This window comes from Mauremys mutica, chromosome 7 (assembly GCF_020497125.1).
Source record: "Mauremys mutica isolate MM-2020 ecotype Southern chromosome 7, ASM2049712v1, whole genome shotgun sequence".
NCBI lineage: Eukaryota > Metazoa > Chordata > Testudines > Geoemydidae > Mauremys > Mauremys mutica.
In genome coordinates, this window is record NC_059078.1 from 51,257,808 (window position 1) to 51,399,298 (window position 141,491).

General features: G+C 54.8%; 1 protein-coding gene across 3 annotated transcripts; it reads left to right on the forward strand.

Annotated features, from left to right (window-relative positions):
• The first annotated feature begins 237 nt into the window (after positions 1-237).
• MST1R (macrophage stimulating 1 receptor) lies at positions 238-65,779 on the forward strand. Of its 3 annotated transcripts, none has more exons than XM_045024097.1 (21): positions 238-256; positions 3,549-4,876; positions 21,735-21,923; positions 23,132-23,257; positions 23,667-23,837; positions 28,170-28,345; positions 29,204-29,381; positions 29,814-29,959; positions 49,085-49,240; positions 51,903-51,996; positions 52,816-53,043; positions 53,759-53,905; positions 55,164-55,320; positions 55,778-55,870; positions 56,339-56,542; positions 57,845-57,925; positions 58,418-58,599; positions 62,315-62,424; positions 63,614-63,779; positions 64,769-64,905; positions 65,297-65,779. In XM_045024097.1, the coding sequence occupies exons 2-21, from the start codon at positions 3,659-3,661 to the stop codon at positions 65,526-65,528; spliced, it is 4,191 nt and encodes a 1,396-aa protein (XP_044880032.1). In that variant the 5' UTR covers positions 238-256; positions 3,549-3,658; the 3' UTR covers positions 65,529-65,779. The 3 variants fall into 3 exon arrangements, with proteins under 3 accessions (XP_044880032.1, XP_044880034.1, XP_044880033.1); XM_045024099.1 differs by having other exon boundaries at positions 56,342-56,542; XM_045024098.1 differs by having other exon boundaries at positions 250-330.
• The last annotated feature ends 75,712 nt before the right edge of the window (positions 65,780-141,491 follow it).

The following is a 141,491-nucleotide window of genomic DNA, read 5'->3' on the forward strand; positions in this document are numbered from 1 at the left end:
CCAGGGTGTGCTTGTGCGTCAGTCCGGGCTATGTGTGTGTCTGTCCGGGGTGTGTGTGTGTCCGGGGATGACCGCCCGGCTAGCTGGGCACTCGGAGCTCCCGGGCTCTCGCTCACACCCCGCGCTGCCGCGGGGCTCGGGCCAGACTGCGGGCGGACTCGCTGGCAAGAGCCCGCCCGCCGTGCCGGCCCCAGGGCGGGAGCTGGCGGGTTCCTCCTCCAGCTCAACTCGCCCCGCCCCGGAGCTACCCGACCAGGTGAGCGGAGCACCCCGGCCAAGCACACACGGGCTGGCCCGGCCCGGCGCAGCGGGGAACGGCCAGTGGCTGCGGTGGGTTCTGGCGGGGGTCTCCGGGGCGGCGGGGGCCAGGGAGGTGGTGTCTCTGGGGTGGGCGGCGGGGGGTGTCTGGGCCAGCAGGAGCCAGGCAGAGGGTGTGTCTGGGTGTGTGTGTGTGTGTGTGTGGTGTGTCTGGGGCAGCAGGGCCGGGCAGGGGGTGACTCTGGGATGGGGGGTGAATACCCATTTTATACCCACTGGTGCCAGGTTTCCGTGTTCCTAGGGCAGATCCATGGGGGGGGTGTGTGTGCAGAGAGGGGCCCAGGCTGGCGTTGGGGTCCCTGCCCGGGGGGAAGAGCAGGGGCAGGCAGACGCTCTGAGGCCATTGGATTGCCTCTCAGCAGGTGCCCATATGCTGGTCCCAGGGACAGATCTCTGCCTGTGCCTGGCACGGTTTTCCAGGGTCAGTTTCTAACCGTTGGGAGCGTGTTAATGAGATTCAATGGGGGTACTCAGGACAGAGAGCCACCTGGCATGGGGGAACTGGGCATCTGATCTGATGGGGAGTGGGGCGCAGGGCCCATTGCCTGCAGGATGAGGCATGGGGCACAGGACCTGCCACTACCAGGTCACTGCTTCAAATCTGCCCTGGTCAGTCATAACCATTCCTGTCCCATGGTTTTTGTGGCATAGGGAGGGCATCTCCACTTACCATGCTTCCTGCCTCAATAGAAACCCTACTGTTCTCCTGGCTTCTCGGTGTCTTTCCCCACTTTCATATCCCCGCCCCCGGTGAGCATGCCCAGCAGGTGGGCGGGTGTGGGGTAGAGGGAGCGGCTGGCTCTCTTTATCCATATTCCCCCTGTCTCTGCCTTCCTCTGGCATGTGGTGACTGGAGCAGAGGAGGTGTGAGACAGTGCAGGCGAGTTTCCGGAATCACTGCAGTAATCTAGGTGTGTGGGTGCAGCTAGCAGCCCAGCCCCAGACGAAGGAGAGGAGGAAGTTCCCCACTCCAAAGCTGCCTTGTTTAAAAAGCAATTTTCCTTATCTGTAAACTGAAGTGTGTAATTAAACTAATCTGGAGGTGCTGCCATGCCCCTTGGGGATACTCACAAGGAGAAGGGTGGCTTGTTTGGTTTAGCGTATGTTGCTTGGGAAAAGGTGTAAACTAACCCAGAAAAATGGTCTCTTATAGCGGAATAAGGCTTGTCCACGGTGGAGGGTGGTGGTGGTGGGGCTATACTGGTGTAATTATAGTGGTATAATTGGTAAAACTTTCCCATGTAGACAAGGCCTAAGTAAGTGCCTATGCAACAGTGGCAGTTTAGCTACATAACCAGCCAGTTGCGGATGCACATAGAATCATAGAATATCAGGGTTGGAAGGGACCTCAGGAGGTCATCTAGTCCAACCCCCTGCTCAAAGCAGGACCAATTCCCAACTAAGGGTAGGTTTACACTTACCTTCCCCGTCGACGCGGTGAGTTCGACTTCATGGAGTTCGAACTATCGCGTCTGATCTAGACGCGATAGTTCGAACTGCGGAAGCGCCGCGGTCGACTCCGGTACTCCACCACTGCAAACGGCAGTGGTGGAGTCGACGGGGGAGCCGCGGAATTCGACCCCGCCGTGTCTGGACGGGTGAGTAGGTCGAACTAGGGTACTTCGAATTCAGCTACGTTATTCACGTAGCTGAATTTGCGTACCCTAGTTCGACCTCCCTTCTTAGTGTGGACCAGCCCTAAATCATCCCAGCCAGAGCTTTGTCAAGCCTGACCTTAAAAACCTCTAAGGAAGGAGATTCCACCACCTCCCTAGGTAACCCATTCCAGTGCTTCACCACCCTCCTAGTGAAAAAGTTTTTCCTAATATCCAACCTAAACCTCCCCCACTGCAACTTGAGACCATTACTCCTTGTTCTGTCATCAGGTACCACTGAGAACAGTCTGTGCTTGAGGGCAGCTCCACGTGCACTTATGAAGGTTAGGAAAATGTGCCCCTGAGGCTGTAGCCTTGTATAATAATAAACCAAACAGAAGCCAAATTCTGTCAAGTTCCCTTAATCCAGGGACCCGGCACATGAAATAACAGTGGAATCTCCTTCCTTAGAGGTTTTTAAGGTCAGGCTTGACAAAGCCCTGGCTGGGATGATTTAGTTGGGAATTGGTCCGCTTTGAGCAGGGGGTTGGACTAGATGACATCCTGAGGTCCCTTCCAACCCTGATATTCTATGATTCTATTGAGGCAGGTGTTCTATAAAGCTGGAACAGACTCGGGCTCACTATGCATGGAGATGATTTGGGGCCGGGAGTTATACCTCTTGATCGATTTTTGCTCTTTAGGGAAGTGAGCGCAGTCCTGAGGCCTCCCTTGTTAGCAGACAACCTGACTGGGGCCCTATTCTGCACTTCAGTGCTCCTTTCAACCTTCCTGACAAAGGCTCTTGCCCAGATGGTTTTGGGAATAGTGGGAGGCGGGCCATCAATAAGGCCCCTCATTCCCATCCAAGCTAGATGCAGGCTGAGATGGTAGCCAGGCTCACCTTTGATGCTCAGTCCCTGGATCTGCAGCAGGTGCCTGAGTGAGCAAGAGGAATCTTCGCCCTCTCCCCTCCCCAGCCCTTCCTGTCTCCATCTCATGGCAATGCGGAGGCCAGATGGAGGAGGGGCTGCCTGGTGCTACCTCTTCCAAATAGCTCGGGCTGCCCATGAAAGATGAGGGGATTCTGAGAGAAAGAAGTGTCGTCTACTTGCAGATCCCAACTGGAGTGGGCCCCAGAACTATGCAGCCACCAGTCTAGGGATCCAAACGTTGTAGCTGGTTAAAACCTAGCCAGGCTTCTTTGTTCTGTTCAACATCCAATGTGCCTCAGCCCCAGTGTGTATCCAGGGCAGTGCATGCAGGGTGTATTGGCTTGCCTGGTCTGGGTGAACCCTCACTGAGGTTACCAGATGCTTGACTGCAAGTGGCTGGCTGACACGGCAGTGCAGTGTCAGGGCAGCATGCTTCATGACCCACAATACAAATCCACTTCTTTCCTCCAGTGAATAAGATGAACCAGTGCTTTTCTGGGTCTGTCCAGCTGGGAGGTGCTGTGGACATGCTGGAGAGATCCAGCCAGCATGGGGGGCCTGATCCTCTCTGCACTCTTGGGGGAGACCCAGTGCCTGCTCTGGGGAATGGGGAGAAGGTGTGCTCCCGGTGGGTACTCAAGTGGGGCATGACACCTCTTCAGTGCTGCGACTAACATGCTCTCTCCCACTGGTATTTTAGCTGTAGTGGGCTGGTAGCTCACATTTGATGGATCCCAGACCCGCTCAGAGCTGAGGCGCTCAGGTGACCTTTGAAGTCAAGGATCTTGGAGCACCGTTTCCTCCCCTAGCATGAGGCTTTCATTCCTGGTTTGCCTCTCCCTGGGGTTCATGCTCACTGGAGTTTCTTTCAGCACTTGGCAGTGCCCGCGGATTCCCTATAGTGCTACCAGGGACTTCACTGTCAAGTATGATCTGCCCAGCTTCACTGCGGATGGCCCCATCCAGAACATTGTCACCTACAAGGATCCGAGCGGAGCAGCTGCCCTCTTTGTGGCAGTGCGGAACAAGATCTATGTGGTGAGCCCGGCACTGGCAAACTCATCAGTCATCGTGACTGGCCCCATGGGCAGTGCTCAGTGCGAGATCTGTGCCCAATGCCAGGAGCCAGGAGACAGCTGGAAGCCTGAAGACACAGATAATGTGGTTCTGGTGATGGACCCATCTGAGCCATGGCTATACAGCTGTGGCACTTCCCAGCACGGCCGGTGCTTCCAGCACGAATTGGAAATCCAAGACAGCCTGGTGGTGGTTAGTGCCACCTACTGTTTGTATGCAGCTCAGAACAGTCCTGATGAGTGCCCAGACTGCGTGGCCAGCCCCCTGGGGACGAGGGTCCTGGTGACTGAAACCAGCCGTGTTTCTTACTTCTACATTGCCTCTACCATCAATAGCAGCATAGCTGCAAGGTACAGCCCGAAATCGGTGTCTATCCGGAGACCGAAGGCCACTTTGGATGGATTCTGTATTTCCGATTCCCTCAGTGTGCTTCCGGAGTTCCAGGACTCCTACCCCATTGACTATGTGTATTCCTTCAGTGCCCAGGACTTTGTGTACTTCCTGACTGTCCAAAAGGAGAGCCCCAAATCTGGATCATACCACACGCGGCTGGTGCGGCTGAAAGCCAAGGAGCACAACATGGGTTGGTACCGCGAGCTGGTCCTGGATTGCCGCTTCGAGTCCAAGCGCAGACGGAGGCGGAGCTCGGATGGGGAGCACAAACACGATGTGGCTTTCAACGTGCTGCAGGCAGCCCATGTGGCCCGGCCGGGCCCAAAGCTGGCCCAGGAAATCAGCGTCAACGACACTGACCTGGTCTTGTTTGGTGCGTTCGCTGAGAGTGAGGCAGAGAGCTCCGTGCCTCGCTGGTACTCGGCGGTGTGTGCCTTCCCCGTGCACCAGATCAACCAGGCCATCGAGGATGGAATGTCCAAGTGCTGTGGCATTGCCCAGCGCGAGCTGCTGCGAGGGCTCAGCTTCTTCCAGGCCGTTGAGTACTGCCCCCACAACGTGAGTCCCCTGCGAACGCTGCCTTCCCCCTTCCCAGGGGAGCGGGGGCATGCAGCGCTTTCTGCTCAGATCGGTTTCTCTGGGGTGGGCCAGTTGGTTGGGATAAAAGGAAAGGCAGCCCAGTTGCCCCCAGTCCTCTTATTCCACATTGACAGAACAAGGAGTAATGGTCTCAAGTTGCAGAGGGGGAGGTTTAGGTTGGACATTAGGAAAAACTTTTTCACTAGTAGGGTGGTGAAGCACTGGAATGGGTTACCTAGGGAGGTAGTGGAATCTCCTTCCTTAGAGGTTTTTAAGGTCAGGCTTGACAAAGCCCTGGCTGGGATGATTTAGTTGGGTTTGGTCCTGCTTTGAGCAGGGGTTTGGACTAGATGACCTCCTGAGGTCCCTTCCAACCCTGAGATTCTATGATTCTATGATTGAACCTCAGCTATTGAGGCTTAAAGTTTGGTTAGCGTCTTCCTGTTCCTCACCCTTACCTGTGCTAGCCGGGCCTTTGTGCTTCCTGGTTCGGGGGGTGTTGAGATGACCTTTAGCAGTTGCAGTAGCTGAGATCCGTCCGAGGGGAGCCCTGTCCTTGCAGAGTGCTCTGTGGGGTGAGAAGCTGTGCTTGTCAGCGTGGTTAGGGCCAGGGGGTCGCTGCCTCAGCTGCAGCTCCAGGCTCTTTGCAGTTTGGGTATTGCTGACCTTGCTCCGAGCAGAGCCAATTGTGTCTCATGTCACCCTGAGGGTGGGACTAGCGGGGCTAGTTCATGATCAGTTATAGCGGCCTTGTTTTCTGTTCCCCAAACCCTAAAAGCTTCTCTTCCCGCTGCCCCTCCCCCCAGCCAGTGAGGTTTGGTTTAATTGCTTTTCTACCCCATGAATTATATATAAGCCCTGATGACACACATTTAACAGCAGCCTCATTACTGCTTGGCAGCACATGAGTTGATCCAAGTGCCCTGCTCTGTCTTCTGTTTCCGTTCCTTCAAGAGGATGTGGCCCATGGGGTTAGCAAATAGCACTTCCCCCTCTCAAAGTGCTGTGCAAATATGAATGGAGCATCACAAAGTCCTGAGGAAACATTTGCTTCCCCTGCATTTGCCAGATGGGGAAAGTGAGGCAGAGGGAGGGGACAGGGCAGGTCCAGAGTCCTGCAGAAAAACTGTGTCAGACCCAGCGTGAGAACTTGGGCCTTCCTGACTCCCAGCCCCATGATCTGCACTTGAGCCTGTGTTTTCTGAGTGATGGGATACAGACAGACACGGTCATTGGCAGCAAGGGAGGGAGAGAGAGGAAAAAAGGGCTATGCCAACTTTTTGCTACTTTGGGCTTCTGCTAGACTCCAAACCTGTGATCTCAGGATTGTAGAAAATGACCATCCACAAAAATTCCCCTGGGCAGCAAGCACTGCTGTGGGCAAAGCTAATCCTGTGCCACGCAGCTGTGTTAGTGGGTGTTACCATGCTCCTGGCCACACACTGATATAGCTATGGGGTGTCTTACAGTGCCTGGCACTGTGGGATTGCCCTTAGGCCGTGCCGCAACAGGCATGAATAATAACAGTGATAACATGTGGCTAGCAATCTCTGCATAAAGTGAAAGTCTGGTCTGATTTGGCCTTTTCCTATTCTTACTAATCGGCTGCTGTTTTCCATCCTGCCCACTCCTGGCATTGTGTGGCTGTTTGCTTTTCCTCTTTTCTCTCAGCTTTGTGTTCTTCCTGGAGCAGAACAAGTTGGTGCCCCCTTCCCTGGGGCCCCCAGCTCCAGGAATTGGGAACATGCTGCTTGTTTTGTTTGCAGAGTGCTGCAGGGAGGTGTTTACAACCTGACTTCTGTGGCATCCCATGGCTCAGAGCCTCCGCAGTGCTCATCCAAGGTGGCCAGACCCTCTGTGTGGATACGTTCCTGGGCAGCGTCACGCGAGATGAGGAGCAGGCTCACCTAGGGGAGGTGGGGTGCCAGGGTCCCAGTTACGGGGCGATTTGCAGTTTAACACTGGGCTGTGTCATGCTGGCAAATGGCAGGAGAGCATGGCACCTCGCAGCGAGGGGGTTTGGAAGCATGGGAGGTTTCTGGTGTGAAATGGGCCCATAGGCCAGTTAGGAACTGATAGTGCGGGCTGTGCAGGCTGGCCGACTTAGTTTGCACAAGCAAAACAAACAGCGTGTTGGCAGCTGAAGGGGTGTTGCTGCCTCTGGAATCCGAAGGCTGCCTGCTCCGCTGGATTGTGCAATAACCCTGACTCATTTCCCCTCTCTGTCGCTACATTATTTCTGGCTGCGGGCGGATTTCTACAAGGGCTGGAAGGGGTGCTGGCTGAGCGATCCACCTAGGAAAGCCCCTCACTCTGGCACAGGAAGCCCATGCATGCCTGGCGGTTAGGAAGAGTAAAGGGCGAGGGCTCGGTAGCAACTCTGTTTCTGGATCCCGGTCTTGTCCTTCCATCCAGTGGGAGCTCAGTTGTGTCCTGAGCGTGTGTCAAGCCCTTGAGGCAGGTCTAGGGAAGTAGCGTCTGTCACTTCTGAACGTGGACTTAGCTACCATTTGAAGCCAGGCGCTGTGCTGAGGAGCAGTGGCTGCGGGGGGAGGGAGCAGGGCACCACAGAGGTTTATCTCTCTCATTCAAACCCAACCCGATCCACTCTTAAATAATGGGATGGGACATGCTGGGAGAGACTCGGGCCTGGGCTTGGGGAGCGGACACAGCATGGCCTGGCTCTAGGCTTGCTCTGTCAGGCTGGGCGGGGTGAGTTCTCCATCTGCAGTGGGGAGCCAGCCAAAGGGTGTTACAGGTGTTCCTTGGGAACATGCCACCCCCAGGCATGCAGGTGGCCAGTTCTGTTTTTGTCCTGTGATGGGACCCTCCTTCCAGTTCCAGCAACTTTGCCTGCCCCTCTCCCCCTCCTTGGATCTAGACGGCGCTGCCTCAGTGGACATCACCTGCTGTAGAGGAGGCTGGTGCCCGTCAGCACTGTGTTATTTGAACGAGGAGTCAGTCTGGGCACCTGGGCTCTGACCAGACGGGCTCAACTGTGTGTCCTCTGCACTGGCAGCTTGGTCAGAGAGCTGCATGTCCAGGGATCTGGGGGAACAGCCCCATCCTGTGGCTATGGAGGACCGGGGTGGGACGTGTTGTCTCTCCTCTATGCTCAAACCCAGCAGAGCCCTGGTGGGGGTGCTATTCCCTGGGGCTCGAGGTAAGGGCTTGTTCGTAGCACAGCGCTGTAGGGGGGTGCCTATGGCGCTGTCCCCCCTGTTACCCGCCAAATATCCAGGGCACCTCACCTATATCCTGCGGAGGGTTCAAGGTGTGACCCAATCAATTTAGGCGCCCCCACCCTTTCCCTTCTGAGGGCTCAGGGTGTAAGGCACCTATCCTTACCCGTGGGGCTCAGGAAGAAACCTCGTCAATTTAAGTACCCGCCCTTTCCCTCGAGGCTCAGGGCCTTATGGGTCTGCAGGACTTTTTCCCAGTGAGAGAGCCTTACACAGCTGTGCTCAAACATCTATTTATTAGCAACACACACAGAATACGTATACCAAGCAAATCTCTTATGCTCAACACTCCCAATATACAGACAAAATTCACCCGATGGCCAGTCAGGATCATCTCATCTGGGGATTCTGGTGAAGCGTCTGCATGTCACAGTTGTGCAGAGGGGTCAGAGTTCCAGCAGCTTGATGTTAAATTCCTGTCTGGAGATGGTTCCCAAAGAGCATTATTTTTTGTTACATTATATAGGTAAAACAAGCTACCTCCTTTAACTCAGTATCCCTAGGTAACAAAATGTAACCAACCATGCACTGGCACTTCTGTTTTTTCCTCCCTGTTCAACTCTTTATATTTTACTTCTCATGCCCAAATTGTAACTTATGATCTTCTGTGTTTGTGCAAATGGTTAGCATAAATTCACTGGTCAGAGCTTATCGTAGCTATTTTACCAATTCTTGGTGTCTGTTTCCTCCCTAAACTTCCCAGTGCCTGGGTGTCTCTACTTTACAACCTTTGGTGTTATAACTCTTGTTAGGGGCATTCCTGATGTGGGGGCACCTTAGCAGCAGTGGAGCATTTTCCCCCTTAATTTTAGTGGTGACATCCCTGAGTTTCACCCAAGGCTGAGTTCAATCTCAGGCCTACACCCAGCTCTCCTACCCACTTTCTCCTGGAAGTGCCACCCCAGATAGAATAGTGACTCCAGCCCTTGGGCTGATCTTTGGACCCCCCAGCACTCTCTCAGATCCAGCCATGCTTCAGTGGGCTGCCTGGGTCTCAAACCTAACCCAAGCTCTGTCCCAGGTCGAGGAGTGGGCAAGGCACCATCAGCATCACTGTGTCTCTGACCTTGGTTGGAGTAGCAGGGGGGCTGCAGGTCAGGACTGAGCAGCACCGAGTGCAGGAGGCTCATGTCATCAGCTCGTCAGCATCCTAATCCCTAAATCTCCTCCCTCTCCCTGTTAGGAAACAAGCAGATGACTGAAGAGAGGCAGCGAATTCGAGTGGGGGGGCGGCAAGGGCCTGTCAGAGAGCTGGGTTGTGTAGAGGGGCTGATGACCCAGGCAAGCCCAGAGCAAGGGGAAAAGCAAGCACCCCAGAGTCCGACACTCAATTCTCCCCAGTGGCTCCAGCAGGGTCAGTTCCCAGCTGGCCCCTTGCTGCGTTTCTGGCCTGGCCTGGATCTTCACACTCCCCAGCTGGGTTCTTCGGTTCAGCTTCTGCTAAGGCCTGAGGGGAAAATTGATTCTCTAGTGGGGGTGCAAGGAGGGGTCCAGGCCTGTGACTCAGAGAAAGAAGCTGTCTCCTGTCCAGTGCAGGATGAACAGGAATTGCTAGGGCTCTGTCAGACATGCCCATGGAGCAGGGCCGGTGCAAGGATGTTTTGCGCCCTAGGCGAATCTTCCACCTTGCGCCCTCCCCCGTCCCCGAGCCCCCGCCCTGAGGTGCCCCCCCCGTGGCAGCTCCCCCCCTCTGCCCTGAGGCACCCCCCCTGCAGCAGCTCCCCACCCTGAGGTACCCCCCCCCAGCCCCAGCTCACCCCTGCTCCGCCTCCACCCCGAGCACGCCGTCGCTGCTTCACTTCTCCCGCCTCCCAGGCTTGCGGCGCCGATCAGCTTAGGCACCGCAAGCCTGGGAGGTGGGAGAAGTGAAGCAACCACAGCATGCTCGGGGCAGGGGTGAGCTGGGGCAAGGAGTTCCCCTGCGTGCCGTCCACCCCCTTACTTGCTGCAGGCAGCCCTCTGCGCACTCCCCTGCCCCAGCTCCCTCTGCCTAAATGCCGGTGGCGACCGAAGATCCGGCCGCTGTGGTCGCTGCCGAAAAAAATGCCGCCCTCAAATCCTAGCGCCCTAAGCGACTGCCTAGGTCGCCTAAATGGTTGCACCGGCCCTGCCATGGAGGCCGTGCCAAGACTCCCTGGCTGCTGGCCACGGGGGAAGGTAACAAGTGCTGGTGTGCGGCCAGGTTTCAGCAGATGGCACACATGTATAGGATGGGGAGGGGGCAGTGCGCGTGGCTGCTCCCTACCCATGCAATCCCTCTCTGGCCTGGCTGCATTTGCACTTCTTGGCGGTACCGCCTGGCATTGAAATGCTCTGTTGCTGCAGCACTGGGGGCATCGGCACCATCCTTGCAGACTGGTGGCAGTGTCCTAAGCTGCTCTGACAGCGAGCTGGGGGGTACAAAAACCCAGAATTGAGCCAGTACCAAGCTCCAGAGAGCAGGGACAGAGCAGGCATGGAGGGAAGCTGGGTGCCTGTGACTCACCTGCTGCAGATGCAGACAGGGTGTGTAGCCTGCTGCATGTTTTCTGTCTCTGATTAGCTCTCACCTCTGCACCTGGGAACTGCCCCATCTGGATGTTCCTATGGTGGGCCTCTCAGCAGGCGCACCGGGCACATTTGGCACAGCTCCTCGTGGGGGATTTGTAACCTCGTGTTTGGTGCATTGGCCTTGTTAAGTCAGGGGCAACAGTGCCAGGTCTGGGGCTCTCCTAGCTGTAAGCTGAGTGCACACGGGTACCAGAGGTGCTTCTGATTTAGGGTTCCACTTGCGGCTGCTAATTGCCCTGTAATCTGACCCACTCCTCTGGATCCTCAGAGAGCTCGTTTTCAACAGAACTTGGCCTCCTGGAGATGGGGTTCAAATACCCTGGTGTCCTGGCCACTGCAAGGCTAAACCTCTGCTGGGTGCAGCATAACCACATTCTGCAATCAGGGTCTCAGAGATTTTCTGTCTGTGCCTGGGGTCTTGGGCAGCAGGGGAATTGGGGCTGCAAAGAGGTCTGGGGAGGAGAGCAGCCGCAGGTGGCCCTGGAGACTGTGTTTGTAGGTACAGAAATACGAGGGGAATTAGTGCCAGCTTTTCTAGGGAGATACAGCCAGGGAGGGCGAGCCCTGAGTTTCACCCTGCCGTGCCCCAGCCCTGTGGGCGTGTCTCATCTAGTCTGCGCCTGTGCTTTCCTGGAGCTATGCTGAAGTATCTGGCCTGTGCTAGCATTCATCTAACTGGCTGCAGCTCCAGTTGGGTGGACGTGTCCCATGCTCCATTCCCTGCCCAGCTGCTCCTAAGCAATGGAAGGAACAACTCCCCAGGGGCTGGTTAATGTTAATATTTAATAGGAGAGCTGAGAAACCTGCCCAGTGCTGGTCCCCTACGGATGCAACCCCAGAGCCTCATTGGGGTGAGGCCTGGGATGGGAAGTCTCTGGGCTTGCCTTGGTAGGCTGGGAGGCTATTTTCAGTCCTTTTCATGGGCAGTAAAAAGCTTCCATGTTTTGGGTTGCATTGGCAGGTGTGTATTTTGTGTTGGATCCGGGAAACTCCACCCTGTGGTTTGCCAGTGTCACAACCTCTTTACCCCTGTTGCCTCTGGCCCTTCCCAGCTCTGTCTCAGGGATGGTACAGAGGTGTTCTGCTGCCCCCTTGCCTGGGTACTGACTGACCCTGGCTTTGGAGCTGGGAGTAGTGTGTGGAGTGGAACCTGCAGGCCCCTCCTTGTGAGAGTGGCTTAGTGCAGGTCCCCAGGGTGAAGGTGCCTCGTGGCTATGTTCTTCTCCCTCAGTAACTGCTACCCTCTCTGGGTAGCATGTTGCAGCAATCCCATCTCTGTGCTGCAAATCTGGGAAGGCTGGGGCTGCTGATGGGGAAGGGCCGAGAGCGTGGGAACATATCCCCTGACTGCAGTGATGGTGCCGTGCAGGGGTCATGACTTGGAGTTCATCCTGGGTCCATGCCATGTGCATTCAGTGTTCTGTGGCCATCCCATGGCACTGCTGTATGGGGAGACCTCCTGAGGGCTGCTGTGATGGAGCTATGACAGTGGAACTTGTGTGGCACAAATGCAGCTGAGCTGCAACCCTCTGAAACCCCAGGATCTTCTCCAGAGGGCGGTATGTTGTCTGCTGAGCGCACCAGGCAGCAAGTGCCTTGCACAAGTCCAGGGCCCAATTCAATGGGGTTTCAGCCCATCTGACTTTTTTGGCAGTCTGATAGAAACAAAGTGTGCCATCCGCTGAAACCTGATTAACTCTCACACTGAGGGTGTCTCTATGCTGGCGCTGGAGGTGGGATTTCGAGCCCCAGGAGACAGACCCTGCTGGCTCTGATTGAGCTAGTGGGCTAAAAACAGCAGTGTAGTTGCTGCAGCATGGGCAGTGGGACAGGCCACCCTCTTGAGTGTGTATCTAGGGTCTTGGATGAGATCATACTGGAGTGTGCAACCCAATGCTCACGCTGCTGTGACAATGCTGCTGTTTTTAGCATGCTTTGCTCGACTAGATGCCAGGGCTGGTGGTGAGCAGCTGACACTATGCTTCCCAGTTGCAGAGCCAGTGCATGGCTTGTTTCTGACCCACCAGGAGGGGAAAGCAAGGAGTCAGGTTCCAGGGAGTGAGTGCCCCCCCCCCCCAGAGGAGGCTACTCCAGCATTGCCTCTGACCATGTCCAGAATGGTGGTTCTCCTGGGGTGACACCTGCTTGCTGACAGAGAGACAACATAGGCCAGTTCTGATCTCATGTGTGCACACAGAGCGGGCACTCTGCTCTGGCAGGATCCAGGCCAGCTCCTCCGTTCCTGTTCCTTGGTGCTAGGCGCTTCTTGGCACTCTTTCTCTCCCCTACAGACTTCCTAACTCTCTCCAGGTTCCTCCCTAGGCACTGTGCTGCTCTGCTCCCCCACCTCGAGCTGATACTCATGTCTGGCATGGTGCCAGGGTGGCTCGGGGAGATCAGTCTATCCAGTAGCGATCCGGCTTGCACAGGTGCTAAGTGACAGGAGGCCCTTTTGGAGTCACCATGTGAATGGCTTTGTTCTCCTTGGAGCCCCAGGAGGAAATGTTCAGTGTTGTCAGGTGACGGGTCAGTCTCTGGGCTTGGGAAGGCAGGTAGGGGTGTGGGGGAAAGGGTGTGTGTGCAAGCTAGTCTGCTGGATTCTAGGCCAAGCCCCATCACCGATTTGCTTCCAGGGCCCAAGGCAGTGGAGAGGCTTCCATGTGGGCGTGGGACACTGCCAGGGGGTTTGTGCACATTCCCCAGGCCTGCCAGAGAAGAAAGGTGAGGCCTGAGTCACCCCACAGCTGACTGTGCCAGATTTAAAGGCACAGGGTCCTATTCTCAGCTGTGGAGCTGCTGGGTCGGGAGCTGTGTGGTGCTGTCGGTCCCACACTCCGAGCAGCCTGAGACAGGTCACCTTGGCTGGTCTTTAGCTCAGGGCTGGGCGGTGTCTCCGTGGAAGCTGGTATGGTGCCAGCCCCAGGGGTTGTGTTCATGGCTGATCTGAGGGGTTGCTGTGGTTTCCATGTGCGTTCCTGGGACTGATCCTTGTCATGCTTGGGAGCTTGTTTTGGGGCAGGCAGCACGGCACGGACATGGCTCTGCAACTGGTGCTCAGAGCCAGGGCTGGCAGCAGGGGAGGGATGTGGCTCTGTGACCCCAGTGCTCAGAGCCGGGGCTGGCAGCAGGGGAGGGATGTGGCTCTGTGACCCCAGTACTCAGAGCCGGGGCTGGCAGTGGCATCAGGGGAGAGATGTGGCTCTGTGACCCCAGTGCTCAGAGCCGGGGCTGGCAATCTGGCCTATTGGGAAGGTGCTCATCATTTCCTGGTATAAGACTCCATTGTCAGTTACTTATAACTTTGCCAAATTCAAACCATTTGGGGGATGTGATGAGGAGCCCCGTGTCTTCCGCAGCCTGAATTTTGTTGGGAATTTCCAGCCAAAATGGTCAAGCTGTTTCCAAGAATGAGGCTGTTTCCAAGAATGAGGAAATATATGCTGTTTTGTCCAGGGGCAGTGGAGTGGTATTTAAAGAGGGTCAGAACCTCCCCGCCCATGGGAGAAACTGGACTATCCAGGGCCTCCCCTCCCACTGGAGAGACCAGGCCTCTTCCCTCGCTGTCTATGGCCATTGTGCCCTGGGCCTTCTCCCCATAGGGCTTGTCTGCACTCCGCCATGGAGCAGTTTGTGGGGGTTGTGAATTGTGTATTAACACATCAGGGTCTCCATGGGACAGTTAGTACTCTGCAGCTCACCTCCCTCCCTCGGTAGATGGGTCCGTGGTGTGTCTCCCAGAAATCTGCCACCCTATGCAGCTGGCTTGTTTGCCTGTAGGTGGGGCAGCCCCTGTTTCCATGTGGTCGGGTCGAGGTTTTGCATGTGACCTTTTGCATGGCCAGCTCTAGCGGCCCCATGCTTTGGAGCAGGGACGTGACACGGGGTCACCCTAGTGTCAGGTGGGTGCCTTGTGTTGTCCCTAGGAAAATCCTCCCACACTTGGCTAAGTTCAAAGAGTTTTAACATTACAGTTCACACCGTGAAGACTTCCACAATGGTGGCCGGAGATTCTCCCTCACTGAGCATGCTCCATTGCCCCAGAGCTCCCAGTGCTGACCAGTCTGTGCAGCCACCTTCCTACTGAGCATCTGATGCTCCAGCCCAGGATAGAGGGGGTGGGCAGAGCAGAGCTGTTCCTGGCCCCAGCTGGGCATGGGGTCTGAGGGCAGGAGCCGGGCTCTTGTGTGCTGTCAGAGCCCCGCTGCTGGCAGCCAGGCCCAGGGGAGCAGGAACAGGGCCGCTCAGAGAATTCAGGGGGCCTGGGGTCTTCGGTGGTGGGGGCCCCCACTGTCGAATTGCCACCGAAGACCCGGCACTTCGGCGGCGGGTCCCGGGGCGGAAGGACCCCCCGCCGCTGAATTGCTGCTGAAGACCCAGAGTGGAAGAAGCTCCGGGGGCCCGGGCCCCGCGAGAGTTTTCCGGGGCTCCCGGAGCGAGTGAAGGACCCTGCTCCAGGGCCCCCAAAAAACTCTCGTGGGGGCCCCTGCGGGGTCTGGAGCAAATTGCCCCGCTTCCCCCCCCCCCCCCCCGGGTGGTCCTGAGCAGGAAGCAGAGTTGAATGCAGAGGGGCAAGAGCCAGTCCTGGGAGGCAGGGGAAGGAGTAAACTCGGACCAGGAGTCTGAGACTGGGGTTGGGAAACCGGGCCTGGAATGTGTGTGGGGGAGGCTGAGACTGCTTCGGCAAGGAAATGGGGACTGAGAGCCACTGAGGGAGGCATTCAGGTTGGACGAGGGGTTGGGGGATTGGGGCTGGTTGGACAAGGAGAATGTGGGGGGATGGAGACAGATCTGATGAGGAGCTAGGTACAGGGGTAGAACTGTGACTGGGTAGGCCAAGAGACTGGGCAATGGGGCTGGCCAGGGGATTCAGTAGAGACAGGCTAGCTGAGGAGCATGGGAAGGGAGTCTAGGGCACCAGCCCTGGGGGTAGGAGAGAGACCAGAGGTGAAAGTAAGCGGGTACGGGCTGGTACGGAGGACCGGTAAGAAAAGGAAACTGCCTAAGGGAGGGAGAAGCCTGCCCCCTGCATAAGAACAGTTTAAACTCAGCTGTTCCCTGCGCAGTTCAGCCCCCAGGGTAGTAGTAATAGTAGCTTTATTTTCTCTATCTATGGGCTAGTCTACACTTACCTGCCGGGTCGACGCGGTGAGTTCGACTTCTCGGAGTTCGAACTATCGCGTCTAATCTGGACGCGATAGTTCGAACTCCCTGCACGCTCCGGTCGACTCCGGTACTCCACCACTGCAAACGGCGGTGGCGGAGTCGACCTTGGAGCCGCGGACTTCGATCCCGCGGCATCTGGACGGGTAAGTAGTTCGAACTAGGGTACTTCGAGTTCAGCTACGCTATTCACGTAGCTGAACTTGCGTACCCTAGTTCGACCCCCGCCCTTAGTGTAGACCTGCCCTAAGTCATGCAATGGGAGGGATCCATGAAGTACGTAGGAGAGGTGGGTTGCTTGCGATTGGACCATATGGGTAAGAAATGTAAATTACTTTCACCCCTGCCCAAACCCCAGGGCTCCCAGCTGCCTCTGCAGCTTTTTGCTTTTTGAAAGCCTTTGGCCCCTTGTGTGTGTGTGTTAGGGCACAGCCATGACATGCTCGCCCATGGGGAAGTCGGATAGCGGTCCTGTAATTAAAACTGCACTGTAATGCAGTCACCCCAGGGGCAGAATTCAAACTGCACGTCCGCCCTTTAATCTCCTGTTTCCTAACGTCTGAGGGCCGGGCTGTGTCACCTCCCTGGTGTTCCTGTGCCATGGTTTGTCACTCTGTGAAGATAGGAAGTGCTGGTGACTGGAGCCCTGTTGGGAGCCCTTCCTGCAGCCTTGCTCTTAGTGCTCCCCCTCAGTGGGACTCTGTGTCTGCCAGTAGCAGAGCACAGCTGGATTTTGTCTAAGCAGATGTGCAGAGGGAAGCGCCCTGTCACCTGATCCCCGCACTGGAAGAACCAGAGGCTGTGAACTTCAGCCCCTGGAGGCTGTGAAATGCTGTGGGTGGCAGGGACGTGGAGGGGGCGGTGAGGCGAGGCGGAGGCTGTCTGGGATAGGGTGCAACAGGGCAGCCCTTTGCCCTGTGACTGGCTGTGCTTGTGCATAGCCTGTAGCTCCATTCTGGGTAGAGGAGAGGGGTGGGCCAGAGGGTGTCTGTGGCCGCACAGCTACAACACTGCAGCTGTGCCCCAGTAGAGCTGCAGCCTAGACACTTCCTGTGCCAGCTAAGGAGTTTTCTCATGGCTGGAGTGAATCCAGCTCTCTGAGAGGCAGTAGCTAGGTAAAGGGAGAATTCTGTTAGCCTAGCTGTGTCTGCATTAGGGGTTAGGCCAGCATAACTACAGTGCTTGGGGTGACGTTTTCCCAGCCGAGTGATGTCGGATTTTTAAGTGTAGCCCAGCCTGAGGCTGTGTACCGAGCCCTGATCTCAGCTGGATCCCTTTCCCCTCCCCGGTTTCATCTCCTGGGAGTTCTGCCCTGGAGGAATGGGAACCCACCACTGTTTCCTGGAAGTGTGATGGAAAATCCTCTCTCCACAGAGGCTGCTGTGGCATTTTGGTCCAGCTTCGTCTCCTTCCTTCCACTATTGTGTGTCACGGGGTCAGGCCAAGCCCCTTGCCTTTAGGAGTGGGAGGGGCCTGAGTCTTTACTCTTGCCAGATGTCTTGTCCGTTTCCCAAGAGCGCCTGGCATGAGCTCATGCTCTGCTTGCAGTTGGCTGCCCTCCTCTTCTGCAGCAGCTGCCTGGAGCTGTGCGAGTCCCAAAAGCAGGGAAATTGGGCTGCCTGATCCAGATGGGTCGGGTGCTGGTGCACGTGGAGGAAGGGGTGGGTGTTATGACTCCAGGTGAGACAGCTAAGCTGTGCAAGCGAGAGGCAAACAGGCCTTAAGTTAGGAGCTGCCTGTGGATTCAACAGCGGGATAGCAAATAGTACGCAGCCAACGCGAGGCAGGACAGAAACACTGCGTCTTCATCTCCGGGACCTCTGACTGTAGCCAGAGGGAGCTTTGCTTCCTGTGAACCTGGTCCTGAAAGTCCCATCACAGGCTTAATGTGCCACCCTGCTCTGGTTGTAATCTGCACCAGTATGTTCTGACCTACCTGCTGAGGTAGTGCTGGTGCCAGTGGTTCCTCACGCCCCTGGGGTGACTAGCTAGCAAGGCCCTAGCGGTAGCGACCTCATCTCCAGGGATGGCGTGCATCAGATCCCATGGAGCCTCCCTGTGGGACTGTCTGTGCCAGGCCCATGGATGTGGCTCTGGGCCAGGCGATGGAGATGGGTTTCCGAGGGCACTGCTGTGTGGCCTGGAACATTGAGGACATCTGTCCTCCTCCTTCCTGTCCATCCTACGCCCTGATCATCAGCTTCTTTTAGGAGCCCTTGGCTCTGGCAGCTCGGGTTCAGTTCACTGGCTGCTGGTCCCAGGGCAGAAGGTCTCCATCCGGCAGTGTGTGTGTCACAAGAGCGGCTTGCACATCACGCCTCCAGAGTGCTGCATGGCTTTGGTCTTCTGGCTCCCTGGTGGGGGGAGAGTTGCACCTCAGTGCCCCCCCCCCCGTACAGCGCAGCGCATGTTACTGGACAGTGACTCACCTCTGTGTTGTCCCCTGCACCGGGTGGGTGGCTGGCCTCTCCTTCCGTGCCTTGGCACAGGCATCATCCCTTCTCCATTGTCTTCCCCGCCCACTTCTGGCACTGTTCCACCTTCCGTCCATACCTGTCCTGCTCTGGCTGGGAAGTCACCTGCTCTGTGGATGGCCTTGGGTGGTCAGCCCAGGCATTATCCCTCTGAGCAGCCATATGGAGCATGGGCCGCTGAGCTGTGTCTCTGGCCAGCTGGATCAGGGCCATGTGCTGCAGGGGAAGATGTTTTCAGGAAGCTGCCCTGCAGCTGTGCCACCTCCACTCCTCTGCCCCTCTCCCATCTGTCCTGCCTGCCCCTCCTGGGGCAGTCCAACCTCCTCCCCTGCCCCAGGGCTGAGAAACTCTGGGATCAAGGCAGGGAGTTTGCCCATTATCCCAAGAGAGACTTCCCTGCAAGGGAAACAGCTCTAAAATTTCCTGGCAGCTGCCTGGCATTCATCCAAGTGCCCAGGAGCTGCTGCTTCCCCTGCAGCTGCCGGCAGTATCTGTTCCCTTGTAGCATCTCTTGTCTGTGGCTTAACGGCCAGTCCTGTGGCCAGGCCTCTCTCGCTGCTGGCAGGGGCGGCTCTAGGCACCCGCAAAGCAAGCAGCTGCTTGGGGCAGCCTATTTGCAGGGGCGGCAGCTGGCAGGGATCCAGCCTGGGAGCTGAGAACCAACAGGGGGCCCTGGAAGCTGTAGTTCCTTGGTTAGCTCCCTGCCTATAGAGCCAGCCCTGGAGCAGGGAAAGAACTACATTTCCCAGCATTCCTTTGGCTGCTATCAGCAGGAAAGGGAGGGGGAGGGAGTACGGTAGCTGAAACCTCATGCTGCAGCTTGCGGTGAATGGAGAGCTCACTGCGGAGCGGGGTGGCATTGTGAATGGGGAACAAGTGTGCCCAAGGAGTAGAAGGCTTTGGCCCAGCTATCCCCTTCAGAAGATTTCCCCAGACTGGATTAGGGATACTGGTGTGAACTCACCTTGCAGCCCCCAAAGAAGGAATTGGGTGGACTAAATGGACAGTGCCCCCTCTCTATCTGAAGCCTAGCAAGGGAGGTATGTGGATCCCACTAGAATTTAAAATGAAAAGTAAGGGAGGGGAGGCTCTGGACCTGGGCAGGTTTAGATACAGTACCAGGCACGTAGGAGGATTTCCACTTCTGAGCCATGGAAGCAGAAATTGACTTTTCCTTTCCAGATTTAGCTAATATTCAGAAAGGGAATCTAGCACCTGCCTTCCAGATTTGAACACCTCAAAATTCAGGAGCGCTCAAGCTCAATTTGGGCAGCTGTTACTTCATTTCTCCCAAATCAAATATACTGATCCACTGTAATTTGCTGTAGAAAAAGTAGGATAAAATTGAGCAAGAAATGCTTCCCAGTGGTTATTAGGACTGGAATTGCTATTTTCAAAAGCCATTGCCTTTTTTTTTGTTTTATTTGTTTAAAAGGAAGACAGTGATATTGCATTGGCAAATTCCCCATAGAAAGAAAGAGTGGAACAAAAGAATAATAAAGGCACCTCAACTTTTCCTCATTTAGGGAGGACAGTCTTATAATATGCACCCAGATATCTTCCAATCACACAAGCTGAAAATTGTTCCACTTTACTGCAATTCTGTAACCATATGGGAACCAATCCTGTCTGTGTTCTGTGCACATCCAAAATTCTTGCTGAATGACTCACCCTGGGAGCAAGTTACCAGTGACCCAGGGCTGGGGCAGAAGGAGGGTGCAGGTAGGGTGACCAGATGTCCCAATTTTATAGGGACAGTCCTGATTTTTGGGTCTTTTTCTTATATAGGCACCTATTACCCCCCCACCTCCTGTCCTGATTTTTCACATTTGCTGTATGGTCACCCTAGGTGCAGGTGTGTGTGTGGAGGGAGTCCAGGGCTGGGGCAGCAGGGGGTGTGGGTGGAGAGGGCAGAGCCCAGAGCTGGGGTGGCAGGGGATGCATGGGTGGGGGAGCCCAGAGCTGGGGCAGCATGGGGTGTGGGGGGGGGAGAGCCCAGGGCTGGGGTGGCATGGGGTGTGGGTGTGGGGGGAGAGCCCAGGGCTGGGATGGCAGGGGGGTGCGAGTCGCGGGGGGGGGAGAGCCCAGGGCTGGGGCAGCAGGGGGTGCGGGTGGGGGGAGGCCCAGAGCTGCGGCGGCAGGGTGTGCAGGTGGGAGGGGAGAGCCCAGGGCTGGTGCAGTGGGGAGCAGCCCAGGGCTGGGGTGGGAGCAGCCAAATTTTTTTTTTTGCTTGAGGCGGCAAAAAACCTAGAGCTGGCCCTGGCTTCTGGTGATTTCCAGCTGGCCCGGGCTTCTGCAGAAAGGGGAGCTGGAGATCAGGGGAGTCCCCTTCTTCTCGCCCGGCCAGTGCCAAGCGCAAAGGCTACCCATACCTGCAGGTGCCAGGTTCTGTGTAGCACCATGGGGGATGTTCTGGGCCAATCAGTTACTGAGATCATTTTGTATTTGTTGATTGCATCAACTTCAGCTTCTGGGCTGGTGGGAGTGCAAGGTGGGATGTATGGGGGGTGGGGAGGGAGGTTAGGGGGTGTATGGGTGGGTGCTATGGAGTTGGGGGATGTATAGATGCTGGAAGGCTGGATGATACTGGGGTGCAGCGGGTGAATGGGGGCTGGGTGGTACTGGGGAGTTGAGGGCAGGGCCGCCCACGGGGGGGGGCAAGTGGGGCAATTTGCCCCGGGCCCTGCATGGCCCCCACAAGAATATAGTATTCTATAATATTGCAACTTTTTTTTATGGAAGGGGCCCCCAAATTTGCTTTGCCCCAGGCCCCCTGAATCCTATGGGCAGCCCTGGTTGGGGGTATATGGGTGGTACTGGGATTCTGGGGGGTTGGGAGCGTATGGGTGGATGCTGGGGGGTTGGGTGGTACTGGAGTTCAGGGGGTGTATGGGTGGGTGCTGGGGGGTTGGGGTGTATGGGGGTTGGGTGGCACTGGGGAATTGGGGGTGTATGGGTGGTACTGGGATGCTGGGGGGTTGGAGTATATGGAGGGTTGGGAGACTGGGTGGTATTGGGGAGTTGGCAGTATATGGGTGATACATCCCAACCCCCCAGCATCCCAGTATGGGTGGGTGCTGGGGGGCTGGGTGGGTGCTGGGAGGGTGGGGTGTTTAGGTGGGAATGTGGAGCTGACTGCTGGTGGTAGTGGGAGGAAGCCGGGCAGGGGGTAGCTGGAAGTGGCTGGGGCCAGCAGTGGATTCCCTGTCCCCTTTCCCCCCAGCTGCTCCCTCCCCACGGGTGGCCAGCACAGGGAGCACTGAGTAGCAGGGCGGGGGCAGCGCCCCCAGATGCAGTGGGAGCACGGGCAGGTCCATGTGTGACACCGGGCAGCTGGGTGGGGGGAGAGGGGGAGGAAGACAGGGGGGTGGTGGAGGTGCCACAGGGAGCTAACGCTGTGCGATGTCCCAGGTGAACCTCTCGTCTCCGGTGGTGGATACCAGCTGCTGGAACAAGCCCACCTTGGTCACCACAGCCCCCTACAAGGTGGATCTGTTCAATGGGAACATGGCCGGAGTCCTGCTCACCTCCATCTTTGTGATGGCCCAGGGCAATGTGACGGTCGCCCACCTGGGCACGGCGGAGGGGCGCATTATGCAGGTAGGCTCTGCGGTGCCATGCTCCGCGGCTGTGTCCCGTATCCACTCCAGGGGGGCTGCAATGCCAGCCCCTCCAGCAGGGGGCGTCACGCCCTGGGATGCTCCAATGGTTTCCAAAGCTCACGCGGGGCATCCATCCCGTGGAACTGACACGGGCCGGATAAAATGGGGAAAATCATGACTGGACTTGGGGCTCTGTGACTGGCTGCCAGTTACAATGACCCAGTTACAATTGGCCCAATCCAAAGCACCTCCATCCCTTTCCCTAGCGAAAAGCTGAATATGAGTCAACAGTGTGCCCTTGTTGCCAAGAAGGCTAATGGCATTTTGGGTTGTATAAGTAGGGGCATTTCCAGCAGATCGAGGGATGTGATCATTCCCCTCTACTCAGCACTGGTGAGGCCTCATTTGGAGTACTGTGTCCAGTTTTGGCCCCCACACTACAAGAAGGATGTGGATAAATTGGAGAGAGTCCAGCGGAGGGCAACAAAAATGATTAGGGGCTGGAGCACATGACTTATGAGGAGAGGCTGAGGGAACTGGGATTGTTTAGTCTGCAGAAGAGAAGAATGAGGGGGGATTTGATAGCTGCTTTCAACTACCTGAAAGGGGGTTCCAAAGAGGATGGATCTAGACTGTTCTCAGTGGTAGAAGATGACAGAACAAGGAGTAATGGTCTCAAGTTGCAGAGGGGGAGGTTTAGGTTGGATATTAGGAAAAACTTTTTCACTAGTAGGGTGGTGAAGAACTGGAATGGGTTACCTAGGGAGGTAGTGGAATCTCCTTCCTTAGAGGTTTTTAAGGTCAGGCTTGACAAAGCCCTGGCTGGGATGATTTAGTTGGGTTTGGTCCTGCTTTGAGCAGGGGGTTGGACTAGATGACCTCCTGAGGTCCCTCCCAACCCTGAGATTCTTATGATTCTGTGATTCTATTGTTGTGCTGCCACTACCGTAGGCTCATCCCCTCTCCCTGCGGCTGGCTGGGCTTGGAGGAGTCAGCTGCCTCCATCCAGCCATGTGGTCAGGCCACTGGCTGGGCCTGAGCAGCACTGGGGTGTCATGCAGACACTGTAGACCCCCACTTCCCTGGGATTGCAGGGAGCCGAGGCACGGTGCCCCGCACAGGGCAGTGCTACTCTCCTCCCGTGGTGGTTGGCTGGGCCATGTCCCCCAGCTTTCCTTGAACATGGCCAACTACCCCACCCCCCAGGTGGTGCTTCAGCGATCCAGCTCCTACACCGTCACCTTGGCCAATTTCTCCCTGGGCAAGGAGCTGCCAGTGCTGCGGGAGGTTGGCCTGCTGCAAGACTCTCTGCTTTTCGCCACTGGAAACAAGGTGAGACAGGCGAGTGTTTGCCCTGGACTGGGGGCTCCCTCTTCGCCCGGGTCGGGAAGGCACTTTGTGCCCTGGCCCCAAATGGGATTGGAGCCCTGGACTGCCTCTGAGTGCTGTGGGGTGTAGGCAGGTGGTCTGCATGTTGGGCTGCTGAGCCGGCTGTCCTGCCAGCTGGTCAGTCCTGGGGAGATGTGCTGGCTGGGCCGTGGGGTTCATTGCAGCCCCTCACCTGTGGCTGGGAGGCAGCAGTGGCTGTGCCATGGGGCATTCCAGCTGCAGGAAGGCCACGTCCTGTCCTCCTGGCGCTGAGGGGTGTGTGGAGGTCCCTGTTCAGTGGGTGCTTTGTGGCTGCCCCGAGATCTCCGCGAGTCTCGGCCCCGCACGCTGACATTCTCCCTTTCCCCTGAAGGTGTCTCAAGTCGCCATCACCGGCCCAGGCTGCCGCCACTTCCTGACGTGCCAGCGCTGCCTGCGGGCGGAGCGCTTCATGCGGTGTGGCTGGTGTGGGGGCGTGTGCACTCGGCAGGTGGACTGCGCGGCACTATGGACCGAGAAGAGCTGCCCTCCCATCCTCACTGACGTAGGCCCCTGAACTGTCCCCCGCGCTGTTCCTCCTTGTATGCTGCGCTGGCTCTTGCCCTGCCACAGGGCCCACGCTTTGCACTCCGCTTTCTCCAGTGCACCTTGATACGTCCTCCTGCTACATGCAGCCCCTAGGGCCCTGGATCCAAAACACACCCGCTGCCAATCCTACCCTGGAGGGAGTGGTGCTGCCTGGCTGCTGCACTGACCCAGGCTTTCTTTCATGCTCACCCCCGATCCCCTTTCCTAGCTCTGCAGTAACCCGGGCATTTCCCTCCCCCAAGGGGGGCTGGCAGGGGACATGCTGCTCTTGGCTGGGACTGGCTTTGTGCCAGGCTGGGGGGAGAGGGCAGGGTTTGTCACCTATCAGAGGAACATGGACATTGCCAGACTGGGTCAGAGCAGAGATCCATCTGGCCCAGCCTCCCAGGGACCAGAGGTGTTAGCCCTCTGCACACAGGTCCCCTCCTGGTCTCTAATAGGTTGGCTTAAGCCCTGAGGCAGGAGGTTCAATATCCCTGCCAGATTTGTTGTTAATTATGACAGCTCTGGCTATTCTCATTGTCCGTGCCCATGTCCAATCCCTTTTTGCATTGTGTCAAGTTCCTGGCCTCTGCAGTTTCTGGTGGCAGAGAGTTCCACAGTCTGCCTGCATGTTGTGTGCAGAAGTATTGCCTTTTATTGGTTTGAATCTCCCATCTTGTAATGTCCTCTGCCCCATCTTCCCTTCCCTAGATCAGGCAATATTTTATTGCCGTTTCTCATGTGCCCTCTCATTCGGGTCTAAGGTAACTGCCCTGTGTCACAGACTCCCAGGACTCGCGCTCTTTCTTGGCTCCTCACAGTCCCTGGGAGGAACTGCCTTCAGTGCGACAGCCCTTCTCTGTCTCAGTCTACTCTGTCTCGGGGGTTAAGCCGTAGGCCCCTGGAACCGCACCTCTCTGAGCCTTCAGCACGTCTGTCTCTTGCCTTGGGCCCCCTCAGGGAGTCCACTCACTCTGGACCCCCAGGGCCTCCATCCCCAGAGGGAATAATGCAACCCTGTTCTCTAGACCGGAGTGACTCTCAGCCAGCATATAACACGAGGGTTTATTGAGCATCTGAACCCAGCACAGGAAACTCTCCGGGGCCTCAGGCCTGGCCTCCCTCAGCACCGTACATCTAGGTCTCTCCTGCATCCAGGTGGGCTCTGGCTGCTCTCTCTCCCTAGTCCAGAAGCCCCCTCCTTCCAGATAGTCATCCTATATCATCTCCTGCAACAGCTCCTCCCCATCTTTTGTCTTCGGTCCCAGCTAAACAGGTAACCTGGGCTCCTCTCTTCCATCCTTTGTTCCCCTCTGGCTGGAACTGGTTGGTCAGATCACCAGGGTCCTTTCTCCTCAGCCCTTTGTCCTCCCACTGGCCAGAACCAGATGACTGCCAAGCTGGGCTGGGCCTCCTGGTCACCAGGTCACCAGTTGCTAGGGTCCCCATCTCCAGGCAGTTTTCTGGAGTCCTTACTGCTAGGCGAGGTTACACGTGGTCCTCTGCAAAAACAAACTCCCTCTCCCACCACCTCCCTCCTGCAGAGACTCAAACAGGGCAGAGGGGGCGGTTAGCAGCTGCTCCTGAGCATGCTTATTAGTTCAGCTTCCCCTCCAACCTTGCCAAAGGCCAGCTCCCCGGCAATGACTGGTTACACCGAGGGCTCCGCATTGCTGCAGCACGTGAGGATAAGGGCTCTGCTGTGCTGGGCCCTGTACACACCCAGGGTAACAGATAGCTGTACTGATCAGCTGACAAAGCAGACAGACGCAGGGCAGGGGAAAGCCTCGAACTAACGAGCAGAGTGACCCATGGGATGGCAGCAAGCGGTTTAAAAACATCTCTGTTAACATGGGTGTGACGTTCTCCTCTGGTGTTATCTGGACCAGTGATCTCCTAGGTCACTCCAATCCTTGACTTTGGCAGCCAGCCTTACCCCGCTCTGCTGTGAGAACCCCCACTCCTGGGCTGTTCATCCACAGTCTCTGGCATGTAAGCTGCTCCCAGCTACTTGCAAACAAATGACACTAGCCAATATCTCTGGTCCCAGAAACAACCCTAGGAACCTCTGTCTTGCAGTGTCCAGTTATGCCTGCTGGATGCTGCAAGCTTATATAAGTTCATCAATTTAACAAAGAAATTGATATGAACCAGGCTTGTTATCCCAAGGGGAGCCTCTGACACGCTGCAAACCAAATGCACTGCTTCAGGTAGAATAGACAAACAGATTTATTAACTATAAAGGTAGATTAAGTGATTATAAATCAAAGCATAACAAGTCAGATTTGGTCAAATGAAATAAAAGCAAAACTCATTCTAAGCCGCTCCTAACACTTTCAATGTCCTTAAAAACATAGATGCTTCTCACCAAAGGCTGGCTGGTTACTTTTCTGTCAGGCTCTCCCCTTTGATCAGCATTTCAGTTGCATGGTGGTGGTGGTGTCTGTAGATGTAGGTGGACGAGAGAGGAAGCATGGCAAAATGTCTCTCCCTTTTATCATGTCCTTCCTTTCCTCTTGGCTCCTCCCCATTCCGAGGAGCCAGGTGAGCATTACCTCATCGCAGTCCCAAACTGACCAGAGGAAGGGGGTGACTCCCTCTAGGGTCTAACAGATTCTTTTGTTCCTGCCTAGGCCAGTGTCCTTTGTTCCTGTGAGGCTGGGCTGGGTTTGTCCCATCCATGCCCTGACGAGATGTGAACCGCCTCTCTGCTCTTGAAGGGTTTTTGCATGAGCTTGTTCTAAGCCATGAGGATACATTTTCAGCCTCATAACTATATACATGAAATTATAACCTATAACATAACTGTAACAATTACTATAACATCACTATAACAGCCATGTTCAGTGCATCATGAGCCTTCCGAAGACACCCAACATGACAAACTTTGCATTGGATACCACACAATCATTTTATAAAGATGAACATGAGGGTGTAGGGTGTTCTCCCGAGGTACAGAGCATCACAATGGGGAAATGCCTCCTTTCCCCCTCTTCTAAGCCCCTGGATGGCTGGTCAGATGCTTCCCCGGGGGCACCTTGGCATCACTTGCAGCACTTGTGGGCATCTCCTCCTCATGCCCAGCTGCTAAGTTGCATTAGAAGAAGTTATAAACTCTAGTACTGGAAGAGGTTATTTCCCAGCATTGCCCTTCCACAGGACTGCTGCCTGCTGGGAAGCTGTCACGGTCCCCCTCAGGGGGTTCTTCCAGGCAGAGAGCTGCCGTGGGCCCCCTCAGGGTGTCCTGTCAGACGCAGAGCTGTCATGGGCCCCCTCAGGCGTCCTGCTGGGCGGGGAGCTGTCACAGGCCCCTTGGGGCGTCCTGCTGGGTGGGGAGCTGTCACAGGCCCCTTGGGGTGTGCTGCTGGGCGGGGAGCTGACACAGGTCCCCTTGGTGTCCTGTGGGGTGGGGAGCTGTCATGGGCCCCCTCGGGTGTCCTGCCAGGTGGGGAGCTTTTACAGGCTCCCTTGGGCGTCCTGCTGGGTGGAGAGCTGTCATGGGCTGCCTTGGGCATCCTGCCAGGCGGGGAACTGTCTGTCACGGGCCCCCTGGGAGCATCCTGCTGGGCAGGGAGCTGTCATGGGCCCCCTTGGGTGTCCTGCCAGGTGGGGAGCTTTTACAGGCTCCCTTGGGCGTCCTGCTGGGTGGAGAGCTGTCATGGGCTGCCTTGGGCATCCTGCCAGGTGGGGAACTGTCTGTCACGGGCCCCCTGGGAGCGTCCTGCTGGGCAGGGAGCTGTCATGGGCCCCCTCAGGGGGTCCTGCCGGGCAGGGAGCTATCACGGGCCCCCTAGGGACAGCCTGCTGCGTGCGGGCCGTCACAAACCCCCTCGGTGCTGGGGAGCTCTTCAGCTTCTGCTGTCGTAGCTCCTGCCCTGGACGCTGGAGGCTGCTGGTTTGGTCCTTGGGGTGTGAGCCACACTGGATCCATCATATCAGTGCAGGCTCTGGTGGCTGCAGGGACAACAGGTGGGTTTGGATAAGGGGGAGGGTGGGCACGGCCCCCAACGCCATCTGCTGCTGCCTCCCCCACCCCCGTGAGGGAGTCGTGCCCTGTCAGTGTGCTGAGGTCCCCTCAGCCTGCCATTGGACGTGCCTCCTGCCATGGCCCAGGGCTCACCAAACGGTTTTGCCACAGGGGCAGCCTCAGGCCTGCACCCTCCCTTCCTCACCAGGGCTGCCCACCTGCTGCCCATGAGCTGGGTGGGTGAGCCCTGTGCTGCTGTTGGGAGTCCGAGAGTGGAGAGCCGGGATGTCTGGGGGCTGGGGTGGGCCGGGGATGTGATGCTGCCTTGTTTCCCCTCAGTTCCACCCCCGAAGCGCCCCTTTGCATGGCCGCACCCGGGTGACGCTCTGTGGGATGGGCTTCCAGTCACGCCGGCACTTCGCCGCCGTCGGGTCTCCCGTGGCTGGCAGCACCTACCGGGTGACAGTGGGGCAGAGGGACTGCACTGTGCTGCCTGAAGAGAGCCTGGACAGGAGGTAGGGGGTGGTGGTAGGGCTCTGGGGTTGCTGTCGGGGCTGCCACTGACCTGGGGATAGAAGTTTCTGTGGCTGACTCACCTGGGGGTGGGGCTTTCCTTCCTGGCCAGGGGCAGCTCAGAACATGGGTGGGGAGGGGGAAGAGGCAACTTCCCCATTCAGCTTGCGGGGTGCTTGGAGCACCCCCCCCGACCTCCCCCAGTTTAGGTAGTAGAGAGAAGGCGGAGCGGGGTGGTTCTTGAATCAGCTCCCTCTCTCCCCCCACACCTTGGTGGGCCCCTCTCTCTGCAGTATGACCCTGGCCCATGCTCTGTCTGCATTTGAGCTGCAGCATCTCCCCAGGTGGGGCCCCTTCACGTACGGGTGCCAGGAGCTGGCAGCTTTCCCGAGTGGAAACGGGCTGGCTGTGCGTGATGGAATCAGCTCCTCCAAGCATGCAGCCACTGGCCTTTCCCCACAGCACGAGTCACCAGTGTTGGCACCCCAGTGAATTCTGCCCCATGTCATGCAGCCACTGCCCCAAGCAACCAGGCCTTTTAGGAGGGGGCTGGAGTAGTATGGACAAGAGGGGATGTGGGTCAGGACTGAGGGGCACCAGTAGGTTTGCCATCAGACTCGGAGCATGGGCAGCTGGTGGCACCCACTGGGGTTTGTACCAGAGGCATTCAGCGATTGCCAGGGTGGTTTTGGCGACAGTCCAGTGACTTTCCCTCTCAGAGCCACTCCCCGGCTGGTGCCCCTGCTCTGCGGATGGTGACAGGACACGGCATGGGTGTGGGCCCCACTGTTGTCCTCTCTGGCTGGGGTAGGGGGTTGGGCCTGCCCCCATGTCTCAGTGCTCCCTGTTGTGTCCCACAGGCCCCCCATGCTGGCCCCCACCAAAGCCGCTGTGGACGTGCTGGTGTGCGAGCTGGAGCTGAGCAGCGACCATGTGGTGGCGGGGCCTGTCACGGTTCAGCTCACCATCGAGGAGCAGACGAAGGACCCGCCCTTCCACGTCAGTGGCTCCTCATCCCTCAGTGGCTTCATCTTTGTGGTACGTCCTTTCCCTTGCCTGCCTCCCAGCTGCAGGGACAGCCCCGCAGGAGAGCAGCCCCCCCAGGCTGAAGCCAGGGGTCGGCAATGGGGCTTGCCTGGGAATGCTGCCCCCCAGTGCCAGCTGGGATCCCAGGGATGGCAGCTCCTGGAGCAGGGTTGGCAGACTCCCCACACCTGCTCTCCAGCCAGCGGCTCGTCCCTATCATGTGTCAGGCCCAGCCCCTCTGTAAGCAGGGCCTGGTGCCCAGCTGGGACACCCCCCCCCTGCCCCCGGCGCACCCCTCCCTTGCCTTGCACCATCCCATCACCACCTCTTTGTGTCTGGCATGGAGGCGGCTGGCCCGGCGGCATACTGGAGAGGTTCCCCTCTGGGGATGACCTGCCCCCTACTTCCCTTGGTAAAGGCCCCATGCCCTCTGTGGCTCCGCAGGTGCCAAACGTCACTGCTGTCCACCCTGTGTACGGCCCGCTGGCCGGCGGGACCCAGCTCTCCATCCGGGGCCGAAACCTGACTGTGGGCAGCAGCTGGAGGGTGACGCTCGGAGGGGCAGAGTGCCCCGTGGCGGGGCAGCAGAGGTACAGCAAGCATGAAGCTCTCATTGCTGCATTGGCTTGGGGGGCTGGGCTTGGGCCATCGGCTCTAGGTCAGCGTAGCTAAAACCTTCATATTCGACAGCCGTATGGTGAGTGGCCCAGCTGAGAAGGGGTAGGTCAGAGCGGCCTGGGAGCTACCTTCCCTGAATTGGCCTCTCAGCTGGAGTTACTCAGGTCAGGGCCAGATTAACTTTTTGTGGGCCTGGCGCCAAACATATTTGTGGGCCCCCCTGGGGAATGATTGTAAAAGGGGCCGGGGGTAAAAGCACCGTGGGGCAGGAGCTAGGGTTGGTCTCTGGAGCAAGGGAGGGGTTGGGTAAACTGCAAGCGCAGCAGGGCTGGGGAGGGGGGTAAATAGGATCTGCCCCTGCCCACATAGAGCGGGTACCTATCTGGTTCTACCCCATTCTCTTTGTCTCTCTCTGCACTGAGGTGCTCCTCCTCCCACAGCAGGAGGACAGGTTCTCTTCCAGCCCTCTGGGGTGGGTGTTGGGAGTGGGATGAGCAGAGGCTAATGTGGTTCCTCCTATAACCAGACATTTAGTTTCCAGTCAGCACTGCTAACTGGACACTCAGGTCCCATTTTCTACTGGAGTTTCCAGTCTAAAACTGGATACCTGGCAACAGGGCTGCCGGAAAAGCCTGATGGGGGGGAGAGGGGCAAGCAATCATTTTTAAAAGTAAGAGGGCTAAGCCTTAAGTGGGGGGAAGTGGCGGGTGGACTAGGGAGTGGAGAGGAGCTAGTGGGCAGGGCCATGTCTGCTGTACCGCCTAGGTTGGTTGGAGACTGTGGGGTTCAGCTAACACAGGATCCAGGGCCGGTGCAAGGATATTTTGCACCCTAGGTGAAACTTCCACCTTGCACCCCCCACCCCCCGAGCATCACTTATTATACATTTTCAAAAATGAACACAGTAGAGAACACATCTGGAGTCACAGTGGAGTCACAGGGGGCTAGGGGTGTGTGAAGGGGGTACAGGTTTCAGGGCAAGGGCTGGGGGGACGTGAGGGAGGATGCAGGAGTCAGGGCTGGGGCGGTGTAGTGGGTGCAGGGGTCAGGACGGGGGCTGGCTGTGTGTGTGGGGGTGCAGGAGTCAGGGAAGGGGGCTAGGGGTGTGTGAGGGGGTGCAGGGGGCTGGGTGTGTGTGAGGGGGTGCAGTGGTTAGGATGGGCTGGGGGTTGGGCTGGGGTTGTGGGGGTGCTCACACAGGGGGCTGGAGGGGGTATGCCCCAATTCCAGCCCCTTCTCCAAGGCCTCACCCACACCTCTTCTCCTCCTCCTCCCCAGAGTGGCATGCTGCGGCTTGCTCCTCCTCCCCCCTCCTGCCGGCAAGCAGCTGATCCAGCTGATTGGTGGTGGGGGGAGGCAGGGGGGAGGGAATGTAGGATGCTGGGGAAAGAGGTGGGGCAAGAGCCAGGCTGCCGGCAGAGGCTGCCATGGAGCCCCAGCAGCCTGCAGCGTCAAGCTTCTCTGACCCCACAGGAGAGAGCAGGGGTGGAGAAGAGCGGGCCGGGGCCCCTTTCCACTGTGGGCCTGACACCAGTGGTGCCATTGTAAATCCGGTATTGGCTCTGGTCATTGCACGTATGGCTGTAATGATGCTTCTTCTGGTGGGACACAACTGAGAGCATCAATTTAGGACAAATTGCTTAGAGCAGGGCAGTTATGGCCCCAGGCTGGTGGTTCTCCACTTCTAAGGTGCACCAAACCAGCCAAACAGAGAGGACTTTGGTTTTACCACACTGGCTAACCATAGGTCATAATTCCCTTAGACACTCCAGTTTCCAGTATCACCACCAGTGCCACTCATTATGGGGATGAATGGTTATGAAAACGAATACTCTAGTAAAAGAAAAAAGGTTCTCTCGATCCTAAAGGACTAAGTCCCAGACCCAGGTCAATATACAAGTCAGATCTTACCCACAAATCAGGCTGTTGCCAGTCCTTTAGAATCTAAGATATAAAGGATTAATCATAAAAGAAAGAAATATAAATTGGAGTTAAAATTGGTTAAATGGCATCAATTACATACAGCAATGGCAAAGTTCTTGGTTCAGGTTTGTAGCAGTGATAGAATAAACTGCAGGTTCAAATCAAGTCCCTGGAGTACATCCACAGCTGTGATGGGTCATTCAGAGAGGACTTCGGTTTTACCCCACTGGCTAACCCAGGGCCGCCCAGAAGGGGGGGGGCAAGAGGGGCAATTTGCCCCAGGGCCCGAGCCCCACAGGGGCCCCCACCAGAGTTTTTCAGGGCCCCCGGAGCGGGGTCCTTCACTCCCTCCGGGGGGCCCGGAAAACTCTAGCGGGGCCGGGCGCAGGAGCTTCTCCGCTTCCGGTCTTCGCCGGCGGGGGGTCCTTCCCCTCCGGGGAGGAAGGACCCCCCGCCGGCGAATTACCGCAGAAGACGGAGCGGGACCCGCCGCCAAAGTTCAGCTCGGTCTTCGGCGGTAATTCGGCAGCGGGGGGCCCTTCCCTTCCGGGACCCGCCGCCGAAGTGCCCTGAAGACCCGCGGCGGGGGCCCCCCTCTGCCAAATTACCGCCGAAGACCGGGCTGCACTTCGGCGGTGGGTCCGGCTTCGGCGGTAATTCGGCGGCGGGGGGGGGGCCGCCGCGGGTCTTCGGGGCACTTCGGTGGCGGGTCCCGGAACGGAAGGGCCCCCCTCCGCCGAAGACCCTGGGCCCCCGGAATCCTCTGGGCGGCCCTGGGCTAACCAGATGTCATACAAGCAATTCCTTTAGATACTCCAGTTCCCTTGTATCACCACCAGCACCGTGCCTTATGGGGATGAATGGTTATGAAAACCAATACCCCATGAAAAGAAAAAAGGTTCTCCCGGTCCCAAAGGACCAAGCCCCAGACCCAGGTCAATATACAAGTCGGATCTTACTCACAAATCACGCTGTTGTCAATTCTTTAGAATCTAAAATCTAAAGGTTTATTTAGAAAAAGAAAGAAATTATAGATGAGAGCTAAAATTGGTTAAATGGAATCAATTACATACACTAATGGCAAAGTGATGGAATAAACTGCAGGTTCAAATCACGTCTCTGGAGTACATCCACAGCTGGGATGGGTCATTCAGTTCTTTGTTCAGAGTTTCAGTTTGTAGCAAAGTTCCTCCAGAGGTAAGAAGCAGGATTGAAGACAAAATGGAGGGGTTTCCAGGGCCTTTTATATTCTCTTCCCTGTGGAAGGACACTCCTTTGTTTTTACTGTGGAAAATCACAGAAGCAAGATGGAGCTTGGAGTCACATGGGCAAGTCACATGTCCATGCATGACTGAGTTTGTAGGCGGACGCCATTGTTTACACATTGGTTTGAACATTCCCAGAAAAGCTCATACAGACAACATAATCATAACCAGCAAATCATAACCTTGTCATAGACACTCGACAACATTTGTACAATATTTACTGCAAATTTGTAATAGTGGTTGCAACACTGATCTATATGGTCACAGTTTATGTCAATAACGTCACACCCCCAACACAAAATTGATGCAGGAAGGGATGACACAAACATCGCTGACTGCATCCCAAGAGCTCCCCATCCTTGGTCCTGTCTTACTACAGCTAATTATTAGCTGTATTAGTGTATAACAGAAATGGTTTCTCAAAGTCATGTTCAAAAACATGATTGAATCTCTTTATACACTTAAGGTAAAACTTGGTTAGAACAATAGTGGATTGGATCCTTGCTCTTCCTGTATGTCTCATGTGATCTTTCCAAGAGCTAAAGAACATAGACTTTAAGGTCAGAAGGGACTATTATGATCATCTAGTCTGACCTCCTGCACAGGTAGGCCACAGCATCTCACCCACCCACTCCTGTAACAAACCCCTAACCTATGTCTGAGTTATTGAAATCCTCAAATCGTGGTTTAAATACCTCAAGGTGCAGAGAATCCTCCAGCAAGTGATCCATGCCCCACGCTGCAGAGGAAGGTGAAAAACCTCCAGGGCCTCTGCCAATCTGCTCTGGAGGAAAATTTCTTCCCGACTCCAAATATGGCGATCAGTTAAATCCTGAGCATGTGGGCAAGACTCAGCAAGCCGCACCCAGGAAAGAATTCTCTGTAGTAACTCAGATCCCACCCCATCTAACATCCCATCACAGACCATTGGGCATATTTACCTGCTAATAATCAAAGAAGAATTAATTGCCAAAATTAGGCTAGCCCATCATACCATCCCCTCCATAAACTTATCAAGCTTAGTCTTGAAGCCAGATATGTCTTTTGCCCCCACTACTCCCCGTGGAAGGCTGTTCCAGAACTTCACTCCTTTAATGGTTAGAAACCTTCGTCTAATTTCAAGTCTAAACTTCCTAGTGTCCAGTTTATACCCATTTGTTCTTGTGTCCACATTGGTACTAAGCTTAAATAATTCCTCTCCCTCCGATATTTATCCCTCTGATATATTTATAAAGAGCAATCATATCTCCCCTCAGCCTTTTTTTGGTTAGGCTAAACAAGCCAAGCTCTTTGAGTCTCCTTTCATAAGTCAGGTTTTCCATTCCTCGGATCATCCTAGTAGCCCTTCTCTGTACCTGTTCCAGTTTGAATTCATCCTTCTTAAACATGGGAGACCAGAACTGCACACAGTATTCCAGATGAGGTCTCACCAGTGCCTTGTATAATGTTACTAACACCTCCTTATCTTTACTGGAAATACCTCGCCTGATGCATTCCAAGATCGCATTAGCTTTTTTAACAGCCAGATCACATTGGCGGCTCATAGTCATCCTGTGATCAACCAATACTCCAAGTTCCTTCTTCTCCTTTGTTACTTCCAACTGATGTGTCCCCAATTTATAACTAAAATTCTTATTATTAATCCCTAAATGCATGACCTTGCACTTTTCACTATTAAATTTCATCCTATTACTATTACTCCTATTTTCAAGGTCATCCAGATCTTCCTGTATGATATCCCGGTCCTTCTCTGTGTTAGCAATACCTGCCAGCTTTGTGTCATCCGCAACCTTTATTAGCACATTCCCACTCTTTGTGCCAAGGTCAGTAATAAAAAGATTAAATAAGATTGGTCCCAAAACTGATCCCTGAGGAACTCCACTAGTAACCTCCTTCCAGCCTGACAGTTCACCTTTCAGTATGACCTGTTGTAGTCTCTCCTTTAACCAGTTCCTTATCCACCTTTCAATTTTCATATTGATCTCCATCTTTTCCAATTTAATTAATAATTCCCCATGTGGAACCGTATCAAATGCCTTACAGAAATCGAGGTAAATTAAATCCACTGCGTTTCCTTTGTCTAAAAAATCTGTTACCTTCTCAAAGAAGGAGATCAGGTTGGTTTGGCACGATCTAACTTTTGTAAAACCATGTTGTATTTTGTCCCAATTACCATTGACATTCAATGTCCTACTTTATCCATAGCTATTTTATCCATACAAACTCTGGCAAATGTTTGGAATCCAATTATTATCAAGACAATGTAGATATTAATGTTGTCCATAGCATAGGAATCTTGGCATTTAGCTGTGAAAACAATATGGTAGTGTGCCTTAGTTTCCTTTTTCATACAGCACATCAGGTCTGGAATGTCTTTTCCGCTGTGAAAAGTTCCAATACTTTTTACAGGCATTAACTATGAAACATCATTATAACAAGGCCTTTTAAAATAAAGTATGTTCTCATGTATTCCTTTTAACATGTTCAAGGGTTTTTTCAAAAGATTAGGCACAATTTTTACATTTCTTGGTAATAGCAACACATTAGTTACAAAAATTACCATTAGCAGTAACAACAAATCCATTGCCAGTGTCCATCTACAATCATTTTTGTCATGCCACACCTTTGGCTCAATACTATTGGGGTTCTGACATTTTAGGGTTAACCTGTGGCTTCCCTTTGCAAAATTAAGGCCTTGGCTACACTGGCGCTTTACAGCGCTGTAACTTGCTGCGCTCGGGGGTGTTTTTTCACACCCCTGAGCGAGAAAGTTGCAGCACTGTAAAGCGCCAGTGTAAACAGTGCCCCAGCGCTGGGAGCGCGGCTCCCAGCACTGCAAGCTAATCCCCATGGGGAGGTGGAGTACCTGCAGCGCTGGGAGAGCTCTGTGACCACACTCACACTTCAAAGCGCCGGTGAAAGTAAGCCGGTGCACTCTGCCGGGGCAGATCGGCCCCCTGGCAGCCATTTAAAGGGCTTGGGGCCCCTTTAAATCGCTCAAAAACCACTGACTGGGCAGGATTTTTGCAGTTCCTTCTCAACTGCATGAAACTAGTCCCTAGATTGCTGGGGAGGGAGAAGGACCCAAACACCTATGAAACATTTAAAGATTTTCACTCAGAAACCATCCCTATAGCTATTGAGAGCAAACACCTTCCACTTTCTAGCATTCTGAAATTTCCTATATTTCAAATTGCCCTGTGCTGCCCTCCCAACCGGTCCCCTTACCCCGTGCCTCCAACAGCGCCCCGCCAGCTGGAACCCCCTGCCCCATGCCTCCAGCAGCGCCCCGCCAGCCGGTCCCCCCTGCCCCGTGCCTCCAGCGTTGCCCGCCAGCCGGTTCCCCCTACCCCGCCTCCAGCGGTGCCTCACCAGCCGGTCCCCTCTGCTCCGCGCCTCCAGTGGTGCCCCGCCAGCCGGTCCCCTTGCCCTGCACCTCCAGTGGCGCCCTGCCAGCCGATCCCCCTGACCCGCGCCTCCAGCAGTGCCCTGCCTGCTGGTCCCCCTACCCTGCGCCTCCAGCGGCGCCCTGCCAGCAGCCGGAGCCCTGGCCCTTCAAATAGCCGCCAGGGCCCTGCTGCCGCCTCCTCGGGGATCTGGCAGCAGGGCTTGGGGACAATTTAAAAGGCCGGGGCTCCAGCCGCTGGCGGGGAGCTGCTGGGGGCGCGGGCCAGGGAGACCGGCTGGCGGGGTGCAGCTGGAGGCATGGGGCAGGGGTGACCGGCTGGCAAGGCGCCACTGGAGGTGCAGGGCAGGGGTGACTGGGTGGAGGGGCGCCGCTGGAGGCGCGGGACAGGGGGGACCGGCTGGCGGGGCACCGCTGGAGGCATGGGGCGTGGGGCAGGGGGGACCGGCTGGCGGGGCGCCGCTGGAAGCTCGGGGCAGAGGGGACCGGCTGGCGGGGCGCCGCTGGAGGTGCGGGGCAGGGGGGACCGGCTGGCGGGGTGCCGCTGGAGGCATGGGGTGTGGGGCAGGGGGGACCGGCTGGCGGGGCGCCGCTGGGGGCGCGGGGCAGGGGGGACCGGCTGGCGGGGCGCGGGGCAGGGGGGATCGGCTGGCGGGGTGCTACTGGAGGCGCGGGGTAGGGGGACCGGTTGGCAGGGCAGCACAAGGCAATTTGAAATATAGGAAATTTCAGAACTCCAGAAAGTGCAAGGTGTTTGCTCTCAATAGCTATAGGGATGGTTTTTGAGTGAAAATCTTTAAATGTTTCATAGGTGTTTGGATCCTTACCCCCTCCCCAGCAATCTAGGGACTAGTTTCATGCAGTTGAGAAGGAACTGCAAAAATCCTGCCCAGTCGGTGGTTTTTGAAGGATTTAAAGGGCTCCCACTGCTGCTACCTCCGGGGCCCTTTAAATCACCACCGGAGTCCGGCTGCTGGACTCCTGGGGTAGCTGCACCGGGGCTCCAGTGGTGATTTAAAGTGCATGGGCCTCCCGGCTGCTGCTACTGCAGCGGAGCCCAGGGTCCTTTAAAGCTCCACCAGAGCCTGGGGTGGCAGCTGGGAGCCCCCCAGGCTCTGATGATGATTTAAAGTGCCTGGGGCTGCGCTGCGGTAGGGTAGCTGGAGCCCCAAGCCCTTTAAATCACTGCTAGCTCTGGGGCTCCCAGCCGCCTGTGCAGCTGGTAGCTCCTGGGGTAATTTAAAGAGTCTTGGGATTTAAAGGCCCCGCCTCTTCTGGAAGTGGCTTCACACAGTCAAAGAGACTAACAAAAGACTTCTTTGGTGGAGTTTAGCGCTCCAAAACTTTGATTTTAAAATACAACACATTTCAGGAGCCTCTAACAAAGTGGCTGATGCACTCTCCCGGGAAGGTTTCCCATAGTCAGCTGGATAAAAATGCATCTGCGTTCTAGGTCATTGTAGTCCTTGAAATGTAAAAAGTACTGTTTAGTTCTTCATGTAATTATTAGTAAAATTAGAGGTGCATGTATCTTATTAACGCTGTTTCCTAAACCTCCAAGAAGAAATCCCAGCCAGTGTGGACCTGACCCAAACCAGGCTGGCCAGCACCATCTGTGCTTTTGGGGGCAGCTCCCTTTTACAGCTAGCTGTAAAATCCCTCTTGGTAGCTGTTCTCTGCTTGCTTTACCTGTAAAGGGTTAAAAAGCCTCCCTGCATAGGTACCAAAAACAAAATAAACCAAACAAACAAAACAAAAACAAAAAAAAGTGGGCCCCTGACCAAAAGAGCCAATGGGAGGGCTAAAACTTTTAAAAATTGGAAAAAGCTTTCTGTAAAGATGCAGCCTTCGGCAGGACACAAATGAGAGTATCAGTTTAGGACAAATTGCTTAGAGCAGGGCAGTCACAGCCCAAGGCTGGGGTTCCTTTGCAGACCAAGGCAAACCAAATCAGCTAACCAGAGAAGACTTCTGTTTTACCCCACTGGCTATCCAAAAGTCGTGCAAGCAATTCCCTTAGACACACCAGTTTCCCAGTATCACCACCAGTGCCACTTGTTATGGGGATGAATGGTCATGAAAACCAATACCCCAGTAAAAGAAAAAAGGTTCTGATCCCAAAGGGCCAAGCCCCAGACCCAGGTTAATATACCAGTCAGATCTTACCCACAAATCACACTGTTGCCAATCCTTTAGAATCTAAGATCTAAAGGTTTATTCATAAAAATAAAGAAATATAGATGCGAGCTAAAATAGGTTAAATGGAATTAGTTACATAGAGTAATGGCAAAGTTCTTGATTTAAGCTTGTAGCAGTGATGGAGTAAACCACAGACTCACCTACCCAATTTTCCCTCTGAACCTGAGACACAGACTGTTCACTCAAAGAATCAGCATGGAGACATTCCTCTCTCAACAACTTTGTCTTCTGAACAAACTGGTCAAGCACAGCTACTTGTTTATAGGGCTTGTGATGGGTTGGGTCACAGAAACCCCCTTGGGACTGCCACCTGATGTGCTGAGGCTACCTCTGAGCACGTTTTCCCTGGCAGCTTGGGACTTCAGTACCCTGTCTTGTTGAGCCAGACATGCTAGCCTGCTGCAAACACAGACACAGGTCTGAACCACATCCCCCAAAAGCTGCAGGCTTAACTGAAAACAGTTTAAGAAGTGCTTCTGTCTCCAGCACCCAGATACCCAGTTCCCAGTGGGGTCCAAACCACAAATAAATCCATTTTACTGTGTATAAAGCTTATACAGGGTAAAGTCATAAATTGTTCACCTTCTACAACACTGATAGAGAGAGATGCACAGCTGTTTGCTCCCCCAGGTATTAATACTTGCTCTGGGTTAATTAATAAGCAAAAAGTGATTTTATTAAATATAAAAAGTAGGGTTTAAGGTTCCAAGTTATAACAGACAGAACAAAGTAAATTACCATGCAAAATAAAACAAAAACATGCAAGTCTAAGCCTAATACAGTAGGAAACTAAATGCAGGTAAATCTCACCCTCAGAGATGTTCCAATAAGCATCTTTGACAGACTAGACTCCTTCCTAGTCTGGGTCCAGCAATCGCTCACACCCCCGTAGTTACTGTCCTTTGTTCCAGTTTCTTTCAGGCATCTCTTTGGGGTGGAGAGGCTATCTTCTGAGCCAGCTGAAGACAAAATGGAGGGGTTTCCAGGGCCTTTTATATTCTCTCTCTTGTGGGTGGAAACCCCTTTGTTCTCCTGTGCAAAATCACAACAACAAGATGGAGTCTGTAGCCCCCTGGGCAAGTCACATGTCTATGGATGATTCAGCTTTTTGCAGGCCAACGCCATTATTTACACGTTAGTTTGAATGTTCCCAGGAAAGCTCAGATGTGAATTGGCATCTCCCAAAGTCCATTGTTAGTTAAGTACTCCTAATTACTTGAATAACCCCTTCACATTATGTTGACCAAATCAACCTTATGTGCTTCCTACAGCAAACACTTTAAATACAAGCACTTTAAATACAATGCTCATAACTTCAGATATAAAAAAGATACATGCATGCAAATAGGATGAATATATTCAGTAGATCATAACCTTCGCAAATACATGTTACATGGCATATCTAGCATAAAACATATTCCAGTTATGTCATATTTACACTCATAACCATATTTCTATAAAGCATTTTGGGATGCAACACCCTAGGGCCTTGTCTACACTACAAGACTATTTCGAATCTACTTAAGTCGAATTTGTGGATTCGACCTTATGAAGTCGAATTTGTGTATCCACAGTAAATACACTAATTCGAATTTCTGAGTCCACAGTAACGGGGCTGGTGTCGACTTTGGAAGCGGTGCACTGTGGGAAGCTATCCCACAGTTCCCGCAGTCCCCGCTGCCCATTGGAATGCTGGGTAGAGCCCCCAATGCCTCCTGGGGGAAAAATGTGTCGAGGGTGCTTTTGGGTAACTGTTGTCATTGAACCGTCAATCACGCCCTCCCTCCCTGAAAGCTCCGGCGGGAAATCTGTTCGCGCCCTTCTCTGGTCGGTTACAGCGCGGACGCCACAGCACTGCGAGCATGGAGCCCGCTGCGATCATCGCTGCACTTATGGCCGTTGTCAACTCCTCGCACCTTATTGTCCACCTCTTCCACAGTCAGCTGCTGAGAAATCGGGCGAGGAGGCTCCGGCAGCGCGGTGAGGACAGGAATTCACAGAGTGGTGCAGACCTCTCACAAAGCAGGGTACGCCGCGCCGTGGAGATCATGGTGGCAATGGGTCAAGTTCATGGTGTGGAACGGCGATTCTGGGCCCGGGAAACAAGCACGGACTGGTGGGACCGCATAGTGCTGCAGGTCTGGGATGAATCACAGTGGCTGCGAAACTTCAGGATGCGTAAGGGCACTTTCCTTGAACTCTGTGACTTGCTGTCCCCTGCCCTGAAGCGCCAGGACACCCGGATGCGAGCAGCCCTGAGTGTGCAGAAGCGAGTGGCCATAGCCCTCTGGAAACTTGCAACGCCAGACAGCTACTGGTCAGTAGCGAACCACTTTGGCGTGGGCAAATCTACCGTGGGGGTTGCTGTGATTCAAGTAGCCCACACAATCGTTGAGCAACTTCTCTCAAAGGTAGTGAGTCTCGGAAACGTCCAGGACATCATAGATGGCTTCGCCGCGATGGGATTCCCAAACTGCGGTGGGGCTATAGATGGGACTCACATCCCTATCCTGGCACCAACCCACCAGGCCAGCGAGTACATTAACCGAAAGGGCTACTTTTCAATGGTGCTGCAAGCACTGGTAGACCATAGGGGACGTTTTACCAACATCTTCGTTGGGTGGGCGGGCAAGGTTCATGACGCGCGTGTGTTCAGGAACTCTGGTCTGTTTAAACGCCTCCAGGCAGGTACTTTCTTCCCGGACCACAAAATAACGGTTGGGGATGTGCAGATGCCTACAGTGATCCTCGGGGACCCAGCCTACCCGCTAATGCCCTGGCTCATGAAGCCCTATACAGGCGCCTTGGACAGAGAGAAGGAACTCTTCAACTACCGGCTGAGCAAGTGCAGAATGGTGGTGGAGTGTGCTTTCGGACGTCTCAAGAGGAGATGGCGGAGCTTACTGACTCGCTCGGACATCAGCGAAAAGAATATCCCCGTAGTTATTGCTGCTTGCTGTGTGCTCCACAATCTCTGTGAGAGCAAGGGCGAGACCTTTTTGTCCAGATGGGAGGTTGAGGCAAATCGCCTGGCTGCAGTTTACGCTCAGCCAGACACCCGTGCCGAGAGAATATCCCAGCGGGAAGCGCTGTGTATCCGGGAGGCTTTGAAAGCAAGTTTCCTCGGAGAGCAGGGTAACCTATGACTCTCCACTTGCTTTCAAGAGAAACTGACCCTGGGCCTGTGTCTGTATGTGTCGATTTCGATCTGCGGTTACATACCCTGTTCTCCAAGTTTCCCCCACTTCCAAAGCACATTTTAAAGCAAATTAATTGTTACACTCATTATTAATAAATCTTTGTTTTACTTTGCATTTCTGTTCAGGTGTTGAAACATGGACGCATACTGTGCTGGGCACGGTGTGCACTGATGTACAGACCGCTTGTTCCATAGAGGAATGACATCCTCCTGCTTCTACATAGGTCTCTGGGGTGGGGGACGGTTGCAAGTGGTTGTGCATGAAGGGGAGGGATTGCAGGAAGGGGTGGGTTTGCAGGAAGGGGCGAGTGGTGCCTTCTTTGGATAGGGGTTTGGATGACGGCAGTGGGCTGCGGGTTTGGGCGTAGGAAGGGGTGAGGGGTGTGGGGGAAGGGTGAGTATCTGTCCGTGGATGAGGGCTCTTGTTGGGGCTCAGGGCAGCGGAGAGGCTCGTTGCTACGGTGGAAGTGCATGGTAAGGGCAGCGTGCCTTAACATTAAGGGGGTGGCAGGCGCTAGGACCCTGGACAAGCATACACATCACAGAATGACCCGGGGCAGCATACACCACACAGAGTGACCCTGGTGCCTACTGACTGCAGTGTGTGTGTGCCCTGAAGTTGATCATGCCCCCAAGTCTGTACCCTGGTAATGTAGGTTATACCGTGCAATTATAAATCCCCTCCCCCCCCATACACAAAAAAATCCTCTGACACGAAAGACGTGACCGAAACAGTGAATAACAGCAAACAGCTTTTAATAATCTAATACACAGTGGGGGGATGAAACTTGGATTTGGGACTGGGTGAGCCTGTAAGGGAAGCACTTCTACAAATTTATAGCGTGAGAGGTGTGTGGTACATTAGCGCTATGCAGTGGTGCAGTGACAGTTCTCACAGCCCCTACCGCCCCTCCGTCTTGTACTTTTGGGTGAGGGGGGGGCAGGACTTCTTGGCGGAGGAGGGCGGTTGCAGATACACTGCAGGGGGGCTCTGTCCTCCTGCCTGCGGTCCTGCAGAACATCAACAAGGCGCCGGAGCGTGTCCGTTTGCTCCCTCATTAGCCCAAGCAGCGTTTGAGTCGCCTGCTGGTCTTCCTGCCGCCACCTATCCTCCCGTTCGATGTGTGTGCGATGCTGTTGACATAGGGTCTCCCTCCACTGTCTCTGCTCTGCCGCCTCGGCTCTGAAGCAGGCCATCAGTTCCGCGAACATCTCGTCCCTAGTCTTTTTCTTTCGCCGCCTAATCTGCGCCAGCCTCTGCGAGGGGGATGCCGGGGCAGTCCGGGAAAGAGCCGAAGCTGTGTGATGGGAAAAGTAACTGATTTCCTTGACCAGATACATGTTTGCGAACAGTGAACACAGTCTAGTCAGTTTCTCTGAACAAGACCATACAGGGCAACAAGTCTCACGAGATCTCAGGACAAGTTCGAGATTTCGGAATACGCTCTCATTGGCTGCGGCATTGCACAGGAGAGCGGACAAGTGGGGAGAGACAGCTGAATCCGTCTAGCAGACAGTCCTGGTAAGCCTTACAGTACATTCTGTTTATCAGTTAATGGATAGCTGTGCCCTCCCGCTAAAGGCAATCTGGAAATCATATACTCTGACCCTTTTCCAGCCACTCCCGCCAGTGCACGGGAAAGATCAATGTATGCTTTTCCTATGTGGCCTACAACACGTGGCTGTTAAGCGAGGGTCATTGTTATGCAAAGTAAAAGTCAACCATTCACAACAGTAACAATACACTAATTGCCCTAATTAGATGCAGCATTTCATGAACGAGATCACCCTGATGCGGGTCCCTCGGAGTCACAAAGAGCGGATGCTAAGGGAAGCTCTGCAGAGACCAGGACCATATGCGGCCATGCTTGTGGAGGCGATGATTCCCATCTACATAAGGATATCCTGGCGCGGAAGAGTGTGCTTCCACGGAGCACCCAACAAGGCACCTCTCCCCAGGAACCTCCTGCGGAGGCTTTTCGAGGACCTAAATGAGACCTTTCTTGAATTGTCCCTGGAGGATTATTGTTCAATCCCTATATGTGTGGACCTACTTTTCATATAGTTTTTCATTGAAAATTTTATATATAGTATTTCTATTTTTTTATACCTGTTTTATAAAAAATAAATGTATACATGTTTATAGCACTTACCGCCTGATCCTTCCCCTGATTCAGAGTCCGGGTTAACGGCCAGGGAGGGTTGGTAGGGGATCTCTGTGAGGGTGATGAAGAGATCCTGGCTGTCAGGGAAAGCGGTATTGTGTTCGCTGTCGCCTGCGCCGTCCTCCACAGACCCTTCCTCATCTTCCCCATCGGCGAACATCGAGGAGGAACTGTCCAGGTTCACTATGCCATCCACTGAGTCCACGGTCACTGGTGGGGCAGTGGTGGCAGACCCACCTAGAATGGCATGCAGTGCCTCGTAGAAGCGGCATGTCTGGGGCAGGGCTCCGGAGCGTCCGTTTGCCGCTCTGACTTTTTGGTAGCCTTGTCTGGGGTCCTTGATTTTCACGCGGCGCTGCGTTGCATCCCGCCTGTATCCTCTGTCTCTCATGGCTTTGGAGACCTTCTCGTAGGTCTTCGCATTCCGTGTTTTGGAGCACAGCTCCGAAAGCACAGACTCCTCGCCCCACACACCGATCAGATCGAAGAGTTCCCAGTCAGTCTATGCTGGGTCCCTCTTTCTATTCACAGATAACATGAACTCCTCTGCTGGAGAGCTCTGCATTGCTGCCGGTGCTGCGGAGCTCGCCCCGATGTCCAGCCAGGACGTCAGATTCAAAGTGCCCAGACAGGAAAATGAATTCAAATTTTCCCAGGTCATTTCCTGTGTGGCTGGTCAGAGAATCCAAGCTCCGACTGCTGCCCAGAGCGTCAACAGAGTGGTGCACTGTGGGATAGCTCCCGGAGCTACTAAGTTCGATTTGCATCCACACCTAGCCTAATTCGAGCTAGCCATGTCGAATTTAGCGTTACTCCACCTGTCGGGGTGGAGTACCGAATTCGAACTAAAGAGCCCTCTAGTTCGAATTAAATGGCTTCCTGGTGTGGACGGTTGAGCGGTTAGTTCGAATTAACGCTGCTAAATTTGAATTAAAGTCCTAGTGTAGACCAGGCCTTAATGACTCTCACTCACTCACTCATGCCCGTCACCCCAGTCCGGGTATGGGCCGCCAACCACAGATACCACACAAATCCAAAGAGTCTGAGGGAGAGAACTTGCTTGCTCTTCCCTGCATCCTTAAACATTCAGCCATAAAACTGTTCTGCTTTGAAACACCAGTAACTGCATCTGTCCTTGGACCCTGAAGCACAGACTGCTCACCTAAAGAATTAGCGTGGAGACATTCTTGTTCCTACACCATCGACTTCCCAACAAGCTGGCCAAACACAGCCACTTGGTCATAGGGCTGTTTAAATTCCCTGACAATTTGCATTTCATCTGAGACCTTTTCAGCGCTATCCACACTGGATCTTTCAAAAGGAAAGTCAGTGAATCCATTCCAAACGGAACATTTCTGGCTGCTAGGAACTGAAACCTTTTTGATTAAATTATATCCACACCCATCAGTTGCAGCAAACTGCTTGCACAGATTACCATGAGGATTCCTTTCCCTAGGAGCTTCTCTAAGCAACAATTCACCCCTCACAGAAATTCTGCCCTTACCCTCTTCACCTAGGGCTTGCTTTAAAGCAGGGGTAGGCAACCTATGGCACGCGTGCCAAAGGCGGCACGCGAGCTGATTTTCAGTGACACTCACACTGCCCGGGTCCTGGCCACTGGTCTGGGGGGCTGTGGATTTTAATTTAATTTTAAATGAAGCTTCTTAAACATTTAAAAAACCTTATTTACTTTACATACAACAATAGTTTAGTTATATATTATAGACTTATAGAAAGAGACCTTCTAAAAACGTTTAAATGTATTACTGGCACGCAAAACCTTAAATTAGAGTGAATAAATGAAGACTCGGCACACCACTTCTGAAAGGTTGCCGATCCCTGCTCTAAAGGAACACTTTCCTGGGTTTCACATACATCCAGGATCACCTTTGGCTCATCAGGCAGATTTCTACACAATCCCCTTTCAGGCAAACTCATAGATTTACTAGATAAAAGGTTACAGGTACTCTCTTTCCCTCTGCAACTTTTGTCACAGTCACTGGCAACATGCAGGTTACCAGGCTCAGTACACGCAAGCTTAGGAATTATTTCCTCCTTGTTGCAAGTTCCAAACTGTCAGTGGGCAACACAATTGAATCACCTTTATGCTCTCCTCGTGCCCTGGCTAGGATATTACTCTGATCAGGCAAAGTTGCTACACCCTTTTCCAGCCACACATTAGCAACAGGCAAAATACAAGCATCAGAATTGTCTGGTCTCTGGGATTTTGCCATGACACTAACTGGATGCAACCTAGTTACAGTGCCATTCTCCCTAGTAGACACAAACTTAGGACCATTTCCTTCCTGGGCTCTAGTTGAATCCAGAACCAACTCTGAGACAATAGCACTACACTCAACCATTACAGGCTGAAAGGCACCTTCTGTCTGCTTCATGGACAAAGAACTGGAGACACAACTCGGGATCTCATTTCCCTTGTCCCAGCACACAGGGCTGTTCACAGACAACTGCTTGGAGACCGGGGTAGCTCCCTCCATAGGCAAGTCAATACCCCTGACAGACACAGGCACATTCCCTTTACTGTTACAGTTCTCCACACAGGTAAGGTATAGGGACACTCATTTTCCACTATCTTTGCCTCCCCAAACTGCTGATTAGACAAAGCCATTAGCTCACAAGGCTGCCTAGGCTCATTCAAACTTTCCTTGCCTTCCTCAGTTAGGGCTTTAATTTGCTCCTGAGAAACATTTTCCTGACCAATGAGTTCTTTCTGTGCTTGATCTAATTCCAGATTCACTTCTGAGCCATTAGACAGACATTCAGAAACTTCATTCACAGACAAACAGCTCTTTTACTCAGACAAACATTTGGAGAAACCCTCCCCAGGCAAATCATTGCCCATAATAGAGACAGGTTTAAGATCATTCCTTTCCTGTGACTGGTTACCTGGACTGAACAAAGCTTTAATATTTCCCCCAATCAAAAGATCCTTAGGCAATAACTTCCTTACACCAGCTATAACTTCATGCTTAGCACCATTCCATTCAAGGTGGATTCTGGCTAAAGGCATGGTTACCGTAAGCTCATAGAGGACTACAATATTCACACTCTGATTTGGTAAGTAATCTTCCTCTTTGACAAGATCTGCTTTAACAAGAGTGATGTTAGAAGCTATAATTTGCCCTAAACAGCTTTTATCATTGACGTTTACACTCTCTATGAATTTTCCATTACCACTCCCATACATAGCATTGGCACAATTTATGGAGTCACCTTCTACTGAACTCACAGTAACAGCATTTACATAAAAGTTGCAAAGAATCCTGTGGCACCTTATAGACATATACATATGCACCTTATACATAAAAGTTGGCAGTGTTGGGGTACATTCAGTTACACCTAGACAACTGCTCAGAGTTATACAACATACCAACATTGTTATAAACTGTACTTTCAAGATGATACAGTTTCTGCTGTTCTTCCATTGCTTTTTTGACTTGGAGCTTAAGTCTGGCAGTTTCTTGTTGCATCTGCTGAACCCTCTCCTCAGCAGCCAGTTGTTCCATTTGCCTTCCACAAGCCCTTTCCTCTCTTTCAGCAGCTTCTTTTTCCAATTCAGCCATTCTTTCTTTTAGCTTCTTTTTCTAATTCAGCCATTATTTTCTTTTCCAGCCATCAAATGTCTGCGTTTCTGTTCATGATGAAGTTGCAGTTTATCTGCTGCCTTTTGCATTCTAATTGCTTCTGCAGCTTCTGTAGCATCAGGTAAGGACTGTGCTCCTGCCTTCTGCTCACTGGCCATTAACAGAGCTTTCAGTTCTTGATTTGTAGCTTTCTTTTCAAAGCTTATCCCCTTTTCTGAACACAAATCTTCCAGGGCTTTTTTGTCAAGGCCCTCATATGCTCACCCATTGCAACTGCTCTTTAACCAACCAAACTCTCAATCCCAAAATTCAAATTTGGATAGCTTGGGGTTCTGATCCAAAGCTTAATTGACCTGGTTCTGTGGATCCTAGCATGACTACGCCATTGTAATGATGCTGCCTCTGGGGGACACAACTGAGAGCATCAATTCAGGACAAATTGCTTAGAGAAATTGCTCCCAACGTGACTGGGTTGGTGCAGCTGGGCTGCCGTGGCCGGGTGCGGCTGGGCTGGTGTGACTGGATAGGTGTGACCGGGTGTGGCTGGGTCAGTGCGGCTGGATCGGCGTGGCCGGGTGCGGCTGGTTTGGCGTGGCCGGGTGTGGCTGGGTCGGTGCGGCCGGGTTGGTGTGGCTGGGTCAGCGTAGCTGGGGGCGGTTCAGTTGGTATGTCTGGTTCAGTGTAGCCAGGTGTGGCTGGGTCACTGCAGCTGGGTCAGCGTGTCCAGGTGTGGCTGGTTCCCCATGGCCAGGTGTGGCTGGATCAGTGTGGCTGGGTCAGCATGGCCAGGTGTGACTGAGTTGGTGCTTCCAGGTGTGGCTGGTTTGCTGTGGCTGGGTGTGGCTGGATCAGCATGGCCAGGTGTGGCTGGGTCAGCATGGCTGGGTTGGCGTGGCCAGGTGTGGTGTGGCATGGCTGGGTCAGTGCGGCTTAGCGGCTGGATCGGCGTGGCTGGGTGCGGCCAGCTCCGTACGTGTGTACATGCTCCACTGAGGTCATATTTACACATAAACACCCATTTGGGGTCCTTTGGATGGCGTCTGGTGCCACAGACACTCTGCAGTGTGTTAGAGCCCATGTCTGTCTGCAGTGCCTGGGGCCCATCTGGGGGGCAGAGCCCTCTAGGGGAGCTCCTGCCCTAGGACTGCCAGGGCCTGTTGGGGCACGGATGGGGCCAGGCACGCTCCCAGCTATGGGATGGCCAGCGTGGGGGTGTCAGCTATGCTGGTCCGGGCGGGTCACCGGGGGGCATGTGGGCCAGGGCGGGTTGAGGGGCAGCCTGCAGCCCAGCTGGGGGTCTGTTTGTCTCCATGTTGTGCTGTCCTCTGTTCCCAGCCCCACCGAGATTCGCTGCACCAGCCCTGCAGCCAGCAACCTGGGTGATGTCCCCGTGGCCCTGTGGATAGACGGGGAGCAGTTCCCTGCCCCGGAGCCATTCCAGTACCGCCAAGACCCCATCCTCCATGACATCTCCCCCAACTGCACCTACGAGTGAGTGCCCAGAGGGCATAGAGTTGCCAAGGGTCCCCCCACCCCTGGAGCCCCCCAGTCACAGCCCCCCACTCCATCTCCCCGATCACAGCCACTCCAACCCCACAGGTCACATCACCCCCACTCCAACCCCTCTGGATCACAGTCCCTCTGGTCACAGCCCTCCCACTCCAACCCCGCAGGTCACAGTCCCCCTATGTCCCGCAGCGGGTTGCGGCCTCTGGCGGGACACAACTGAGAGTATCAGTTCAGGACAAATTGCTTAGGGCTTGGCTACACTTGTGATTTAGAGCGCATTAAAGCAGCCCCGGGCGCCCTAGCTCACCACCCGTCCACACTGGCAAGGCACGTAGAGCGCTCTGACTCCACGGCTAGAGCACTCCTGGTACTCCACCTTGGCGAGAAGATTAACACTTGGTGTGCATTGGCTGAATCGCCCGGGCGTCGGTGTGAACGAGGTGTTGCATTACTGCGCTCTGATCAGCCCCCGGAAATGTCCCATAATCCCCTTAAGTCAAGTGGCGACTCTTGTCATTGTTTTGGAATCACTGCAGGCACGCCAATATGCCCTTTGAAAGCTCCGATTGACAGCCAGAGACAAAGCAACCATTATTGTGGAATGCTGTGTGTGAGGGGGGCGGTAGGGTCTGTTGCTGTCTGAACTTACAAGACAGCATGCTGACATGCTCTCAGCCCCCCAAAAACCCACTCTCTCTCCCCCCACATACACACAACACACTCCCTGTCACACTCCACCCCACCCCCCTCATTTGAAAAGCACGTTGCAGCCACTTGCATGCTGGGATAGCTACCACAATGCACTGCTCTCTGTGGCCGTTGCAAGAGCTGCTAATGTGGCCATGCCAGTGCGCTTGCAACTGTCAGTGTGGACAGACTGTAGCGCTTCCCCTACTGCGCTCTACAAAGGCTGGTTTAACTCAAAGCGCTCTACATCTGCCATGCCCTTAGAGCAGGACAGTCACAGCCCAAAGCTGTAGTTCCTTTACTATTAAGGCATGCCAAACAAGCCAAACAGAGAGGACTTCAGTTTTACCCCACTGGCTAGCCAGAAGTCATACAAGCAATTCCCTCAGATACTCCAGTTCCCTTGTATCACCATCAGCATTGCTCCTTTTGGGGATGAATGGTTATGAAAACCAATACCCCAGTAAAAGAAAAAAGGTTCTCCTGATCCCAAAGGACCAAGCCCCAGACCCAGATCAATCTACAAGTCAGATCTTACCCACAAATCACACTGTTGCCAATCCTTTAGAATCTAAAATCTAAAGGTTTATTCATAAAAAGAAAGAAATATAGATGAGAGCTAAAATTGGTTAAATGGAATCAATTACATACAGTAATGACAAAGTTCTTGGTTCACGCTTGTAGCAGTGGTGGAATAAACTGCAGGTTTAAATTAAGTCTCTGGAGTAAATCCACAGCTTGGGAGGGTCATTCAGGCCTTTGTTCAGAGCTTCAGCTTGTAGCAAAGTACCTCCAGAGGTAAGAAGCAGGATTGAAGACAAGATGGAGGAGACGCAGCTGCCTTTTATAGTCTCTTGCCATGTGGCCTGTGCTTCCTTTGTTCCAAAAACAAGCTACCGAGCACAAGGCGTGGAAAAAACTGAGAATTCTGTCCATAGGCATGTCCCCGCGTACCTTGATGAGTCACAAAGTGTATCTGCCTTCTCTCAATGGGTCATTTGTATAGCTGATGGTCCTTAATGGGCCATCAAGCAGGCTAGGCAGTGCTGATGCCAAATTGTCTGGAGTGTCACCCAGAAGCATAGCACAAGTTTGAAATACAGACAGTATAGAGCCAATACTTTAAATACAAAAATGATACATGCCTACAGATAGCATAATCATAACTAGCAAATCATAACCTTTTTCATAGACACCTCACTTGACAACCTTTGTACAATATTGACTGCAAATATATAACTGTGATTGCAACAATGATCTATACGGTCACAGTTCATGTCAATAATGTCACCCCCCCACCACTCCAACCCTACTCTCCAACCTCCCTGGATCACAGCCTCCCTCCCCAACCCCCAGCTTGCATGGCCTCCTCCCTGCAGGGGACGGTGAAGAGCCTAGCACTCTGTGCCCAGCATCCTGGCCCATTTCACCAGGCTGAGGGCCCCCTCCTGAGAGCCAAGGTGTCCCCCCTCCAGGCTGGGGATGGGGCAGCCCCCTGATTCCATGGGCAACCCCAGCCTCCTTCTGCAAGCCCATGACACGTGGGAGTTCACAGCATGGGGGGTTAGGAACAGGGGGCACAGCTCCCCTTGTGGGCACCAGATGCCCCGGGCAGCATATCTAGCCAGCATACCCCAGCTGGGGTTCCCCTGGGTCCCCAGCGCATCCCGTACGGAGTTCCCCCGGCCTGTGGGTCCCCAGTACATCCCGTAAGGGGTTCCCCCAGCCCCATGGTCCCCAGCACGTCCAACACTGGAGGCTGGTCCGGCCCGTGGGTCCCCAGTGCATCCCATCCAGGGTTCTGCCGGCCCTCAGGTCCCCAGCATGCTCTGGCCAGGGGCTGCCCCCAGTTTGTAGGCCCCCAGTGTGCCCTGGCCAGGTCTCCCCTGGCCCTGGGGTCCCAGGCTCAGGGCTGTGCTTCACAATCCATATGGCAGTGATTTGTGACCTTCTGCAGGGGTTCGGCCCTCACCATCCATGGCACCAGCCTGGACTCCGTGTATTACCCCAGAATCCAGTTTGTGGATGCCAGCGTGGTGACGGAGGCCAAGGTGAGTATGAGGGGTGGGGCAGGGCCGGCATCGTGGGCCAGGGCCGGCTGAGGCCAGGGGATCACCGTCAGGGAGCTGGGCACGATGTGCTGAAGGAGGAGAGAAAAATGGGTTTGAAACGCTGGTCGGGCCTGGTGCAGGCAGGCGCTGTAGGAGATTCCACTCAGTCTGCCACTGCCCCCCAATCCTGCCCCTCAGCCCCTGCTAGCCCAGCCCTGGGCCACCCTGAACTCTGCCATTTCCCCCCCAATCCCACTCCATAAGCCCTGCTAGCCCAGCCCTGGGCTCCTCCCTAGCTCTGTCAGTTCCCTTCAATCCCACCCCGCAGCCCCTGCTAGCCCTGCCCTGTGTCCGCCCAGCTCTGCCAGTGCCCTCCAATCCCAGCATGCGAGCCACGCTAACCCAGCCCTGGGCTCTGCTCAGTGCTGGCCCACAGGCCCTGGGTCCCAGTCTGAGGTCTTGGGCCCAGGCCGTGCCAGTCACAGGGGGTTGTGCATTTGCCAGGAGGCGGCTGAGAGCTCACACACTCATGTCACTGGTGGCTCTGGTCTCCAGTTATCCAAGGTGGGCGCGTTAACTTGGTTCTGCAGCCTCAGGTTCCCTGCAGACGGAGTGTGCCTGTGGTGGGGCGGGAGGGATGGCAAGAGGCCCAGGCTGGGTCCATAGCATGCAGCCAGCAGAGCAAAGGGTGGCGTGGGCCTGGGCCTGATGGCGTGCCTGGGAACTGGTTCCAGGCCATGTCCAGGGAGCACCGGGTCCCCTCCCCACTGTGAGCTCTGCTCCCGGGTACCCTCCTTCCAACGCACCGTGTCCCCTCAGGTGTGCACGGGGCTGCGCTCTTCCGAGCAGCTGGTGTGCCAGAGCCCAGCCTACCCCTTCGCTAACAGGGTGGAGAGCGCCCATGGCAACCTGACCGTGCTGCTGGATGGCTCCCCTGGGCGCAGGGCTTTCCGCCTGCACTACTACCCCAAGCCTCAGATCCTGTCCTTTGAGCACGACGACCACAAGTACCACCTCAAGTCTGGTGACGACGAGATCGAGATCCATGTACGGAGGGGGCTGCGGGAGGCAGGGGGCCTGGGAAGGAGTGGGACTGAGGGGGCCAGGCCAGGCCTGCATTGGTGGGCTGGGGGCCAGAAGAGTGCCAGAGAGAACTGGGGGGCAGAGAGATGAGGGCCGAGGGCATGGGATGATGGCTGGTGGGGATGGGAGAGGGGAGGGCCCAGGGCATGGAGGGATAACCAGTGGGAGAGGGTGGGGGAGGGCCCGGGGCTGGGCCAATGGCTGGTGGGGGAGGGCCCGGGGCCATGGCTAGCGGGCTGAGGGCCTGCAGGGGGATGAATGACTGGCCCTGAAGGACGGGGCACTGGTTTAGGGTGAAGGGATGGGAGTCAAGGCGAGAGGCTGGAGCTGAGGCTGGGGTGGTGCGGCACCCTGGGGAGGGGTGGGCCTGGGGGTTCCCAGGGGAGCTGGGAGGGCTCAGGTGGGATGGTTCCTGGGAGAGGCCAGGGGGTTTCCCGGGGAGGTGAGGTAGTTCCTGAGGGAGGCAGAGCAGCTCAGGCCGGGGAGTGGGGGTAACCTTGGAGAGGCAGGGTGGCTCAGGTGGGGGCGGAGTTCCAGGGAGAGGCCGGAGCGTTCCGGGGGAAGGTGGGACAGCTCAGATCAGGGAGATCCTGGGGGAGGCGGGGAGGTGGGGCAGCTCAGGTGGGGGAGTTCTCTAGTTAGGGTTGGGGGATCCCTGTGACGGTGGCTGTGTGTGCAGCAAATCGGGTTGGACGCACTGGTGGGCTGCATGAGCATCACCGTGACTGTGGCGGGCCAGGACTGCCATCCCAGCGTGCTGAAGAACGAAGTGACCTGCCGGATCCCCAGGAACCTTAGCCTCCCCCTGGATGGAGTCCCTGTGCAGGTAGAGCCGAGCTGGAGGGAGGACAGTGCTCACGCAGGGCTCCCAGGGCTTTGCCCCCCTTTTTTCCTGGCTGGCATGGAGCCCAGGGAGACTCGGGCTGGCTTGGAGCTGTGGCAGCACTGCCTAGACTGGCCCTCTGCCCTGGGGGATCTGGCCTGCAGCCTGCCACCCCCTCTCCCTGCCCTTCCTTTTTGGACAGCACTCGGGGCTGAACATGTGGGCTGAACATTTCCTGAGTGCAGCTGCCTGGGGAAGGTTTTCCCGGCCTCTGGAGGGCACCAGACCTGTGGGGAACGACTTCCCCACTGCCAGCCAGCTGCTAGGTTTCACTCCTGGTTCTGCTGCCTGGCACACAGTGAGGAGGGCAGGGGAAGCAGCATCCAGCTCAGCATGCAGCCACAGGCTGTGCCAGCTGCTGCTTGTCTGCCCTGCGTGTAAAGGGGTGGCCGGGGGGTCCCCGCCGGCTGACCCCTCGTGGTGACCCTGTCAGTCTCCTTCCTCTGGCGTCTCTGCAACATGGCACGTACTGGGGTGGCATCTTTGATGCCCATGTCCTGCCCAACCTGCCTCACTCAGTGCTCACTGCTGAGACGAGTAGGTGCCAGGCTTTGCAGGGGTGCTGCCAGGCAGGGCTGGGACAGGGCAGAGCATGGGGGCTAGGGTACCTGGCATGCATGCTCCGAGCATCCCTGTAACAGAGGGGTGTAGCCCCATGGGCCCAATGATGGGAAATGTCCTCTGGTCCATTAAGTGACGATGCCCATCCTGCCAGAGGAATGTGGTTCGGGGCTGGCCATGTGCCACATGTGCTGCCTGCTTCTGGGCCCTCTGTTGTCCCACCAGCCCTGGGCGCTGAATCCCTTGGTACCCAGGAGACCTGTGTGGAGTGGAGCTCCCTTCATGCCAGCCCCACTCCCTCTGGAGAACCTGGGCAGGAGTGCCAGCTGCAGGAGTACAGTGTGTTAATGCTTCAGAGAGGCAGAGTGGCATGGCGCATAGAGCACTGGGCTGGGATTCAGGAGATCTGGGCAAGTCGCGGCCATGCCCCGTGCCTCGGTTTCCTCCTCTGCAAAACAGGGCTAACGGTGCTGACCTTGACAGAGCACACCGAGATTGCTGGGTGAAAGTGCTAGATAAGAGCTGGGGTGGTGTTCAGCGCTGGGGGTGGGCAAGTCCCCTAATCCTGCAGATGGCTTAGGGACCCATTCTCCACCTGCTGGCTGCCCAGGCACTGACTGCCTGCCCTGTCCTTCCCCAGATCTGTGTGAATGGTGCGTGCCAGTACCTGGGCTTGGTGGTGGCCACCATCTCCCCAGACCCCCTGACGGGCATCCTCTTGGGCATCATCACCACCTTCGTGTTCGGCTGCCTCCTGGCGTTCCTGGTGGTGAAATACAGACGCAGGAAGGAGATGGGTAATTCCCTTCCCCCACACAGGGTGTCACACCCCTGAGCCTGCCATGGCCCCATTCCCACAGGCACTGAACATTGTGTCACACGCTCTCTGCTCTGTCAGCATCCGCTCCCGTTCTGGGCCCCAAGCTTGGTGTCATATGCCTTACCTGGGTGAATGGGACTGTGCCCCACGACCATGGGGAGGTGTCTTCTGGCATTACAGGCAATGTGCCTGTCATCCTGCTATCTAGGCACCAAGAAATTGCCCCCCCCCCCGCCCCATTGTTACTGATGCTGCACCAGTCCTTAGGGTGCCGGTGCTGAGTGGGGCTGGGCCTCCCATCCTCTCAGTGTGGCAGGGGGGCTAAGCGAAGCCTGTGGCCAGTGGGATATGTGGTACCCAGCAGAAGTGGACCAGGCCACTAGGCCAGTGTTGGCTCTTGAGGCTCTGAACGGCTTCTTGTTCCATGTCCTCAGGGACCGAGAATTTGGAGACGATGGTGAATCCCAATGGGAATGCCCCCAGCTTTGCACCGCTCCCCTCCTTCATGGACTACCGGGATGTGCAGGGTAAGGAACTGTCATGCCAGGGGGCACTGCTCACTGTGCCTGCAGCCTATGGGGCAGGGCCGAGTCACCATCCTTGCAGCAGACACCTGGCCCCCACTCCCTCCCCCGCCAGCGTGGGGCAGCCCTGCCCGTGTTAGAGCTGCACCAGCATGTCAGTCCGCTCCCTTCTATTCTGGCCCAGTGGGCGGGTCTTGGCCGTGGCTGTGTGCAGCTCCTGCCGACTGGTCCTCGCCAGCCATGGGACCCCTGCCCACAAGCTCCCAGCACTGCAATGCCTGGGGGCCCTCGCGAGGCTGGTGGGCATTGATCGGGAGACCTGGGGATGTTCTGAGGGGCAGTTCCTCCCTCTGCCCTAGCAGGGGGCAGGCAGCAGGGCATGCAGGCTGATCCAGTGGAGGGGAAGGGTTTTGCCAGGGTCTTGCTGTGACTTTCCTCTCTCTGCCCGGTTCCTGGCGGTGCTGCCCCCAGCAGCCACTCCCAGTGGTGGCTTTGGCAGCAGGCGCTTCCGAGATGCCTCCTACACGGGCAGTAGTGATGGCTCTGCTGTGCCTCTTGTGAGGATGCCGTCCTGCTGCATCGAAAACCTCCGTCCTGAGCTGCTGGAGGAGGTGAAGGATGTCCTGATCCCAGAGGAGCGGCTGCTAACACACCGGGACCGGGTTATCGGCAAAGGTGAGCGCTGGGCCCACCTGGCACCAGCAGCGTGGCCCAGTGAACACTGAACTGAGGCTGGGTCGAGCCTGCGTGGCATCTGCAGCCTGGCACAGGAGTACTGAGCCATAGTTGTGCTGGGTCTGCGTGGCACCCGCAGCCTGGCACTGTGAGTGCCAAGCTGTAGTTGGGTTAGGCTGGACCTGTGTGGCACATACAGACTGGCACAAGGAGCGCTGAGCTTGGCTGGGCCCACCTGGCACATGCAGACTGGCACAATGAGTGCTGAGCCATAGCTGGGTCGGGCTGGGCCCACCTGGCATTCCCTCTGTGTCAAGGTCCCACCCCAGAGAAGCTCAGTACTAACGAGAGCCCCCATGTGGTGCTGATCCAGCACGGCATTCATCTGTGGCATGGCATGCGGGGTTGGGCATGGCGGGGGGGCGGTCCATGCCTGCCACAGCCTCGCTGCCTAGCCCTGGCTGCTCCCCTCATCAGAGGAGCTGGTCCCTGCCCACGGCTTGAGGGCTCGGGCTGAGCAGCACGGTATAGTTTGGCTGCACCAAGATCAGCCCGTTCCCCGGAGTGCCAGGTGCATGCCTGCAGCTGGTGGCTGTTGCTCAGGTAGGTTGCCTCTCTGAACCCAATGAGGGGCAGTACCTGGCCCAGCGCAGAACAGCCCTGTGGGAGACCCCGTTGGGCTGGCCTGGAGGCCCCACAGCAGGGCAAGGCCATATCTGGTGCCTATCTGGGCCCTGCAACGCCAACATGGCCCCATCCCCTCAGCCATATACGGTTCCCGTCCAGGCCCAATGGCGCCGACATGGCCCCGGCCCCTGTATCTGGTGCCCGTCTGGGCCCTGTGGCACCGACATGGCCCCGTCCCCTTGGCTGTATCTGATGCTGGTCTGGGTCTTGTGGCGCCGACATGGCCCTGTCCCCTTAACCATATCTGGTGCCTGTCCAGGCCCTGAGGTGCCGACATGGCCCTGTCCCCTTAACCATATCCGGTGCCTGTCCAGGCCCTGAGGCGCTGACATGGCCCCATCCCCTTGGCTGTATCTGGTGCCCATCGGGGCTCTGCAGCACCAACATGGCCATGTTCCCTTGGCTGTATCCAGTACATGTGGGGTGCCTCTTCACAGTAATACAGCCTCTGCTGTATCTGGTGCCCATCTGGGCCCTGCAGCAATCTTCCAGCCCATCCCCTTGGAGTCTAGATGTTTGCCCTGCCTGTGGCAGGCCGGCTGGAGCAAAAGGCAGCTCGGGGCGTTCCTTGCTGCATGGCAGCTCTCTCCAGGGTGCCTGTGTTTTCCCGGCCAGGGCATTTTGGGAGCGTGTACCACGGCACATACAGAGATCTGTCAGAGAGGGAGATCCACTGCGCTGTCAAATCCCTGAACCGTGAGTGCCCCTCCCTCTGGCTCCTGGCCTGCTCTCCCGCAGGGGCTGCCTTTGCCGTGCTTTAGGGGGTCCCAAATCCCCATCCTCCCTGGGGTCCCTCCGAGCCCCACCTGCTTCCTGCGCTGGTCCTTCACTCATGCCAGGCTATGGGCCAAGGAACACGAGGTGATTAGAGTGGGAACCTCACCTATCTGGCTAATGGCTATGCCTGACTCCTGGGCATTTTCAGGCCTTCCCTCTGCGCAGCTGCCAATGCCGGGGGCTAGGAAGTGTGTGTGTGCCCAGCCCCTGCTGTGCCTGTCTGGTGGCTGGGTGTGGTGTCCCATGGCATGGGCGTAACCCCTCTGTGATGTAGCCACTGCTCTCCCGTGCCCTCTGCTGCTCCTTGCTGGGCTCCGACAGCCCAGGTTGCCCCATCCCCTGGGGCCTGTCCCTGCACTGCAGCTCCCGGGCTGGTTGGTGCCCCAGCCTCAAGGCTGTGCTCGGTCCCAGGAATCACCGACGTGGAGGAGGTGGAGGAGTTCCTGAAGGAGGGGATTCTCATGAAGAGCTTCCATCACCCCCATGTCCTGTCGCTGGTGGGTGTCTGCCTGCCACGCCAGGGATTGCCCCTGGTCGTGCTGCCCTACATGAAGCACGGAGACCTCCGACACTTCATCCGCTCCAAGGAACGGGTAAGCACAGGCCAGCCACCCTCCCTGCTCAAGGGCCAGGCAAAGGCAGGGTCACCCTGGCTGGGGGTTCCCTTCCTGTAGCCTAGAGGAGAACATGTAACCTCCTGTAGCAATGCTGTGCTTGGTGGGACACTTCTGAGAGTACCAATTCAGGACAAATTGCTTAGAGCAGGGCAGTTACAGACCAAGGCTGGGGTTTTTCCAGAGGTGAAAGTAAGCCAATACAGTCCGGACTGGACTGGCTTCTCCATGGGTGATTTAAAGGGCCCAGGGCTCCAGCCGCTGCGGAGAGCCCTGGGCCCTTTAAATCACCGCTGGAGCTCTGGCAGCCGGGCTTGGGCGGGGATTTAAAGGTCATGGAGCTCCGGCCCCTGTGGGGAGACCCAGGCCCTTTAAAGCACCGCCTGAGCCCCGCTGCTGGAGCTCCGGCAGCACTTTAAAGGGCCTGGGGCTCCCCGCAGTGGCAGGAGCACCAGGCCCTTTAAATCCCCACCCGAGCCTGGCTGCCGGAGCCCTGGGGCCTTTAAATCACCCACGGAGAAGCTGGTCCAGTCCAGGGCTCCCTGCAGTGGCTGGAGCCCTGGGCCCTTTAAATCACCGCTGGAACCCTGCCACCACTACCCCAGCCCTAGCCTGAGCCCTGCCACCGGAGGTAGCGGTGGCAGGGCTCCCGCAGTGATTTAAAGGGCCCGGAGCTCCCCGGCGGCTGGAGTCCCCGGCCCTTTAATTCACCCCTGAGCCCTGGGCCTCCCAGCCACCTCTGCAGCTGGTAGCTCCGGGGTGATTTAAAGGCCCTGGGGCTCCAAGCCACAGCCGGAGCCCCAGGGCCTTTAAATCTTGAAAGGCCCCGCCTCTTCTGATTGAGGCCACGCCCTCATCTGGCTGAGGCCATGCCCCGCTCAGGACTCCGGCATACTGGTAAATCTTTTAAGTTACTTTCACCCCTGGGTTTTTCCACCTTTAGGCACACCAAACCAGACAGACAGAGAGGACTTTGGTTTTAGCCGACTGGCTAACCATAAGTCATACAAGCCCTAGACACTCCAGTTTCCCAGTATCACCACCAATGCCACTTGTTAAGGGGACAAATGGCTAGCCAGAAGTCATACAAGCAATTCCCTCAGATACTCCAGTTCCCTTGTATCACCACCAGCGTTGCCAGGGGTGAGCTGCAGCGGGTTCGCACGGGTTCGGGCGAACCCGTTGTTAAATTTAGCAGCCATTTTAGAACCGCTTGTTAAGGGCTGCTAAATTTAACAAAAGTTCCCGCCCACTCCTCTCCTGCTCCGCCCCCTTCTCCTCCCCCTCCCCTGCTTCCCGCGAATCAGATGTTCGCGGGAAGCCTGAACAAGCAGCATGGAGGCAGCCAGCAGGTAAGCTGGGGCGCGGAGGGGGAGGGGAGGTGCGGCTGGCTCAGCAGCTCCCGGTCCCAGACCGCGGCTCCCTCCAGCCCAGCGCCGGCCCGGGGAGTCGGGCCCGCGGCTGCCGCCGAGCGGCCGGGCCCCGGTGCCGGCCCGGGGAGTCGGCCCGAGCGGCTCGGCCCCGGTGCCGGCCCGGCCCGGGGAGTCGGCCCGAGCGGCTCGGCCCCGGTGCCGGCCCGGCCCGGGGAGTCGGCCCGAGCGGCTCGGCCCCGGTGCCGGCCCGGCCTGGGGAGTCGGCCCGAGCGGCCCGGCGAGTCGGGCCCCGGTGCTGGTCGTGGTCCTGGCAGAGTGGACCCGGTCCCCAGGAAGTGTGGTAAGGGGGCAGGGAGGGGGTGGGTTGTGGGGGGGTGGATAGGGGTCAGGGCAGTCAGAGGGTAGGGAACAGGGGGATTGAATGGGGTCAAGGGTCCCGGGGAGCAGTCAGGAAAGAGCAGGGTTGGATGAGGTGGTGGGGGCACTCAGGGACAGAGAGAAGGGGTAGTTGTATGGGGTAGGGGTTCTGGGGGGCCATTGAGAATGAGAGGAGGGGTTGGGTGGGGCGGCAAGGGGCAGTCAGGGGGCAGGGAAGGGGGGGATGGGTCAGGGGTCTCGGAGTGTGTGTGTTAAGGAACATGAGGGGTTGGATGGGGCACGACCCCCCCCCACGGAGGGGGGGGGGGAAGGAGGGAACCCGTTGTTAAAATTTTGGAGGGAGGAGGGAACCCATTGTTAAAAATTTGGCAGCTCATCACTGAGTGTTGCTCCTTATGGGGATGAATGGTTATGAAAACCAATACCCCAGTAAAAGAAAAAAGGTTCTCCCGGTCCCAAAGGACCAAGCCCCAGACCCAGGTGAATATACAAATCAGATCTTACCCACAAATCGTGCTGTTGCCAATCCTTTAGAATCGCAAATCTAAAGGTTTATTCATAAAAGGAAAAAGATATAGGTGAGAGCTAAAATTGGTTAAATGGAATTAACTACATACAGTAATGGCAAAGTTCTTGGTTCAGGCTTGCAGCAGTGGTGGAATAAACTGCAGGTTCAAATCAAGTCTCTGGCGTACATCAACAGCTGGATGGGTCATTCAGTCCTTTGTTCAGAGCTTCAGTTTGCAGCAAGGTTCCTCCATAGGCAAGAAGCAGGACTGGAGATCAGATGGAGGAGTTTTCAGGGCCTTTTATATTCTCTGCCCGTGGAAGGACATTCCTTTGTTTTTACCAGCCCATGCTCTCTGCACCGGCCCAGGTGCCCTGCGGCCAGGCAGCACTGTGGCCATTGGGTTTCCAAGAGCTGCCAGACCTGTCAGCTAGGCTGAAGCTGCTGCAGGGAACAGGGGGCGTTCCGGATCCCAGGGTCCCAGTGGGGCAGGGGGTGCCTGGGTCTGGGGTCGGGGGTTGTGCTGCCTGCTGAATGGGCAGGAATGTGAGATGAGGGCTGATGGACACCCAGCAGAGCCTGTCTGCCCCTCCCACCAGCCAGCCACCCAGTTCCCCTGGCTCCCAGGAGACCAGGAACCAGGGCATTGGGTCCTGAGGGTGCTAGGGTCGAGTCCCGCCCCTATCCTCACGTTGTTCTCTCCAGGCTAGCTGGCCGGCAGGGCCACTTCGCACTGGGAAGGCGAGGGGCTCACCTGGCTAGCAGAGGGTGCCCTGCATTCTCCTCTCACAGCTCTGCCACTGCCCCTTTGCACTGTCCTCCAGCCCCCCTGCTCTGCCACTGCCCCTCCATGCCGCCCTCCAGCCTGCCAGCTATTCCCCTGCAGCCCCCCAGCTCTACTGCTGCCCATCCACACCATACTCCAGTCTCCCCACCCTCAGCTATTCCCCTCTCCCCCACTCTACCACTGCCCCACCACGCTGCCCTCCAACCCTCCATCTCTGCCACTGCCCCTCCATGCTGCCTTCCAGCCCCAGGGCTCTGCCACGGCCTCTCCATGCCGCCCTGCAGCCCCCAGCTATTCCCTTCCTGGGCCCCCTACTCAACTCTGCCCAGGTAGCTCACTGCCGCATGCCAGCCCCCAGCTGTGGCCAGGGGCAGGCTCAGCAGAGGGCCATGCTCCTGTGCCCCACGCCTGTGTCCTGTAGGGGTTGCCGTGGAGACCCTCCAAGCAGCGTTCTAGCCAGGTCTCCTGACAGCCAGCCGTGGGCATTACCCCACCTGGCGCTCTGCCCCAGTCTCCTGGCTCCAGATGCAGGGTGGCTGGGGGAGCTGGTGGTCACAGGGCTCCAGCCGTGGCAGTGCCAGGTAGGGGCTGGGCTGTGCCCAGGCATGAGGGACGGGGATGCATGTCTCCCTGCTCCTGTCTCCCCAGAACCCGACGGTGAAGGATCTGATAGGCTTCGGGCTGCAGGTGGCGCAGGGCATGGACTATCTGGCCCACATGAAATTTGTGCACAGGGACCTGGCCGCCAGGAACTGCATGTGAGTGTGGCGGGCATGTGTCTGGTGCCTTCGTGCCCGGATGCGGGATGCTGGGGATGCCTCGCTAGCCTGGAGCACTCACTGGCACACTCCTCAGCATCCTCTTCACTGCAAGTCGCTTCCCAGTGGGACACTTTGGCCAGGCACGCTGGCCATGCTGGCCATGCTGGCCAAGCCATGGCACTCGTTCCTCTGAGTGCCGCCGGCGAGCCCAGGGCTGGCTGATGGGGATGGAGGGTTATGGGGCCTGGCATGCAACCTCTGTGCCAGCTGAGCCCAGGGCTGGTGGGTCCTGGGGCCTGGCACTGTCCCCTCTGTGCTAGCTGAGCCTGGGACTGGTTGATACAAGGCTCTGGGACTGCCCCCTCTGTGCCAACTCAGACCAGGGCCTGGTGGGTACCAGGGCCTGGCACGCCCCCTCTATGCCAACTGAGGCTGCGGCTGATGGGTAACTGGGCCTGGAATGCACCCTCTGTGCCAGCTGAACCAGGGTCTGGTGGGTATCAGGGCCTGGCACTGCCCCCTCTGTGCTCACTTAGCCTTGGTCTGGTGGGTACCAGGGCCTGGCACTGCCCCTTCTGTGCCTGCTGAGCCCGGGGCTGGTGGATACCGGGGCCTGGCATTGCCCAGTCTGTGCTGGCTGAGCCTGGGCTGGTGGATACTGGGGCCTGTCACTGCCCCCTCTGTTCTGACTGAGCCCGGGAATGGTGGGTACCAGGGCCTGGCAGGCCTTGTCTGTGCCAGCTGAGCCCAGAGCTGGTGAGTACCAGGGCCTGGCATGTCCCTTCAGTGCCAGCTGAGCCTGGGGCTGGTAGGTACCGGGACCTGGCATGCTCGCTTGGTGCTGGCTGAGCCTGGGCAGCAGCAGGGCGAGTGTTAGTCAAACCACCTCAGAAGGAACCCTGCTATTACAAGGATGGGGTTCATGGCCCAGGAGCAGTTACTTTGCCAGCTGGGAGGGTGGACGCGTGGCCCTGGGGGCTGCACTGAGACCTGCCAGCCTGTGTGCCAGTGGCCACTGAATGCCCGCCCATGGCTTTGGGCCCAGATGTCTGGGGGCTGGAGATAAGCGGCTCCGAATGCCAGGCTCCTGGAGCGGTGCCACCAGTTCAGCTGGCATTCCCCGGGGCGGTGGGGACCAGCCTGGTCCTCCTCCCACTCTGCCCCCAGCCCTGTCTGTGCCTTGCAGGTTGGACCAGACATTCACAGTGAAGGTGGCGGATTTCGGCCTGGCCCGGGATGTCTTTGATAGGGAGTATTACAGTATCCGGCAGCACCGCCAGGCCAAGCTGCCCGTCAAGTGGATGGCGCTCGAGAGCCTGCAGATCCAGAAATTCACCACCAAGTCGGACGTGGTGAGTGCGGGGTGGGCTGTGTGTGGGGCTAGTGCATTGCCTGTGCCCATGCCACGCCCACCGGGGGGCGCCCAGGAGCTGGGTGGCTATGGCAAGTGACTGCAGAATGGCCCTATGTGGCTCCCAGCCGCTCCAAGTCCAGGAAAGTGCTTTGCTCTTCTCTTCATGCCAGCTCCCACCCCGGCTGGACCCTGCCCCCCACCGGGCACCCTGGGCACATGGCTGACGGAGCCAGGGTTAGTGGCTGGTCTGCACACGGTGTCACTTGCCTCCCTTGGCATATGGGGCTTTGGAAGTTTAGACCTATTACGTGTGGCTTGCCCTTTCCCAGCAGCCTGCCACCTGCGCTGGCTGTGCTGTGTCAGCTGGCAGTGGGCAGAGCCCTGCCAGCCAGCGTGACTGGCACAGAGCAGCACTCGCTGAGCACTTGGCCTCCAGCTGAGCTTCCTTGGCTGCACAACGGGGGTCTGGGCATCTCCTACCACTTGTCATTCCCATCGCTGTGCAAAGGAGGGGAGAGCGCAGCCCAGGTAGAGCCCGTCCCCAGGGGTCAGAGACCAGCATGGGGAGAGCGCGGCCTGGGGGTCAGTGTGGCCCAGGGAGAGTGCGGCCCAGGGGTCAGAACACGGCCCGGGGGTCAGAGCACTCCAGCAGACACCACTCCTGACGTCGCTGACCCAGGCAGGTCCGTGTCCTTGCTGGCCCATACTGGGCCTACGTGGGGTCTCAAAATATTGCTCTCCGGCAGGTGGGCAGGTCAGGTAGCCAGAGGTAAAGAGTTGGGGGAGGAGCGGGGATTAAGCTTTCCCCTCCCTGGTGGAGACCAGAGACCTGATGGGGCAGATTCTCCCATGCCTGCCACTGCGGGCACTGCCCAGGCCAGGCCCCCGGGCTGGGTCCCCTCAGGCAGTGCCCACATGTGCAGTGGGAGACTCCAGGGGGCCGCACACATGGTGCTGCTGGAATAACCCCCATTCTCTCCGGCACAGTGGTCCTTCGGAGTCCTCCTGTGGGAGCTGCTGACACGTGGGGCCCCACCGTACCCCGAGGTGGATCCCTACGACATAACGCACTACCTGCTGAGTGGCCGGCGCCTGCCGCAGCCTGAGTACTGCCCGAACTCGCTGTGAGTGCTGTGCCCTCTTCCTCGCGGGGTGCGGGGGGTGGCTCAGGGCCCCTTGGGGACCTTCTGCCCCCACAACCCCGCTCCCTCCTGTGTCCCCCACATCAACCCCACATATCCCAGCTCCCAAACTCCTGCCTACCAGCTCCCAGTGAGCAGTGCCTGGTCAGCGCCCCCGAAATCCTCCTCATCCCCTCACGCAGGACACTCCCTTTGGGCTCCCCTTTCCTGGTGCAGGGGGTTGCGGGGTGCAGGGGGCCCAGCAGGGGAATTTGGGATGGTTTGGCATGTGGGGATCAGGTGGGGGAGCAGGAGGTGGTCTGGTGCTGGTGTCCGGCTGAGCTCCCTGCTCCTGGGCCTGTCCTGACTCTAATGGGCCCTCTCTTTGGGGCAGGTACTCAGTGATGCTGAGCTGCTGGGCTCCGAGCCCCGAGGAGCGCCCCACCTTCTCCACCCTGATCGGGGAGGTGGAGTGCATCATGGCCTCCCTGAAGGGCGAGCACTACATCAACCTGAACATCACCTATGTCAACCTGGAGCCTGGCCTGTCCAGCCCATCAGTGCCTGGTTGCGAGGACGAGCTGGCCTCTAGTGGGGAGGAGGGTGAAGCAGCTGCCGCATGCTAGGGGGTGCTATCCACCCGTGTGGCACCAGGAACGCAGTCAGAACTGGCCAGGGAGACCTGGGCTGGGCAGCACGTCAGGGGGCTGTGGCGACATGATCGGAGTCGGCACCAGCACCCAGCTGGGCTCCCATTGGCATTGCCTACTTGGCGTGTTGGGACAGGGATGCTGACCACTACCTGATATTCTACCTGATATTTATTGTGTAGCGAAGAGACACAGCAACTATTTTAATACAAAGGAACTGTCAAAACCAACAAGTTCTGGGGCTTGAATCACAAAGTTTTGGTTTGGGGGAAGCTTTGGAATTCGGGCTCTTTGTCCTGATTTCATGGGGGCTTGTCCAAGGGGTGGATGGAAATTCGGCTCCCACCCGGCGCAGGGACAGCTGGGCCTGGCTGTCATGCTATGTCCTCAGCAGGGCGCAGGACTGCTGGCAACCCTCCCTCCCAGTGCCACCCGGGGTCTGCATGGAGCCAGGGCCTCGGAGCATCCTGTGACTGTCTGGGGATATTGGAATTGTTTGTCCTGGTTCTAAGCTCAGTGCCCCACACGGCTGCTGGTGCTCTCTGGGCCCAGTGGCTAGGGATGTAGCCATAGGGGCTGGCACCAGCGGGGCACGCCCTGGTGCTGGAAAGCTCTCTGCCCACACTGTGGGCTAGGATCCAGGGCTGTGTGGGGTAGGGCCCTGAGGCACAGGGCATGACCTCTCACACACAACCCTGGCAGGAGTTGCCTGCCTGCGCAGCCGGGTTCATGGCTCTGCAGGCTCAGGGACCGGGCGTCCCTTCCGCTGTCCCACCCCCTATCCCAGCCCTGCCCTGGGGGTGGAGGGGTACCCTCTGGGGCAGAGAGGAATTCAGTATCCATGGCCAGTTCTTCCAGCCTGGCCTGGCCCCAGGGCTTGCCCTGAGATTGAGGGCAGGAGCCGTGGCAACACAGCGCTGAACAAAGCTGGGTGCCAGGGTGCTGTTGGACCACACACACCCTCCACTTTCTAGGGCAGGTCCCTCAAATGCCAGTGGTATCCCAGTGGTGCCCAGAGAGGGGCCGCAGCAGGGGAACCAAGTCCCAGAGCTTGAGGTTCCCACCTAGAATCATAGAATCTCATAGAATCTCAGGGTTGGAAGGGACCTCAGGAGGTCATCTAGTCCAACCCCCTGCTCAAAGCAGGACAGGGGCAAGCCGGCAGGAGTAACATCCCTAGGGAGTGCCAGACTGGGACGACCCCTTGCTCAATACCTCACCAGCCACTACATGGGACCCACCTTCCCACAGCACTGGGTTGGGATGGCCCAGCCCCTCTACCCACACACCCGGCAGCAGCGTGATGTCATGGCAATGACGCATCATCCTCCTGCTGCTGGCACTCAGCCTCCTGGGCAGCCCCGGCCTGCTCTGGGTTTGCATTGGCCTGTGGGGCAGGTGGGAGGGGCCCCATCTCCAGAAGTGTGGGCTGCACTGGTTGTGGGGTGTTTCTATTCCCACAGGCACAGGGGGGTGGACAGTGAGGCTGCTTGCTCTGCCCTGCAGCCCGTGCCCCAGCAGGGTCGCTCTTCAGCACCCAGCCTCCATCCCGGCACATTGCGGGGAGCGCTGGCCCCCTGCCCTGTCCCAGAGCACCCCCCACCCCCATTGGCCTGCTACGGGTGTGAGGGAGAGAGAACTGTCCTGCAGTAACTCAGCAGCACCACTGGAGGGCAGCTGCACTGAAGGATTGAAGGGACTGCCAGCTGTTCAGTGCAGGAGATGGGCCAGCCGGACAGGGCCCAAGGATGCTACCAGTCACCACCCTGGGCTCCTACCCAGTGCTATGCCAGGGACTGGACCCCCCCCCAGGCCCAACCGAACGCTGTGCCAGGGACCAGATCCCCATGTTCTGGAGCCCCATGTTCTGGTGCCACTGTCCCCCCACCCTGAGTGCCAGGTCCACCTGCAGCCGTTGCAGCATAGGCAGTGCCCCACCCTCCGAGTCAGGCCATGCTGGGGGGCGGAGCCTGTTGCGAAGCGGTGTGTGCCACGTGGTCCGTTGATTCTCAGACTCTCCTGCAGCCTCGACTCTCGGAGCTGGCGTGATGGGGTTGCCCCCAGCCAACACCCCAGTACCGGGCAGCACCTAGGGTGACAGATTTGCCCGGCTGGGCCAAATCTGAGCGGTGCAGGGGCAGCCCGTGGCCGTGCTGTCTAGGGCGGCAGCTTTATCTTGAGCTGCCTCTGCCTGCTGCTCCGTCTGTGGCCTGTGGCCCCTCTCACCCCCATGGCCAGGGCTCAGGTCTACAGGGAGCTCTGTTGGGGTAGATGGGAAGGGTGGACAGCAGGGCCCCCACCTGCAGGGGTCTGTGCCCAGGGCAGAGCAGGATAGACAATCGGAGGCAGGTTTGTGCCCATACTTGCCCCCCTGCCCTCTCCTGGGAGGCCCCAGCTACCCTGTCAATCGTTGGTGCTGTTGGCTTTTGGCTCAGGCAGTGTGCCGGCTGTTGGCAGCATGGGGGTGCCCTTTGGGGTCAGAGCCATGCCACCCATTGCCATTGTGGGAGGCTCAGTTTGGTGGTGGAGGAGGGGCCTGGCCAGAGTGGGGGGCCAACGGGTCTGGCTAGGGTGCTAGCTGGCTGGCATAGGAGTGACAGCATAACTGGAGGGGACTTGCAAGAATTGGGGGGGGGTGAGGGGCCTGCTAGAGTGGGGAGACCAGGGGCCTGGCTGGGGGGTCTGGCTGGAGTGGGGAGGCCAGGGGCCCATGGTGGGAGGTGGGGGAATATGGCTGGAGTGGGGAGGCCGTGGGTCTGCCTGGAGTTCCTGGCCTACAATGTGCAGATGGGTGGTGTTACAAGGGGGTACATTGTGTGGCTGAAGGCAGGTGCCCAGAGCACTACGTGGGCTGGAGCATGATCAGCATGGGTGGGGTAAGCTGGGGTGGATGGGCCCCATGTGACAGTGCGGTGGGATGGCGGCTGGCAGGGCTCCCCAATACTGGATTGAGCCATTGGAAGAGGGGCAGGTGAGTGAGTCTGCAGGGGCAAGGGAAAGCAGCCCCTGACAGGGCAGGGAGCAGACAATGCTGCCTGGGTATGAGGAGGGCACAGATTGCAGCAGAGCAGCCAATGCCAACGGCCAGCCCTGCTGGGCAGGGCACGCTGGGAGCTAGAGTCTCTGTGTGCTGCACTCTACCATATTGGCCTTGTGTATTGGATGGCACCACCTAGTGGCCAGACCTACACAGATGCTCAGATCCCTTCCACTGCTACCAGCAGGAGTTCTCCTGTAGCTCAGGTCCCTGGGCTGCTGCTTGTCTCTCCTGCATTGGCTGCTCCCTGCTGCACCCATTTCCTAAGGGTTCACTGAGCCACCTAGGCCCATCCGCAGTGGGCAGCTCCCTGCAGAGGTCCTGAATATTGCTGGGAAGTGCTAAGTGGGGGGAGCAAACTGTGGGCAAGACAGGGCTGGAGGGTGAGAATTTGGTGCCCAGACACAGGAATAGGTGGGCTTTTGAATGCACTGTTAGGCTAAGGCTGCAAAGTTTGTTCATGCTATAGGAGCCCTGCGGATGCTGCTCCCAGCAAGCTGAGGCTACTGGAATCATCTTGTAAACAAAGGGAGGTGCTGATCGTTTGCTTGGAGGATGGCCACGAGGTGTGAGCATGCAGGGGCCTGAAGCCTGCTTTGTCCTGCTAATGGGCTTTGTTCTGGGCACTAGTGTTGCAACAGGAAGTAAAGACAAACAATGTAGTGCACGCAGGAGTCAAATGGGCCCAGTGTGAAAAGGGAGGCCTGCAATGCTGCGCTGCTCCCAGGGCCGGTGCAACCATTTAGGCGACCTAGGTGGTCGCCAAGGGCGCTGGGATTTGGGTGGCACCATTTTCTTCGGCAGAGACTGTGGCCGCCGGATCTTTGGCCGCCCCGGTCGCCGCCGGCATTTAGGTGGAGGGAGCTGGGGCAGGGGAGCGCGGGGAGGGCCTCCTGCAGCAAGTAAGGGGGGAGGGGGGAAGCACGCAGGGGATCTCCCCACCCCAGTTCACCCCTGCCCCGCCTCCTCCCCAAGCATGCCGTGGCTGCTTCACTTTTCCCTCCTCCCAGGCTTGCGGTGCCTAAGCTGATTGGCGCCGCAAGCCTGGGAGGCGGGAGAAGTGAAGCAGCGACGGCTTGCTCAAGGTGCTCATGCGTGGAGCAGGGGTGAGCTGGGGTGGGGGGGGTGCCTCAGGGCGGAGGGTGGGGGGGTGGGGAGCTGCCGCAAGGGGGGGGCGCCTCAGGGTGGAGGGGGGCAGCTGCCATGGGGGAGGGGCACCTGAGGTCAGGGGCACGGGGGGGGGGGGGAGGCGCAAGGTGGAAGTTTCGCCTAGGGCGTGAAACATCCTTGCACCGGCCCTGGCTGCTCCTCACCAGCGCTAAGTGGGAACTGTGAAATGAGCTGTGCTCAGCAGAGCTGGCTGCACACAAGAGCTCGCTCCAGTGAGGGGCACCAAGGTCACTGCTGGCCTGGGGAGAGGGATTGGAACCACACAGCTGGGCTTCGAGCTTTGGGGGCAGGGCATGGGCAGCAGCCTGGCACCTACCTCCTGAGAATCCAGGCCAGTCCTTCCCCACCTTGGGTCTGCATCCAGAATCCATTCCTGGGACTCAGGAATCCAGGTCTGGGTCCTCTCGCAGTGCTGCTGAGTGGCAGGACTCTCAATAGCTGCCTCGCCAGCCAGGCAGGAAGCTCAGGCTACAGGGTTGGTTTGCTGGGAACCTGCCCACCTCCATGGTTAGAGCAGGGTGTGGCTGAAGACGCCTACTCCCCTATTTGGCTGCTTCACCCCTCATCCCTGTTTGCCATTGCCGCATGATGCTGCCTCTAGCAGAACACAACTAAAAGTATCAGTTCAGGACAAACTGCTTAGAGCAGGGCAGTTACAGCCAGTGGCGTAGCCAGGTGGAGGGAACAGGGAGAACGATCCCCAAAAAAGGCGCTACCTGCTATGGCGCTTTTACTCACCCGGCAGCGCTTTTACTGACAGGGTGGCGCTCTGGGTCTTCACCGAAGTGCCGCCGAAGACCCGGAGTGCCACCGGGTGAGTGAAAATTAAAAAGGTGCAAAGAAATTGAAAAGGCGCCACTTGTGCTCAGTGAGAGAGCGGCCGCTGCCCTGCTCCCCACTCTAGCTAAGCTACTGGTTACAGCCCAAGGCTGGGTTTTCTTTACCATTAAGGCACACTGAACCAGCCAAATAGAGAGGACTTCAGTCTCACCCTCCTGGCTACCCTAAATCAAGTCCCTTAGACACTCCAGTTTCCCAGTATCACCACCAGTGCCCCTCATTATGGGGATGAATGGTTATGAAAACGAATACCCCAGTAAAAGAAAAAAGGTTCTCTCGATCCCAAAGGACCAAGTCCCAGAGCCAGGTCAATATACAGGTCAGATCTTACCCACAAATCACACTGTTGCCAATCCTTTAGAATCTAAGATATAAAGGCTTATTCATAAAAGAAAGAAATATAGATGGGAGTTAAAATTGGTTAAATGGAATCAATTACATACAACAATGGCAAAGTTCTTGGTTCAGGTTTGTAGCAGTGATGGAATAAACTGCAGGTTTATATCAAGTCTCTGGAGTACATCCCAGGGCTGCCCAGAGGGGGGGGCAAGAGGGGCAATTTGCCCCAGGCCCCGAGCCCCACAGGGGCCCCCACCAGAGTTTTTCAGGGCCCCCGGAGCAGGGTCCTTCACTCCCTCCGGGGGGCCCGGAAAACTCATGCGGGGCCGGGCGCAGGAGCTTCTTCTGCTCCCGGTCTTCGACAGCGGGGGGTCCTTCCTCTCCGGGGCGGAAGGACCCCCTGCTGGCGAATTACCGCGGAAGACTGAGCGGGACCCGCCGCCAAAGTTCAGCTCGGTCTTCGGCGGTAATTCGGCGGCGGGGGGCCCTTCCCTTCCGGGACCCGCCGCCGAAGTGCCCTGAAGACCCGCGGCGGGGGCCCCCCCTCCGCCGAATTACCGCCGAAGACCGGGCTGCGCTTCGGCGGCGGGTCCGGCTTCGGCGGTAATTCGGCGGGGGGGCGGGGGTCCGCCGCGGGTCTTCGGGGCACTTCGGTGGCGAGTCCCGGAACGGAAGGGCCCCCCGCCGCCGAAGACCCCGGGCCCCCGGAATCCTCTGGGTGGCCCTGGTACATCCACAGCTGGGATGGGTCATTCAGTCCTTTGTTCAGAGCTCCAGTCAGGGCCGACTCTACAGTTTTCGCCACCCCAAGCAGCGCACTGAATTGCCGCCGCGGACGGCGGGGGCAGTCCGTGTGCCCTTAGGGCGGCAGGCGCGTTTCCGCGGCGCTGGCAATTCGGCGGCAGCTTCTATGTTTAGCTGAAGCTGCCATGGACAGCTAAACATAGAAGCTGCCGCCGAATTGCCGCCACCGCGGAAACGTGCGTGCCGCCCTAAGGGCACACGGACTGCCCCCGCCGTCCACGGCGGCAATTCGGTGCGCTGCTTGGGGGCAAAACAACAGGGACTGCTGCCCCTTACAGATTGCCGCCCCAAGCACCAGCTTGGAATGCTGGTGCCTGGAGCTGGCCCTGGCTCCAGTTTGCAGCAAGGTTCCTCCAGAAATAAGAAGCAGGATTAAAGACAAAATGGAGATGAAGATGATGCCTTTTATAGTCCTTTTGCCATGTGGCTTGTGCTTTCTTTCTTCCAACCACAAGCCACCCAGCACACGGAGTGGAAAAACCTTAGAGTTCTGTCCATAGGCATGTCCCTGCATGCCTTGCTGAGTCACAAGGTGTATCTGCCTTCTATCAATGGGTCAGTTGTACAGCTGATGGTCCTTAATGGGCTATCAAGCAGGCTAGGCAGAGCTGACACCAAATTGTCTGGGGTGTCACCCAGAAGCATAGCACAAGTTTGAAATACAGACAGTATAGAGCCAATACTTACAACTTTAAATACGAAAATGATACATGCCTACAGATAGCATAATCATAACCAGCAAATCATAACCTTTTAATGGACACCTCACACGATAACCTTTGTACAATATTTACTGCAAATATATAACAGTGGTTGCAACAAAGATCTATACGGTCACAGGTTATGTCAATAACATCACAGCAGGGTGTGGCTGAAGGCACCAACTCCCGTACTTGGCTGTTTCACCCCTCATCCCTGTCTGCCATTGCCGCAGGGGCCTTTGGGTTGGGAGAGGAGGGAGGTGCAGGGTGAGCTCTACAGTCAGATGGCATGTGGGAAGGCCTGACCAGCCAGCTGTATGTTGCTGGGATTTAATGATCTCTGGGCTGCTAAAACCCTCCAGCCACTTAACATCCTGCAAAAAACATGCTATCCGCTAGGGCAGGGTTGTAACCAGCTCCCTTCACCAATGCATCGGCCTAATGCAGTAGTTCTCAAACTTTTGTACTGGTGACCCCTTTCACATAGCAAACCTCTGAGTGTGACCTCCCCTTATAAATGTAAAACACCATTTTTATATATTTAACACCATTATAAATGCTGGATGCAAAGTGGGGTTTAGGGTGGAGGCTCGTGGCTCCCCATGTAATAACCTTGCAACCCTCTGAAGGGTCCCGACCCCCAGTTTGAGCCCCCCTGGCCTAATGCAATGCGCTCAGGACAGGAAGCACAAACAAGCCTCGCTAATGTCATGAGCCCTGGTGCTTATGGAGGGGCTGATGGCAAGAGTGGCCCTGGCTGTTTTGACGCCCAGGTGGAAAAATGTTTTCAGTGCCCCCACCCTTCTCCGATCAAAGAGCCCCTCAACCAAACCAAATTCAACCCTCCTGCTGGCCAGTCACCAGAGGGGAAAAAAAGGCCAAGCAGTGCAGTGACACGTGCCCCCTGGAAGTTAGCACCCAGCAGCAACCGTCTCACGAGCTGGCCCTGCCTGAAGGCTCCCCCATCCAGCACTTCCTCTTAGAAGCAGCTGCACATGTATCACAAGGGGGAGAAGGTGCACATGTGGCTCTCAGCTGTGATTGATAGCCCTCTCAGCTGCCCCAGAGGGGCAGCTCCCCAGCCAAACAGTTATGGCTTTGATGGGGGGAGGGGGGAAATGCTACTCAAAGAGCATTCCTGAGCTCAGGATGCCCCACCCTGATTGGTTGAGATCTCCACCAATCAGACATTGTCGTAGAAAAAAGGCATTGTGGGTAATCATGCATATATAAAAACGCCAGCACCGACAGCCCCTGTGTGGGGTTGGTTGTGAGTCTGGGTTGATGTGCTTGGGGGAGGGGAGCATAATGCTGTCTGTCATCTCCAGCTGAGCCTGCCCTGCTGCCAGGGAGGCTGTTGCTACAGCCACCCTCTCCTCTTGTGAAGTGATGAGGCCCAACTGATTATCCTGCAAGATAATGCTAATTAATGGGGTGCTAGTTAGCTGGGCCTGCCTGGGAGCTTCCCACTGGGGGTTCTAAACAGTGAGAGCCTCACTGGAGCCATTGTCTATCTGCCCTCTTAGTGAAGCCAGGGGTGGTGCCAGGCAGGGCTGGCTCCAAGTTTTTTGCCGCTCAAAGCAAAAAAATTTGCTCGTGCCCCCCGCTGGCCCCACCCCAACTCTGCCCCTTCCCTGCCCCATTCCAACCCCTTCCCCAAATCCCCAGCCCTGCCTCCTCCCCCGGGTGCACCACATTTCCCCTCCTACCCCTTCCTCCCTCCCTCCCAGGCTTGCCACAAAACAGCTGATTCGTGCGGCAAGCCTGGGAGGGAGGGGAGAGAAGCGGAGCGGTGACGCGCTCGGGGGAGCAGGCAGCAGTGGAGCAGAGGTGAGCTGGGGGGGAGAGCGGTTCCTCTGCCCCCCCCCCCAGGGTTACTTCTTGCGGCCCTCCCCGCACCCACCACCATCGCAGCTCACCTCTGCTCAGGGCCAGCTCCCGGCTTTTTGCGCCCCAAGCAAAAAAAAAAAAAAAAGGAGCTGGAGTGCCACCCTTTGGAAAGTGCTGCCCCAAGCACATGCTTGGAGCGCTGGGGCCTAGAGCTGGCCCTGGTGCCAGCTACTGGGTCTTTGTTCTCTTGGCAAACTAGGCTGAGCCACCTAATGCTCCTTAGCCCTGCAGGGCTTGGAGCAGCCCACAGTCTGGTCTGTCGTCTGTCTGCACAGGGGGGTGGGGCATCACCCTGTTGTGGGGGGTGTTCCCTTGAGTTCCTTGATAGGGGGACAGTGGGGGAGGTTCCCAGGGGCTAGCGTGGGCCTGAGTGGTTAGAGGATGTGGCTGGTAACTCTGCACCATGGGTTGATAATATGCTCCTGCCTCTGTAGATCCTGAGCCCGCAGGGCAGGGTCTGTCTCGCTGGCTACATACAGCATCTAGTGCTGCTGGGCCTAATCTCCACTGCAGGATCTAGTAACTCCAGCAGGGCCTAGTAGTAACATGTCTGCCACATGAGTGCTGGGATCTCTTCCCTCTGCCATGGGCCTGCGCTCTTGTGACATGGGGGGGTATTTAACCCCCTGGCTCCTAAACTCCCACCACTGGGGGAGAATCTCAGCTGACTTTTTAGAAACCCCAACATTTGTAGCCCTGAGCTTGCAGAGGAAAGCTGGCCTCGAGAGGCTCCAAAGGCGAATACTCAGAACCCAGCGTGGGAGCTGGGGGAGCAGCCAGTGTGAATAGAGCCAGAGCCAGGCCCAGCTCTCTCCTTCAAATTGCTGCCACGTCTCTTCCCCCATGCCTCTCATCCCTGGGTGCCAGCTCCCTCTTTGGTTCGAGTGGCTGACTCAGCCACAGCTGCTGGAGCCTTTGTGCACATGCTTCCCCACCTGCAGAGTGGGAACAGTGAGTCTGAGAAACAAAGCCGCCTATTTCCAGGGTGGGAGGCTGCTTGCTGGTTAGTCTGGATGAATCCCTGTGGTGTACAGGCTTGCTGGGCCTTAGGGCAGTGTCAGCACAGGGATAATTCTGTCAGTTAGGGGTGTCATTGCTAGTAGCTAATACCCCAGTGTCTGGAGACAGGACACTTGATGGGGTGGGCAGGGCTCTGAGTTACTGCAGAGAATTCTTTCCCCAGTGTCTGCCTGGTCGGTCTTACCCACATGCTCAGGGTCTAACCGATTGCCATATTTGGGGACAGGAAGGAATTTGCCCCAGTCAGATTGGCAGAGACCCCATGGGGTTTTCACCTTCCTCTGCAGAATGGGGCATGGGTCACTTGCAGGTTTCAACTAGTGTAAATGGTGAATTCTCTGCAACTTGAAGTCTTTAAATCATGATTTGAGTTCATTATCTCAGCCAGAGGTTAGGGATATATTAGAGGGGTAGGTGGGTGAGGTTCTGTGGCCTGCAATGTGCAGGAGGTCAGACTAGATGATCATGATTAATGCTGTGAGTCTGTCATGGAGGTCATGAAAGTAATGACTTCCATGACTTTCCGGGAGCTTCATGACTTCTGCAGCTGCACCCGCCACTGCTGGGGCAGTTTTGGGCCACCGCTCCCCGCCCCACCCAGCAGCAGCAGTGGGGGTCTTGGGCTACCATGCCCACAACCCCCCCAGCAGCAGCGGGGGCCTTGGGCTGCCACGCTGCACCCAGCAGCAGCAGCAGGGATCTCAGGCTGCCATGCCTCACACACCCCTCCAGCAGCAGCAGCAGGGGTCTCAGGCTGCCACGCCCCCCACGCAGCGGGGATCTTGGGCCACCACACCCCCACACAGCAGCAGCAGCGGGGGTCTTGTGCCACCATGCCCCACACCCCCCTCCAGTAGCAGCAGAAGGGGGTCTTAGTCTGCCATGCTCCACGCCTCCCCAGGAATAGCAGTGGGGGTCTTGGGCCACCACGCCTCTCCAGCAGCAGCAGGGCTCTTGGACTGCTCTGCCCCCTCACCTCCCCTGCATCAGCAGCAGTGGAGGTCCCGGGCCACTGCCGCCACCCACCATCCCAGCACTGGCGGGGGTCCTGGGCTGCACGTTGCTGCCCACCCCTTTCATCCCTGCACTGGCAGGGGTCCCAGGCCGCATGTTACTCCCGCCCAGCGCCTGCTGTGTCCCCTGCCCGCCTCCCCCTGGCACCCAGGATTTAGTCGGGACTTTTACTACAAATACCTGTGACTAAAATGTAGCCTTAATCATGATGGTTCCTTCTGGGCTGAAAATCTATCTGTCTGTGCATCATTTCTCAGTGATATACTGGTCCAGTACCTACCTTTGGGTGCATTGACACCAGTATAACTGTACCCCCAATCAGGGGTTCGATGGCTTTAATTATACCAATGTAGTTAAAGCAGTTGAACTTTTGCATGACCTGCTTCGATTGGGGAAAGCTGTGTGATGCAGGAAAAGTGGGCCATTGCCAGACTTTTTGTGTGGGGCTGGGGGAGAGCGTGGGTCCATGTTTCTCTTTCATTTCTTTATTTCCCACCCTACAAATCCTTTTCTCTTGCTCTGGGTGCCCTGAGTCAGGGTGGCCTCTGTGCAAGGCTGGGTGAGGTTTGGAAAACCCTGCAGTTAGGGGAAGTTAGGACTAGTCAGAGGGGGAAGGAAAGCCAGAGGCTAGAGAGTAGTGTTCCCTCTAATTTTGCCCACCCATGTGTGGAATGAATTTTGTTACATGCACCAATGTGGAGGTGATGTGTGGACCAAGAGGACCAAGCCCCAGACCCAGGTTAATATGCCAGTTAGATTTTACCCACAAATTACACTGTTGCCAATCCGTTAGAATTTAAAATCTAAAGGTTTATTCATAAAAAGAAAGAAATATAGATGATAGTTAATATTGGTTAAATGGAATTAACTACATTCAACAATTGCAAAGCTCTTAGTTTAGGCTTGTTTCAGGCTTGATGGGATTACTGTTGATTTAAACCAATAAAGTCTCTGGAGTACAAACATCCCAGTTTGGATGGGTCATTCAGTCCTTTGTTCAAAGCTTCAGTTTTAAGCACAGTTCCTCCAGAGGTAAGAAGCAGGATTGAAGACCAAAATGGAGGGGTTTCCAGGGCCTTTTATATCCTCTGCCATGTGGAAGGAAACCCCTTTGTTCTTACTGTGGAAAATCACAGCAGCAAGATGGAGTTTGGAGTCACATGGGCAAGTCACATGTCCATGCATGACTCAGTTTGCAGGTAGCAGCTATTGCTCACATGCTACTTTGAACATTCCCAGGAAGGCTCCTTAGGTGTGGATTGGCATCTCCCAAAGTCCATTGTCAGTTAAGCGTTTCTTGATTGGGCACTTACTCAGAATAGTCCTTTCTCAAGAAGCTGACCAAATGCTTCAATGATGCTGCTTAGAATCAAGCACATTGAGCTACAAGTACATAGCCAATATTCATAACTTCAAATACATAAATTATACATACAGCATAATCATAACCAGCAAATTACAACCATTTCATAGACACCTTACTTGACCTCCTTTGCACAAGATTTGGTGCAACTATAGGACCTTGGTTGCAACAATGATCTATACGGTCACAGTTCATGTCAATAACGCCACACCTCCATATTGGTGCACATATCAAAATTCATGTGGCGGGGTGGGGACGAGGGGTTCGGAGGGGGCTCAGGGCTGGGGCAGAGAGTGGGGGTGTGTGGGGAGGGTGAGGGCTCTGGCTGGGGGTGCAGGCTCTGGAGTGGGGCAAGGGATGAGAGGCTCAGGGCTGGGGCAGAAGGTTGGGGTGTGGTGGGGTGAGAGGTTTAATGTGAAGGCTGGACCCTCCCAGCTCTCTCTCCCTGCAGCAGCACCTGTGCTGGGGCTGCAGAATAGGCGCCTCTCCCCCAGCTGTGGCAGGTCCAGGCCGGGGCTGGGCTGGGGCCAGCGGGGAGAGGCAGCAGGTCCGGGACTTGGGGAGAGGCTTCTGCTTTGCAAACAGGGGCTGCTAACAGGGAGTTTCGCAAGGGAGTTCTCCAGGTGAAGGAGGAGCAAATACAGCATCTGTGGGGTAAGTGTGTGTTTGTTTGTGTTTGGGGGTTACTTGCTGTGTGCTGAGCTTGTGTTTGTCAGTCTGTTTGTTTGTTTGTTTGTTTGAAGGACCGTGTGCTGTGGCTGGCAGTTGGAGGCTGTGAGCTTCAAAGGAAGGTTTGAAAGCTAGAAGCCTCTGGTAATTGGCTGAGCCTTAATCAGTGGGTGGGGCATTCACACAGGCCAGGGCTTTATAAAGCCGCGCACAAGCGTCCAGGGGTCTGCTAACAGGGAGTTTCGCAAGGGAGTTTGGAAGGGGAGTGGGAAGGGAGCGGGGGTCCCTTGTCGGTTCTATCTGTGCCCCTTTAGTCCCCTTAAAACCTGTAAACCAAACTACATTCAAAACTTCTTGCTTCTCCATTAACTAGGAGACAATGCAGGCAGAAGCCCAGCTGCAGAGTGGGGCCTATCCAGTTTATTGCACTGAGTGTAGCATGTATGATTACCTGCCCTGTGGGTGGGTGGCGTATGTGTACAGTCGGTGCAAGGAGCTCCTGGCACTTAGAGACCATGTACGGACTTTGGAGGCCAGGGTGGTGGAACTGGAAGAACTAAGAGAGGCAGAGAGGTATGTTGATGAGGCTTTCTGGGACACTGTAGAATTGTCCCACCTCCGGGAAGACAGCCCCTGAGCTGTTGAGGAGGATGAAAGGCCCAGGGAAGCAGAGCAGTCAATGGGAGCAAAGGGAAACCTTCCCATAGTTGGGACCCTCCTTCCAGATGGTGCTGTGGTTGCCTCTCGCACTGAGGTTACCTCTCCGGGGGAGGGAACTCCAGTTGCTAGGAAAAGGCAGGTGATAGTAATGGGAGATTCAACCATTAGAAACGTAGATAGCTGGGTTTGTGATGACCGGGAGAACCGTATGGTGACTTGCCTGCCTGGTGCGAAGGTTATGGATCTCTCGCGGCATCTAGACAGACTTATGTGTAGTGCTGGGGAGGAGCCAGTGGTCGTGGTACATATAGGTACCAATGACATAGGGAAGGGTAGGAGAGATGTCCTGGAAGCCAAATTTAGGCTGCTAGGGAAGACACTGAAATCCAGAACCTCTATGGTGGCATTCTCCGAAATGCTCCCAGTTCCACGCGCAGGGCCAGGTAGGCAGGCAGAGCTTCAGAGTCTCAATGCGTGGATGAGACGATGGTGTAGAGAGGAGGGGTTTACATTCATTAGGAACTGGGGAAACTTTTGGGATGAAGGGAGCCTATACAGGAGAGATGGGCTCCACCTAAACCAAAGTGGAACCAGACTGCTAGCACTTAACATTAAAAAGGTTGTAGAGCAGTTTTTAAACTAGGAGATGGGGGAAAGCCGACTGCTGCAGAGGAGCATGTGGATCGGACACAGACTTCTCTTAGGGGAGAGTCTAATGATAGAGAATCTCCAGGTTATAGTCAGGAGCAGAGGATGGAAGAGGATAATGTAAGGGCCAGTTCAGATGATAAACAGTCACATAAAAAAGAATCTGACACATCAGAAAAGGGCAGACAAATAAACAGGGACAAGTTTTTAAAGTGCTTGTACACAAATGCTAGAAGTATAAATAATAAGATGGGTGAACTAGAGCAGGGGTCCCCAACCCCCGGTCCGCGGCCCGGTACCGGTCCGCGGCCTCTTAGAAACCGGGCCGCGAACCGACCCAGTGCAGCTTCCGCAGGCATGCCTGCGGGAGGTCCAGCTGAGCCGCGGGACGAGCGCTCCCTCCGCAGTCGTGCCTGCGGGAGGTCCGCTGCTCCTGGGGCTCAGCTGGAGCTTCCGCTGGCACGCCTGCGGAAGCTCCACTGGAGCCGGTGGACCTCCCGCAGGCGTGCCTGCGGACGCTCCAGCTGAGCCCCGGGAGCAGCGGACCTCCCGCAGGCACGACTGCGGAGGGAGCGCTCGTCCCGCGGCTCAGCTGGACCTCCCGCAGGCACGCCTGCGGAGGGTCCGGCAAACAAAACTGGTCCCTGGACCTAAAAAGGTTGGGGACCCCTGAACTAGAGTGTCTTGTGATAAAGGAGGATATTGATATAATAGGCATCACAGAAACCTGGTGAACTGAGAGCAATCAATGGGACACAATCATTCCGGGGTACAAAATATATTGGAAGGATAGAACAGGTCATGCAGGGGGGGAAGTGGCACTATATGTGAAAGAAAATGTAGATTCAAATCTTAAGCGAATCCACATGTTCCATAGAGATTCTATGCATAGAAATGTCATGTTCTAATAAAAATATAACATTAGGGATCTATTATCGACCACCTGACCAGGACAGTAATAGTGATGATGAAATGCTAAGAGAAATTAGAGAGGCTATCAAAATTAAGAACCCAATAATAGTGGGGAATTTCAATTATCCCCATATTGACTGGGAACATTTCACTTCAGGACGAAATGCAGAGATAAAATTTCTCGATACTTTAAATGACTGCTTCATGGAGCAGCTGGTATGGGAACCCACAAGGGGAGAGGCAACTCTAGATTTAATCCTGAGTGGAGCACAGGAGCTGGTCCAAGAGATAACTATAGCAGGACCGCTTGGAAATAGTGACCATAATACAATAGCATTCAACATCCCTGTGGTGGGAAGAACATCTCAACAGCCCAACACTGTGGCATTTAATTTCAAAAGGGGGAACTATGCAAAAATGAGGGGGTTAGTTAAACAGAAGTTAAAAGGTACAGTGACTGAAGTGAAATCCCTGCAAGCTGCATGGGTGCTTTTTAAAAACACCATAATAGAGGCCCAACTTCAATGTATACCCCAAATTAAGAAACACAGTAAAAGAACTAAAAAGGAGCCACCGTGGCTTAACAACCATGTAAAAGAAGCAGTGAGAGATAAAAAGACTTCCTTTAAAAAGTGGAAGTCAAATCCTAGTGAGGCAAATAGGAAGGAGCATAAACACTGCCAAATTAAGTGCAAGAGTATAATAAGAAAAGCCAAAGAGGAGTTTGAAGAACGGCTAGCCAAAAATTCCAAAGGTAATAACAAAATGTTTTTAAGTACATCAGAAGCAGGAAGCCTGCTAAACAACCAGTGGGGCCCCTTGATGATCGAGATACAAAAGGAGCACTTAAAGATGATAAAGTCATTGCGGAGAAACTAAATGGATTCTTTGCTTCAGTCTTCACGGCTGAGGATGTTAGGGAGATTCCCAAACCTGAGCTGGCTTTTGTAGGTGACAAATCTGAGGAACTGTCACAGATTAAAGTGTCACTAGAGGAGGTTTTGGAATTAATTGATAAACTCAACATTAACAAGTCACCGGGACCAGATGGCATTCACCCAAGAGTTCTGAAAGAACTCAAATGTGAAGTTGCGGAACTATTAACTAAGATTTGTAACCTATCCTTTAAATCGGCTTCGGTACCCAATGACTGGAAGTTAGTTAATGTAACGCCAATATTTAAAAACGGCTCTAGAGGTGATACTGTTAGGTAAAAAGCAAGTCCTTACTCACCTCTCCAGCACCCGAGTTTGTGCGGAGTTGGTATGGGGCTCACAAATCTGTCAGAGACCAGACAATTCGTTGATCAACGGGCTCACACCATCCTTAGCTTACAGAAAAGCTTCGGAGTAAGTGTGGCAAATTTATTAGGGGTGAGCATCAATATTTATACACAGAAGTAAACAAAGTGATTAACAGATCATAATGGTCATGCATAATCAATCAAGATTCTACAGGATAAAACAGGTTAAAATGTAAATTGGAGAAGACATAAGAGGAGATGACTACTTATGGCTACTTATTGGGAGGGGAAGGGTCATGAGTAGTTCGCAGGTCAAAACTTTTGATTAAAAGTTTCAGACAGAGACATGTAGTCTGAGTTAAGTTTCAGTTCATAAAGAGTTCAGACTCAACAATACCAGCAATTACAGACCGGTAAGTCTAACGTCAGTACCGGGCAAATTAGTCGAAACAATAGTTAAGAATAAAATTGTCAGACACATAGAAAAACATAAACTGTTGAGCAATAGTCAACATGGTTTCTGTAAAGGGAAATCGTGTCTTACTAATCTATTAGAGTTCTTTGAAGGGGTCAACAAACATGTGGACAAGGGGGATCAGTGGACATAGTGTACTTAGATTTCCAGAAAGCCTTTGACAAGGTCCTTCACCAAAGGCTCTTACGTAAATTAAGCTGTCATGGGATAAAAGGGAAGGTCCTTTCATGGATTGAGAACTGGTTCAAAGACAGGGAATAAAGGGTAAGAATTAATGGCAAATTCTCAGAATGGAGAGGGGTAACTAGTGGTGTTCCCCAAGGGTCAGTCCTAGGACCAATCCTATTCAATTTATTCATAAATGATCTGGAGAAAGGGGTAAACAGTGAGGTGGCAAAGTTTGCAGATGATACTAAACTGCTCAAGATAGTTAAGACCATAGCAGACTATGAAGAACTTCAAAAAGATCTCACAAAACTAAGTGATTGGGCAACAAAATGGCAAATGAAATTTAATGTGGATAAATGTAAAGTAATGCACATTGGAAAAAATAACCCCAACTATACATACAATATGATGGGGGCTAATTTAGCTACAACGAGTCAGGAAAAAGATCTTGGAGTCATTGTGGACAGTTCTCTGAAGATGTCCATGCAGTGTGCAGAAGCGGTCAAAAAAGCAAACAGGATGTTAGGAATCATTAAAAAGGGGATAGAGAATAAGACTGAGAATATATTATTGCCCTTATATAAATCCATGGTACGCCCACATCTCGAATACTGTGTACAGATGTGGTCTCCTCACCTCAAAAAAGATATACTGGCAGTAGAAAAGGTTCAGAAAACGCAACTAAAATGATTAGGGGTTTGGAGAGGTTCCCATATGAGGAAACATTAAAGAGGCTAGGACTCTTCAGCTTGGAAAAGAGGAGACTAAGGCTGGGATATGATAGCGGTATATAAAATCATGTGTGATGTGGAGAAAGTGGATAAGGAAAAGTTATTTACTTATTCCCATAATACAAGAACTAGGGGTCACCAAATGAAATTAATAGGCAGCAGGTTTAAAACAAATAAAAGGAAGTTCTTCACGCAGCGCACAGTCAACTTGTGGAACTCCTTACCTAATGAGGTTGTGAAGGCTAGGACTATAACAGCGTTTAAAAGAGAACTGGATAAATTCATGGTGGTTAAGTCCATAAATGGCCTATTAGCTAGGATGGGTAAGAAATGGTGTCCCTAGCCTCTGTTGTCAGAGGATGGAGATGGATGGCAGGAGAGAGATCACTTGAACTGTTAGGTTCACTCCCTCTGGGGCACCTGGCATTGGCCACTGTCAGTAGACAGGATATTGGGCTAGATGGACCTTTGGTCTGACCTGGTACGGCCGTGTCATAGGTCTCACCCCCACTTAGAGCTGTTGGGTTCCAATATGGGGACCTGCATGGACTCCTCTAAACTAAAATCCTAGTTTAGATCTGGTAAAAGCTGCCACCACCCAATAATGTACGTGTATTGGGACACAGTCCTTCCCCAAAATCCTTGGGGATCCCAAGAGCCCCAAATTCATGGAGTTCTTACACCTAGGAGAAATAAACCATTCCCCCCTGCTTCCTCCCCCCTCCCTTTTCCTAGGAGAGATACCGGGATTCAACTACAGAGGGATGCCGTCCTCCTCCCTCCTCCCCTTTCCCTGAGAATTCACCCAAGGAAAGATCAACCAAGTCCTTAACAGAAAAGATTTATTAAAGAATAAAAAGAAAGTAACTGTCTCTGTAATACCAAGATGGAACAATACACAGGGTCTAAACTTATCAATCTCTGGAGAGAATTCCCCCTCCCTTCTTTCTCAGTAAAAGCAATAATAGTACAGAATTAAAGAAATTCTATAGCAAAACATAGAATTGCAACTATAGAAAGCAACTCAAAAGACTAATCCGCCTTTTTAACTAATACTCACTATACTAGATAGTAGGAAATACTCCAGGAGAACTTGGAGACATGTCTGGTCTTTCTTAGATCCAAAGAGAGCACAGAGCAAACAAGGAACACAGACAAAGGCTTCCCTCCACAGAGATTTGAAATTATCCTGTCCCTTGATTGGTCCTCTTGTCAGGTGTTTCTCAGGTTACTGAGCTTGTTAACCCTTTCCAGGTAAAAGAGACCTTAACCCTGATCTGTTTATTTATGACAGGCCATTCTTATGTTCTTATGTTCCCACAGTGACTGCCAGCCCTGTCCAGTGAGATCAGATCACCTGCCTTGAGTTGGCCCTGGGCCGTCTGCTGGCTCCATGGAGCTGAGGATATAGTGGGGGGTCACTGCTCAGAAACAGGGCCCCCAAACAAAGCACCGACAGGGAGTTACAACCAGGCAATTGCTGGTGCATGTCAGCGCAGGGGGAGGAAGATGGCGGAGTTTTTAGTCTGTACAGAAATTGACTTGTTGCCACAATGGCAAGGTCTGCCCACTGTGACGGGATCTCTGGGGTACAATCTGGAACTGGGGTACTGCTGTGCTCCCTTAACTCACCAGCCTTGGCTGTCTCTCACAAGGTTTTGCTGGTGACAAGCAGCCAACCCCTCCAGGTGCTGTTATCACTCAGTCACCAGCATGAAGAGGCAAACCTAGCTAAGCTGCATGAATACACAGGGAAACACCAGCAAATCTCCCAAGTGCCCAGCCTTGCACCCCGGGAATATACCATCTTGCACTGCTCATGCCCTTCTCTTCAGCAGTGCAAGTTTATTAACTAGTTCACCACTTCATCAAAGCATAGTTGACACGCACCAGCCTTTGTAACCTGAGCAGCTTCCCCCAGGCACTTCAGACAAACTCACTGATTAAGATAAAGCATTAAAATAAGTTTATTAAGAACAGAAAGATAGATTTTTAATTATTATAAGTGATAGACATAACAGAAAGTTACAGTAAATAAATAAATAACTAAAAGGTAAGTGCCCAGTCTAAATCTTAAACCTTATTAGACCAAGAATTATTTGGATCAAGCAGTTTTTCTCACCCTAGTGGATGTTGCAGGTAGGTTACAGTCCCTAATACACAGACTTTCAATTTAAGCCTGGGACCAGTCTCTTTGTCTTCCCAGCATTCTTGTTGCCTTCAGCATAGGTGGGGGAGGACAAAGGTAAAAGCATGATGCACTGTCTCTTATTTTATACCCTCTGTCCATGTGCCTGGGAAATACTAACCCAGACGTGTCCTGGTGGGCCTTGCTGATTCACAGAGTTGAGCAATCCCCTTTGGGTGGTGCTTGGGCAACTCTCTTACAGAACTGTAACTCCTTTGTTTATAACTCCCCTGCTGCTTAGTGGTCCTTTAATGCCTGCCTGGGTGTGGATCACCTCCTTTGTTGTTACTAGCAATGGGAGACTCCTAAACTCACAACATATTTCAATAACAACCACACAGCAAAATCTAATAATGCCATACACACTAACAATATACATATTTTGACATAACAGTGGGTTTCAGCAGATCATGAGCTTTCATATGATACCTTACATGGCATGCTTTGTATGGAATATCACAACCATATATGAACAATGATTATGCGGGTTACAGAGGGCTACTTTGAGGTACAGTGTATCACACACCCCCGAACAGAGAAGCAGAAAGCTCCCAGCCTTCACTCTAGCAATGAATGGCTTTGCAGCTGATCCAGGAATAGCTCCCATAGTGATTTTAGCAGGATCCTTGTGATAGCTGGTGAGTTTTCAGCTCCTGGAGTCGCGTGATTGCCTGAGAGCCTCACCTTTCCTTTCACACAAAGTACGTTTCTACCCTTCTGGCTGCAGAAGAAAGCTGGAAAACAGGCTCAAGGGTCAGGCAGCAACTAGCAGAACCCAACACTTTATAAACCGTTGCATGATTTTTCAAGAGACCAGGTGGGTGTGGTAATATCTCTTATTGGCTCAATGTCTATTGGTGAGAGAGACAAGCTTACACAGAGCTGTTCACAGAAAGGATCTCCCAGCATCCCAGCAAAATGCAAGCAGAACAGATTGTTTAGCATTCATTGTTAGTTACTTTTAAACAGCTCTTACAGTTTTCAGGCCCGAGCTGTGATTTCTGAATGGATGGGATCGGCAACACTGTTGTAGGGCTGGTTGGTCAGGCACGCTCCTTCACCCCTCTCCTCACCTCCTCCCCGATGCCACCTGGGTTGGCTCCCTGCTCTGGGCAGCCCAGATGTTTGCTGCTTATTCTATTCTTGCCCTGCCACTGTGATGATGGGCCTTGGGCAGCTCAGGGGCTGGTGGTTTGTACAGTGTTGTTAATGCCCCTAGCAAGCCCTCAGCTTTATTGCTTCAATTCTGAGCAGTGCAGTCCACTTTTTTTTTGCAGTCCTATGCCACCTTTGTGCCCCCAACACTGTGGGCTGGTCAAGAGCCGGGCATGGCCCAGGCATGGCTCTAACTCACAGCAGATTAGGCAGCCTGGGAATTGGAATGCAGGGGGCTCTGGGCACACCCTTCCCTGTGTCCTACAGGTCTGCAGTGGGGGAGACCTATGCCAGCAGGGGGCATTCCTGCACTGGGGGAGCCTTGATATGTTGCCTTTGGCTCCCAGTCTGCAAACCGCCCTGGGGCATCAGTAACGGGGCTGATGTTGCCAACTTGCAGACATGCTGGCTGTTGAACTCGGACAGCCTGCCAGGGATTGTGCGTTGGCACGCCGCAGCTAGCAAGAACAGTCTCCAGCTACCCAGCCCATGGGGCGCACTGCTTTTTGTTCCTCTGTGCTTCCAAAATTCCATGTTGACATTCAAGCTGCAGCAGCAAATGGCGTGTGCGGGAAACGTCGGCAGGGATGGGGCCTGAGTCAGCCGCTTGAACTCCTGCAGAAATAGCATGGTCACCGACTGACAGGATCTGTGCTATGCCCCAGCCTGTAACCAGATCCTTGGGAGGGCCCATCAATGCACCAGATCCCCAAAGATCCGCCTCTTCATTCAGGGCAGGCCATGCGGCCTCATCGCCTCTGAGACTGAGCCTCTGGGCTCCAGCCCCCCTCCTCCAGGAGCTTTGTCCCGTGTGTTTCAGTTGCCTCTGCAGCCAGGTGTGAATTGTCAGTCAATGGGGTTTCCAGTGTCTCTTCTGGATCCTCCATTCAGATTTGGAGGCTCTGTTGGTCTCATTACTGGTTCTGGTCTCTAGTCAGGCAGACTGGAGCCAAGCACCTCGTCCCTTCCCTTTACACTCAGTCAGGGGTGAGCTGGAGCCGGTTCGCACGGGTTCACGCGAACCCGTTGTTAAATTTAGAAGCGGTTTTAGAACCGCTTGTTAACTAGCTTCCCTGCGAGGGAAGCTTTGATGGGCTCTGCCTGGGAAGCCTGTAATTCCTCCTCCCGGCCGCCGGGGGGCGCTGCGCTGTGCTGCGAGAGCCATGTGAGCTGCCTCCTGGCCCTGTTGCTGCTCCTGCTCTTTGGACCTCTGGCCCTGGGGCTCCGGTTGTGGCCTGCTGCTCCCACCTTGTGAGTATCTGCGCCCCTCCCCCGCCTTGCCTGCCCGCAGCCACCCCCAGCCAGCCCCAGCCCCAGCCCCCCGCCAGCCCCTGCCCCACCCCCTGCCCCCAGCCACCCCCTGCCCCCAGCCAGCCCCAGCCAGCCCCTGCCCCCAGCCCCAGCCAGCCCCAGCCGCCCCCTGCCCCCAGCCCCAGCCAGCCCCAGCCACCCCCTGCCCCCAGCCCCAGCCAGCCCCTGCCCCACCCCCTGCCCCCAGCCACCCCCTGCCCCCAGCCCCAGCCAGCCCCAGCCAGCCCCTGCCCCCAGCCAGCCCCAGCCAGCCCCTGCCCCCAGCCCCAGCCAGCCCCAGCCAGCCCCTGCCCCCAGCCAGCCCCAGCCCACAGCCGCCCCCTGCCCCGCCCACAGCCACCCGCAGCCAGCCCCTGCCCACAGCCGCCCCCTGCCCCCAGCCACCCCCAGCCAGCCCCCTGCCCCACCCCCTGCCCCCAGCCGCCCTCTGCCCCAGCCAGCCCCTGCCCCCAGCCCCTGCCACAGCCACCCCCTGCCTGCAGCCAGCCTCTGCCCACAGCCGCCCGCAGCCACCCCCTGCCCACAGCCACCCGCAGCCCGCCCGTCTGCATCACCTGCCCACAGCCAGCCCATGTCACTCCCTGCCTCCAGCTAGCCCTGCCCCATGCCCCTATCTGCAGCCAGCCCCACATCCACTGGTGCCCTGCAGTTCCCAGGGCAGTAACCCTGCACACGTGCTTTAATGAGGGGGGGGCAGGGAGCAGCTGGGACCCACACATGTGCACACCCTAGAGTGACCAGACAGCAAGTGTGAAAAATCGGGACGGGGGTGAGGGGTAATAGGAGCCTATATAAGAAAAAGACCCAAAAATTGAGACTGTCCCTGATCACCACCCACACATGTGAAACGGAGCTCATTTCTAGTTCAGCCCCATCTTTTTAAAAAAGAACTTTAGGTAGGGTTAAAATACATCTGTATTTTCCTGGACATGTCAGGCTTTTCGGTTCTTAATCACCTCCTGGGAAAATATGGACGTATGGTAACCCTATTGGTACAAAAAATACATGCTGTCGCACATCCCTTAAATCAGAACTTTTTATAGGGAACCCGTTGTTAAATCAGAACTTTTTATAGGGAACCCGTTGTTAAGATTTTGGCAGCTCATCACTGCACTCAGTGCATCGCAGTACAAAGCATAGAGGGAAACTGAGGCATGCATCTATATTGAAAAAAATCCCGCAAATTCCCACATTCATCGCACCGGGTAAAGAAGTGGCTTGAAATGAACATTGCCATTTCAACTCCAAAGTTGTGCGTGTTTTTACAATGCCTCCTTCCCCATTAACCCCTGCCCTCTCAGTCCCTCCCTCCCATCCCCAGTTGGGTTACAAACAGCCAGCCTTATGTTGCAGAGCTGCAGGCCCCTGTGCCACTGCTCTGCCTCAGTTTCCCCATCTGTAAAACAGGGATAATGATGCTGACCTCCTCAGTAAAGCACTTTGCGACCAGTGTGGGATAAGAGCTAGGGGTCAGTACTAGTACTTAATTCGAAGTGACTCATCACAGGTGTGACTAGGGTGACCAGATGTCCCGATTTTATAGGGACAGTCCCGATTTTTGGGTCTTTTTTCTTATATAGGCTCCTATTACCCCACACCCCCATCCCGATTTTTCACATTTGCTGTCTGGTCACCCTAGGCGTGACCCCTTGGAAACACTGGCTAGCCATTGCTGTGGGGCAGGGGCTGGCTGAGTGTCATGTGGCCGAGGGCATCTAGATGCCAGCACAGCACACACAGTTCCTAAGAATCAGAGCGAGGCAAAATCATTCGAATGACAAATGTTCCTGGCTGAAAACGTGTTGGGTGAAAATTGTTGGTGTCTTGGGGGGACAGTTCTGCCGAAATGTTTCGATTCAAATGGCCGGATCCCCATGGAACGTCATGCTGAATGGCCGTGGGGTGGTTGCCACGGAAACAGTCGTTTCTGAAGGTCCAACCACTTTGTTTTATTATTTGTTCATTTCATTACTAATGAGTGTCCTGGCACCGTGGAGCCCCGCTCCCGGCCTGGGCCCCCATTGTGCCAGGTGCTGTACAAACAGAACCATACTACTTCCAATCTAAGGGCTCAAACCCAGCTGAGCCCTCTGGTTTGACATTTCCAAACAGACATTTGTTTTTTTTAATTCTTCATTCAACTTGTTTTTTTGTCCTGGGACCAGGGGGATAAGTTGTCATGTCCCATGGGATGAACAGCTCTGGTAACAATGAGCTAAACCAGTGGGTTTCAACCTTTTTTCATGGGCAGGCCCCTAAACAATTTTGAAAGGAGGTGCAGAGCCCTTTGGAGATCTGAGCTGTAGTCTGCAGCCCCCCAGGGCCCCACGGAGCACAGGTTGAAAACCATTGATCTAAAAGGCTTCCCAGGATGGGCAGAGAATCCCCACAGGACCTCAGCTGAGTCAGCAGAGGAGTGTGTGTTAGTGCCATGATTGCTGGCCATGCCCCTCTGTCAGTGCTGAGCCCAGTTGGGCACCTCGGAAGTGCTGGCCTTGGAGCCAGACTGCTAGTTGGCCCCAGAGGGGCGGTGGCATGACCGGCACTCGCCTGTGTCTCACAGAGGGGTGTGAGTGGCTCTGTGCCAGCAAGAGCAGGTCATGGCAGCTCCCCAGCACCCTGTCAGCACAGAGAGTCATGTAGGCCACTCACGATGAGTGGAGCAGCGGGCAGATGCCAGAGAGGCAGGCTAGGGAATAAGGGCGGGGAGGCCAAGGTTGGTATCAGAGCAGCTGGCAAAGGCCACAGTGCCACTGTGAATATTGAGGGGAGGCTGTCAGTTCCTGGGAGCTGGGAAGGCGCCATTCCCAGATCTGCCACTGACTCATTCCTGGTGCAGGTCACTGGCCCGCTCCCTGCCTCAGTTTCCCCACCCATAACGGAGGATAGTGAGGCTTACCTGCTGTTCCCTGCCCCCTTGTAAAGCATGGTACATGAGCTGTAGCTGGGGCTGGCACTTAATGGTTGTAAAGAGCTCTGAGCAAGGAGAGCCAAGGAGTCCGCATATGATCAAGGGCCCCCAGTCCCTCAGGCCTGTCTGCTGTGATGGATCTGCTGCCCTGTGCAGCCACAATAATCACAGTGCCATGCCCTGCTGGCCATCCTGCTGGGCTGCCCAAGGCTCTGATGCTGGTGAGTCAGCACAAAGTGGCTGGGGCTATCCTGGCAGCCCGAGCTGAGAGCAGGCAGGACAGCAGAGGTTGATGCCCTGCGACGGGCTGCCCTTTTGTGCAGCCCCCTTGTGAGCACCATGCCCAGCAAGCTGAGCAGGAGAGGCTGACGGGTGCGCCTTGGGGTGCTGGATTCCCTGGTGCCCAGGAATGCAGCCAGACCCCTAGGGATGGGAGAGAGTGCACCAGAGTCAGACACATCCCCCGGCAGGGAAGGCTCCTGTCAGGATAATAATGGAGCAAGAGTGGAGCTGTCAGTGCCGCCAGCCTCCCGGTTCATCCCCCCTGGGCCAGCTGTGCGACGTGATGGCATGGGGCAGCCATTTCTCACCCATATGCCTGCCTTTTTCAGCTGCTTCCTGCTCCTACTTGGGGGGATCTCGGAGTCCCAGCCACGTCCCAGCCTCGACCCCGCCCCCAGCAACTCCAAAGAGAGCAGAACTGGGAGCTCCAACCTCCTGCCACCACCCACCCGGGCATAGTGGAGAGCACTGGGCTGGCATAGAAGAGGGGCACCATTCTGGAGCCCCCAGCATGTTGGGCAGGGTGCGCCAGATACCAATGGGCTTGGCTCTGGCCTAGGGAGACAGAGCTGCGTCCCTCTATGGCTTCCTGCTGGGGCCTGCCTCACACCCCAGGAGCTGGGCTGAGTCCCACCAGCTCAGTGCACCCTGGTCACCACCGGCCACCTGATCACCGTAGGTCCCAAGGCACCATGCTGTGTTTCAATCCTTGCCCTGGGCTGAGCTGTGGCTGCTTCCCCGCAGCCTCCAGCACCCAGGTTCTCTAGAACGTCTGCATGCAGTGGAAGATCCTGGCTGATCACAAGGAGCTTGAGTCAAAGCTTGTTGGAGTCAATGAGAGCCTTTTGGGGGGCTGGTGGACACCACGGGAGTGAGACTCCCCAGCTGGAGCCAGGGCTGGGTGGGGCTCTCAGGCTCCTCCAGCATGCCCTGCCCTGAGATATGGTGTGGGGAGGGAGGAATTGCTGTGAGATTATTGATTGCAAAAGGGTGGGATATACAGAAACTGTAATGTCCCCCAGGCACATGCAAGGCTCTTGTGCCACCTCTGCCATGGCTGTGCTAGGACGGGGTGCCAGGTGGGAGGGTGCCGACACATCCTGTAAGTAACCTGCCTGTGGAGCGCACAGGACAGCATGGGGTTTGGGGAAAGTGTGCTTAGATAATCTGTCAATCCTGGTCTCCCCCCATCTTTGCATCCATGGAGGTTCTTCTGCCCCAGCCCACACTCCCTCTGAGCACTGTGCCATCCCTAATGTGACACACACCAGTGTCAGTTCCCCAGCCAGGGTGGATGAGGCCACGCCCCGAATGCACCCCTGTGGGGAGCCAAGAGCTAGTGTTGCTGCTGTGTCCAGGGAGCACAGGGCCCGGGATCCTGGCTGGCCCCAGTACAAAGATCAGGGAGCTCTTGGTGTCCTCTCCCACTATGGAGCAGCTGCTGTGGGCAAGGCACATTCTGGGACCCAACATGTGGCGTCAGCATTCAGGAACCGTGGAGCTGAAGGCCACAGAGGACCACTGGTCCCTCTAGTTTGACCTCCTGCATCCCCAGTTACCCCTGAATTGAACCCAAGTACTGATCCCAAGAGGGCTGAGAGGATTGGGATCTGGTGGGGATCAGGGACTCTGGGGCTGGGAGAGTTGGGGGGGTTGGATCTGATGGGGATCAGGGACCCTGGGCTTGGGGGTTGGGATCCTATGAGGGTTGGGCCCCTTGGGGTGGGCATACTGGCTCTGTGCTGGCATCAGGCAGATAGAGGGCTCCTTGGGCTCTCCCTGGAGGACATGCCCCTCAGGAAGGCTCAAGATCTGGGTTCCATTCCCAGCTTGGCACTGGCTCACCACGTGACAGTGAGTGAGTCATCCCCGTACCTCAGTTTTCCCACCCACAGTTGCTGTGCCAGCCTGTCCTTGTGTAGGGCAATAGGAGAGCTCCTAGCACCATCCCTACAGGAAGGCAGTCTTTGTAACATGGTGTCAGTGCGAAAGAGGAACAAATAAATGTCTCCAGGAATCTGCTGTCTCAGCCCCGGGGCTGAGAAGCCTGGGAAAGACACGCCCAGCTATCCTGCAGTTCCAGGCACTGCCACGTTCTGCCCCAGCTGAGCAAACCTGGGGTGATGACAAAGGTAGCTGCTTCGCATTCCGAGTGGAGGTAGAGGCCTGGGCATTCTTACCACATGGGGCTAAGATCACCGCCTGGGATGTATGGGAAGCACAGCACAAACTCAGACTGGTAATGGCACCTAGCTGGAGAGCTTCATGGAGGTCTGGAGAACTTAATAATACCTAGCACTGGTCTGCAGAAGAGCTTAAAGCCTCATTATACTCATTTTATAGATGGGGAAACTGAGACACTGGGGAAATGACTGGCTCAAAGTCACCCAGCAAAGCAGTGGCAGAGCCAAGAATCAAACCCAGATCTCCTAAAATTAGGGTTGCCAAAATTTCTAATCACACAAAACTGAACACTCTTGCTCCACCCCTGCCTTTTCCCCTTCTCCAAGGCCTTTCCCCCTGCTCACTCCATCCCAACCCCCTCTATCGCTCGCTCTCCTCCACCTTCACTCACTTTCCCTTGGCTGATCTGACGTTCCCCTCTGGTGATCTGCTAGATCACCCCAATCCTTGACTCTGGGAACCATCCTTCTCTTGCTCTGCTGTGAGAACCCCCACTCCTGGGCAGTTCATGCACAACCTCTGGCATGTAAGCTGCTCCTAGGACTGTGCAACCGAATGACACTAGTCCCAGACACAACCCTAGGAACCTCTGACTTGCAGTGTCCAGTTATACAAGCTGAATGCTGCAAACTTATATGAGTTCATCAATTTAACAAAGAAATTGATATCTACCAGGCTTGTTATCCCAAGGGGAGCCTCTGACATGCTTCAAACCAAACACACTGCTTCCGGTAGAATAAACAAACAGATTTATTAACTATGAAAGACAGATTTTAAGTGATTAAGTCAAAGCATAACAAGTCAGATTTGGTCAAATGAAATAAAAGCAAAACACATTCTAAGCTGATCTTAACACTTTCAATGCCCTTACAAACTTAGGTGCTTCTCACCACAGGCTGGCTGGTTGCTCTTCAGCCAGGCTCTCCCCTTTGATCAGAGCTTCAGTCACATGGTGTGGTGTCTGTAGATGTAGGTGGAAGAGAGAGGCAGAGCATGGCAAATGTTTCTCCCTTTTATCATGTCCTTTCTTCCCTCTTGGCTTTGCCCCCCACTTTCAGAGTCAGATGAACGTTACCTCATTGCAGTTCCAAACTGACCAAAGGAAGGAGGGTGACTCCCTTGAGATTCTAACAGATTCTTTTGTTGCTGCCTAGGCCAGCGTCTTTTGTTCCTGTGAGTCTGGGCTGGATTTGTCCCATACCTGCTCTGATGAGGTGTGAACTGCCTCTCTGCTCTTGGAGAATTTTTGTCTGGGCTTATTTTAAGCCATGAGGATACATTTTCAGCCTCATAACTATATACATGAAATTATAACCTATAACCTTACTATAACATTACAGTAACAATTACTATAACATCACTATAACAGCCATGTTCAGTGCATCATGAGCCTTCCGAAGACACCCAACATGACAAACTTTGCATTGGATACCACACAATCATTTTATAAAGATGAACATGGGGGTATAGGGTGTTCTCCCGAGGTACAGAGTGTCACAGCTGGGGCAGGTGGTTGGGGTGGGGCGGGGAGGTGAAGGCTCTGGCTGGGGGTGCGGGCTCTTGGGTGGGGCCAGAAATGAGGGGTTCAGGGTTTGGGAGGGGCATCCAGGCTGGGGCAGGGGCATTGGGTGCGGGCTCCAGATGGGAAAACTTGGCAAAGAAATGCCTGAGGCTCCTTTGTAACAGACAGTGTTAGACAGATGGGGGCGCTTCAGGTTCCCCCTGTGCAAAGTGGGGGCAGGAAGGGGGCAAGGTCTCTGAAGCCAGCACCGATATCTGCACTGTGTGCTGGGTGGAAAGAACAATCCCCACACCCAGCGGGCAGTGGCCTACCCACATGCCTCACCCTGCCCAGAGGCCCCACCTCTAGGGAATAGTGGGGGGCAGGGGGTGGTGGTCAGTATCAACAGCCTCAGGCTAGCAGGAGCTTGGCTGGCCGTTCTGTGACGTGCCCCTGGGAACCTGGCTGAGCCCCTCACTCCCTTTCCCACGGGGCCAGTCGCTGCTGAGCCCAGGAGGGATGGGAACCAGGACGTGAGAGGCTCCCGATCCAGGGGTGCTGGGTGTGCATGTGCACATTCTCAGCGAACAGCTCCACCCTGAAGGGCCGTTCCGAGTGCACTGCCCCTGTTCTGGATTCACAGGAGCCTCAAGGCCAAGTTCCCTGCTGTCCATCACATCGGCATGCACTCCCCACAGCCAGGGAGCTATATCATAGAATCACAGAATCATAGAATCTCAGGATTGGAAGGGACCTCAGGAGGTCATCTAGTCCAACCCCCTGCCCAACTAAATCATCCCAGCCAGGGCTTTGTCAAGACTGACCTTAAAAACCTCTAAGGAAGGAGATTCCACCACCTCCCTAGGTAACCCATTCCAGTGCTTCACCACCCTCCTAGTGAAAAAGTTTTTCCTAATATCCAACCTATACACTTACCCTGGCCTTATAGTTACAGAGCTGCCTCTGCCACATGAGTTGGGAAGGGGTCTTTAACCCCATTGTACAGGAAGGGGAACTGAGGCACGGCAGGGGGAAGCCACATGTTCCAATGCACTAAACTGGATTGCTGTGGGAGCTCCGGCAGTCAGACCCTCAGCAAGGGTCTAATGATGGGCATCAGAAACAGGAGGGATTCAGACTTAAAGGGCCCTTTCAGAATGTGACCCATTGGCTGGTGAGTTTATGTCTGTTTTCCAGCACTGTGCTGGCCTTGGGTCAGCACCACTGGTGGTCGCACTGTGGGTGCCCTAGGGTGATAGTGCGCCAGCATGTGTTCCCCACAAGCAGGCCTGTCAATAGCCATTAGGGCCCCAGTACATGATGCTCACCCCCTCCTATTTAACCACAATTACAGACTTTTGGGGTGGGCCCTGAGCTCAGGGCCCCAGTACAATTGTCCCTCCCATATCAGCCTGGCCCATCAACTGGGTGAGTGGATTGCTAGCATCTGCAGAGCTGCCCCGAGCTGGTCAGTGATGGAGATGGCTCCACATTTGCTAGTGTGGACACAGCCCAAGTGACTTTCCAAGGGGGTCATTTGAGAGCAGGGGCTGGGTATCAGGGCTCCCAGATCTGGCCTGACCCCTGCAGCTTGGTGATTTAGTGCAGGTCCACTGGGACTCTCACTGGGCTCTGCAGACTCCAGAAACCTACCTGAGCATCATCCCTGTTCCCATCAAGAGTCGCTTGTCCCCGGAGTCATTCCCCCCATCCCTTGCATGGCTCTGTTTGTGCCAACCACCCAGCAAAACACTGGGCCATGTCCCTCAAGGCTCTGCTTCCCAGGCCGCTGGAGAGCGGCTGCAGCAAAGAGACCAGGTTGTGGGAGCATTGTGGCCTGGACTCTCAGTGCTCTCTTCAGCTCGTCGGATTTATTGCCTGGAGTGTTTTCCCCCTCCTAACTCCACTCGCCAAATCAGTTCCTCTGAACCGGTGAGTGTGGTGCATCTGCAGTTGTGGCTGGCACCCAGGAGCCTGCCGAAGGTAGGAGCTGCATTGCATCAATTATTGAGGCAGGGAGCTGGGCTTTCAGACAGCCGCACCATCTATTATACATGCCAGCAGCAGGGTCCTGACTCACATAGGCTGTGTGTGTACTTGGTGCCCTGCCGGCTAATTGGCCCCATCGCCTCTCGAGGAGGGGGCCTGCCAGGGACTGGGGCGAGATCCTGCGGATGCGGTGTGAGAGAGGAAGAGAGTGAGCGAGTCCTTTCAAGTCCTCTTTCTGTAATGCAACAGATAGTCCTGAGGGGGAGATCAGCTGGCAGGAAGGGGGCATTGTGGAGTGCAGAGCTGAATTGGGCCATGCCCGCACACACCCCTTGGGTCGCTGAATGGCCAGACACACGCTCTGTCCACTAGGGTTTCTGTCCCCTGCCAAAGAAAGGAGTGGCGGGAGACTGGGAGTGCAGGGGGGAGCAGTGAGGGACACAGGGAGTCAGGAGGCATGGGATTCACAGGGGAGAGCAGCAGGGGGCACAGGGAATGAAGGGGGCATGGGCCTCACAGGAAGGAGCAATGGGGGGAACTGGGAGTGTAGGGGGCATGGGGCACACGGGGGGAGCTGCCAGCAGGGTGGAAGGCAGGCTGAGGCCTCAGTGCTGGGCTGAAGTCTGGTGAGTAACTGCTTGCTGCTCCTTCCAGGGCAACTCCTGGACTCTGCCTCAGCTTCCCCACTCTGGTATAAGCCAACGGGCCAATTTGCCCTCAGTGCAACTCCCCCCAGGGTCAGTGTTGCAGACCCATTTCCTGAGGACACAGTGACTGATTGAACACAAAACAGGGACCCGGGTCCTGCTGCTTGCCCCCTCCTAAAGCCTCTCAGAGCCTCTGCTGCCCAAGGTGCCGCAATGCCCTCCTGCAGGATCCCCAGTTTTGTCATGGGGCTCGCAGTTTCTTCTCCCAGAGTGCCGCGCTGAGGTAATGCTTGCCCTCCCAAGCTGGGCACAGTGCCGGCTGTGAGGGAGGAGCCCTACCCTGTGCCATGGACCCTCCATTAGTCCATCCAACCTGGAAGGAACCTTCCCTTAGTGCCAGGGGCCACACCGACTCCCGCCAGGTCCCAGCCTCCCAGATCTAAGGCAGCTAATTGACCAGCTCATTCAAAAACAGCCTCAGCCCAGCCTCTGCTGCCGGTGCCCAGGAGCAGCCCTCCTCTCCGCAGTCTGGGCATTTGCCCCCTTCTGGCTGGTCAGCTTGTCCCCGCCCCAGGCAAAGTCCAAAGGGCTGTCTGGGTGTCTGGCTGTCCATTCTGCAGCCCCTGGTGGGTTTCATGGGGTCCCTGGCATTCCTTATTGGCAATGGTCATCGGACTGGGCCCCAAAGTCCTCTTATGACAACTGGCAGATGGCATAGCGGGGACTGGGGCAAGTCTCTAATGAAAGTTTACATCCCACTCCTCAGAGTAATCATTGCGAGATGTGTTTGTGGAAAACATGTGCAGCATGTCACGGAATCACTGGTGCGATGCTCTGGAACTACTCCATATGAAGCCAGCCAGGACTCTGGGGGGAGCCTCCTCTCTCTGAGCATACTGTCTCCTGGGCAAGAAGCTTACATAGCTTACATAGAAGCTTACATAGCTTTGGCCTTCCTGGATCTGACCTCGGAGCATTCAGCATCCCCTTCCACACCTTGTGCTTCCCGCAGCGAGTCCACCCGGGAGGGGTTCCTGGGAAAGCCAGAGGACCCTGCACCTCAAGTCCGCAGTCAGATGTGACTCTCAGCCAGCCGGTAAAACAGAAGGTTTATTAGTCAACAGGAACACAGCGCAGAACAGGGCTTGTTAGCACAGAAATCAATGTCTTTCAGCCAAATCCATCTTGGGAGGAGGGGAGCCCAGAGTTAGGGCTCTGACCCTCCCCCTGCGCCCCAAGCCAGCCGAGACTGACTCCATTTCAGATGCCTGGCCCCTGCCCTGCCCGGTGCTCCTCCTCCAGCCTTTGTCTCACTTCCCGGGCCAAGAGTCACCTGGTCGCATCCCCCTCCTGGGTCTCAGGTTACGAAGGCATGGTCATAGCATCTGTGCAGGCAGCTGGAACAACCCCTGCAGAAGTCACACACCCTTACTCCCACCACCTAGCCATTGGTGCAATACAAGGGGAAACTGAGGCAAACACAGCATTCATGCAAAACAGTAAGATTCACATAGGCTCACATACAACATAATAAGGGAAAATTCTCACTTTGTCACACAACATTATGGCTCAACACTGACCATTACCTTTTCCAGGCCCTGTAGTTACAAGCAGGTCATGCCCAGGCAGCGGGCTGGGCGACAAACTCCTCCAGCCAGGAGTTGGAAGAGACGCATTCAGGGGTGGCAGGTTTGTATAATTTTTGGAGGTGCCCAGAGTGGGTCCAAGTCCCACCCCCCCAAACCTGCCTAAGGCTTTGGGCGGGAGTTTGGCTGTGGAAGGGGGTTTGGGGTGCAGGTTCTGGGAAGAAGTTTAGTTGAGGGAGGGGTGCGGGCTCTGGGGTGGAGTTTAGGTGCAAGCTCTGGGATGGGGCAGGGGCTTGGGGTGCTGGAGGGGGTGCGGGCTCTGGGAGGGGGGTTGGGTGAAGAAGGGGTGTGGTCTCTGGGAGGGAGTTTGGGTGCTGGGTGCGGGCTCTGGCCTGGGACAGGGGTTGGGGTGCAAGTAAAAGTGTGGGGTGCGGGCTCTGGGAGGGATTTTGGGTGCAGAAGGGGGTTGGGGTGCAGGCTCTGGGAGAGAGTTTGGGTTCTGTGTGCAGGCTCTGGGATGGGATGGGGAGGGGGTGCAGGAGGGGTTTTGGGGTACTGGGTGCGGGAGGGGATTTGGGTGCTGGATGCAGGCTCTGGGAGGGGGTTTGGGTGCTGAGTGCAGGCTCTGGGCTGGGTCAGAGGGTTTCTGTGTGGGAGGAGGTGTGGGGTGTGAGGCTGGGCGGGGGATGAGGAGTTTGAGGTGCAGCAGGAAAGCTGCCCCAGGGCTGGGGTGGAGAGCCAGAGAGGAGGATTCCCCCCAGCCCTCTCCCCGCTGGCAGCAGTGAGCTCCGGGGGAGGGGGGACCTCTCTGCCCCCCCTCAACCCCCGGCACGACATGCACCCAAGTCCCCCCAGGCTGCTGCTCAGGAGGTCTAGCCAGCTGCAGCAGCAGCCAGCATGGGAGTGCAGCGCAGAGCTGCAGGGGGCAGCCACCCACTGCTTAGGGCAGGCAGGGACGCTTGGGGGAGTTGTGCGGGGGTGGCAGGCAGGACCAGGGGAGAGACCCGGCTCCTAATGTTGGTGAAGTTGGGCCCCCCGAGCCCTGAATTTGCTGGAGCCTGGGCCCCATGGACCCATACAACACACCGCTTCTGGACACATCTCCCTGGTGATCCATTGTGTGTTGTGTGTCTCACAGCACAGACAGGTCTATTAGCATAGAATCATAGAATCTCAGGGTTGGAAGGGACCTCAGGAGGTCATCTAGTCCAACCCCCTGCTCAAAGCAGGACCAAACCCAACTAAATCATCCCATCTCAAGCCTGACCTTAAAAACCTCTAAGGAAAGAGATTCCACTACCTCCCTAGGTAACCCATTCCAGTTCTTCACCACCCTACTAGTGAAAAAGTTTTTCCTAATATCCAACCTAAACCTCCCGCTCTGCAACTTGAGACCATTACTCCTTGTTCTGTCATCTTCTACCACTGAGAACAGTCTAGATCCATTCTCTTTGTAGTTGAAAGCAGCTATCAAATCCCCCCTCATTCTTCTTTTCTGCAGGCTAAACAATCCCAGTTCCCTCAGCCTCTCCTCATAAGTCATGTGATCCAGCCCCCTAATCATTTTTGTTGCCCTCCGCTGGACTCTTTCCAATTTATCCACGTCCTTCTTGTAGTGTGGGGCCCAAAACTGGACACAGTACTCCAAATGAGGCCTCACCAGTGCTGAATAGAGGGGAATGATCACAACCCTCGTTCTGCTGGAAATGCCCCTACTTATACAACCCAAAATGCCATTAGCCTTTTTGGCAACAAGGGCACACTGTTGACTCATATTCAGCTTTTCGTCCACCGTAACCCCTAGGTCCTTTTCTGCAGAACTGCCATTCGGTCCCTAGTCTGTAGCAGTGCATGGGATTCTTCCGTCCTAAGTGCAGGACTCTGCACTTGTCCTTGTTGAACCTCATCATATTTCTTTTGGCCCAATCCTCTAATTTGTCTAGGTCCCTCTGTCCTAGGTATCCTAGCCCTACCCTCCAGCGTATCAACCAGGGGTGAGCTGGAGCCGGTTCGCACGGGTTCGCGCGAACCCGTTGTTAAATTTAGAAGCGGTTTTAGAACCGCTTGTTAACTAGCTTCCCTGCGAGGGAAGCTTTGATGGGCTCTGCCTGGGAAGCCTGTAATTCCTCCTCCCGGCCGCCGGGGGGCGCTGCGCTGTGCTGCGAGAGCCATGTGAGCTGCCTCCTGGCCCTGTTGCTGCTCCTGCTCTTTGGACCTCTGGCCCTGGGGCTCCGGCTGCGGCCTGCTGCTCCCACCGTGTGAGTATCTGCGCCCCTCCCCCGCCTTGCCTGCCCGCAGCCACCCCCAGCCAGCCCCAGCCCCAGCCCCCAGCCGCCCTCTGCCCCCGCCAGCCCCTGCCCCCCGCCAGCCCCAGCCAGCCCCTGCCCCACCCCTGCCCCCAGCCACCCCCTGCCCCCAGCCCCAGCCAGCCCCAGCCAGCCCCTGCCCCCAGCCAGCCCCAGCCACCCCCTGCCCCACCCCCTGCCCCCAGCCCCAGCCAGCCCCTGCCCCCAGCCAGCCCCAGCCAGCCCCTGCCCCCAGCCGCCCCCTGCCCCACCCCCTGCCCGCAGCCACCCGCAGCCAGCCCCTGCCCACAGCCGCCCCCTGCCCCCAGCCACCCCCAGCCAGCCCCCTGCCCCACCCCCTGCCCACAGCCGCCCTCTGCCCCCAGCCAGCCCCTGCCCCCAGCCCCTGCCATAGCCACCCCCTGCCTGCAGCCAGCCTCTGCCCACAGCCGCCCGCAGCCACCCCCTGCCCACAGCCACCCGCAGCCCGCCCGTCTGCATCACCTGCCCACAGCCAGCCCATGTCACTCCCTGCCTCCAGCTAGCCCTGCCCCATGCCCCTATCTGCAGCCAGCCCCACATCCACTGGTGCCCTGCAGTTCCCAGGGCAGTAACCCTGCACACGTGCTTTAATGAGGGGGGGGGCAGGGAGCAGCTGGGACCCACACATGTGCACACCCTAGAGTGACCAGACAGCAAGTGTGAAAAATCGGGACGGGGGTGAGGGGTAATAGGCGCCTATATAAGAAAAAGACCCAAAAATTGAGACTGTCCCTGATCACCACCCACACATGTGAAACGGAGCTCATTTCTAGTTCAGCCCCATCTTTTTAAAAAAGAACTTTAGGTAGGGTTAAAATACATCTGTATTTTCCTGGACATGTCAGGATTTTCGATTCTTAATCACCTCCTGGGAAAATATGGACGTATGGTAACCCTATTGGTACAAAAAATACATGCTGTCGCACATCCCTTAAATCAGAACTTTTTATAGGGAACCCGTTTGTTATTGCCCAAAAGGGTCCGAGGTACTCTGCAAGAACGAGACCGACTCCACACTGAGAGTAATTGGCTTTAATGAAGGTAAAGTGACACATCTGCAACGGGGACCCCAAGCGTTGCTGTCACTGAGACGGGGATCCAGCGCCCTGTAGCTCGGCCTGGGGTGAAGTCCTGGATTGAGGCTCCAGTCATTTCGATGGCGTGGGTTTTTTGGGTGTTTCTCCTTCTTTCCCAACACAGTCGTGGTTCAGCTCCAGTCTCTTCGGGGGTAAGGTCACCAGCACATCACCCTGTAATGGTTTTGCTTCTTTCAAAAGAATCCAATGACACAATGGGGGGCTGCCAGTGGACAAGGGAGAGGTTAACCAGCCCTCCACCTTGCCCCCCCCCCCAGCTCCAGTCTCTTTTTTTTTTAGCGTTTCTCTACCCATGAGAAAAGGAATCTAACACATTCCGGTAGTGTCTGGCCGGGTTTTACAGCCATCCCAGCGGCTTGGGCACAGTTAAGCCCCCCTCCTTTTTTTGGTTGTCCGCCAGGTCTCAGCTGCAAGCGATGTCCTTGACTGGGGCTAGTCTCTTATCTTTAGCTTTTTAGCTTTAACTCATCGTGTTCCTTTTCCTCCCCTCGGCTGCCTTAACCTGCGCATCCTGTGTCAGGACACCCAGCTGATGCAGCTCATACCGGAGAAGCATACCGGTGTTCCCGGCACTGTCCCAGACCCGGACCAGTCAGCGTAGGATGCCTTCTCTTGGCCCCTGCCGAAACAACTCACTCGCTTGTAGGTCCGAACGACCTCCGGGGCACCGGCACGGGCCTCTGCCTACGCCGTGCACTCCAACGCCTTCCCATCCAGGGCCCGCTGCCAGCGGAGCACCTCCTCGTCCTGGGCCCAAAGGGTGGTTAGGAGGAGCCACCCTAGCTCCCCCATCGCCCGCCGCTCCGTCCCAGACTGCCGGTTCGCCCGCAACCGCTGTAAGCTCTCAAGCAGCTGCTCAGACGTAACCCCAGCTGCCTGCTGGAATCCCGGCCAGTTAGCTGGAGCCGCCCAGCCTGCCACGGTCCGCGCTACCGACCCCCAGCGTTCCGTCTGGGGTCACCCCGGTATGCGCTGTAGGGACAGCAACGGCTTCCCTACCTCCCCTACCTTCTGCCACAGCGGCATCGTCTTCCAGAGTACCCTGCTCGCTGCGCCATTTGTTATTGCCCAAAAGGGTCCGAGGTACTCTGCAAGAACGAGACCGACTCCACACTGAGAGTAATTGGCTTTAATGAAGGTAAAGTGACACATCTGCAACGGGGACCCAAGCGTTGCTGTCACTGAGACGGGGACCCAGCGCCCTGTAGCTCGGCCTGGGGTGAAGTCCTGGATTGAGGCTCCAGTCATTTCGATGGCGTGGGTTTTTTGGGTGTTTCTCCTTCTTTCCCAACACAGTCGTGGTTCAGCTCCAGTCTCTTCGGGGGTAAGGTCACCAGCACATCACCCTGTAATGGTTTTGCTTCTTTCAAAAGAATCCAATGACACAATGGGGGGCTGCCAGTGGACAAGGGAGAGGTTAACCAGCCCTCCACCTTGACCCCCCCCCCCAGCTCCAGTCTCTTTTTTTTTTAGCGTTTCTCTACCCATGAGAAAAGGAATCTAACACATTCCGGTAGTGTCTGGCCGGGTTTTACAGCCATCCCAGCGGCTTGGGCACAGTTAAGCCCCCCTCCTTTTTTTGGTTGTCCGCCAGGTCTCAGCTGCAAGCGATGTCCTTGACTGGGGCTAGTCTCTTATCTTTAGCTTTTTAGCTTTAACTCATTGTGTTCCTTTTCCTCCCCTCGGCTGCCTTAACCTGCGCATCCTGTGTCAGGACACCCAGCTGATGCAGCTCATACCGGAGAAGCATACCGGTGTTCCCGGCACTGTCCCAGACCCGGACCAGTCAGCGTAGGATGCCTTCTCTTGGCCCCTGCCGAAACAACTCACTCGCTTGTAGGTCCGAACGACCTCCGGGGCAAAGCGGCCAGGCTACAGACAACAGCTTGGGAATTTCAAATATTCAGGGGGATACTTGGAATGGTGATTTAGCTGAAGAATGTATATAGTGCTATGTACTTGTAATTGTATTAGGCTTAAGAGCATATAAGGGTGATGTGCTGGTGACCTTACCCCCGAAGAGACTGGAGCTGAACCACGACTGTGTTGGGAAAGAAGGAGAAACACCCAAAAAACCCACGCCATCGAAATGATTGGAGCCTCAATCCAGGACTTCACCCCAGGCCGAGCTACAGGGCGCTGGGTCCCCGTCTCAGTGACAGCAACGCTTGGGGTCCCCGTTGCAGATGTGTCACTTTACCTTCATTAAAGCCAATTACTCTCAGTGTGGAGTCGGTCTCGTTCTTGCAGAGTACCTCGGACCCTTTTGGGCAGTAACACCATTGTTAAATCAGAACTTTTTATAGGGAACCCGTTGTTAAGATTTTGGCAGCTCATCACTGGTATCAACCACTCCTCCCAGTTTAGTGTCATCTGCAAACTTGCTAAGGGTGCAGTCCACACCATCCTCCAGATCGTTAATGAAGATATTGATTAAAACCGGCCCCAGCACCAACCCTTGGGGCACCCCACTTGATACCGGCTGCCAACTAGACATGGAACCATTGATCACTACCCGTTGAGCCCGACCATCTAGCCAGTTTTCTATCCACCTTACCGTCCATTCATCCAGCCCATACTTCTTTAACTTGCTGGCAAGAATACTGTGGGAGACTGTATCAAAAGCTTTGCTAAAGTCCAGAAATAGCACATCCACTGCATCCGGAGTCAAAGGCTAACAAGGCGCTTGTGGGGGCATCAGAAGGAAAGTAACAGGAAGAGGTAAACAGCAGCGGGCGAGAAGGGGGCACCCTGCTTTCTGATGAAGTTCAAAGGTCTGGTCTGGTATATTTGGGGCTGTGGAGAGACACCCTAGCCTTTTTCAGTCTGTTAGGGCAAGCCGCCAGCCACATTGATCTTATGAAAGGGGGATCTCAGCCGCTGGGACAAGGAATTATGGAAGCTGTCCTGTAGCAGGCAGGGAAATGAGTTTAGGCTTTAGAAAGCTTGTTACAATTGTGTTTGTTTCCAGTCTTCTTTCTCACTATCCTCCACTCTGGTCTCGATAATAAACGTATTCTGGTTTGCATTGTAAACATAGCAGGGTGGTGAGTGGAGTGGGGACTCTGAGTTAACACTAGCTGGGGTTTGCTATGCCTTTGGGAGTGGCGAATCTGAGCGACCTGGAGCTGTTCAATGGACCAGGGGCTGGGTCCTCCAGGGGACACTCAGGGATTGGTGTGTGCCTACTGCTAACCTGCACCGAGGGCGCGAGGCCTGGGAGACCATGCTGGCGTTGCAGGGGCTGTTGGAATCAGCGAGCTGATTCTTAGCTGTCACTCTAAGGGCAAGTGACAACCCCAGGCACTCCTTGGAAGGGTCACAGGACCCATGAGAACTCTTGCCACACTCTTTTTCCAATCAACCAAACTGCAGTATGTAAATTAGCTGGAGAGGAAGAGGGATAATTGACTGAGTCATGTCAAAATAATGCTCATTGAGGATGATTGTGAGCCCCTGTATTCACACCACGCACCCAAACTTGAGGTAAGCACCCTCTGGCTGATCATGTCATTGCCAAAAGCAGGGGTTAGTGGGGGACTGAATTCCCTGTGTGATGTTACCAGAACATGCTGGAGACCAGACAGCCTATCCTAGGGGAAGGTGATCAATGGGTCTGGCTTAGACAAAGGAAGGAGGCTTTGCCTCAATTTCTATATTGGCTGTAAACAAAGCTATTGAGTGACTCCTGGGTTATCCTGAGCCTGACCGCAAGAGACAAAGAATTAATGGGGCTCCTGCATCCCAGAGAGACATAGAAGACTGAGTCCCCAGGAGTCCTTCTTGACTTGTAAGACCAAGACATCCCTTTGGGGTATAAGGAACAGAGAGACCCCATCTCTGTCCCTCACCTTGAGAGACAAAGAAACCAAGCATTTTGATCTCTGTGATGGGCCCTGGCCAGGCCGGGTGGTTAAAAGGCCAGAAAGGAGACTGGAGTGAGAGAAACCATCTTGAACAAAGAGCCCTGGCCCAAAGCTGCACAGCTCCAAGACAGCCAGGGTTACAAGGCAGATGGTGACCAGACCCTTTACTGGCCTGGGTGAACCCCAAACTTTACAATGACTTAAGCTGCTGACCTGGCTCTGACCATGCCAGCGCTGGGTCCTCAAGCACCAGAGCTCCATTGATTTCACTAGGGATTTATAGCACTTGAGGGGCCAGCTCAGCAGTCGTTAATAACGTCACTTAATTACAATCTAATTGCTTCAAATGTAGCCTACGCAGGCTATTTCACTGAGTTGTGACTCTGGGGAGTTTGCAGAGTCTGCGATACTCTATTATTAAGATCACACAGGACAAAAAAAAAGTGAGGCTCTAAGTGCTGAAGTTTTAAAAAATGATGATTTTTTAAATGTTTATTCTGTTAAAGTAAGAACATATTTCATCTGGAAGATGACCTAGAAAATGCAATTAATCACCCAAATTTGGAAGCAAAATTCATGCGTTAAAGTGTGAATCAGAGGGATTTTAATTCTGCTTTAAGCCCAACTTTGGAGTCATCTCCAGAGCCTCTATAATATTAAATAGCAATGATCCTGGGATGGGACCTTCTTCAAGACACCTGATGTAACCTTTTGCCATGTTGAGACCTGGCTGTTTATTCCTAGTCTTTGTTTTCTGACCCTCTTTATTTCAGCCCAGCATTGTTATGGCAGGCATCACCAGGTGGTTGTGCTCTTACAGAGTCTTCCAAGCTCCTCTTTTTTTTTGTAGTGTGCGAGCAAATGTTCAGGCTTGGGAAAACACGTTTGTTGTCAGTTGGGCTATACAAAGCTCTGGGGAGAAGGAGCAGCGAGGAAGTTTGCTTTGCCCTGGGTTCTGTTAAGTTAATTCTTGAGGCAGAGTTGATCCACGGGCACTGGGCAGTGGCGTTGTGTTGAGATCCCTGGGAAAGGGTCCTTTTCTGCCCAGGCCACAATTTAGACCTTAAATAAGCTCCCTTTGCCCAAGTTTTTCCATGCACAGATCTTTCTCCAAGGAGGTTATTTTTGCCCCATTTGAATTGATACAGGCAAGCTGCTTTGTAGTTCTGAGACATGAAAATCTTGGCATTTGTGAAGATTGCCCTTACATCCTTCTGCCTATTCATTGTTGCAGCCCAGCCTGCCTGTGGAGCGTCACACTTGCTTTAGTCACCAGCTGCCAGTGAGAACTAGCACACAGGGCTATTTTTACCGAGGAGGGAGACAAAAGCCTTTAGCTCTTGAAGCTTCCGATCACCTGGGAGGTACACGAGAGTCTATATGATTGTTGCAGCTTCCATCTGCAGCCTCACAGAAGCGAAGGAGAATGATTGTCGCTTCATCTGAGTGACCAAGCCCACTCTGAACCTGGGTTTGATCCATTCTTGCTTGCTGAATGAGCTCCTCTTTGCCTGTAATGGTTCATGTGCAGCTCCAGCCCACACATGAATTTTTCTTTAAATGTCATGTGGTACGGCCAACCTGAGCATTCAAAAATCATGTGACTGGCTCCCAAAATTGTGAGACTGGCGTAAAAATCATGAGATTTTAAAAATAATTAATGTCAGGTTTGTTTTATTTGCCTTCTTCTATGGTAGCCTCCAGGTTGATGTTTTCAACCTTTTCTTCCCAAGGTGAGGACTAGACAGTCACTTTAAAAAAAATAAAAGCTGAGATTAATCACCTGACTCCAGGAGCTGGGGGTTTCCAACCCCCCCAATATTGCAAGACTCACAAGCAGCTCATAAGAGCACAAGGTGACATGGCCAAGGCATTTGAGAGCGATGGGAATGGTACACCTGGTGAGTTTGCTCCCTTTAGGGGACTGACTCTGCTTGCCAAAGAACTTGTAACTCAGAGACACCTTACAGGAAATACATCAGCCTCTGGAGAAGACACTTCCTGTGTAAGTGAGATCAGTGTAATTTGTGTCCTTAACACCTGGTCTGGGAAGGGGGAGGGGATGGAAAAAGGGGGGACCTCCCTGAAGCCCCCCCAGGCCTGGGAAGGAGAGTGAAGAGCCCCAGGAGGAGTTGAGGAGAGGCTGTAGGGATGAACTGATAGGGGCTGAACTGAAGGGCAGCTGTGTGGGAGCAGACCAGATGCAGGGACTGGGAGCACGGGATGGATTTGGAGGCTGGGGACTAGAATTCATTGTTGGGCGGATGTGGGGGTGAGCTCCTGCAGCAGGGGCCAAAGTCCCCTCCCCGACACAGTTGGGAGAGTGGGTGACACTAATCATTACACCCATTCCTGGGGAAGGAGGGAGGTGTTCAAAAATCAAACGACAGACCCAAACCACAATATAATCTTACAAATATCATGTTTTGGGGGCCTGAGTCATGCTGCAACTTGGTCTGATGACGAGCAGCTAGAGCATGCAGATGAAGGCTCAGGATCCATGAGGGAGCCTGGGACCAGGAGAGGGTAAGGAGAATGTTCTCCTGTAGTTTCAGTCCCAGGTGTAGGCATCAGGTTGCCACTTGGCTGTTTTTATTGGCCTGGCCAGTTTTTCTGCTGGTTTGCCAGTTATCAGTTGCAATGTGCCCCCAACCCTTGTAACTTACAAGCCATTTATAAGTTACATGAGACAAGGGGTGTGTGTGTGGGTCTTTTACTGGACCAACCTCTGCTAGTGAAAGAGACACATTTTGGAGCTCCCCAGAGCTCTCCTTAGGACCCAGCAAGGTGCAAAGGACACTTCTAAGATATTTGTAAGTTACAGTAGGAAACAAACAAACCCTGGCATATTGCAACCCGCAACTGCGGCTGCACACAGGTGTGGGGTCCCAACAGCCACACAGTGATGGGCGCCAGGTCACATGGCTGCTGGGCACTGCAAGCACCCGGGGCCCACTCTGAGGGCTTGGCTACACTTGAAAGTTGCAGCGCTGGGAGTTACAGCGCTGGTCATGCAGCTATGCAGGAACAGCGCTGGTGTGTGGCCACATTTGCAGTATTTGCAGCACTGTTGGGAGTGCTGCATTATGGGCAGCTATCCCAGCATTCAAGTGGCAACAACGTGCTTTTCAAAACAGGGGGGTGGAGGGTGGTGTGCTGTGACAGGGAGCGGGGAAGATAGAGAGAGTGGATTTTTGGAGCCAACACTGTGTGTTAGCTTCCTGGATTGAAAAATCACAAAATGTTCATGAACCCTTAGTCTTAACTCTTAACTGCAAACAGCCTGCCTCCAACACGGACTCCCCGGTGTTTCACTCACTCCCTGTGGTGTACTGTGACAGGGAGCGGGGAAGAGAGAGAGAGAGTGGATTTTTGGAGCCAACACGGTGTGTTAGCTTCCTGGATTGAAAAATCACAAAATGTTCGCGAACCCTTAGTCTTAATTGCAAACAGCCTGCATCCAACGCTGTTTCTCTGTCAAGCAAACATTCACTCCCTGCCTCTCATTTGATCGTTCACAGCCAGGTACAGATAGCTCCTGTTTGCTGTGATCAGTGTTTGTTTTTAGATAAGCAGTTCAACAGAGCTCCGATCGGAGTTCACAACAAAACAAAGAGAGGCTGCATAACAAAACAAAGAGAGTAATTTAGTTAAAAGCATTCTGGGATATCTCCTTATTCCCTGGAGGCCAATAAAAGCGCTGGTGTGTGTCCAGACTTGATGAGCAGCACTGGACCACCAGCGCTGCAATCGCTACACCCCAACCTGACCAGGTGTACAGCCAGCACTGCAGCCAGGGAGTTGCAGCGCTGGATGTGCCTTGCAGGTGTGGACGGTTACTAATTGCAGCACTGGAAAGCCTCTACCAGCGCTGTAACTTGCAAGTGTAGCCAAGCCCTCAGGCTCCTGTTCTCCTCACCACTGGGGACTGGGGAGCGGGAAGGAAAGACCCCAGGCTTGCCAGCAGGGCAGGATCAGGATCAGGGATCAGGGAATGCTAGGGGGGTTGCCTCAAGGGCTGAAGCTCCTGGAAGGGGGTGGGGCTCCTGGGATGGGGAGGTCAGGCTAGTGAGGGTGGCAGGTGAGCAGGGCCGGCTCTACCATTTTTGCCGCCCCAAGAACAAAAAAAAAAAGGCGGCCCGGACTGCCGAAGCAAAAAAAAACCAAAAAAACCCCGCCCAGACTGTGCCGCCCCAAGAATGGATGGAATGCTGCCCCTTAGCATGTGCCAGCCAGGCACGTGCTTACTCCACTGGTGCCTGGAGCAGGCCCTGCAGGTGAGAGGGGATCCAGCCCACACTCCCCACATGGACACTTTATCTCCGAGTCATTCCTCCACTCACAAAGCCAACCTGCTATGCAGGTCAATTTCCTCCGAGTAAAAAAGCCTGGAGAGATCCTTTCACAGAAATCAGGGCTCAGCGCCTGGTAACTGCTCCCCTGAGCAAATGCTCTGCGCAGCTTTGGCTATGAGCCCTTGAGGATCCTCCTGCGTTGCCGCACTCGGCTTTGCTAGCAGAACTTGTAGCTTCAGGAACATTAGAGCCACCAAGGTTCCAATCTCCGTGCTCTGTTTCTGTTGCAGTCTGGGTTAGCAAATGGACCTTCTGCGACAGCGCTTGGACAGCTCACCAAAGGAGCTTCTTTCAAATTAACCACAGACGGAAGTCCTGCTGCTGTGGGATTCATACGCTGAGGGGTTTGATCTTGGTCCAATGTGCTGCAGAATGTCTTGGAGTGGGGCAGCTTGAGATAGCAGGGCGGAGGGCTTTGGGGTATCTGGCACCTAGTGGGCATCGAGGCAGCAGCATAGGGTTTTTGCATTGGTGTGGTGTCCTGACCCTTTAAATGTTTGAACCCCCTCCTGGGACGTGTTAGAGGGGACTTTAAACTTAGGGGTGGGTCTTAAACCCAACCCCACTTGGGACACACCCCACTCTCCTGCCACTAAAATGATCAATGGTGAAATAGTGAAGTGTGGACATTTCAGTATTCATTATTAGGTTTCAAAGTCATCATTCCATTGCGTTAACAGGAGCAGCTTCTGCCTCTCATAGCTGTTGTTTCAGGCTGGCGGCAGATGCCGACAGATGTCACTGCATCATCACTTTAGATTAAGCTCCTGAATGGAAGGGCTTCTTTGCAACTTAGAAACAGAATTAAAAAACAAACAAACAAAAAAACCTCCCAGCAAGATGAAAGTTTAGCTTTTGGAGAATAGTTCTGCGGCAGGTAGGTAGATTCTGCTGTCAGGAACTCATGCAATACAAGAGGGCTGATTAGAATGAGGGCCCCGGTGTGTAATTTGCCCCAGAATTTCATTCAACACTGTAGACTCATGCACCACAATCTCAACGTTCAGTTTTTAACAAAATGACATTTTCAGCCCTTAAAGTGGGAAAGAGAACCTCAAACCTGTGAAAAGCCTCTAACCAGGGCCATCTCCAGGCACCAGCCCAGCAAGCAGGTGCTTGGGGCGGCCAATGGAGAGGGGCGATACATCTGGCTCTTCGGTGGCGGGTCCCTCAGTCCCTCTCAGAGGGAAGGACCCCCCGCTGAATTGCCACCGAAGACTGCAGCGGCGGCGGTAGAGCAGATCATAATTGCGGCTTTTTTTTTTTTCTGCTTGGGGCAGCAAAAACCCTGGAGCCAGCCCTGCCTCTAATGACACCTGTCTGTGTCTGCAAAGAGCCTGAAGCAATGGCTCTGGGAAGTGTGAACTGCCCCTGTCATCTCACTCAGCACTGGACTCTGTGGTGGGGTGACCCTAGAATGGGGTATTTTTCCCAACAACACAAAGTTCAACATTTTTGCTGCAGAACAGGCATTTACATCTTAGTTCACCAAAGAGTCTCAGGTAAGGTTTCAGCTGGTCATCACAAACTTTGTGTGGAAGGCATTATATATCTTTACTGGAAATTACATTCTTAAGGCCTTGCTGTTAAAGCCTGGTCATCTAGAGGTAGCAGGCCTTGGCCTCCACCAGCCAGGGCATAGGAGACACGTCTTCCTGTAGCTGACCATTGTGTATTTTGTGTCCTAGACTAGAAGTCAATTTAGAAACCTTCACACAACGCACAGCCAACCTGTGGAACTCACTGCCATGGGACAGTGTGAAGGCCAAAAGTATGAGTTCAAAAATACATTAGATAAGTTCAGGGAGAATAGGTCCATCAGTGGCTATAAGCCAAGATGGCCAGGAAAGCAACCCCATGCTCTGGGTGTCCCTAAATCTGGCTGCCAGAAGCTGGGGCTGGATGACAGGGTGCATCACTGGATAATTTCCCTGTTCTGTTCATTTCCTCTGAAAATCACCTGGCACTGTCCACTGGCAGAAGACAGGACACTGACCATTGGTCTGACCCAGTGTGACCATTCTTATGTTCTTATGCTAATGAAGAGATTGTGGGAACTTCAGGAGAAAAAATTAACAGGACGAGGTGAACACGAGGGAAGCAACCCTGTTCATAGGTAAAGAACCAAGGACTGGGCATTCTTCATCTGAGCGGCCAAGCGACCAGGGGGCTTGGTCTCGGGAAAGGAAGGTCTCAGCTCTCCTGGTGGAAGAACTCTGTGAGGACTTTGGGGGAGCAGGACCTATTAGACAAGGGGGCATCTTGTTAGTTATGCTGAGGCTCTAGACCAGGGGTCGGCAAACTTTCAGAAGTGGTGTGCCGAGTTTTAATTTATTCACTCTAATTTAAGGTGTCACATGCCAGTAATACATTTTAATGTTTTTAGAAGGTCTCTTTCTATAAGTCTATAATATATAACTAAACTATTGTTGTATGTAAAGTAAATAAGGTTTTTAAAATGTTTAAGAAGCTTCATTTAAAATTAAATTAAAATGAAGAGCTCCCCAGAGTGGTGGCCAGGACCTGGGCAGTGGGAGTGCCAGAGGTTGCCTACCCCTGCTCTAGACTGTATGCTATGATTTCATTTCATAGTTAATCCTGGCTTTCCATCACTCCTACTTGCACTCACTTGACTCTTGGTTCTGTGTTAAATAAATGCCTCCTTGCTTTCTCTGTAAGTGTATCTGAGTCCTTTGGGAGCAGCGGATCTGTGACTTCTGCATGTATCCAGTGGATCAAGGGCTGGACATTGCAGGGGGGCGCTCGGAAGGCTTTGGGTGTGTCTATCGCTGTCCTGAAGTGGGACAGCGGAGCCTGTGCCAGCTGAGAGAGGAGTGCTGCCTGTGGTTGGTGTTCAGGGCCCACAGGCCCCCCATCAGGAATGTTTTTCCAGCACAGTCATTACCGGACAGCTCCCAAAGGGGCAGTGTGCTGGCCTGCAATGCAGGGGAGTTGGGGGGCAGGGGCAGTGTCATTTATGGGCGAGCATAGCATCCCCGCAGCTCAGAGAGGTCCTGGGATTTGGAAATGGCCACTGAGAGGCTTTCTCAGATCCCAGCAGGCCAGCCCCCTTGGGCCCAGGTAGATCATTTTGGGCCTTATCCTCAGTCAGGGCAAAGTCCCCTTTCTCAGGCATGCAGGGATTGGCTGGTGCTAGGAAATATCCCCTGATGCCCAGCCTCCATTTTCCTTTGCTTGCTTGGGCAAAGGGAGAGAGTTAATCATGGTTAGCTCCCCATAGGCAGAGGTGACACATCGGGGGTGGGATGGGGTGTATGCGAGGTCACGTCCCACCCTGTTTTGCAGCTTGGCTTGTCCTGAGCATGCTCAGTAACACTGCTGAAGTCGCTGCTCTCACTCTGTCCTCCACCCCCACCCCAACTATCAGCAGACACCAGTCGTCTCTGCCGTCAGGGCGAATCAGATTTCCTCATGTCCCAGCTGGTTTCACCAGGTGGTTAAATTGACCATGTTCCCCTCCAGTGACTGGTTCCCAGGAGATAAGAGCCTACCATGGCTGCCGCCTAGCGTCATTACCTCTTTAGCTCAAGTGTTAATGACCCCTGCATGGGTGCGAAGGGTGCAGGGTCTCTCACTGCTGATGGCTGTATGGTAGGGTGTTACTTGGGGTAGGTGTGCAGGGCAGTCGGGTCCCCAACGGGGTTTGATTTCAGGCCAGTACAGCAGTGAGGCCTGGGGATGACAGCTGGGCATGGAGGGGAGCTGTAGGCAGTTGCCCGTTAAGGGAGGGCAGGGTTGAAATGAGGAAAGCAGCCAGACTTATTAAAGATTGGCAGCGGAGCAAACAAACACACAGCAGGGCTCTTTATTTCTTCTTGCAGACGGAGTGGAGAGCTATGTAAGAAGAAATCCTGCTGGCTGTTTTCATTGCAAACATCCAGTCTCAGCTTCCCAGCATTGACTGGAGAGCTCTGTGGAGGGCTGGAGAACTTACTACTGCCTGGTGCTTTCCATCCACAGCGCTCAAGGCACTTTGCAAAGGAGGCAGGTGTTGTTAACTCAATTTTACTGAGGGGAAACTGAGGCAAGGAGCCGTGCTGTGACCTGCCCAAGGACACTCAGTGGCAGAGCTGGACTAGTACTCAGGTTTGCTGGCCCAGTGCCCTATCCACTAGGCTGCACTGCCTCCTAGCGCTGGCTCTTAGCTGCACAGAAACAAGACTAGAAAGGGCTAGTGATGTTCCAATGTGGGCCCATTCCTCAGGCAGTGTACATGGACATAGCTGGCCCATTCACTGACTCAACCACAGCCCTGAGAGGTTGTAGTTCCTGTTATGTAAAGCCTCCGCTCAAATGCAATTGTAAGATCTGTAACTTATATCATTAAAAGCAACAAAGAATCCTGTGGCACCTTATAGACTAACAGACGTTTTGCAGCATGAGCTTTCGTGGGTGAATACCCACTTCTTCAGATGCAAGTGGTGGAAATTTCCAGGGGCAGGTTTATATATGCAAGCAAGAAGCAAGCTAGAGATAACGAGGTTAGATCAATCAGGGAGGATGGGGCCCTGTTCTAGCAGTTGAGGTGTGAAAACCAAGGGAGGAGAAACTGGTTCTGTAATTGGCAAGCCATTCACAGTCTTTGTTTAATCCTGAGCTGATGGTGTCAAATTTGCAGATGAACTGGAGCTCAGCAGTTTCTCTTTGAAGTCTGGTCCTGAAGTTTTTTTGCTGCAGGATGGCCACCTTAAGATCTGCTATTGTGTGGCCAGGGAGGTTGAAGTGTTCTCCTACAGGTTCTCCTAAACTCCTACCTGCCACATGGGGCCACAACCGTGGTACCCCTAACCCACCCAGCAATATCGTCAATCTATCCAACCACACACTCAGCCCAGAAGAAACGTGTGTCCTATCTCGGGGACTCTCTTTTTGCCCTGCCACCCCCACCAACATGATACAGTTCTGCGGCGATCTGGAAGCCTACTTTCGCCGTCTCCGACTCAAAGAATACTTTCAGGACAACACTGAACAGCGCACTGATACACAGTTACCCTCCCACCTACAGCACAAAAAGAAGAACTCCACATGGACTCCTCCTGAGGGTCGAAATGACAGTCTGGACCTATACATTGAATGCTTCCGCCGACGTGCACAGGCAGAAATTGTGGAAAAACAACATCGCTTGCCTCATAACCTAAGTCGTGCAGAACGCAATGCCATCCACAGCCTCAGAAACCATCCTGACATTATAATCAAAGAGGCTGATAAAGGAGGTGCTGTTGTCATCATGAACAGGTCTGACTACCAAAAGGAGGCCGCCAGACAACTCTCCAACACCAAATTCTACAGGCCACTTCCCTCAGATCCCACTGAGGAATACACTAAGGAACTGAACCATCTACTCAAGACACTCCCTACACTAACACCGGAACAAGTCAACATACCCTTAGAGCCCCGACCAGGGCTATTCTATCTACTGCCCAAAATCCACAAACCTGGAAATCCTGGACGCCCCATCATCTCGGGCATTGGAACTCTCACTGAAGGACTGTCTGGATATGTGGACTCTCTACTCAGACCCTATGCCACCAGCATGCCCAGCTATCTCCGTGACATGACTGATTTCCTGAGGAAACTACAATGCATTGGTGAACTTCCAGAAAACACCATCCTGGCCACCATGGATGTAGAGGCTCTCTACACCAACATCCCACACGCTGATGGAATACAAGCTGTCAGGAACAGTATCCCTGATGATGCCACAGCACAACTGGTTGCTGAGCTCTGTGCCTTTATCCTCAGACACAACTATTTCAAATTTGATGACAATATATATCTCCAGATCAGTGGCACTGCTATGGGCACCCGCATGGCCCCACAATATGCCAATATTTTTATGGCTGACCTGGAACAACGCTTCCTCAGCTCCCGTCCACTCACGCCCCTTCTACCTACTACGCTACATTGATGACATCTTCATCATCTGGACCCATGGGAAGGAGACTCTGGAAAAATTCCACCACGATTTCAACAGCTTCCACCCCACCATCAACCTCAGCCTGGACCAATCTACATGGGAGGTCCACTTCCTAGACACTACGGTGCAAATAATTGATGGTCACATTAACACCACCCTATACCGAAAACCTACCGACCGCTATGCCTACCTTCATGCCTCCAGCTTCCATCCCGGGCACACCACAAGATCCATTGTCTACAGCCAAGCACTGAGGTACAACCGCATCTGCTCTAACCCCACAGACAGAGACCAACACCTACAAAATCTCCACCAAGCATTCTCAAAACTACAGTACCCGCACGAGGAAATAAGGAGATAGATCAACAGAGCCAGACGTGTACCCAGAAGCCTCCTACTGCAAGACAAACCCAAGAAAGAAACCAACAGGACTCCACTGGCCATCACATACAGTCCCCAGCTCAAACCCCTCCAGCGCATCATCAGGGATCTACAACCCATCCTGGAGAATGATCCCACACTTTCACAGGCCTTGGGTGGCAGGCCAGTCCTCGCCCACAGACAACCTGCCAACCTGAAGCATATTCTCACCAGTAACTGCACACCGCACCATAGTAACTCTAGCTCAGGAACCAACCCATGCAACAAACCTCGATGCCAACTCTGCCCACATATCTACACCAGCAACACCATCACAGGACCTAACCAGATCAGCCACACCATCACTGGTTCATTCACCTGCACGTCCACCAATGTAATATATGCCATCATATGCCAGCAGTGCCCCTCTGCTATGTACATCGGCCAAACTGGACAGTCTCTAAGGAAAAGGATAAATGGACACAAATCAGATATTAGGAATGGCAATATACAAAAACCTGTAGGAGAACACTTCAACCTCCCTGGCCACACAATAGCAGATCTTAAGGTGGCCATCCTGCAGCAAAAAAACTTCAGGACCAGACTTCAAAGAGAAACTGCTGAGCTCCAGTTCATCTGCAAATTTGACACCATCAGCTCAGGATTAAACAAAGACTGTGAATGGCTTGCCAATTACAGAACCAGTTTCTCCTCCCTTGGTTTTCACACCTCAACTGCTAGAACAGGGCCCCATCCTCCCTGATTGATCTAACCTCGTTATCTCTAGCTTGCTTCTTGCTTGCATATATAAACCTGCCCCTGGAAATTTCCACCACTTGCATCTGAAGAAGTGGGTATTCACCCACGAAAGCTCATGCTGCAAAACGTCTGTTAGTCTATAAGGTGCCACAGGATTCTTTGTTGCTTTTACAGATCCAGACTAACACGGCTACCCCTCTGATACTTTATATCATTAAGTTCTGCAACCTTTTTGCAGACTTTGTAACTTCAGTTATTGTTAGCATAGCCTTTTAAGTTTTGTAACCTTTGCAAGCTCTGTGGCCTTTTCAGGTTGCCACTTGCGTTGTGTATTTGGTTGTCATGGGTTTTGTTACTATGGCAACTGAGTTAGACTATTAAGGGATAGCTCAGCCGGTTTCTACCGGCTGAGTGAGCTCTCTGTTTCTGTAAATAAAATGGAGGTTTTGGTTAGCTGTCTGCTCTCTGGCCTCAAGTGATTGCTTCCTACACCGGCTGCCCCTAGGACATAACACTGGCGACGAGGGTGGGATCCTGGTGCTGCTCCAGTAACAGAAGGAAGTAGAAGTCAAGGTAAAGACCAAACAAAGAAAAAAAGCTGCTTGTTTGCACTGACTGTGAAAGTGAAACTAAAAATCATGGCTACTCTGACCAGGCCCCTGGAGCCTTTTGATGAGAATACAGAGCAGTGGCATGTGTATACTGAGCGTTTTGAGCTTTTTGGTATTGCAAATGACATTACAGAAGCGAAGAAGGTGCCAATATTCTTAACTGTTGTAGGGGCTAAAACCTACTCTCTGCTACGCAGCTTACTACACCCTGTTAAGCCTGAGACTAAATCTTACAGTGACATTGTGGAAATCCTGGGGTCTCATTTCTCCCCAAAACCACTGGTAATTGTTGAAAGATATAGGTTCCACAAAAGAGACCAAAAGGAAGATGAAACAGTTGTACAATTTGTAGCCATTTTAAAAAAGCTAGCAGAACACTGTGAATTTAAAGAGATGTTAAATGATGCCCTGCGTGACAGGTTAGTGTGTGGCCTCTGCAGTGAAGCTATACGGAAGCGCCTACTGACAGAGGCTCAGCTTACATTACAGAAGGCTGTTGATATTGCTGTCTCCATGGAACTGGCTACAAGGGAGGCACAATACATCGGTGCATCCTCTAGGGTGCAAAAAGTGTCACAAGAACTGACCCACAAAACGGTGCAGAGTCAAGAATGTTACTGCTGTGGTAAGCTGGGTCACCAGGCATCAGAATGCTGGTGTAAGGACCTGGTGTGTCGACACTGTGGCAAAAAGGGACACATTGAGTATGCCTGTAAACAAAAGAAAAAGAGGCCTGTGGTCTGGCCGACAAAAAGAGGAACCTTGCATACCCTAGAGCAGACCCAGGATGATCAAGGTGACACCTCCTCACAAGAGGAAGTGCCACTGCATGTTTTGTCTTTGGCAGCGGGCTCACATGAATACTGGGTAACCCCCTTATTGGAGGGCAAACCTATACGCATGGAACTAGACACCGGTGCAGCTGTCTCGCTGGTTCCTGAGACTGTGTATAAGGAAAAGCTACAGCATCTTCCGCTTAAGGCAACAAAAACTGTTCTGAAGACGTATACAGGTGAAGCTGTGCCCATGTTGGGCACTATTGATGTTAAGGTGGAGCTCAATGGACAGGCGGCTAAATTGCCACTGTTTGTGGTGAGAGGTGACTACCCAGCCTTAATGGGTAGGTCTTGGCTTGGGAAGATTCAGCTGAACTGGGCAGAAGTGCACCGGATGACTAAAGAAGAAACCAGTCTAACCCCTATGCTGCTGTTTTTGGAGATGATTTGGGAAGTATGAAGGGAATCACTGTGACATTGAACATTAAACCTGGCAGTCCACCAAAATATCTGAAAGCCCGAACTGTGCCATATGCCATCAGGCCAAAAGTTGAAGCAGACCTGGAGCGCCTGGTCACCAATGGAGTCCTAATACCAGTTACCCATAGCTCATGGGCCACTCCTATCGTTCCAATAGGGAAGAAAGATGGCTCTCTCCGGATTTGCGGTGATTTTAAAGTCACTGTCAACCCAGTGTTGCGTGCAGAGCAATACCCGCTTCCCCGCATCGATGACCTCTTCGCAGGCCTGGCTGGGGGACAAAAGTTCAGTAAGATTGATCTGAGTCAAGCATATTTACAGATGCACGTCGATGAAAAGTCCCAAGAGCTGTTGACTATTGTGACTCATAAGGGGCTTTATCGATACTGTCGCCTACCCTTCGGAATCACATCGGCTCCCGCCCTGTTCCAGAGGGCTATGGACCAGATCTTGTGTGGTTTGTCAGGAGTTCAGTGCTATCTGGATGATATCCTGGTCACTGGAAGAAATGAAGAGGATCACTTAAAGAATTTAGAGGCTACCCTACAAAGACTGGAAGAGTATGGCCTACGAGTTCGCAAAGACAAGTGTGAATTCTTCAAGCCCTCTGTTGAATATTTGGGACACATCATCGATTCTGCAGGTCTTCATAAGGCCCCTGCAAAAGTTAAAGCTATTGTGGAGGCTCCCCCACCTCGAAATGTAAGCCAGCTACGCTCATTTCTAGGACTACTGAACTATTATGGAAAGTTCATCTCACAGTTAGCCACACTGCTAAAACCACTTCATGAGCTCCTTGGGCAGAACAAGGCCTGGAAGTGGACTGAAGCCTGTGATGTTGCATTTAACAAAGCTAAGGATGCATTGTTAAATTCTGAAGTTCTAACGCACTTTGATCCATCCTTACCCCTGCAATTGGCCTGCGATGCTTCCCCTTATGGAGTGGGAGCGGTCGTGTCACACATTATGCCTTCGGGAGAAGAAAGACCTATTGCTTTTGCTTCACGCACTCTAAGCAAAGCAGAAACTAACTACGCCCAAATCGAACGTGAGGCATTAGGAATTGTTTTTGGAATTAGGAAGTTTCATCAGTACCTGTTTGGGCAAAAGTTTACTCTTCTTACAGACCATCGACCTCTGACATCAATTTTTGGACCCTACACAGGCATTCCCCCATTAGCTGCTAGTCGTATGCAACGTTGGGCATTGATACTTTCTGCACACACATATGAAATCAAATATCGGAAATCCACTCTGCACGGCAATGCAGATGGCCTCTCAAGGTTGCCTTTACCGGTCAAACATCAAGATAGTGCCCAAAAGGAAATCTTCTACTTTGAACAGGTAGAGAATACACCCATCACTGCTACTCAGATAAAGAAGGCAACCCGCGTTGACCCAGTATTATCCCAAGTTATGGACCTGGTGATGCATGGAAAATCTCGACAAACCTCTCCGGTCTCACCCGACCTTGTTCCCTACATGTCCAGGCGGACGGAGTTATCGGTCCAATCTGGTTGTTTGTTGTGGGGGAGGCTTGTCATTATTCCACCACCCCTGAGATCACAGATGTTAGAACAGCTACATTCCAGTCACTGTGGAATAGTGCGCATGAAGGAAATTGCACGAAGCTATTTTTGGTGGCCTAGATTGGACAGTGCTATTGAAGAGAAGGCTTGTATGTCATGTCAGAGTGTAAGAAATGCACCCCAGTGGGCACCCCTACACCCATGGGACTGGCCTGAAAACCCGTGGCAACGTATTCACGTTGACTTTGCTGGCCCCCTTGAAGGAAGCATGTTCTTCGTGGCAGTAGATGCCCATTCTAAATGGCCAGAAGTCTCTATAATGCAGTCCACTACTGCAGAGAGTACTATCCAAAAACTACGAGGACTCTTTAGTCGTTTTGGTCTGCCAGAACAACTTGTGAGCGACAACGGACCGCAGTTCGTCTCTCAGGAGTTTCAAAATTTTATGAAGGCAAATGGGATACACCACATCACGTCAGCACCATATCATCCGTCCACCAACGGATTAGCTGAAAGATTTGTGCAGACAATGAAAAACGCTTTGAAATCAGCAAAGGGACAACACTCCATTCAAAAGCGTCTGGATACCTTCTTACTTTCCTATAGAAACACACCTCATGCTACGACCCAGGCTTCCCCAGCCTTTCTAATGATGGGACGACAGCTGCGCACTTGCTTTGATCTGCTGAAACCTTCTGAACCCAGACAAACTGTGCAACATCAGCAGCAATATCAAGTAATCAGACGGGCACCCAGAGCAAAAGACCGAACCTTTAGCCCAGGGCAGCCAGTTTTGGCTCGGAATTATACTTCCAGAGCTAAATGGGTCCCGGCCACAATCATCACTCAAACAGGACCTGTTTCCTATACAGTCCGGACTGCAGAGAATCTTACCTGGCGGCGACATGTAGATCAGCTGTTGCCAGGTCATGCCAGTCTTCAGGACCCATCTGCAGTTGAGGGGTCTGACTTCACCCCTCCTGGTGAGACACCGAATCATGAGTCACCTGTTCCTGACTGTTCTCCTCCATTACTGCCGGCAGCTGAGATACCCCTTTGCCCACCACCTCCTCACCTATTCGTGCTGCGGACCCTGAGCCCCTAGTACTTTCGGGTGCAACAACACCAGAAGTTCGCTGTAATCCACCTAGAGACAGAAGGCCTCCTCATCGGCTGGATCTTTAGTTAGGGCGAACCCACGGTTATGGGGCAAAATAATCCCCAGGGTTTAGCCGGGAATGGAGGCAGTCTACCCTCCTTCTCTAGTTTAGTGTGTGTTTTATTTAGGGGATGTTCTTATTAGGGGGGGAGGAATATGTTGTGTATTTGGTTGTCATGGGTTTTGTTACTATGGCAACTGAGTTAGACTATTAAGGGATAGCTCAGCCGGTTTCAACCGGCTGAGTGAGCTCTCTGTTTCTGTAAATAAAATGGAGGTTTTGGTTAGCTGTCTGCTCTCTGGCCTCAAGTGATTGCTTCCTACACCGGCTGCCCCTAGGACATAACAACTTGTATGAACTTCCAAGTTTTGTAATATCCCATCCCTCAGAGAGAGTGTGAATGAGGGAGTGTATGTGAGACTGGGTGAAGAGGAACTGCAAGGAGAGAGGAGCTCGGACACAGGAGACAGGTGTGTCTGATATAATCTGTCCTGAGAAGGCAGTCATGAAGTGCTGAAAAGAAAAGAAGAACCTGTATGCATGAAAGGAACTGGTCTGGGAATGCTTCTCGGTGACGGACACAGAAAGGAAACTCCATGTACGTGACAGGAGCCGCCCAGTTCCAAAATAAGAGGAAGAAGGCATGTACACAAGCCCCTGCTTCTTGACCCTCTCAGCAGCCTGGATTCGTGACCGCAGACAGACACACCAGATCTACCATGCTTCGGCTTCTCGGCCTCCATTCTGTCTCTGGTAACTCTGCCTGTGTAAGTGTGTGGGTGCATGAGGGTATGAATGCAGTGAATGTGTGTGTGTATGAATAAGCTCCATCTCTTTTCTATCTGACTTAACAGCAGCATTGTAATAAAACTAATACAAGTGTGACCCTGGGTTGGTTTTTAGGGGAACTTAGGTAACAGTTCCCAGCCTGTTGTGCTTGACTACTGCACATGAGGAATGCTGCCACCATTAGAGGCTGGCCAGGACTTAAAAGGACATTGGGGGTCTTGCTCCATCATGTAGCACTATTTCCCTGCGGTTGCCCCTTTCCCCACCAGTGGCACTGGCACTGACTGTCCTGCTGAAGCCAGGGTTCTGGCCGAGCAGCCGATCTTAGGACCTGCTTGCTGGAACAAGTTGGGGGGGGGAGGGGATCCAGGAGGCCTGTCCCAGGAGCACGGCTGTGCAACTCATTTGGAAAAGCAGGCACCTCTCAGCAAATAGGACACTTCACTTAGAGCGACACGTCCCCCTGCTGATAGCAGCGCTGAGCAAATCCGTTACCACCCCCTCAGGGAGGCCGCAATGCTCTGGAGCATGTCCCTTGTCATCCCAATAGCCGTCCAGTCCCGGGCCAGATACCAGCCAGCTGCCTTGGCAGCAGGAAGTGGCTTACAACTCAGAGTTGCACCAGCAGGCCAAAGGGAGCAGGATCCCAGTGGGACTGGGAGGGGCAGCAATTGGCTATCCTAGTAGCACAATCCCAGGCCCACCATCTCTGCAGCAAAGTCCCTTCTTTTCTGCTTCCTGCCAGAGCATCCAAGGTAGCCCCTTTATAGCCAGGAGCAATTAAACCTGGCTGGAACGATTGTGACTGGGGTTGCGCCCTGGCACCATTTACCATGCTAAATGGCATCCGTTTTGTGCCATCCCCATGTTTTCAATGGGCCATGGACTTCTATACTGACACCAAATAATTACATTGCAAAAGTCCTGGGGGAAGCTGGCTGTCCTATTGCTGGGGAGGGGACAGGTGGAGAGATCTTGGAGCTCAGACAGGCATGAGAATTGTGGCAGAAGCAGGTGAGCAGGATTTTTTCTGCTAAAGCAATGTCGACTTGCAATTAGCCATAATTAGGCACCAGGGTTAACAAACTATGGCTATGAATGGGGATGTTTGCATTGTTTCAGAGTGACTGTTCCAAGCTATCTGCATACTCAGGCAGCCGTCTCGGCAGCATTCATTCTTGGGTCATGGTTGACTCTATCAGCGGACTAACAAGAAAACAGAAATGAGCGCGTGGCTGCGGAAAGGCAGGGCGGCTGCTGCCCTGGCAATGAGGTGATCCAAGCAAACAGCAAGACAGCCGGAAAACTGGAACACTGAAGGTCTGTACCCACAGAGAGACCCATGGGCACCCAGTACCCACAGACAGACCCATGGGCACCCAGTACCCACAGACAGACTTGTGAATGCCCAGTGCCCACAGACTTCCCTGTGGGCACCAAGTACCCACAGATGGGCCTACTGGCACCCAGTACCCACAGGGAGACCACAGGCACACAGTACTCGCACAGAGACCCATGGGTACCCAGTACCCACAAACAGACCATGGGCACACAGTACTCACAGATAGTCCCACAGGCACCCAGAAAACACAGAGAGACCTCTTGGCACCCAGTACCCACGGACAGAAAGGCTGGTGCCCTGTACCACAGACAGACCAGCGAGCACCCAGTATCCACAGACATACCCATGGGCACCCAGTACACACAGACTTACTTGTACGCATCAAGTGCCCACAGACAGACCTGTGGGCATTTAGTGTCCACAAAGATTGGGGAGGGATAGCTCAGTGGTTTAAGCATTGGCCTGCTTAAACCCAGGGTTGTAAGTTCAATCCTTGAGGGGGCCATTTAGGGATCTGGGGCAAAAATCTGTCTGGGAATTGCTCCTGCTTTGAGCAGGAGGTTGGACTAGATGACCTCCTGAGGTCCCTTCCAACCCTGAGATTCTATGATTCTATGAACCTACAGAGAGATCCGTGGACTCATCATACCTGTACCAAAAGATAGACCCGCATGCACCCAGTACCCAGAGATAGACCCACAGGTGCCATGTACTAAGACAGACCTATGGGCACTCAATACCCATAGACAGACCCGTGGGAACCCAGTACCCAGAAACAGACCCACAAGTGCCCTGTACCCACAGAGAGAGCCATGAGCACCAACTACCTAGAGACACCCTTGGGGGCTCAGTACCCACAGAGAGACCTGCAAGCATCCAGTACCCACAGACTTACCTGTTGGCACCAAGTACCTACAGACAGACCCATGGACACCCAGTAACCACAGATGGACCGTGGACACACAGTACCCAAAAACAGACCTGGGGGTACCCATTATCCACAGAGACCAGCAGGCACCCAGCAAACAAAAACAGACCCCTGAGCACACAGTATCCACTGTCAGAAACGTTGGTGCCCTGTACCCAAAGACAGACCCATGGGCCCCCAGTATCCATGGACAGACCAGTTGACCCCCATTCCTACAGACTGACCCATGGGCACCCAGTACCCACAGGCACGCAGTAGCCACAGAGAGACCCGTGGGTTAACAGTATCCAAAGACAAACCTTTGGGCCCCCAGTACCCACAGACTGACCCATGGGCACCCAGTACTCACAGAAAGACCTATGGGCCCCCAGAACCCACAGACAGACCAGTGGGCTCCCAGTTCCCACAGATTGACCCGTGGGCCCCCACTACCCACAGACAGACCCAAGGGTACCCAGTTCCCACAGACAGATCTGCGGGCACCCAGTAGCCACAGAGAGACCCGGGGGTGCTCTGTACCCACAGACAGACCTGCAGGCATCAAGTACCCACAGGCACCTCTTACCACAGACATACCCAAGGATACCCAGTACCCACAGTCAGACCCAGGGGCACCCAGATTCCTCAGACAGACCACTGGGTGCCCAGTTCCCACAGACTTACTGATGGGCACCCAGTACCCACAGGCAGACAAGTGGGCACCCAGTACTGACATTGAGACCTGTGGATGCCCTGTATCCACAAACAGACCCCTGGGCACCCAGTACCCACAGGCAGACAAGCGGGCACCCAGTACCCACAGAGAGACCCACGAGTGCCTAGTACTCACAGACAGACCCCTGAGCACCCAGTACCCAAAGACAGACCCATGGGCACCCAGTACCCACAGTGAGACCCACTGATGCCCAGTACCCACAAAGAGAGCCCTGGGCACCTAGTACCCACAGGTGCCCTATACCCACAGACAGTCCCATCTGCACCCAGTACCCACAGACAGACCCATGAGCGCCCAGTAACCAGAGACAGCCCCCTTGGTGCCCAGTCCCCACAGACAGACCTGCAGGCACCCAGTAGCCACATGCAGAACCATGGGCACCCAGTACCCACAGCCAGACCTGTGAGCACCCAGTACCCATAGACAGACACACGAGCACCCAGTAACCAGAGACAGACCCCTAGGCACCCAGTACCCACAAACAGACCCATAGGGCCCAGTACCTACAGAGAGACCCGTGGGCACCCAGTACCCATATATGTACCTGTGGGCACCCAGTACCTACAGACAGACCTGTGGGCACCCAGTAGCCACAGGCAGAACCATGGGCACCCCGTACCCAGAGACAGACCGGCTGGTGCCCAGTACCCACAGGGAGACCCATGGGCACCCAGTACCCACAGACTTACTTGTGAGCACCCAGTACATATAGGCCTGTGGGCACCCAGCACCCACAGACAGAGCCGCAAGCACCCCATACCCACAGCCAGTACCCAGTACCCATAGACAGTCCCTTTCACAACCAGTATCCATAGACAGACCTATGGGCCCCCAGTACTCTCAGACTGGCCCACGGGCAGCCAGTACCCACAGACAGACTAGTGGGTACCCAGTACCGACAGACAGATCCACGGGCACCTATTTACATGGACATACCCGAGGGTACCCAGTACCCATGGACAGAACCAAGGGCAGCCAGTATCCACAGACATATAAGGGGTCAGCTTGAAAGTACTGATTGATCCAGTCCACTCAGACTTGCCCTGTTAATGTGTGTGTGTGTGTGTGTGCACGCGCATGTGCATCTGGTTCTGGGGCTGGAGGAACTCTGACTGAGGGAACCTAGGTCCTGCAGGATAGCTCCACTGGGAGGGGACTTGCAGAAGGGAGAAGTAGAGCTCCATATAAAAACACATGTAACACAAGCAATACATTGATAGAATTATAGAAACACCCCCCACTCCAGAAGAGTAACCCTAATACATAAGCATACCCCAAAGTAACAGGCAAATCTGGTAACAAAAGAGGCAATGCGCCGTTGCGATGCTCCACCCCTGGCACCTTGCTGGAGGGGATCCTGCAGAGTCAGAGGGGTGTGGCAGATCCTGCTCTGCTCAGATTGGGTCCCACTGTGCCAACTCCCCATTGAATAGTAGGTCAAGTTCAAGTGCCTGGCCTTAACCATCAGAGCCCTGAATGGGCTGGGCTCTGTCTAAGGCTGGGCAGGGCTCTGCCCTCAGCAATGCCAAAGCAGCGGTGTCCCTCCAGCCAGGGCACTCCCCGCAGCATCCCTGGGTTCCAGGAGAGCCATGGATCTCTCCACTTGGCAGGTGGAATGTGAGTGCGTGGCTTTGGCCTCCTGGCCCAGCAGCACAGCACAGCATGTGGCCCCATCTACACACTGGGGATGGGGAGAGGGAACCAGTGACAGCCCTCGAGGTAACGCTTGGGCGGCTAGTCATACAGCGGGACACAGGGGTGAGTGGTGCCAAGATGAAGCAGCTGGCTCTGTACCTATAGCCATGGGGATGGGTGGGAAGGGAGGGACAGTGCTAGGTGGCATCACAGAGTATGGGGGAGACCAGGCCCGACACCCCCGGCTTCCTGCAATTCACCATGACTCTCAGCCAGCCAGTAAAACAGAAGGTTTATTTAGATGACAGGAACACAGTCCAAAACAGGTCTTGCCGGTACAGACACCCTTTAGTTAGGTCCATCTGGGGCCCCCAGGGAGGCCACAGCCCCATTGGGAAGCCCAAGCCCCGTCAGGGCACCCCTCTCCATTTCCCAGCCAGCTCCAAACTGAAACTCCCTCCAGCCTCTCACTCAGCCTCCCCCTGGCTCCTCCCCCAGCCTGTGTCCTTTTTCCAGTTTCCCGGGCAGAGGTGTTACCTGGCCTTCAATACCCCTCCTGGGTTCTCAGGTTACATGCTCAGGTATGCAACCTTCCCCATTGCAGGCAGTCCCAACTCCCCTGCAACCTTCCCAGGTCAATACTCCCCAGCCCCCTAGCATTCACATAAAACATCAAGAACATTCACACTTCGTCACAGGTGGTCAAAGATATCTACCAGTCACAGGTACTGATCTGGCGCCCATTACCAGAGTACCTGGGTGCCTCAAAATGTGCAGTGCATTTCTCTACCCATGCCCTGTGGCAGAGCAGGGATCTGCACCCAGGTCACTGAACCCTAGGCTGCCACTCTATTCACTGAGCCAGCCTCCCTCTTTAGCCAGCCCCACATGGGGTTCCCCCATTTCCTACTTCTAGTCACATTGTCTGATATCTCCCTTTGTTCCCTGTAAGTCGGGTTTATTCGGACTGAGGACTTGCAAAATCAGACTCCCAGTATGTGGCAGACTGGAGCCCAGGAGCAAAGTTGATCAGAACCCAGAATAGATAAGTCAGTGCTGGGACTTGGTGTGTGGAGGGGCAGTTGAATCAGAACCCAACACACACAGGTCAGCGTGGGGACTCGGTGTGTGGAGGGGTGGTTAGAGCAGAACTGGGAACATATAGGTCAGAGCTGGAACTCGGTGCCGGGAGGGGTGGTAGAATCAGAACCCAGAACACATAGGTCAGCACTGGGAGTCGTTGTCCAGAGGGGTGGTCGGATAAGAACTTGGCACACACGGTTCGGTGCTGGGACTCGATATGTGGTGGGATGGTTGGATCAGAACCCGGCACACACTGGTTGGTGCTGGGACTCGGTGCGCAGAGTGGTGGTTGGATCAGAACCCAGCACACGAGGGACGGTGCTGGGTCTCAGTGTACAGAGGGGCAGTTGAATCAGAACCCAGCACACAAGGGGCAGTGCTGGGACTCGGTGTCTTGGGGGGCAGTTGGATCAGAACCCCACACACACTGATCGGTGCTGGGACTCAGTGTGCAGACGGGCAGTAGGATCAGAACCGAGCACACATGGGTCAGCGCTGGGACTCAATGTCCAAAGGGATAGTTGGATCAGAACCTGGCACACACGATTTGGCATTGGGACTCAGTGTGCGGAGGGATGGTAGGATCAGAACCCAGCACAGATGGGTTGATGCTGGGACTCGGTGTGTGAAGGGGTGGTTGGATCAGAGTCTGCATAGACGGTTCAGCGCTGGGACTTGGTGTCTGTAGGGGAGGTTTGATCAGAATCCGGCTGTAACAATGCTGCCTGTGGGAGCCAGCTGAGATCACTCAATCAGGATGAACTGCAAACAAAACAGCGCAGACAAACCCCAAGAGTTGGTGGAGATTCCAATATTTAGATTTACCAAGCCAGCCCAAACAGCCTCTGTATTACCTCACTGGTTACTCAGAAGTCCAAACAACACAGTTCCCTTAAAGTACCCAGCCTCAGACCTCCATCCAGACACACATGTCAAACATATGATGAGGAATTCTGAAAATCTTATTTCATCATATAAAAATCATAGAATCATAGAATATCAGGGTTGGAAGGGACCTCAGGAGGTCATCTAGTCCAACCCCCTGCTCAAAGCAGGACCAATTCCCAACTAAATCATCCCAGCCAGGGCTTTGTCAAGCCTGACCTTAAAAACCTCTAAAAACCTCCCTAGGTAACCCATTCCAGTGCTTCACCACTCTCTGAGTGAAAAAGTTTTTCCTAATATCCAACCTAAACCTCCTAAAAGAAAAGGTTCTCCCAATCCCAAAGAATCAGCCACACCCCCAGGTCAAATGATAACTTAGATCTTACCCAAAATACATGCTCATAGCCAATTCTTATTAACTAAACTAAAATTTATTTAAAAAGAAAAGAAAGAGAGAGTTGGTTGAAAGATCAATATATATACAGACTTGAGTTCAATTTCTTGAGGTTCAGATACATAGCAGAGATGAGTTTGTAGTTGCCAGAAGTCCTTTTAGAAATAGTCCATAGGTTATAGTCCAAGGTACCTGGAGAAGGACTGTGTATGGCTGTGAGGTTAAGGAGCCGTTATAGTTGGTGAAGCAGCAATGGGAGGGGTTTACACCTGCTCCAGGATCTAACATTCTGGACTTTGTAAACAACCTACAAAGCACCCTCTGAGATTCTTTAGCCCTTGCAAGAGAAAACCTAAAAGATGCTCAAAAAGAGCAAAAGGCCTGGTATGATAAACATGCCAGAGAGCATTCTTTCAAAGTAGGGGACCAGGTCATGGTCTTGAAGGCGCAACAGGCCCATAAGATGGAAGCGTCGTGAGAAGGGCCATTTATGGTCCAAGAGCGCCTGGAGCTAACTATCTTATAGTGTCTCCCACCTCAAACCTAAAGCCTAAAGTGCACCATGTTAATTCTCTAAAGCCCTTTTACTTCAGAGAATTAAAGGTTTTTCAGTTTACAGCCCAAGGAGGATATGACACTGAGTGGCCTGAAGGTCACACCGGCACACACAGGTCGGCACAGGAACTCGGTGTGCAGAGGGGTGGTTGGCTAAGAACCCAACACACATGGGTATGGCAGTGAGACTTGTTGTCTGGATGGACAGTTGGATAAGAACCTGGCACACAAGAGTCGGTACTGGTACTTGGTACCCAGAGAGGTGGTTAGATCAAAACCAAGCACACACGGGTCAGCACTTGGACTCGGTGTGTGGATGGATGGTTGGATGAGAACACTGCACACATGGGTTGGTGCTTGAACTCATGTGCGATGGGGTGCTTGGATCAGAACCCAGCACACAGGGGTTGGCGCTGGGACTCGGTGTACAGAAGGGCAGTTGGATCAGAACCCAGCACACATGGGGCAGTGCTGGTACTCGGTGTGCCATGTTCTATGTCTATGTTGTGCGGCGGGCTGGTTGGATTAGAACCTGGAACACAGGGGTAGGTGCTGGAACTCAGTGTGCAGAGGGGCAGTTGTATCAGAACCCGGCACACACAGGTTGGCACTGGTACTCGGTGTGCAGCGGGGTGCTTGGATCAGAAATCGGCACACATTGTTTGGCACTGGGATTTGGTGTCCTGAGGGGCAGTTGATTCACAACCCAGCACACTTGGGTCGGCAGTGGGACTTGGTGTGCGGAGGGGCGGTTGGATCAGAACCTGGCACACATTGGTCAGTGCTGGGACCTGGTGTGCAGAGTGGTAGGTGGATCAGAACCTAGCACACACGGGTCGGTGCTGGGACTCGGTGTGTGGAGGTGTGGTTGGATTGGAATGTGGCACACATGGGTCGGCAATGGGCTTTGGGCAGGGGTTAGCTGGTCTGAGAGGGGAATTGATTCCAGGGAGGGGCCAGCCCCCGCCTCAGGGAGGAGTCCCACCAGGGGATCCTCTCCCTTCTCCTCCCACTGCCCACACACAGCCAGCACCAACTTCTCTCTATCCCAGTATGGCTTCATCATTTGACATGGTACACCCAGTGGCTATGTGCCCAGTTGGACAGTTCCACTACATAGTTCACCTCATTTACCTGTCTGAGGACCTTGAAGGGGCCGTTCCAGGCAGCTTGTAGCTTGTTCTTCCTCATGGGGATGAGAATCATCATCACCTGGTCTCCGGTAGCATAGGAGCGGGCACGTACTGAGTGGTCGTACCAGACCTTCTGCTTCCTCTGTGCCCTGGTTAGGTTTCCCCTGGCCAAGCCCATGAACTCCGCAAGCTTTTCCCGGAAAGTCAGTACATACTCCACCATGGATTCTCCATCGGGAGAGGCCTTCCCCTCCCACTCATCCTCATCAAGTCGAGGGGTCCCCTCACTCTCCTCCCATACAGCAATTCAAATGGGGAAACCCTGTGGATTCCTGGGGCACTTCAGTGTATGCAAACAGCAGGTGGAGTAAATACTTGTCCCAGTACTGCAGATGCTGGTCTATAAAGGTTTTCAGCATCATCTTTAGGGTCCCATTGAACCTCTCCACCAGCCCGTTGGACTGATGGTGGTACGCCGAGGCCCAGGTGTGTCAGACCCCACACTTCTCCCACAAGCACTGGAGCAGGGTTGACATGAAGTTAGACCCCTGGTCTGTAAGGACCTCCTTGGGGAACCCTACTCCGCTGAAAATGGTCAGCAGCGCGTCTGCCACACTGTCTGCCTTGATAGAGGACAAGGCCACCGCCTTGGGGTAGCACATAGCAAAATCTACCACCACCAGAATGTATTTCTTCCCTGCCCAAGACACCCTGTTGAGGGGCCCCACTATGTCCATAGCCATCTTCTGGAAACACTCCTCTATGATGGGCGACGGTCTCAGAGCTGCTTTACACTTATCCTGGGCCTTCCCCACCCTCTGGCAGGAGTCACAGGACCTCTAATACTGTTGGACAGTGTCAAAGACCCCAAGCCAGTAAAAGTTCTGCAGAAGCCTCTGTCTGGTGCGCCTGATGCCCTGAAAGGGGAATATCGTGGGCCAAGTACAACAGTCTGCGGCGGTACCTCTGGGGAACCATCAACTGCCTCCTGCCTTTCCAAGGTTCATTTTGCCCCGAACCAGCCCATTTCCAGTACAGGAATCCCTTCTCCCACAGGAATCTCTCCTGGTGATCCTCCCGCTGGGATCCTGTACTGCTATAGCCAGCAAGGGCCCTCAGCTTCTCTAAGCAGGGATCCTCCTCCTGCAGCTCCATCTGGAATTTAGCTGCTGGGTTTGAGGGTACATCCCTGGTTAGTGGTGCCTCAGTTTCCCCACTTTGGGATGGAGGCTCTGGCCCAGCCCTGTTAAGCCATACCCTCGGTGCTTCGGTCCCCCTCCTTCAGGAGGTCCCACGTCCCACGCTGGCTGTGGCTCCAGGTAAGGACCAGGGTGCTTTGAGAGCCATCTGGCCAGTTCTCCAAGTCATTACTCATTAGCACCTTGGTAGGCAGGTGATCGTGCACCCCAACCTATTTGGGTCTCTCCTTAGTCCCCCATTTCAGGTGTATCCTTGCTACAGACACCTTGATGGAGGACCAAACACTCCCCTCAGGGTCAAGTATGCAGGGCCGGCTCCAGACCCCAGCGCGGCAAACACGCGCGTGGGGCGGCATTTGCCGGCAGGGGCGGCAGGCTGGGAGGTCCACCGGAGCCCCGGAACGACGGGACCTGCCGCAGGCATGACTGCGGAGGGGGCGCTCCTCCCGCGGCTCGGGTGGACCTCCCGCAGGCATGACTGCGGAAGCTCCACTGGAGCCGCCGGACCAGCCAACCGTCCGCAGCTGCGGGCGGTCCAGCCGAGCCGCACGACCAGCGGACCCTCCTCAGTCATGCCCGCGGGAGGTCTGCTGCTCCCGGGGCTCCGGGGCGTCTCCCGCGCATGACTGCTTGGGGGGCCGAATATGTAGAGCCGCCCCTGCAAGTATGCATCGGGCACTAACTGATCTGCGTCCACCATCTCAGGCCGCGCCAGTGTCACCTCTGTGCCCATGTCCCAGAACCCCTGAACGCTCTTTCACCCACTTCAATGGGGATGATGTGGCGATTGTCCCTCGGGGCCTGTCCCATGCTCACCTAGTGGATTTAGTACGGGCACTATGGACCTGGAGCCCCACCTTCCCCTGCTGGCCTGGCCTGGCGGTCCCCTCCTCCTGGCACAGCGCTATGGACTGCGGCCCCCTGGATGGGCGGTGCCCTCTGTCAGTGGGCTTCCACCAAGTTGACACCTGCATTTTCTTCATCTTCAGGCATTGGGCCACCTTGTGTCCTCTTTGGTCACAGCAATTACATTTCAGGTCCCTCAAGTCCCACGAGGGGGGTCAGCCCACCCCGGCATTCATGGGCACTCCTGAGTTGGGCTCCCTGGAGTCCCACCTTTGAGAGGACTCTGGGTGACTCCCCTTCTGAGTCCTCAATGTGGGTTTTCCTCCTGCCCCCGATCTGCTGTCCACAAACTCATCCACCAGTGCACCCACACTGCGCAGATCTTTGGGCTTCTGGTCCACTAAGCACATCTTAAGGTCTGGAGGGCAGATGTCATATTGCTGCTCCAACCCCACCAGGTTATACACATCCTCTGTGGTAGTGCCCCTGTGTCCTTCCCCCACTTACGGAGATATTCCCCCAGCAGTTGGTGACCTCCTTGTAAGTGACACCTGGGGTCTTGCGTACACCCTGGAATCATTTCCTGTACGCCTCAGGGGTCAGTTCAAACTTCAGCAGCAAAGCCTGTTTGAGCAGGTCATAGTCCCCCATCTCAATAACATCCATTTGGCTGAATGCCTCTATGGCCTTGGGACCTGTAGGGGGGTTAGACAGCGGAGCCTGTCTGCGGGGTCAATCTGGTGCAGGTCACAGGCTTTCTCAAGGCTGTGAGATAGGCATCAATATCCCCTGACTCCTTTAACTGGGGCAGCTGTTTGGTGTCTAGTTTCCACACAGAACTGGTGTCTCAGGGTCCTTCCCCACTTACCCCCCGCAGGCCCTCTTGGCCTGCCTCTCCTCTAACTGCAACTCATGCTTTTGCTGTTCTGAATGGTCCGCCAGCCTCCGCTCCTCCATCTCCATCTCCTTTGCTTTCAGCTCCAGTCTCTGCAGCTTCTCCAGGGAGAAACCTGACTGGGGCCCCCTTGTGCTGGCTAGGGAGTCGAGTCTGATAGACTCCCAGCTGCTACACGGATTGCCCCCACGGCTACTCCCTGGCTCTCCAGGCACCCCCAGGAACCCCAATGGGGTCTGGACCCTGTTTCTCAGACTGGTCATTCTCTACAAGCTGAGCAATCAGCTGCTCCTTAGTGAGCCTCCCCATTCTCAGCCCTCTCTCCCTGCACAGATGTGCCAGGTCCCTCTTATGGAGCTGGTTATAGGCCATTTCCGTGCTGGTTCCTTCAATTCCCTTGTTTTATTGCTGGCAGCCACCCACTGCAAAGCACCTGTGCTCACAGTCAACCGTCTACAGGATGCATCCTCCAACCATCCTCTGCTACCACGCTGTCACAGACTCACAGGTTGTGCCCATTCTTGGCCCCATACCGTCCCTGGGGGGAACCCAAGTGAGACAGCTGTTCCCGGGGATCCTCTCTTTCTCGGGGGTTAAGCCCCTCCACCACCTGGAACCACACCTCTCTGAGCCTTAACACACCTGTCTTTCACCATGGGCCCCCTCAGGGAGTCCACTCACTCTGGACCTCCAGGGCCTCCACTCCCAGAGGGAATAATGCAACCCTGTTCTCTAGACCGGAGTGACTCTCAGCCAGTGTAAAACAGGAGTGTTTATTAAGCATCTGAACACAGCATAGGAAACTCTCAGGGCCCTCAGGCCTGGCCTCCCTCAGCACAGTATATCCAAGTCTCTGCTGCATCCAGGTGGACTCTGCCTGCTCTCTCCCTCCTGTCCCAAGCCCCCATGCTTTCCATCTGGGTATCTGATATCACCTCCCCCAAGTCCTGCCTCTGTCCATTGTCTTTTATCCAGGTAAACAGGGTTGCCTGGGTCTCCTCTCCTCCCTTCTGTCCTCTGTCCCCCTCTGTCTGGAACTCGCTGATCAGGTCACCGAGAGGGGGGGGTCTTCTCTTCACGGCCCATTGCCCTCCCACTGGCCAGAACTGTCTGTGACTCCCGAGCTGGGCCTCCAGGTCACCATTTGCTGGTGTATCCATTCTCCAAGCCATTGGCTGGTGTCCCAAGTTCTGTCGCTGATCCATCACCTCGTTAAACTAGTAACGCCCAGGGAAACTGAGTCCCACCCCCTCTGCATGTGTCATTATATAATGCCTGCATCTGTAACTTTCACTCCATGCATCTGAAGAAGTGATGTTTTTTACCCAGGAAAGCTTATGCCCAAATAAATCTGTTAGTCCAGGGGTCGGCAACCTTTCAGAAGTGGTGTGCCGAGTCTTCATTTATTCCCTCTGATTTAAGGTTTTGCGTGCCAGTAATACATTTTAACGTTTTTAGAAGGTCTCCTTCTATAAGTCTATAATATATAACTAAACTATTGGTGTATGTAAAGTAAATAAGGTTTTTAAAATGATTAAGAAGCTTCATTTAAAATTAAATTAAAATGCAGAGACCCCGACACCATGAGTGCCACTGAAAATCAGCTCGTGTGCTGCCTTTGGCACGCATGCCATAGGTTGCCTACCCCGGGCTAGATCCTGCCCTGACCTCCAACCTGGGGTAAGAGGCAGCATGTGGCTATGGGACTGAGAGCACCCCATTGCTTCAGGAGTCAGTAAGTTACTGCAGTCCCCCACCACTGCCAGCACTGGAGTGGGTGGAGCCAAAATTCCACCCTGCCCCCTTACTCACAGACCATGAAGGGGGGCAAGGCTGTGAATATCAGCAGTGGAATCCCCAGGTTTGACACCCGGATCCCCTGGGCTGAAGCATGGGGTGCCATAGCTCAAGCCACAGGGGTAGCCCCACTGGCAGGCAGCAGTAGTAGGCTCTGATTCTCTTGTGTGAGGGGCCTGTGTAGGGTGACCAGATGTCCTGATAAAATTGGGACTGTCCCAATATCGAGCAGTTTGTCCCATGTCCTGACTGAAGGTACAGTTGGGACGCCATTTGTCCGGATATTTTGTTTCGGGTGCTTCCCTCCCCTCCCACCCTTGTTGCTTAGGCGGCGGCGACCAGCAAGGGGAGTGCCTTTTCAATTGTTACACTCACCCGGGGGTACTTCCCTCTTTGGCGATAAGGTTTATTACCTGCTGCCGAAATGTAACCAAAGACTGTCAGTGACTGAAGGACCCTCCTCCGAAGTGCTGCTGAAGTCTCGGACAGGTGAGTGTAACAATTGAAAAGGCGCTCCCCCTGCAGCAGTCCCGATATTTTGGAATTCTCATCTGGTCACCCTAGGCCGGTGCTGTGTGTTGTGACACACACAGAGTTAGGGGCCAGGGTGCTGTGCTGTCACTGCCCCTTCCTGGAGCAGCTGCCCCCTCCCTGTCCTTTGGAGCAAGGTGCCAGGGGTCCCAGTGGGGTTCCATGCCCCATAAGGCTTCCGTGCCCCAGCCCCCTCTGCTCTCTGCCCTCCAGAGAGCTCCCCACCTTGCAGCATGGGGTGTGCTGAGAAGCTATATCTGGTCCTGCCACTAGCAGAGCTCTGGACACTGTAGGGAGCAGGGCCATCTAGTCAGGGGTAACCACCCTGACCCCCAGGGGCATCGGCGGGCTTCCGGGAAGAGGCAGCGACAGCACCAGGCCTTGATGGCCCTGCAGAGTGGGGCACCAGCTAAAGAGCTGCCATTCTGCTCCTCTTCCCTTTCTCCCCTGCCCCTGCAAAGTGCCGAGCTGCTCGGGCCCGTCTCCCCCTCGCACTGGTGCCCAGCAGCTCAGGTCCCACTGAGGCTCTGCTCCCAAAGGGCACCACCTGTTTTCTCCCTTTTATGTAGTAGCACCCCACAGTGGCAGCAGCTTGGCTGTCCCCTCCTCATTCCAGCTGAAATTCAAAGCAGGAGAGCTGGGTCAGCTGTAGGAGCCAGTGGGAAGTGAGGAGGAGCCAGTACCATGTGCCCAGCCAACTGTCTGCAGAGTCCCAGAGAGCTCACCAGGGACCACAGCCTGGGAACCTCCTCTCCACTTAGGCAGGCTCTGATGCTGGCTCTGATCTGGGCTCCAACGCTGGCTCTGATCCAGGCTCCAACACTGACTAGATCCAGGTTCTGACACCGGCTCTGATCCGGGCTCTGATGCCAGCTCTGATCCGGGCTCTGACACTGGCTGGATCTGGGCTCCTACACCGGCTCTGATCCGGGCTCTGATCCAGGCTCCAATACCGGCTCTGATCCCAGATCTGACACAGGCTCTGATGCCTGCTGGATCTGGGCTCTGATGCTGGCTCTGATCCAGGCTCTGACACCGGCTCTGACGCCAGCTGAATCTGGGCTCTGACACTTGCTTTGATCCCAGCTCTGACGCTGGCTCCGATCTGGGCTCTGACACCAGCTCCGATCTGGGCTCTGACACCGGTTCTGATCCAGGCTCTGACACCGGTTCTGATCTGGGCTCTGATGCCAGCTCTGATCCGGGCTCTGACGCTGGTTGGCCTTACCCTGAGTGATCGGTGGGTGAAGGAGCTGTAGCTGCAGATCAGGAGACAGTGCCCTGTATGCCCCATGCAACATTAACACATTAGGGAGAGCTGGTGATTGATGGTGCCTGGAGACTGAGCAGCTTCCCCAACCCCTGTGCCTAGCCCCCACCCTGTAGGGAGTAGCTGGTAGGTGCGGAGTTTGGCCCGTCCACTCCTTTCTGCTGGCACTGCCCACTGCTGCTCCCAGCTCACTGCAAACTTGGGCAGCTGGCTCTGAATGGCTGACCATCCTTGCCCCACTGGAGATGCCAGGTTGGTGGGTGAGAGAGCCCAGTGACAGACTGGGCCCAGCAGCCAGTGGGTGTGGAGTAACTTACATACAACATGGGGCAGTGCCACCAAGAGGGAATGGAACCAGCAGAGAGCTCTGGGGTAGAGGGGAGCGTGACACCTGGGGGAAGGGAGCCAGAACCCAATCCATCAAGGGCCTCAGGTTGGCACAAAGGAGCCACAGGGCTGGCATAAGCCCCACCCCATGGGAACCCCAGCACAAAGGGCACTATGCCAAGGACGGGGCTGGCTGTGCCACCAAGCCCAGGCACAGGGAGAGTCTCAGGGTGGGCTTGGGGTAGTGCTGGCATCTGTCGGTGCCAACAGCAGCTGCATTTCTCTGTCTCTCTTGCCAATGCCATGAACAGGCTTGAACTTTCACTAAACCAACCGTCAAGATGGTCAGAGCAGGGGGTGGGAGTGGGGTGTGCACAGAGGGCCAGGGGGCTGAAGAATGCTGGCAAGGAGAGCGAAGTAAGGCACTGACCTGAGGGGGCTAGTGACCAGAGCAGGGTGAGGCTCACCATGTAGTGTCACTGCTGGCTTATGCCCTGTGTAGCGCCCTTCTTAGCAGAGCAGGGACTGGACTTGGTTGAAGATAAAGGCGATTTGGTACCTAGGTGGCTGGACTCAGACAGACTCTGTAGGTCTCTGGGTCTCTGTTTCTCAGCTGTGCCGCCTGATGTCACCACCAGGGTAATGCCACGGCCCTGTGCAATCAGAGGGGTAGGTGGTAGGACCAGACCACAAGGCGTGGGAAAGACTTGGGCTGCGGCCACATGCAACTGCTGGGGAACCTCCGAGCACTGTGGGGGTCAGCTCACCTGACAGCTAGTGTAGACTGGCTATGTGGCTTTGAGCAAGTCCCCTGCGCACCCTTGCCTCAGTTCCCCCTCTCTATAGGACAGAGGTCAGCAACCTTTCAGAAGTGGTGTGCCAAGTCTTCATTTATTCACTCTAATTTAAGGTTTCACGTGCCCTTCATACATTTTAACATTTTTAGAAGGTCTCTTTCTATAAGTCTAAATGTATAAGAAGCTTCATTTAAAATTAAATTAAAATGCAGAGCCCCTTGGACTGATGGCCAGGACCGGGGAGTGTGAGTGTCGCTGAAAATCAGCATGTGTGCCATAGGTTGCCTACCCCTGCTATAGGCTATAATAACACCTCCCTGTCTGCCAGGGCTATAGGCAGTGGTGAGCTCCAGCCGGTTCGCAGCGGTTCGCGTGAACCAGTTGTTAAATTTAGAAGCCTTTTTAGAACCGGTTGTTCCAGGACAACCGATTCTAAAAAGCTTTTAAATTTAACAAAGGCTCGGGCAGCTGTCTGCCCGGCCCCGGCCCCAGCCCCAGCCCCAGCTCACCTCCCCGTCTCCCCTGAACGCTCCGCCCTCCTTCTCCTCCCCTTCCCCTGCTTCCCGCGAATCAAATGTTCGCGGGAAGCCTGAAAAAAGGAGCAGGCAGGTAAGCTGGGCGTGTGGGGGAGGGAGCGGCACGGCTCCTCCTGGCCCTGCCCGAGTGCCCCAGTCCGGTCCCAGCCAAGCACCCCCGGCTCGGGCTGGTCTGGTCCCGCCTGCGCGGCTCGGACCCAGCCCAGCTCGGGCCCCGCGGCTGCGGCTCTGGCGCCGGCCCGGCCCGGAAAGTCGGGCCCCACGGCTGCGGCTCCAGTCCCGGTGCCGGCCCGGCCCGGTGAGTCAGGCCCCGCGGCTGCGGCTCTGGCGCCGGCTCCGGCGCCGGCCCGGCCCGGGGAGTCGGGCCCCGCGGCTGCGGCACTGGCCCCGGTGTCGGCCCAGCCCGGCCTGGGGAGTCGGCTCCCGCGGGTGCGACTGCAGCTCCGGCCCCGGTGCCGGCCTGGCTGGGCAGAGCGGCCCCGGCTCCGGCCCCGGGCAGTGTGGTAAGGGGGCAGGGAGGGGGTGTTCGGTGGGTTGTGGAGGGGTGGATAGGGGTTAGGGCGGTCAGAGGGCAGGGAACAGGTGATTGAATGGGTGCAAGGATCCTGGGGGGCAATCAGGAAGGGGCAGGGGTTGGATGAGGTGGTGGGGGCACTCAGGGGCAGAGAGAAGGGGTAGTTGGATGGGGCAGGGGTCTCAGGGGGCCATCAAGAATGAGAGGAGGGATTGGATGGGGCTGCAAAGGTCAGTCAGGGGACAGGGAAGGGGGTGGGTGGGTCAGGGGTCCAGGGGGGTGTCAAAAACATGGGGGGTTGGATGGGGCACGACCCCCTCCTGAGGTGAGGAGGAGGGAACCGGTTGTTAATATTTTGGCAGCTCATCACTGGCTATAGAGGGTACTCATGTCCCACAGAGATGGGTGTGATACTCATGGAGGGTGGCAAGATACTCAGGCCCCTGCATGGGGTTGCATGCTAAGGAGTGGGAAAGGGGCGGGGGAGAGTGGCCCTGCCCCCACCCCTATGGCAGACAGAGAAGCTTGTCAAGGGCTGGGCTGAGCCTACAAGCCAGTGATGTCTGTGGAATGTGTTTTCCTTCCCTCTTCCTGCCCCCTACCCCCCCAGTACAGCTATCCTTCACCACCAAGGAACAGAACAATGCCACTGCTGAGTGGGTTACGCTGTCAAGGCCTATTAGGGTTGCCGTGGCAACCTGTCCCTGTTCCTCACACTGCACATTCAGGAAGCTCTGAATCAGAACTAGGACGCGAGTGACTGTGTTTTCTCCTGGAGATGATTTCAAATCGGGTGAGAGGAGCCAAGGGGGCAAGGAAGCCCGGCCATGGGCTCAGGGTGGCTCTCTGCTCAGAGGATACACAGCATCCACAAAGGGAGGTCACTGGCACTAGGCATGGGGCTGAAAAGTCACTGCTGATCAAAACTGTAGGAGTGAAACCCTTTGTAATGTGCTCAGAGACCCTGGTGATGGCCATGATGTCGGACCTGGACAAATGGAAGGATGCACAGGTGCATGGGTGGATGAATGGATGGATAGACAGATTGGATGGTATCACGGACTCACAAGTC

Excerpts from the sequence above, each read along its gene's own strand:
- MST1R (XM_045024097.1), top strand. The coding sequence starts at position 3,659 with ATGAGGCTTTCATTCCTGGTTTGCCTCTCCCTGGGGTTCATGCTCACT. Across the intron at positions 29,382-29,813 it reads TCAGTGGCTTCATCTTTGTG|GTGCCAAACGTCACTGCTGT; the intron begins GTACGTCCTTTC and ends GTGGCTCCGCAG. Across the intron at positions 62,425-63,613 it reads CTGGCCGCCAGGAACTGCAT|GTTGGACCAGACATTCACAG; the intron begins GTGAGTGTGGCG and ends TGTGCCTTGCAG.